Source organism: Mesoplodon mirus (genome assembly GCF_964341445.2).
Source record: "Mesoplodon mirus genome assembly, chromosome: 17".
In the NCBI taxonomy this organism is placed as follows: Eukaryota; Metazoa; Chordata; class Mammalia; order Artiodactyla; family Ziphiidae; genus Mesoplodon; species Mesoplodon mirus.
Window position 1 is genome coordinate 4093851 of NC_138993.1, and position 140928 is coordinate 4234778.

At 42.8% G+C, this 140928-nt stretch overlaps 3 protein-coding genes across 8 annotated transcripts in view; all 3 read right to left on the reverse strand.

The window, feature by feature from the left end:
- Nucleotides 1-14639: 14639 nt before the first annotated feature.
- On the reverse strand, nucleotides 14640-21028 carry SHISA2 (shisa family member 2). Its single transcript, XM_082602540.1, has 2 exons — nucleotides 19778-21028; nucleotides 14640-16819 (listed from the first exon to the last, which is right to left on the reverse strand). Exons 1-2 carry the CDS (start codon nucleotides 20106-20108, stop codon nucleotides 16266-16268), a joined length of 885 nt encoding a protein of 294 aa, XP_082458666.1. The 5' UTR covers nucleotides 20109-21028; the 3' UTR covers nucleotides 14640-16265.
- A 25108-nt stretch (nucleotides 21029-46136) lies between these two features.
- LOC309792369 (phospholipid-transporting ATPase IB-like) lies at nucleotides 46137-121648 on the reverse strand. Of its 5 annotated transcripts, XM_082601952.1 has the most exons (18): nucleotides 121445-121648; nucleotides 112555-112744; nucleotides 112162-112288; nucleotides 108749-108790; nucleotides 108222-108297; nucleotides 107361-107494; nucleotides 107105-107210; nucleotides 106443-106525; nucleotides 104395-104444; nucleotides 97967-98051; nucleotides 94662-94722; nucleotides 91898-92036; nucleotides 79510-79682; nucleotides 77761-77952; nucleotides 74484-74575; nucleotides 73925-74108; nucleotides 70880-70966; nucleotides 46137-46534 (listed from the first exon to the last, which is right to left on the reverse strand). In XM_082601952.1, exons 15-18 carry the CDS (start codon nucleotides 74531-74533, stop codon nucleotides 46511-46513), a joined length of 345 nt encoding a protein of 114 aa, XP_082458078.1. In that variant the 5' UTR covers nucleotides 74534-74575; nucleotides 77761-77952; nucleotides 79510-79682; nucleotides 91898-92036; nucleotides 94662-94722; nucleotides 97967-98051; nucleotides 104395-104444; nucleotides 106443-106525; nucleotides 107105-107210; nucleotides 107361-107494; nucleotides 108222-108297; nucleotides 108749-108790; nucleotides 112162-112288; nucleotides 112555-112744; nucleotides 121445-121648; the 3' UTR covers nucleotides 46137-46510. The 5 variants fall into 5 exon arrangements, 2 of the variants coding, with proteins under 2 accessions (XP_082458078.1, XP_082458077.1); XR_014291684.1 differs by lacking the exons at nucleotides 108749-108790; nucleotides 112162-112288; nucleotides 112555-112744; nucleotides 121445-121648 and having other exon boundaries at nucleotides 69295-70966; nucleotides 108222-108384; XR_014291685.1 differs by lacking the exons at nucleotides 104395-104444; nucleotides 106443-106525; nucleotides 107105-107210; ... (4 more) ...; nucleotides 112555-112744; nucleotides 121445-121648 and adding exons at nucleotides 99456-99534; nucleotides 100691-100760 and having other exon boundaries at nucleotides 69295-70966.
- An 11817-nt stretch (nucleotides 121649-133465) lies between these two features.
- The window catches only part of RNF6 (ring finger protein 6), an 8937-nt gene continuing 1474 nt past the window's right edge, over nucleotides 133466-140928 (reverse strand). Inside the window, exons 2-5 of one of the 2 annotated variants that reach the window (XM_082602163.1) lie at nucleotides 140872-140928; nucleotides 139514-139724; nucleotides 138521-138616; nucleotides 133466-135038 (exon numbers count right to left, since the gene is read on the reverse strand). The exon at nucleotides 140872-140928 is cut by the window's right edge and continues 54 nt beyond it. In XM_082602163.1, coding sequence (XP_082458289.1) covers nucleotides 133474-135038; nucleotides 138521-138616; nucleotides 139514-139724; nucleotides 140872-140928 — 1929 coding nt within the window. In that variant the 3' untranslated portion in view covers nucleotides 133466-133473. Of the gene's footprint in view, nucleotides 135039-138520; nucleotides 138617-139513; nucleotides 139725-140871 lie in introns of those variants that run through there. The other variant, XR_014291721.1, reaches the window with a different exon arrangement.

The window sequence follows — 140928 nt, forward strand, 5'->3', positions numbered from 1 at the left end:
AAGGTAGGCCACACACATAAACAGAATGACTTAAAATTCCTGAGGCTTGGCCTCAGAGCACTGTCTTGAGCTGCCTCTCTTTGCAGTGAAGGGTCCTTGACCTCAGACTGCAGAGTGATGGATGCTGAGAGAAAGGGTGCAGGGCTGTCCTGAGAGCCACAGCCTTGGCCGGAGCCCTGAACGGGTCTGTCCCAGTTTCTACAGATGCTGTTAAGAGTTGTTTACGAAGTTTAATGCTACCTGTACTCTCTCCCCTAAAGAACATGTTTTGATTTGAAATACTCTTAATTGCTGAGAAGCTCCTCCTGATTTTCTTCCAGCAAAACAATTGTGCGTATATTACATTTCATTTAATATAAAGCCCTTCTGCTGACCTGACACCTCGCCCACGGCCAGGGGACAGGTGATTGTCCCGCCGCTTCCCAAATGGCCCTGAACGGAGGGTACAAATGGCTGGTATGAGCCGAAACTGACCAGCCCTTCAGCTGCAAACAAAGTCACTTTTTTCCCTTCCCAGTGTTCTCAAGCGAAGCCACTGCAGGCAAATGACTTGCAAAGGTGGCTGGAATTTGTTTCAATATTATATTTAAAACTGGATGGGGGGGGGGACCCTCCCGCTTCAGTAAAAGAAAACACCTCCAAGCAAATTTATTTAATACTTTAGCTGGAAAACGTTTTATTGGAATCCTGACCAGCCCCAGTGGGCTCGCTGAGGCCCCGGCAGCTGGGGGCACATCACCACTACCTGCCCCGCGCGTGAGGGGGCCCCGGGGCAGACGCACTGGACGCTTCTGGAATCGCGGGGACACAGCGTGCGCACAGCCTGGTTCTGAGGGAGGGAATAAAGGCGACACATACGTCCACGAACACAAAAGAACAAAACCTCTTAACCTTGAGAATCTGGCAAAGCAGCTCCGACAGCGCCACGAAGGCATGCGAGGGCTGAACCCACTGCTCGCCTCTGGAGACGCGAGAGCCCCGCTTCTGGCAACTGCGTGCGCAGGGGACACGGCTCCGGGCCCCGTCCGTCCCAGCTGACCCAGACAGCTGGTTGAGAAGCCGGGGCCTCTCGGAGGAGGCTGCGGAGGCCCCGGCGTCCCGGGAGTGGCCCCAGCGCCCAGGGAGCGGCCCCGGCCGGCAGCACAGGGGGAGAGCCGGGGCCCCGCCGTCCACGTGGGCAGCAAGGCCCGCTAATGACCTCGCGCCCAGCCGTCCAGGGGCTTCGGCCTGCGGGGCCGTCACGCACCCTGCCTCGCTGCTCCTGGGAACAGGAGCCGTCTTCCCGACCCCGGAGAGGAGCTGGCGACCCAGACCAGGTCCCCGCCTCTCGGAGCTCATCTTCCGGGGGAGTGACAGACACGGGGCGAGGGACGCAGAACCCGACACCTCGGCCCACGGCCCAGACGCTGCCCCGACAAGACCACCCAGCTCCGCGGGCTCGTAACAACCCCATTTCCTTTCCCAAGCTGTGCTGGCTGACATGCAGGTGAGGGTCTGGTCAGGGCGCAGCGTCCTCCGGGGCACCGGGGTCTGCGGAGCTCTCGGGTCCCTTCGATAAAAGGTCTAACGTCGCCGCGAGGGCTTCAGGACCCCATCACCTCCCACGGCCCACCTCCGAACACATCCCGCGGGGAACGCTGTGCTCAGTCCCAGCCGAGGGTGGCCGACCACGCCGGGGCCAGGTCCCGCCGCCCCGCAGATGGTTTAGTCTCGCTCAGCCAACGCCACTGTCCTCCTCTTGTCAAACAACCTCTGAAACCTTCTGTAACTGGACGGCCCCATCGGCCGTACAAACAAGTGACCAGAGAGGGGACAAGAGTGTCCCTTTCCCACCCGATGGCCGTCCCTCCGTTCGCCAGGGAATCAACACCCCATCCAGACCTCTGGCCACCCAGGCCGAGGCCCAGCCGGCTTCCTTGTGCGCCCTTCCCCTCCCCCCCACCCCCAAGCCTACGAGCCTCCCGTCCTCCGGGCGGTTCCCGTAGCCTCCCCTGGGGCACGTCCCAGACAGCAGTGCTCGCAGCCCGTACCCCAGCCCCGGGCCCCCAGGCCCGCACGCCCTGCAGTGAGATGGATTACAGGCCCGAGCCCCATCCTTCCAAGGCCACCGTGAACTCCCCCGACCCCAGAAGCCTGTGCTACGGGAGCGCACGGTGCGGCTGTGCGCTGCGATAACCTGGATAACCTGAATCAAAGCCCTGGGCTTCAAAGCCTGGCCAGTTACCGCCTCTGTGGCCTCGCGCAAGTCGCTGAACCCCCCTGCACCGCAAGTTCCTTGCCGGCAGGATGGGGACCACGCTCCCTGCTGACCCGCCGGCAACGGTGCACAGCGCTGCGGGCTGCAGCAGCACGGCGACGACTCGCCTGCCCGCAGAGATGCCGAGACACTGCCACACCGGTTGATAACTAGACACGTCCCTGGTGGTAAAGCGTGATGGGTACCACACCACCACCACCTCTGGACCTTCCCACCATCCAGCAACGAACAGGTAACACCCACCGGGGGTGGGGCGTTCCTGACCCTACAAGGCACTTGTCCTTTATGACAAGTCCAGACGACTGCCCATCAGACTGATAGATATTCTTAAAATCACATCTGGTTGTGAGACTCTCCACTCACTCAGTCCAGAAGCATGTTCCACACCCGCTGCTATGAGCTAGTGATGCAGACAGATAAAGCATCCAAAACGCTCAGCCCAGTGGAGGGGACAGACATGTCAATAAACAGAATGCAGTCGATGAGCGTTTTGGTTATCTGTCAGGGAACAAACCACTTCAGAACTCGGTGGCTCAAAATAACAACAGGTTCCGCAAAACTTAAACAGACTTACAGTACGACCCAGGAATTTCACTTCTGGGAATATATCCAAAAGCACTGAAAACTGGGACTCAAGCTGATATTTACACACCCAGGTTCACAGCAGCATTATTCACAATAGCCAAAAGGTGGAAACACAAATGTCCAGCAAGGGATTAATGGATAAACAAAATCATCTACCCGTACAATGGAATATTAGTTATCCTTAAAAGGAGAGGAAATTTTGACACATGCTACAACATGGATGAGCCTCAAAGACACTCCACTAAAAAATAAGCTAGATGCAAAAGGACAAATATTGTATGACTTTATATGATGTACCTAGAATAGGGAAGTTCACAGAGACAGAAAGTAGAACGGTGTATCAAAATACCCATGATATTTTCCCACAGAACTAGAACAAATAATCCTAAAATTCACATGGAACCACAGAAGACCGCAAATTGCCAAAGCAATCTTGAGAAAAAAAGAACAAAGCTGGCAGTATCACTCTCTCAGACTCCACACTATAGGACAAAGCTACAGTAATCAAAACAGTAATGGCACTGGCACAAAATCAGACACAAAGATCAGTGGAACAGTACAAAGAGCCCAGAAATAAACCCACACACCTATGGTCAATTAATCTATGGCAAAACAGGCAAAAATATACAGTGGAGAAAAGACAGTCTCTTCAATAAATGGTGCTGGGAAAACCAGACAGCTACATGTAAAACAATGAAATTAGAACATTTCCTCACACCATATACAAAAGTACACTCGAAATGGACTAAATATCCAAATTTAAGACCTGAAACCATAAAACTCCTAGTAAAGAACATAGGCAGAACACTCTTTGACATAAATTGTAACAATATTCTTTGGATCCTAAGGCAAAGGAAGCAAAAGCAAAAATAAACAAATAGGACCTAATTAAAGATTTTGCACAGTAAAGGAAACCAGGCACAAAATGAAAAGACAATCTACAGAATGGGAGAAAATACTGTAAATAATACGACTGATAAGGGGTTAATATTCAAAATATACAAACAGCTCATACAACTCAATATCAAAAAAAAAACTGATAAAAAAAAATTGGGTGGAAGACCTAAATAGACATTTTTCCAAAGAAGACATACAGATGACCCACAGACACATGAAAAAAATGCTCAACATCGCTAATTATTAGAGAAAATGCAAATCAAAACAACAACGAGATATCACCTCACATCAGTCAGAATGGCCATCATCAAAAAGTCTACAAATAACAAACGCTGCAGAGGATATGAAAAAAGGGAAACCTCCTACACTGTTGGTGGAGACGTAAACTGGCCTAGCCACTGTGGCAAACAGTATGGAGGTTCCTCGAAAAACTAAAAACAGAGTTACCATGTGATCCAGCAATTCCACTCCTGGGTATGTATTTGGGGAAAAAAATGAAAACACTAATTTGAAAAGATACATGCACCTCAGTGTTCATGGTAGCACTATTTACAACGGCCAAGACATGAAAACAACCCAAGTGCCCATCAACAGAAGACTGGATTAAGAAGATGTGGCACTCACCCGCACACACACGCACGCGCGCGTGCACACACACACACACGATGGAATATTACTCAGCCGTAAAAAAAAGAATGAACTATTACCATTTGCAGCAATGTAGGCATACCTAGAGAATATTATGCTTAGTGAAACGAGTCAGAGAAACACAAATACTGTATGATATCACTCATATGTGGAATCTGAAAAATAATACAAATGAATGTATATGCAAAACAGAAACAGACTCACAGAGAGAACCAGTGGTTCCCAGTGGGGAGGGGGGAGGGGCACAACAGAGGGAGGGGAGTAAGAGAGATTTACAGACTACCATGTATAAGCTAGATAAGCAACAAGGATATATTGCATAGCACAGAGAATTATAACCATTATCTTGTAATAACTTTTTTTTTTTGCGGTACGCAGGCCTCTCACTGTTGTGGCCTCTCCCGTTGCGGAGCACAGGCTCCAGACGCGCAGGCTCAGCGGCCATGGCTCACGGGCCCAGCCGCTCCGCGGCATGTGGGATCTTCCCGAACCGGGGCATGAACCCATGTGCCCTGCATCGGCAGGCGGACTCTCAACCACTGTGCCACCAGGGAAGCCCTGTAATAACTTTTAATGAAATACAATCTAAAAATACTGAGTCACCAGAAACTAATATTGTAATCAATATTAGTCAATCAACTATTCTTCGATAAAAAATAAATAATGAAATAAAATCTTCCCCAAAAAACGTGGAATGGTGGTCGTCAGGGTCGGGGTGAAAGGGGTACAAGGAGTATTAAGGGTACAGAGTGTGAGTTTGGGAAGATGAAAAACTTAGAGATAGATGGTGGTGAAGGTTTAAAACAATGTGAATGTACGTAATGCCACCGAACTGTACACTTAAAATGAGTTAGAATGGCAAACTGTATGTATATTTTACCACAATTTTAGAAGAAAAGAAGAAGAAAAACAACAATCATTTCTTTTGCGCTTAAATCTGTCAGTTGGGCAAAGCTCAGCAGGAACGACCCACCTGTGCTCCGCGACGCTGGGCCCTCACCTGGGACGACTTCAATGGCGGGGCGGCCGGCGTCCCTATCTCTTCACCCTGTCTCTGGGCTTCCCTGGTGGCTTCCCCGCGTGGTCTCACCTTGTCACCGAACCAGGTCCATTTGCCCGCCGCGTCAGGAGCCACAACACGTGGGACGCCGACGTTTGCAGCAAAGAGACGGTTTACTCGCAAGCCAGCCAAGCACAAAAGCTGCACGACAAGCACAAACCCGCTCGCGGGAAGGCGAGGGGGCGGGGGTACTTAAGGGATGAGGGACGTAGACGCAGGCGCCCTGGGCGTGGGGGGCGGGGAAAGGGGATTGGGAGAAGGTGCGTCGTCGTGGTTCTGCGCAGGCGTAACTAGACTGCGGGCCTCTGCGCTCCAAGCCGCAGGCCCGGGGCATGAGCTCAGGGCGGGGCTTTGGGGCCTCTCACTTCCAACAGCCTCGGAGCCTGTAACCCTCACGCACGCCCCCTTGGAGGGTCGGTGGACCTATCCAGTCTTAACAGGCTCCGCGTGAATTAGACACAGCTGACTCCAAGACCCTAGAAAACACCTTGTTTAGGCTCCGTGCCGCATGGAGGACACGCCGGTCCTTTGTAACAATTCAAACGACCTTGATTGGTGAAGGCAGGTTACAGGTGAAATAGGTTTAACTAATGGTTACCCGCGGTTTCACTCTCATCACAGCCAAAGGTCATCTGCGGCAGCTCAGGCGTCCAAGAGACAAGAAGTAGAAGCTGCGCTAGGGCCCGGGTCTGGAGACGGGCACGGCATCACTTCCCAAAATGCCGTCGATGCAAAAGCCACAAAGCCCACCCAGATGCCAGGGGAGGGGACTGACATCCCCCGCTTCTCCATGGAAGAAGGCGTTTCAGAGAATTTGTGGCCGTTTTTACTTCGGCACAAGGTGGAAGTGAAGTGTGTACAAGGTACTGAAGTACTGTGGACACAAGATGCCTCTCTGGGGATTCAGGAGCCTTTCCAGGGAAGGGAGATAATCTCCTCCAGGACGAAGTAATGGATGTGAGAACATCTTACAAACCATGAATTGTTCCACCAATGCCTGATCAATGACAGTAAATGCTGCATTAAGACTAAGGCTTTGCAGCTGCTTCCCAGTTGATACGATGCAATCATAGACCTCTCACCCTCCTAAAGTCATTACGGGACAGTGGGCGGCTAACCCAGGAACACGTGTAGCCCGCACGTGAAGAGATGTGCGTGCCCTTCAGGAACCAATTGCTCTGTATTCCACACAAGGCCACCAACGTGGCACTGTATGCCGCCGCCATATGCAGTGCACTCCAAGGGGAGTCGTAGTCATGAGCTTCCATCACGGCCAATTCATCTTCTGCTAATCGAAGTGAAACGGGGCAGGACCCTATGATCTATGCCCCCCCATGTCCTCAGCCTGCTTTTTGTCTGTGGAAAAACTTTAGCCAAAGGATAAGTTTAATCAGAGAAGTGAGAAAATGCAGAAACAAAGCAAAGTAGTCAAATAGGACAAAATAATAATAGTTTGGGCAGTAAGCAAAGTCAAGGGACCTTTAGTTTCTCCTTAAGGGCTACAGATAATATTCTGAGCCCTATCCTGTGAGCTGTCCTATAGATACTGAAACCCTCACCAGGTGGAACAAGTTAACTACATGATGACCAGACGGTAGCCATGACAGAAGCTGCCACAATTCCGAGAACTGGCTTCAAGGAAATGGGAACAAACCGACCCTGGAACTGCGGACTAACTGTACTTAAAACAATCAAGATGACGCCGATCAGACCATCAGTGACCAATTTCAAGATGACTGTCAGAGCCGACTGTGCTGTTTTCTGCAGGTAGCCCCTCCCTCCGTCTATAAAAGCTCTTGTCCACTGGTTGTCAGTGGGGGCAGTGGGCCTTCGGACAGGAGTTCACCCTCCCCCACTCCACCCCAGTTGCCGGCCTCCAAAATAAAGCAATCTTTCCTTTCCACCAGCCTGGCCTCTTTATTGGCTTTTGAGCGGCGAGCAGCCAGACCCCACTTCCGGGTATAGTAGAGAATGTGTGTGGGTTCAAATATCATTTGTCAAGCACAGTTTTTTCTTATAACCACATTGTGAAAAAGACAAGATGCCAAGTCAAATGAGGTTTTCGTACTTCTCAATAAATGATTGCTGAATGAATATTGATCCTCAGACACTCAACGAGGAGTCTTTTTGTTCCAATACACCTTTCATTAGATATAAAACTTCTTAACTGACATGCAGGTGAGGGTCTGGTCAGGGCGCAGCTAAAACTAAACTAATAGAGAAATACTGTACTGGTTAAAAAAAGAAGAAAATGAAACTGTCACTAATAATCAAAGCTAGGAAAATTCCATTCCAGATCACCCTTAACCTTCCAATGTATAATTAGGAGAAACTGTTTTAAGATGGCTCTGGCAATTGCAAACTTTAGCCAGCCTCACTTGGTTGTGTTGGACCAAATATTTGGAGTCAACCCGTGACTAAAATCTAGACAGAGCAAGAGATATCCTTCTCGCAAAAGTCCCTATAAGAAGGGTCCAAGAATAAAGCAGATAGGACAAAAGTTCCTGCTCTATCTCAGGCATTGTTAACTGAGCAGCTATTTGAACATTTTTGTAATCAAAGAAAATTCTGTGTGTGAGTCCACATAATGCCTCCTTATATCAGACAATGTATATACATATACGTAAGTGTCTGGAAATATATATGTGTGTATATTCAAGTTTATAAATGGTATTGCCTTGGCCTAAGGATACCTCCTATTAAATTCCTTTTGAAGTACGTGAAATCTTTATGTCCAATTATTTCTTTCTACCTCTGCAATCAATAACGGCGTGTGTAGTGTATGCGGGCCCTGTACTAGGGGCTGAGGTGCTGTTCATTGATGAAGAGGTCTTGGTTTCTCTCCTCAAGGAACTCACCACCCCAGGGGACACGCCCACACTAAATGTAGTCCCAGGCAGCACGACACAAGGGTACAAGCCAGTGCTATGGGGACGGAGAACAAAGAGGTTCACACCGAGCGTGAGAAAGAGGGCCAGAGGACAGCACTGTCCCCGCCCCGCCCTCCAGCCCTTCCGGCCCCGCAGCCCGATGTCTAAGGAATATGGGAAAAGACGAAAGCACAGGCGCAAAGGAACCCAGCAGAACGCGGCCAGGTGCGGTTCTGAAGACGGTTTCAAACGTAACCCGAATCCCCGCCACTTACATCAGTCAGAGTCCCTGTGAAGCAGCCCCCGGAGCCACTCGCGTTAGGAAGCTGGGTGCGGGCACGGCTGCCCCGTGGGGAGAGGTGGCCTGAGTCCCACGTTAAGCAGCTGGAGCTCAGAGGGGCCCCCGGAGTCGTCACGCACTGGTCCGGGACGGGAGAGGGCTCTGAATGCCACTCCCACCGCCTCCAAAGTACCCTTGCTTCCAAGGAGTGTGCTAGAGCTGCTCCGAAGGGGATGCCTGCGAAGACCACCCGCCCCCCACCCCGGCCGGGGGAGGCCCCCGAACTCGCCTCCGACGGAGCCTTTAGTCTCATTTCCGCAGTAGGATGGGACGGACATGCTGCTTTAAGTTCAATCACCGGCCACAGACACAACCGTAGCGAGTAGACTGACATGTTGGCAACTCACACGTCAGAAAGGTGGGGAAGATCTCAAGAGCCATTGGAGCCGCAAAGCAGCGTCTCCCTCCAGAGATGCCGGTTCCTGACCCCTGGCCCCACCCTCCCAACTCAGCCACATGAGCCTGGGGGGCTGCACAGCCCCTCCCCTGGGCCTTCGGGCCAAGACTGGGCTCTGCCAATAGGGGGCACTGGAGGGAACCCGAAAGGCCGGGAGCAGAGGGCGAGGCCAGGCTGGCTGCTGTGGTCAGTGCCCACCATCCCGGCCATCACCTGGCAGCAGCTGGCACCCAGCTCCAGGTTTGGGGGGTTTGGGGGGCATTCCTAGAACCAGCCTCCTTGTGTCCCCCCAGGCACCAGTCCACAGGTGCCCCCTCTCTGAGCACAACAGGTCTTCAAGCTTCTAGATTCCAACACCTCAATTTCTTCCCTTCCTTTTGGCCCTGGGGTAGTAACTGCTTCGGGCAGGCAATGACGCTCTCTCGCTCTGTCACCTCAGTGTCCCCTTTTGCGGTTCCAGGCCTCTCACACCTGTTTAACCAATATTTACACAAATTCTCTCTGTTAAAAATAACTGGTGTGGGCTTCCCTGGTGGCGCAGTGGTTGAGAGTCCGCCTGCCGATGCAGGGGACACAGGTTCGTGCCCCGGTCCGGGAAGATCCCACATGCCGCGGAGCGGCTGCGCCCGTGAGCCATGGCCACTGAGCCTGCACGTCCGGAGCCTGTGCTCCGCAGTGGGAGAGGCCACAGCAGTGAGAGGCCCGCGAACCGCAAAAAAAAAAACAACAAAAAAAAACTGGTGTGACAATGGCCATATCTACTAAGGCAAATGTACAAATGTATCTTATGACATAGCAGTTCTACCCCTGGAATCCCACCCAAGGGAACTGAGTGCTTATGTTCCCCAAAAGGCACATTTAAAAATGTCCCTAACTGCATATTTCTAACAGCCACAAACTGAAAATAACCCAAGTGTCCATCAATAGTAGAGTCGATTAAAAATTACAGTATATTCCTAGGGTTGAGCACTACACAGCAGTGAAAAAGAAAAAACAGCCCCATTCAACACCGGTCATACCATTGAGACACAAAAGAGTGCATATTCTGTGATTCCATTCATACGAAGTTCAGTACAAGGCAAAGCTAATCTATGGTGACAGAGAACTTTTCTTCCAAGGGCGCTATCAAGTGGATTTTTTCTATCTCTTGCTCTGGGGGATGGTTCACTGTGATGTACATTTAAGATGCATGCGCTCTGTAGTGTGGAGGTTATAATTCAGTAAAAAATTAAAATAAAATGTTTCAGTCCAGCTTCCGGACTGAAGCCTGACTGCTTCAGAGCGACAGTAAGTGGCAGAGTAGGAAGGTCTGGTAGGAACCGCCAAGCCTAGAAGAGACACGGGAGGAGAGACAGCCTGGGATTTCACAAAGCAACAGTGGCACAGAAATAAGGCAGGCGCTGAGGGGACAAAGAGCGGGACCGTCTCCAGGGTCGGAGAAAGCCAGTTCCGTACAAGTCTGCTGGGCAACCTCAAGACGCAAGAAATGTAGACTACCCTAGGTAAAATTCATTAGTTGTTGAAACAAAAATAAGGGAACTCTCCTAAGCTAGTTCTCTTATAAGGAGCTATGTATATATGCACATATATATTTGACATATTTTGTCAATGTTATATATTTCTCTACGTTGAGCAGGTTAAAAATATCTGACGTTATATGTGTATCATAAAAACCTATTGGATGCCACCAGCTCTGTGCGATGCTATGTCCTATGTCCCCACACCAACCCTAGGAGGTGGTGTTAATCCCCTTTTACAGAATTCACACCGAGGTTCTGAGCCTGGAGAGCCCTCCTCCAAGGCCACACCACCGGTGGTAGCAATGGGTTCTAACTTGGGCCCATCCATCTCCAGGGTGGTTAGACAGAACCAGTTACATCTGCGACAGGGAAAGCTGAGCACTGCAAACAAACTCCGGTTTCAAAACGCCAGTCAGGGGCCGAGAGCGGAGTCATGGATGAGATAACCTCATGTAATAATCATTCCTGTTTCAAATTTCCCTGGGCGCCTTCTGGACACATATGTGTACACACATGTGGCAGTCTTATATACATGTTACAGATGGCAATCAGTCTTCTACGGCTGTTATGTCTACGGAGTAAATAATGTCTTGTGTAACCCATGATTTTTCTAAATGGAAAGACCTGCACGTCAAGATGGTTGAAATTAAGATGCCGGTTTTATGCTTAAAATCGATCTGAAGGCTGCCATCATAAAGTTTTTACCCCTTTTTATCCTCTCTCATTTAAAAGTTTTTTTTTTTAAACACTAATTCTGTATTTCTTGTTCTTGATTTGAATCTATGTCCTTCAATTTTGGGGTATAAGCGTTGAAGACATTCTGAACATTCAACTGTGAAAAGTAAAATGACCATCACAGCCAATGCCTTACATAAAACTTTGGAATTTTATCTCAAAGTGATTCTGTCGTGGTGCTGTGGGTTATAGTTAAGATTCAAAAATACCTAACATTTTAGACAGCAGGGACTGTTTTCCTAGGGTTTTATTTTTCTGTTTTTCACTGATAAATGATTCTATCCAGAGGACGAGAGCATAAAGGGAAGCAAATGCAAACCACGGCAGGACACGTATTTGCCCAGTGGATTGCCATGGTTTGCAGGAAAGGGGGTTAACTGTCGTCTTTCACTCACCTCCTTCAAGGCACTTGAATCACAGTAACATCCGTGTTTTGAATTAAGAAAAACATTTCAGAAGTCAAAGCAGTTTTCTATATAAGTATTTTAGAATGCATGAGCTGATGAACATAGCTCCTCTCTGGCTCTTGAAAGAGAGAGAGAGAGAGAGGGTGGAAGGACGGAGCTGTCCTCTGGGCTCTACCATCTAAGAAGGGGAAGAAAAGGAGGATTAAGGTTGATGAGGAGGAGTGGGGTTCTCATTCGCATGCATGACCCATTCCTCCTTGCGATATTCAGGCGGCTCCCATCCAAGCGCTAATCAGGCCCAACCTTGCGTAGCTCCCGAGATCAGATGAGATCGGGCGCGTTCAGGGTGGTACATAGACTTCCAGACTTAGAGAAGGACCTTCAGGTTACGGGTGTCAGGGGCAGAGGTGAGGACAGTTAGGGAGTTTGGGATTGACAGGTACACGCTGCTACATTTAAAGTGGAGATGGTTCTACAAGGACCTACTGTAGAGCCCAGGGAACGCTGCTGAATATTATGTAACAACCTACATGGGAAAGGAATTTGAAAAAGAATAGATACATGTATACGTATAACTGAATCACTTTGCTGTACACCTGAAAGTATCACAACATTGTTAATCAACTATACTCCAATATAAAATAAAAAGTTAAAAAAAAAAAGATGTTACGTAAGCAAAAGACTGCCGTGAATCTGCAGGAAACACCTGGTTCACCGGGCAGCAACTCATCAAGTCCAACAGGGTGGGCAGGTGCCCGGGATGCTTGCTTTCCGTCCTGATGACTGACAGGGTCGGTCTGGTTTCTGGGCCTGCAAAACCCCTCTTCCCAGGTCTGCCCCCCTGACCCCAGGCACAGGCTGGGAGTAGATGGACAGTGGGATCAGACACCCAGGACTCACGTTAGTGCTGCAGTTCTGACAGGCTAGAGAAGGACCAGGCTAAGTTCCTGGGAAGTCACAATGTTAAAAGTCCATTAAAAAGAACCAAACGTATTCCTTTTAGGCACTTAGGAAGCTTAAGCAACTAAAAGCAAGCAGCTGTGCATTAGCTTAAACCACGTTAATGAACAGCTGAGGGCGTGTGGGCTGGGAAGATGTTATGTAAGCAAAAGACTGCTGCAAATCTGCAGGAAACACAGAAAAAGCCTTGGAGAGAAAAAGGGGGGATGAAGTGTGATCGCTGTTACTAGGTAGGGGCCACCCAAGGAGAGAGTGCGGTATTCAAACCTTCTGACCCCCAACTGTAGCACCATTTAAACTTTTCTCCCCGTGTCCAGTCCCTTCGTGAACATCTGCCCCGATCTGCCTCGCCAACCCCGTTCTCACCTTCGTGGGTTCCTCAGGAAATGCTTCTGGAGGAAACTTAAATCCTAACTTGTAACAAAACACGGAGAAAATCCAAGTCACAGAATTCATGGAATAAAACGGTGCAATCTTGAGAAAAAACGAGCTCAAGGTAAATTTAATAGATGGAATATGTCCTTAGTCTCTCCTCCAGGAGGCTAATCAGAAGCGGAAGGCTGGCTTGAAGCTGAGCATCGCAGAGTAAACACGCCGGGAAAATGCATTTATTTCTCTTAATGGTCTTCTCGCCACTTTGGATGTTGATATTCTTGTTAAATTTTAACTTTCCCAGTGGCAGCAGAAGTGATAGGAGATGCCGAGTTTCCGGGCTCTTAGGTGGACACAAAGAACTGGTTCATTCTTCCTTGCAATCAAAGGGTCTGACTTTCCTACACACGGGATACAAAATGCCCCCCGCCCCGAACCATCATGAACCAACCGACACTGAAGGCTTCCATACAGAAGACGTGCAACAGCAAACTATTTTCTATCTGTATGTGCTCCTTTTGTTTTTCCAACAGTTTACAATATTTCTACGGGGTGCACATTACACCTTACAGGTTCTGATTTCCTGACGGTAAGGAAGGTATACCGAAACCAGGTATTTGAACGTTCTTACTTCGTCAACGAAACTTCTCCAGTTTTGATGAAAATTGAAGAGATCCGAGGTTGCTTCTAGGGATGTTACATTTTTTGGAAAGACCAAGTAGCATTCACTAAGTGTAAAACTCATTTCATTTATTACAGTGCACTTTTCCTTGAATCATGATACTGAAAAGAAGTTACACTTAGACAATCCTGTATGGAGAAGCAAGCACTCTCCATCCCTGTGTTTAGAAAAGGCTGAGAACGTCGCAGGGGGGACTCTAGCACCAGGTAAGGGTGGACTAGATTGGGGACTGGTGAACCATGGCCTGATGGCCAACTCTGGCACACTGGGTTTGTACAGCCCTAGAGCTTAGAATGGCTTTTACATTTTGAAATAGCTGGGGAAAAAAATCAAAAGTAGAATATTTTGTGACATGTGAAAATTATATGAAATTCAAATTTCAGTGTCCATCAATCAGGTTTTATTGGAATGCAGCCATGCTCATTTATGTACCTTCTGTGGCTGCTTTTGTGCTGTAGCAGCAGAGCTGAATAGTTTTAGAGACAACGTGCAAAGCCTAAAATATTTACTCTCTGGCTCTTCACTGAAAAAAAAAGTTTGCCAATCCCAGGCTGGGTGATCTCTAAGGCCCCTTTCACCTCCAAATTCCTAAGAACTTTACTTCCTTAGATAAGCTGGAATCCTCCATCAAGGATAATGTACAGAACACACATTAGCCTGATAATATAATGACCCCAAAAGAACTGTTTGTTTTGTGCTGTCAATGTTTCCCACAGAGCACGTAAAATACCCACTGACTCAGAACATACTATCGACTTCACAGGTATCAATCACTTTTAAAGGTACGCTCTTGGTTCTAGAAGGCAACGTTTATGATTTTTAGCAATTTCCCCCTATTAACAGGTTTAACAGACCATCTGAAAAATTACCAAGTAGAATGAAAATGAAAAAACCCAACTCCCCTAGGAATTCATGCCATAAAACATTTATTAATAAGTAAAATGATTTTCCCCTGCCTTTGGCTATTAAAAGATTTGATGGGGTATCTTTGTTGATACCAATTGCCAACAATGGTTTTACATTTTTCAGTCATGAGATAGACAGAGATACAGACAGGTGATAGAAAAGGTAGATAGATCATAGACAGATGACCATAGATACAGATATAAATATGTGTAAAAGACCATACCTCACCACCATTTAATTACAAATCTTGGTTTTGCTAGCAGTTGGAAATTTACTTCAACTTACTTCTTGTAAGGGAACAATACACAAATAAATTCACTTGAATTTCATAATTCAGAAGACTGGTAATTAATACAGCTCTTGTTGAGGACTAAAAGAGAGAGGAAAACAAGAACTAACTTTGTGGGGAAGAAAGGCAATATTTCTTTGAAAAGCTCTTCTCAACTTGATAGTCTCTCTTGCCTGAAAAACAAGACATTTTGATAACGACAGTATAAAAAGCCTATGATTTGCGAAGTAAATCGAATCTGTGGCTTAAATTTCATCCCAAGTCTCAGATTTTGGCTGAGGAGCGATATTAAGTATCTCTCTCTGCAAGCGTTTCTTTGAGCTTTTCTAGGGAAGACAAGAAAATGTTTTATCAGATCCGGGCAGAAAGGCTGACGTTCGTTTATAACAGGAATTACCGGCACTCAGTACTATACGGACACGGAGGTCTGAACACCAAACAGAGTGACACACCAAGCCATACCACACAGCGAAATTAAGAGTCATTTGGAGGAGGGGCAGGTGACAGTTTATGATTTCAATATGAAAACACTTTATTACTCTTCTCGATGTCAACGTAGAGTCAGAAATTTAAAAGAGACAATCGAGAAGGGGCTGAATGGTTTTATTACTACACCATCACTCTACTTCAAGATTAAAATAATCCCAGAGTTCTGAAATGTCATCAGTTAAGTAACTATACAATTTCTTTCAGCCTCTTTTTAATGTAGGAAATCACTTTGTAATAAGATCTCTACACAAGGTAAAAAAGCACAAAATAGACCCAAAAAAAGCACAAAAATAGACAATATATATATATCTTTTTACAATGCATTAAGATGTGCCTGGGAAATACTGAGATCAAGGGCTAACCTCAGAGTCCAGATTGGTTTCCTTGTATAAGAACTGTGCTCTTTACATCCCCCCTAAAACCTTGGATGCTTCTTAGAAACTGGCCCAGGTAAAAGGGAGGGAACAACTATTCTGATCTTGTACCAATACAATAAAAAATAAAAAAGAAGTAACAGTAACGAAATAATAAAAACACTTAATCAGTTTACAAAGTTCTTTTGACAGCCACACCTCAAGGGCACTTAAGGGCTCACGTGTGTCACACAACGACTGGCGACCACACAGGCACTCTTCTCCACCATAAATCAATCATGCGCTGGGATGAAACGTGTCCAGAAACGCTAATTTGGAGAAAGATGTTTTCATACAGTTTGGGGGCAAAGCAAGCCATCCAACAGAACTGTGCCACAAACACCAGCGATACGCTGGGACTTTCACGTTGAGAATCCTTCCCAAGCCCACAGCTTCTGCCTTCCTCTGTCTGGTACAGGACCCCGGCCTCCCCTTGCGTTACACAGTCACGGCTGGGTACATCTTCTGTTCGCTGTTACCGTGAGGGAAGGGGGCCTGGATCTGCCTGTAGCCCGTCTGCAGCCCGTCCAGGAACGGCGGCACCGGGGTCATAGGCACCGAGTCGTGCTGCACCGTGTACCCCACGAAGGGGGGATGCAGGTACTGCCCCTGGTGGGGCACGATCTGGGTGGCCTGCTGGCAGTTGAGCACGGAGAAGTTTGTGGGCATGTTGACGTATACGTTGTTCATGGTGCCCTCGGGCAAACAACAGTTGGTCTGTGACCTGGTCGGGGGCCCCCGGGCCCCCGAGTTGGCGCTGGAGCTGGAGCTGGCGGCCGTGCTGGACTGGCGGGAAGAGGAACCTCGGGAGGTGCTGGCGCTGGGGATCATGGGGATGGTCTCCACCAGGCGGGGCCCCCCCGGGGCCCGGCTCTGCTGGGGCTCCTGCTTGGGCCGCAGGCATCTGCAGCAGCAGGCGGCCACCAGGGACCCCAAGATGATGAAGGCGACAAACACCGACCCGACGATGAGGAAGGGCACATAGATGGGGACTGAAGAAAAGGAGAGAGACACACTGTGATGACTTCCTGTAAAGACGCAGGAAAAATCGGGGATGGGCAGCGGAGATGGATCAGTGAACAGCACCGGTACCCAGAAGCCAGGAACCTGGGCCGGGCTGGTGTGTGCGCTTGTCGGCTGCACACAGGAAGCACCGTCCTTTATCAAGTGCTTAGGGATAGTGGGGGGCGGCGCGCAGCAGGGCCTGCCTACAGGCACCGGGGATCAGCCCCCAAAGCAAAGCTGTTAACACTGACAGCTAGACTCACCAACTGCAACGCTCATGGAGGCAAATACCCAATTTAGCAAAAATATGAGTTTAACAGTTTAAGACTGTTCTAAAATCCCTAGAGTAACGGAACTGCCCACACTTCAGTCTACCCTAACAGTTTGTAGGGTCTGCACAGAAATGAGAGTTGAAATTATTTCAAAGTCTTTTCTCCCCCCAGAAAATTATTTACATTCCTCGTAAACCTCTTTGACCTTTTTTTCGCAGGTTCTTGTTTCATAGGCAAATAAATCAAAAATTTAGGGCAGACCTCAGTCACAACCATTTCCGAAAAGAGTCTGTAAGGTACAGAGGTCGAAGAAGGATTTTTAAATTAAAAAAAAAAAAAAAAACCTCCACACCCACTTGAAAAGCTGAAGGCTGGTCCCTGGAATGTGGGCCTGGCCGGGGGGAGGCTGCCCAGGCAGCAGGTCAGCATGAAACAAGGTACCGAGAAGGACAAGCCTTGACATCTGTTCCAGAAAGAAGAGCCCGCAGTGAGCCAAGACCCCAGGCAGGACCACGTGGCTGAGGCGGAGCTGTCAGGTCTGGAGTTAGGACACTGGATTCCATGTGAAGAGCCACAGGGAAAGCCCGCAGCAGAGCAAAAAGCAACGTGCATCCTACTTAACAAGGGAGGTTTATTCCAGAAAATAAAACTGTCAAGATAAAAATAAACACTTGACTAAAATCAGCAGCGAGCTCCAGTTTTCAATTATTTTACTTAAAAAGATCTTTGGGGTGCCGTGGACCTAGCACTACCGGGTTTCAGAAGCTGGACACACTGGCTGATGGGGACCGAGAATCAGGAGGGAGGGGTCTGTGGAATCCCACCCTATATGACCAAGAACCCATGTCTTTTGACGCGTTCCTGCCCATCTCCTTAACTATTCGATTAGACGCCACACAAGGACAGGGACTGGTCCCGCTGGTCTTGGCAAAGGGCAGTGCCAGCACGTGGTCCAGGGAGACGCTCAGCTCTCCCTCGCCTGAAGTCACAGACACGAAACGCCCTCTGTCTGCTAGGGCAGCAGCCGTTCTAATCACGCTCCTTGGACAGAACTGATATTCCTGCAGTCAGTGTTTCTAGAACACAGTACCACACGGAGCTATGGAGAAATGATGCCTTATAAGTAAAGCATACTTTATCAAGTATGTAACCAAAGGCTGACGATTGAAGACTTCATTTTCTAAATTAAAGATACCAGCCTTATACGTTATCAAGTAAACAAATAACAGTTAAGAAAAAAACACCCCCAAAACAGTCTAAGTCCGCATAATGAGTTTTGGGGAGAAATCACTGCTCTCTTTCCAGGATTTTAATTGGAAGAGTAAATAACTCAGGGCAGAGAAGGCAGTGTTCCTGGAAGCCCTCGGCTCTGCTTAGACATGCGCTGTCCTTCTTGAGTGCAGAAGTACAGAATTTTTAGGAAAAAAGATTCAAAAGTGGAATTTAGAAAGCATCCCCACACACCACGGCATCTTGAGAAGTCGGCTGCCTACTGATTTGTCCACAGTCATCCCAACTTCTAGGAGGCCAGCAAAAGCCCAACTTGGCACACACAGAGAAAGCAGTCAAGCAGTGTGCCCATGGCTCATCCCCCCAGGTTTATTCGGGAGGCCACACACCCCGCTATGCTGCGCTTGCCTTTTAAGACGGCACCTCTTCTGGAATTACCCTCCCTTCTCCTCTTCAGAGTCAAGGCAGCAGCCGACCAGTAGGAGTAGCTAATAAAATGCGTGACTGCAAAGGGAAGGACGGAAAGAGCTGCCTCTCAGCAGCCCCAGCCAGCTCTGTGAACAGGGACCAGCGGGGCTCAGGCGGCTGGAACCCTGGGCTGGGGTGGGGGGTAGTATTAATATAAACAGTCCTCTCCTTCTCATAACGGGCGGAGACGCCCCTCCGGGCCATGTGTGCCCTTCCACCTCCACCCGGACCACATCCACCCTCCCAAACACATTCTGGGCTAGGCCCTCGAGGGAGGGGTCTGGGAGACTAGTGACAAGCGGAGGCAGTGGAACCTATCAAATGCTTTCACGCATTTGTTTCTCCAACTCTAACTTGGGCAATCTGAAAAAATACAGTTAAGGAATCGAGGCCACAAAGAGCAGGGCTGGCACCGCTCTGATGTCACACCTACCAAGTCCGACGTGGTAAGGAGACCGGGCCGGGGGAGGTGCATCTTCAGGAGGGGTAGACTCTCCCCCGGGGTCTGGTGGAGCCCATCACCCTCGGGAAGGCCCAAGGAGTGGCCTTCCCTCCGAGGAGCCCTCAGGTGCCCCGGCCAGCCCTGTCGCTAGGGGGCGCCGCCAAAACATGACCCCGTCCTCGGACTTAGACCCATGGAGACAGGAGACCCGGGAGGGGGCACGGAGACCCCTGGGCAGGAGGCACGTGGGGCTGGCTGCGGCCCGCCATGCTTTGGATGTTAGGGTTTTTTCCGGAAAACCCAAGCCAAGCCGCTCTTTAGCTGACAGATGGGGAAACTGAGGCCCAAGGCGCTGAAGCAGTGTACCGTTCCACACAAGGTAAAGGCTGCGCCAGGACGCAGGCACCGCCTCCCGCTCCAAGCCCCTTTCCTGAAATCGCAGGCTCCGAATTCCCTCCCCCTCTCCAGGCTGCCGGGTCCCGCCGGCGAGGCAGAGCCCCTTCCTCCCCTCTCTGCTCGCCCGGCCCGCCTACCTGCCGAACCGTCGGGGCCGTCTTTGTCTGCGCGGCCGGCCTCGCCGGCGCCCTGCTGGCGGTCGTTGTCGCAGCCGCCCTGGTCCAGGCGCGCCTCGGCGCTAGAGCAGCAGTAGCGCAGCGCGCAGCTGCCGCAGCAGATGGTGGCGTCGCCGCCGTCGAAGCGCTCGGGGCACTGGAAGCCGATGCGCCAGACGCCCTGCGCGTCCAGCCACCCGTGGCAGTACTCGCCGCTGGCCTGCGCCCCCGCCGCCAGCAGCGCGGCCAGCAGCAGCCGCAGGAGCGAAGCGGCGTCCGGGGAGGAGGCGGCCGGGCGGCGTCCGCCCCACATGGCACCACCCTGGGCGCGGGCGGCGCGTCTCCAGAGGGCGCAGGGCCGACTCCGGGAGGTGGCGGCCCGGCGCCCCGGTCCTGGCGGTGCTGAGGCCGGGACCACTTCGCTGAGTGTCCCTTCCGCGCGGGCCCCCGCCCCCCCGCCGCGACGTCCGGGAGCTAAGCCATGCCCTCCCTCAGCCGGCGGCCCGGCCCCAGCAGGGGCTGCCTGGAACTCGTGGGCACTCGCCGATGGAGCTCTCCGGGTAGGACTCAGAGGGCCCCCGGGGCTGCCGTTCCGCAGCCCCCGGAGGCTTCACCCGCGACGGGACCCTCCCCGTGCATCCCCGAGGGGACGCTCGCTCGAGCCGGAGGACCGCTGGGCGCGCCGCTGCGGCCCCGGAGCCAGGGCGCTGCCGCACAGTTTAAGCCTCGGGGTCCTGCGCGCTAGTCGTGGCTTGTCTCCTGGCCTTTATTCCACCCTCGGGCGGCGAGAAGAGGCCAAGGCGGCGGGCAGCGGGCACAGGGCTCCGGGCAGCAAGTGCAGCGGCCGGCCGCGCTCAGCCTCCTGCGCTCCGAACTCGGTCCGCATGGCTCCGGCCGCGCCGCCCGGGCCGCCCCCCAGGTGCAGCCACCACGTTCCGCTCCGCGGGCCGGACGGTCGATGCTCCCGGCGCACGCGGGCGTCCGGGACGCGGACGAGAACCGACGAGCCCCGCCGGGGTCCCGGGAGCCAGCCGCGGCTGCTGCTGGGCGCTGATCCAGGCGGGCGGCTCGCCCTGCTCCCCTCCTCTGCTCTCCGGCCTCGGCGCGCTCCGTCTGGCTCCCCCTCCCCCCTGCCGCTGCGCCCTGGGTAGGTGCGCACCGCTGGGCGCCTCCCACGGAAGTTTCGGCCCCCGGGGCTGCGGAACAACCCGAGCGCAGCAGCCGCCCACCCGCGCGCCCGGCCCCGACTCGCCCGCCGCGCCGCTGCGCTGCGCTCTTAAGAGGAGCTGGCTCCGCGGGCGCGCATGCGCGCTGGGGCCGCCCCGCCCTCGCCGCCCCCGGGGCCGCGAGCCCTTCACTTTCGGGCGTGAGCGGCCGCGGGCCGTGGGCTGCCGGGTAGAAAGGGCGCGGGAGACAACGGCGCTCGAGCTAACACAGTAACATCAGTAACGGCTATAAGGGCAAACTCAACTTGCTTATTGCAGGTCTTAGGCGGCATTCACAGTTCGGATTCTCACAAGTTCCCAAAGGAGAATGATAACTGCGCTCCATTTACAGACGCTGAAGTTGCCACTTAGACTCACTGTCCCTCCAGTTCCCAGCCCCTGATGTCCAGGCCACAGCCGGTCACTGGCCTGGGGCTGCGTGGTGGGCTCAGGCTTCTACTAGGTGGGGTGGAGACTTGCCAGATTAAGCCGCTGTCCTGATGATCTGTGTCGCTTTTCTTTCTAAATTTGGGCGGAGCGATTTATTGGATTCAAGCAGAAAGGTGCCTCGGCTCCACATGTGGCCCCGATGGTGTAGACAGCTGCGTGAGGAAGCAAACAAGTCTCCGACAGACCAGCAGCGCGGCTTTGAGGAGGAGAGATTAATAGCTCCTGCCTTGCGGAAGCTGAAACAACAGGTGCTGATGCTATTAAAGCCGCCGTGATTATTTTTAAAGGATCTGGTGACCCTTCCGACACGGTCTGGAAGTCAGCGACCTGACATCTAGGCCCAGCCCGACCAGAACAAGAATCTTGCATTTTGCTGGCCTCAGTTTGTTCATCTTTAAAGTGGAGCATAAGAGGTGCTGACCACTGAGGTTCCCCCCTCCAAGTCCGTGTCTATGGAACACAAAGCAATTTTATTCACAGCAAAGACGCCGCTGTTCAGACATGGTCGGGCACTTGGGCGGGCCGGGTCACCGCGCGGACTGGGGCAGGTTGGCTACCCTGCCACTCGCCCCACGGAATCTAAAGGAAAAACCGACCCTACGCCCTGGAAGCAAACACCTTACTCTTTTCAGTGAACCTCTCTCCAAGCACTGCACTTGATTTCATTGGACTTTGCGGCCGGGGGAGGGGTATTTTTAGCTTCATAACATTATGTATTTTAAATGCACCGGCCACGAACTTTTCTAAACCTAGTAAATGAACGAGATTTTAATATCGAATTATTCGTTCCACAACTACAAGCTAAGCGGTTACAGTATACCGTGTTCTGTGTTGGGTCCTGGGGATTCTCCAAGAAGCCAGATGTCGTGGCCATTTCCTTCAAACAGAGATGAAAGTCTCTGGAAATTGGACAGAGAGACAAAGACTGAATACGCAGACAGTACAAGTATTATAAAGCTATGATCGGTGACGTACAGGGCCAATTTAAGCACATAACCTGGGGGTTATGTGCTGGATCCCTGGAGGCGAGCGGGATCAGAAAAATCATCAGCGCAACAGCACTTAGACTAGAAGAAGCCAAGGGAAGACTCAGTTTTTCAGATTGAGTCTTTTTCTTAGAAAACATTGGTACTGTGAACTAACGTGTATTGAAGGCTTACTCCATGCCAGGCACTGTGCTGAGTTTTATGTGCACATTTAATCCTCACAGCAACCCTACAAAGAAGACGTACCTACTCGCCTCACTTTGCTGGTGAGGATAACTTGCCCAGTCCTTACAAAAAGTCACAGTTCGCCTGAACTCCAAAGCCTGCCCACCACGCTGCTGGTCACCAGTCTCCACCACAGAAAGCCCGGAATTAACTGCTGACTCTACACTAATCACCAGATGGCTAGGCATCATTATTTTCCTACAGCACCATAAAATGACTGGGGTGGGGTTCGGAGGGTTAATACTTTACTTTTTTTGTGTGTGTGTGTGCCTTTGGGGAAAAAATGCAAGGGAATTGTCCATTTCTTTGGACAGTACTTATGCCATATCCTCCTTCCACTATCCATTTACCCTCTTCTCCAAAACACCCATAATTTGTCAGTTTATTGATGAAGAAAGCACTGTTGGCCATTTTCATACTGAAATTGATTTATGACCTGGTAATGCCAGAGCTTAAACACAAGAGGTTTTTCCCAAATGGTTCAGAACCGTTAGAATGGTTACTCCACAATCAGCAGACTTGGAAGTGCACAGCTTGGAGCAAATTCATCCTCTTTTTTTTTTTTTACTGCTGTGTTCCTTTATTCCCTAAAAGTGAAGGAGAGGCCTGTTCCGTGGTTACTCAGTGTGGTGGTTGGTTGTCATCAATGCTCAGAGACTTTATACCACTCTATTCCTCACTCTGACTTGATTTTACTTTTTCTTTGCGTATCTAGTACATTGTATTGAAATTTTTTATAAAATAAGTTGTCAAGTACTTACTGAGCATCTCTGTGGGAGGTGCCACTGGGTCATATTAAGGTGGCAATGTTCCTTCCATAAGGAATTCCCTCACCACCCTTGACAGACAGTCTTAAACTATTTTACTAGTCTTTTCCGAGCAACTGTAACTAGTTATCAAAACATAGGTAGTAGTAATAATTTATTATAATCAAAACTAAATGTGAGGCAGTCTGCCAAAGTAGATTTAAACACCTATGAAGGAGTGCCTTCCTCCCTCTTAAAAAGTTGAATTCTGGGCTTCCCTCGTGGCGCAGTGGTTGAGAGTCCGCCTGCCGATGCAGGGGACACGGGTTCGTGCCCCGGTCCGGGAAGATCCCACGTGCCGCGGAGCGGCTGGGCCCATGAGCCATGGCCGCTGAGCCTGCGGGTCCGGAGCCTGTGCTCCTCAACGGGAGAGGCCACAACAGTGAGAGGCCCGCGTACCGCAAAAAAAAAAAAAAAAAAAAAAGTTGAATTCTGTAGACACTAACTGCAGAAGTATATTTTCAGTTTATTTGGCCTTTCAGTCTGTGCCTCTCTCTCTCTCTCTCTATATATATATATATATATGAATAAAATGCATTTTATCACCATCTACCCACTTTGACCTTCGTGTTTTTGATTGCTCGAACTGAACTTGATTCTTATTTGGTACCTCTGTTTTGCCTTTGGACGTTTTCCTCTTCAATTTGTTAAGATGTTTCTTAGTACCTTTCACTCTGCTTGTTCATATAGGATTCCTAGCTGTGACATGGGCTGCAATCAACCCCATTTTAAAGCACTCAGGTGTAGCATCAGCATATATGGTGAACAAAACGATGGAGTCAGCTTTATCCTTGAATCAGGCTCAGTGCAGCAAGAGGCTCATGATTGCGAGAGGCACGAGGGGGAGGAAACCACCTCAGGCTGCTTGATTCACAGTCACTGTGATATGCGTGTCTTTTGAGTGGAATGAGGGCAAAATCACACACACTGTTTACATCGTTATCTCCCTCCCTCTCATTATTCTCTTTCCACGAAGCTCCTACACAGTAGCTGAATGTACGTAATTCCAATGTGCAAATGACATACTGTCTTAATAAAACAGAGCAGCCAGAGGAGCTAAGTAAAACACTTATCCTTCTAAAACATAGAAAATCAGTTGCTCAATATTAGTGCATTGTTAACTTTAATTGTAACAGCTAACAGAATGTTATATTTTACCTCTAGGGAAAAAAAAATACAACTGATTTAAAAACAAACTTCTGACATATCTTTAAGAGTACAAGTACAAAGTCACAGGACTAAAGAAATGATTACTTATAACTCGGCTAACTGGAGTTGATGCAAATCATATGGAAGTAATCATATCTCCTTTGCCTGGCAGTTCTAAAAGCTGTAAGATCTACAGTGATTTTCTGTGTATTTCAGGAAGAGCAGAGGTTCCTACCATCTGCATACCAGTCAGCAGTCTGTTTAGGAAGAATGGCTTTCCCTGGGTTCATTCACTTCTCTCCCTCCTCTTTTATAAATAGGAGTAGTACTGAAAACTCACATTTGGTTTACCAGAAGTCCTTTTAAGTTAAAGTGTTTGTGTTAACAAATGAGACCGCAAACCCAAACAAATATGTTAATTTACATTTCTTTTAATTTTGTCTTGTGGTTTACTTAACCTCATCTGAAAATAAAAACGGTCATAAAATTTTGAAAAAAAAAATCTTCCTTGTTGCTTTAAAAGTTTTTCATCTTTCATCCTCCTGTTTTTTCCTTGTAATTAATATACTTTCAGAAAAGTAATTTCTATACTTAAAATATTTTTTCTTCTCACCTACTATTAACTTGAAACATCTGACATACTGCTCTCCCTGCCCCATCCTCACCCCTAACCCCAGAGTTTTACTGAAACATTTTTGTGTTGATTTTGATGTTTACTACTGGTATATTTTGTTTTTGAAGATACGGAGTTAAAAACCACCCAGGACTTCTTCCAGTAATGCCAGAGTATCTAAAAGGGTGGTGTAAACAAAATCAACATAACATCAAAAAGCCTGCAGCAAGTTTTTGCAAATCATTTAGCTGAGAAGAGCCTAGCATCCAGAGTATATATACAACTCAACAACAAAAAGACAAACAACCCAATCAAAAAACAGGCAAAGGACTTGAATAGACATTTCTCCAAAGAAGGTACACAGCAAGCATATGAAAAGATATTCAACATCATCAGTCATTAGGGAAACGCAAGTCAAAATCACAATAACACTTCATACGGACTAAGATGGCAATGGTAGTAATAATAAACAGAAAATAACACGTGTTGGAGAGCACGCTGAGAAACTGGACCCCGCACTTGGCTAGTTGGGAATATAAAACCACTGTGCGTAACAGCTTGACGGTTCCTCAAAAGTTCGACACAGGGGCTTCCCTGGTGGCGCAGTGGTTGAGAGTCTGCCTGCTAATGCAGGGGACACGGGTTCGAGCCCTGGTCTGGGAGGATCCCACATGCCGCGGAGCAACTAAGCCCGTGAGCCGCAACTACTGAGCCTGCGCGTCTGGAGCCTGTGCTCCGCAACAAGAGAGGCCACGATAGTGAGAGGCCCGTGCACCGTGATGAAGACTGGCCCCCACTTGCCACAACTAGAGAAAGCCCTCGCACAGAAACGAAGACCCAACACGGCCAAAAATAAATAAATAAATAAAATTAAAAAAAAAAAAAAGTTCGACACAGAGTTACCCTATGACTCCGCAATGGCACTCCTAGGTATACATACCCAGAAGAGTTGAAAACGTATGTCCAGCCTGGCGCAGCCAAAATATAAATAAATAAATATATATTTTTTAATAAAATAAAAGATAATTGGACAATAGTTTTAAAACTGTACACATAGCATCGCTATTTATAATTGCCAAAACGTAGAAACAACTCAGTGCCCACCTACCAACGACCAGATAAACAAAATGTGGGCTATCCATACAACTGGAATACCATTTGGCCATAAAAAGGAATGAAATACTGACACCCGCTACAACATGAATGAACCTTGAAAACACTATGGTAAACCAAAGAGCCAAACACAAAAAGGCATATAATGTATGATTCCATTTATATGAAATGTCCTAAATAGGCAAATCCATAGCGACAGAAAGAAGGTTAGTGGTTGCCTGGGGCTGGGGAGGGAGGGCAGAAGGGGAAGAGACGGCTTGATGGGTACAGGCTTTCCTTTGGGTTGAAAATGTTCTGCAACTAGAAATGGTGATAGTCGCACGACCCTGTGAATCTACTAAACCATATTAATGGTAAAATTTATCTTATGTGTATTTTACCACAATAAAGAAGAATCTAGGGGAAAAAAAAGATTGCAGCTGTGAAACTGGCCATCTACCTGTGATGTCACATGAAGGTCCTGAAGCAGGTTCACTAATCCAGTCTCAAAACTCTATCCTCCTAATGATGAATGGCACCGAAAGATGATCAGCTAAAACGTTCTGCGTCACAGATACTTCTGAATGTCATTCCAAGTCTCTAAGATGAATGTTGCAAAACCTCCATTATGGACTTAAATTATGCCCCACCCCCAAATTCATAGGTTGAAGCCCTAACCCCCGATGTGACTGTATGTGGAGAGGCAAATACAGGAGGTGCTAGGGAGATAATCAAGGCTAAATGAGGCCATAAGGCCCTAAGCCAAGAGGACTGCTGTCCTTCCAAGAAGAGGAAGGGACGCCAGGGGTGAGCACACACAGAAGAAAGAGCAGTAAGGACACAATGAGAAGACGGCCGTCTACAAGCCAAGGCGAGAGGCCGCAGGAGAGACCACACCTGCTGGCACCTTGACCTCAAACTTCCAGCCTCCAGAACTGTGGGACATAAATTTCCACTGTCTAAGCGCCCTAGTCTGCGGTACTTTGTTAAGGCAGCCTGAGCTCACCAGTACATCCTTCCTTCCCTGCTCCTTCTAACCCACTGATGGCAGGAATGCACAAGACAACTGAGGTCCTCCTAAAATGTGAGGCAGCTTGGGTCATAGCCCTATACCTGTGGACCACAGAGGGAGGAGCTGCAGTGACTGGAGTATGTGCTAGAAACAGTTTGAGGAAACTAGGTATTCATTTAGAATACGGTACTTAAGGTAAATGTATGTTGATTCAAAATGGTTGCACAGGGCTTCCCTGGTGGCACAGTGGTTGAGAGTCCGCCTGCCGATGCAAGGGACACGGGTTCGTGCCCCGGTCTGGGAAGATCCCACGTGCCGCGGAGCGGCTGGGCCTGTGAGCCATGGCCGCTGAGCCTGTGCGTCCGGAGCCTGTGCTCCACAATGGGAGAGGCCACAACAGTGAGAGGCCCGCGTACAGCAAAAAAAAAAAAAAAAAAAAAAACGTTGGACAATTCTACTCCTGGACATGTCCAGACAAAACTTTAATTCAAAAAGATACACATACCCCAATGCTCACTGCAGCACTATTCACAATAGCCAACAACCGTAAACAACCTAATGTCTATCAACAAATGAATGGATAAAGAAGATGTGGTATATATCAATATATACAATGGAATAGTACTCAGCCATAAAAAAGAATGAAATAATGCTATTTGCAGCAACATGGATGGACCTGGAGATTCTCATACTAAGTGAAGTAAATCAGACAGAGACAGACAAATATCATATGATATCACTTATATATGGAATCTAAAATACGACACAAATGAACATATCTATGAAAGAGAAACCGACTCACAGACATAGAGAACGGACTTGTGGTTGCCAAGGGGGTAGGGAGTGGGAGAGGGATGGATTGGGAGTTTGGGGTCAGCAGATGCAAACTATTATCTATAGAAAGGATAAACAACAAGGTTCTCCTGTATAGCACAGGGAACTATATTTAATATCCTATGATAAACCACAATGGAAAAGAATATGAAAAAAAGAATGCATATATATATAACTGAATCACTTTGCCATACAGCAGAAATTACACAACACTGTAAATCAACTACACTTCTATAAAAAAAAAAATAGGCTAGAGAATGGGGTTGGATACCCCAGATCCAGGTTCAATTTCCCCCAGAACGGTGTATCCATGTCTCTATTGATATAACTGGGATTATGATTCCTTTTGTCTTACTGTCTAGACAATAACTCCTTGAAGGCACAAATCAAATCCTGTTCATCTTTGGGTCCCACAGTGTGGACTTGGAGCAGGCTTGGTTTATGAAGCACGTGCTATATGCCAGGCACAAAAATACTGAAGTGTTACTTTCAAGGAATTGAATTCAATGAAATGCACCTAAATACGAAAGCCATTCTGAGTGTAGCAACTTGGAGATAAAATATCCGGTAAAACTAGGGTCCCAAACCTGGCGCTGGGGATGAAATCCTTGGACAGCGGGTTCAGAGGGAGGGAATTTCTAGTCGGAGCCTCCCAGGGCCCCACCCCACAGAGTACTTTTGAGGCTTAAGGTGAGAATGGTTTGCAATGAAGGGAGATGAGGAAAGGAACAAGCTGTTTCCTGGGTGTCACCTGGTGACGTGGAAAAGTTTGCCTTCCACAGAATAGGTGCCAGCAGCTTGCCTCCTTTGCGGTGTTGGTGGCGGTGGGCATCACCAGGCCTTCCACAGGCACGAGCCAGGTCACCGAGGCTCTGGTTACCATTGAGAGCCAGGATGCTGCCAGCCTCCGTGGGTGCCACAGAGGGGAGTCTGAGAAGCACAGGGTCACCCTGCGGGGACTCCCACACCAAAGAGGAATTTCCAGGTGCAGCAGGGCTGGTCCCTGCAAAGCAGGACAAGGTGGAGTAATGTCTAATATCATGTCCCATGAAATGATGCTGTTTTACACAGACCTGGAATTGCATATTTTTAATTGAAATAATTCAAAAGGCACTTTGGGGTCATAGGTTCCTTGGGATTTCTGACTCTTAAGATCATTGCTTTTATATGCCTGGGTCATAGTAAAAAAAAAAAAAAATCCCAATCATCCTGGGTGTTCAGATTTGGCGTAAACAGGAATTTCCTTCATCAAAGCTGCCCCACCAGTCTCCTGGTAAAAACATAAAAAGATAAAAGGACCACTGTGCTGCTTATTTGAGCAGAAACAGAATGATGGGATTCACAGTGCAGCCTCACAGCCCTCGTAATTATCCCTGTCCAAATACTTTAACTTTCTGAAACCAAGCCCTCCCCCACTTTATGGCATCAACCGTTTCTGGGAGTACCTTTTGGATTAGTAAGAGATTTTCTTTGGCTTTTGCAAGAAGTCAACCTCTCAGGAAACAACTGAATTAAACTTCATATTTGTTTAAAAGTCCTTGGACAGCACCTCACATCTGCGTTTCCTCAAAATGTCTCCGTTGTAAGAATAAAGGGAGAGCGCCCTGCATTGTGCAAGTATTCAAATGAGCAGAAAAGGGTTTGATGAGTTCCATGTCCTACAAACGTTAGCATCCCAATTATACCTTAAGACTTGTTAAGTATTTCAGACCACTTTGCAGCTTTACAGCGCCGAGGACACTTCTTGCTTGATATTGTAAGTTCTCATATAATGTAACTGTTCTCTGGACAGTCTCCAACTTGCTAGCCTTCATTACCTAATTAGAAGAAAGGTGTTCTTTTTTTTTTTTGTAATGTCTTTATGTTAGAAAATATGCTTGAATAGCTCTAAGACTGAAGCTCAGTCAGCTAATAAGGACCCTTTACTACTGAACATCTGGTATGTGCCAGGCATTGTGCTAACTTCTTTGATTATCATTACAGTGTCTCTCCTAATAAGTTTGTTATTTAGTAAGCTAAAAAAAAGGTTTAAATTCATCTACTCTTCAAAAATTTCCAAAGAAGTTAAAAAGGAATTTCCAGCCTATGGAGAATGCCATCCAATTAATCTTAACACAAGTAACATTAGGATTCCTTTCCCAGCCTTTATTGTCAATGAACTGGTTTCTAATGTTACACAAATGAGATGTCTTAGCAGAAAGACACCAATCACTGGCATTCTTAATTTCTATTACCAATTTCCTTTTTGGTGCACAGCAGTTTGATTTTGTAAGGTATACATATTTTTAGTTCTTTTATTTCTGGAAGTAGCTTGACTGGCTTTAGAGATACGAGGTCCAGAAGAAAATATTAGAAAAACAGAAAGCAGAAAAGTATAGAAAGGCTTCAGGTGATGAGGGAAAAAAAGGTGATGGAGTTTGCATCAAAACTCCCTTTAACCACGCAAAGGATTATTTTAGGGGGGCCCTTAGTCTCCAGCACAGAGAAGGCAGACCAGAGGAAGTGGAGTCGGGTCACAGAAAGTGATATTTAAAGCACACTCTCTAACCAGTGTAGATGCAGAAGCAGTAACACAGAGAATGAAAAGAGGGGATGAAATTCCCCAGCCCCTAAGTTCCTTAAGAACTTAATAAATAAACTCCAGCCTCGGAAGGACGAGGGGTGTCTTAGGATAGCCGTGCCATAGACAGGGCCAGGACTAGTTAAATTCTTGAGATTCCTACTAGTATTCCTTGAATCTTACTAGGCAATGTCAAAGCGTTAGGCTTATAAAGAAAACAGCAAACGTGGTTCATCTTTGTTCTTTTTTTTTTTTTCGGTAGGCGGGCCTCTCACTGCTGCGGCCTCTCCCATTGCGAAGCACAGGCTCCGGACGCGCAGGCTCAGCGGCCATGGCTCACGGGCCCAGCCACTCCGCAGCATGTGGGATCTTCCCGGACCGGGGCACGAACCCGTCTCCCCTGCATCGGCAGGCGGACGCTTAACCACTGCACCACCAGGGAAGCCCCATCTTTGTTCTTTTGACGTCAATCAAACTTCCTGACATCCTTCGGCAAAGAAAACATTTTAAAACCAGATGAGATGGCTGCCTCTATAGAAATGTATCTGGTACCCCATCCCTGTAATATTTTAATTAAAGTTTGGGAATAATGTGCATTTTTAGCACTTTTGAGGGTTGGGGGAAAGAGAGAGTGAGAAGGTGACCCCCTGCTCAAGGGCTACCTCGAGACCTGGTCTCTGTCCGTCTGCTGAGATAATGAGAATCCAACTCGTGCACATTCGGAAGGCAACCAGAGTGAGTTTCAGATGTAGGCAATTTACATTTATAGACCAGGTCAAGCAAATTGGACAGTTTAAGTGAGCACTGAATGAAGGGGAACATAAATATGTTGGGGCCAATAAATGGTCATATTTATAGAGCGCAGTAAAACCCGTATCTCTCACTCCACATGAAGAAATCGTGCCAACTGGATTGAACACAGCAGTCCTGACACTGAGGGCTAAAACCACAGGAGGGGCAAACTCCACTGCTGAAATTGAACTTCCAACATCTACAGTACTACTGCAGAGCACTTGCATATCCGACATCCTCTTGGTAGAGAACAAATACCAAGCGCTCAGAAACAAAACAAACAAACGAAACACAAGCAAACGAACAAGCAAAAAAACCCCCGCTTCCTCCTGAACTCATCGATACGTTTCCGTAATCTGTATGGGGCAGCCAAACTCAGCCTGGTTTTTGAGAAAATATAATCCATATGTTGCTTGATAGGAAGAGAAAGACTAAGACTCCAAGTAATGGAAAAAAAAAAGGGGGAACTGGCTCCAAGCACAGCCCTCAACTGCTGTTTTCTTCATTATGGTGGGTCCTGCTTTGGTCATCTTGGAGGTGAAGCTAAAGATCAGGGCTGGTTTACTCTAAAGTCCGAGTGTTGGAATAGATCTCCAAATCTGGAGGCACAACCACCTGTGGGTTCTGGCGCGTGGAGCAGGTGCTCCGACACAGGCTGGAAGTACAGTGGCTGAGTCGTGCATGAGGCGTGAGCTCACGACACTGGAAGACTTTTTAAAAGACAAACAGAGAAAGCCAAGAACCAATGCCTCACCTTTCCCCATGCCTCTGTGGAGGAATTCTGACACTCTTTGCCACATCTCCAGCTCACTGGAGACGCCGAGATTCCTTGGATCATGAACACTTGGGATTCAGATCACTGACACATATCAAATCTTCAAACTCCCCTAATGAATGCTCATGATGTATCATTTCACAATTATCTGTAGATTTCAGCCAACTCCAGTATTTGAGAGTCTTTCCCTATGAAGTAAGCTAAGGGCAGTGTAAGTGCTGCTTTTAACCAAAGGATAAAATCATGCCATGTCTGATGGACTCTATAAACTAGGAAACTTGGTTTTTTGTATGCTTTTACTTTTTACTCGCAAATAATTTCAAACTTGGAGAAAGAGCTGCAGGAATAAGAACAGCATAAAGCACTGCTCTATACCCCTTTACCGTGGTCAACGACTGTTAACATTTGGGCAATCTGTTTTATGGCCAGTGACTCACAAAAATGGATTAACCCTGCTCCTGATTTGGGATGATCTGCCATACAGACATGTACACCAAAGCGCCAACATTACTCATTGTACACTGCTTGTTAGAACAGAACCAAATCCCATTCTCTCATGCTGGTGATTGATGTTTGCTTTTCCCCTATTGTCAACAAATTACTAAATCTAAATCTTACGCTTGTTAAAACACATTATTTGAGTACGCATTCCTAACAGCTTGGCTAACTTCACACATATTTTGCTACTGAATTTTGGGCTCTAAGCGCTAAATTGAAGAGTATAATTCCGGACCTTTAAAAACAGAAAAAGATATGAAAGCCATAAACTTTCCAAGATTTCTTGTCTCTGGCTCTTGAGCACCATCTTCTGGCTAAAAGTTGGCTGTGAGACGGTTAAATTGTAGCCAACTGTTACAATCAAGTAACAGAGCATCCTGGGGACTAGATGTAAACAAAAAAGAGGCTTTGACATTATACCAGTGAAAATGGACTAAATCCACAGGAAAAAAGAAAGATCATTAAGAAGATGACTAGGAGGCTGAAGTAACCCCTCTGCTGACCTGGAATGTCAGTCTGGTGTTGGCGGAGGGGAAGATGAGGTGGGGATAAACGCTGGGGACCAGTGATGGGGAGCAGTCAGCTGCCCACCATGATTTTACTTTAAATCTTAAGCAATCTTCCTCCAAGTCACAACTCCTAGATCTAGGCTACTAGAAGGCAAGACCCCAGTGCAATTTACCTTTGTGTCGTCCAGAGACTGTACAGTTTCTTGCTGAATGAGTGAAAAAGAGAAATAAGTTTATTTGCCCTTGGTTAACACATGCAGGCATGCTGCTAACGTTTGAACCTGAAATACACAAATATTAAAGTAATACACCATTACAGTACACAATAGCTAGACATTTAGTAACTAATAGCTTTAATTAATTTATTTTTTGGGTGTGTTGGGTCTTCGTTGCTGCACGCCGGCTTTCTCTAGTTGTGGCGAGCGGGGGCTACTCTTCTTTCTGGTGCGTGGGCTTCTCATTGCAGTGGCTTCTCTTGTTGCGGAGCACGGGCTCTAGGCGTGCGGGCTTCAGTAGTTGTGGCACACGGGCTCAGTAGTCGTGGCGCACGGGCTTAGTTGCTCTGCAGCATGTGGGATCTTCCCAGACCAGGGCTCGAACCTGTGTCCCCTGCATTGGCAGGCGGATTCTTAACCACTGAGCCACCAGGAAGTCCCACTAATAGCTTTTCAGTAGCCAAAATCATAAATCAACAGATCTCTCTATTTAGTCACATTTTAAATTTGCTCCTAAAATCCAACCTCTTTGCAGAAACACACGATGCACTTAGAATCCTACTGGTGTAGACTTCGAATGGGCTATAATAAGTATGTACTTCACATCCAAAACCAATAGTTACCCACTTGGTTTTGAAACATCATCATAAACAATTATACAAATTCCATCTATAGATTCCATACATGTCGGGAGCCTGTTCTGGGTTTAATCATATTTGCAGCACACCCTTAAAAGAGGTGAAATAATTGTCATGATGCTGTGATAGTCAGAGCAGAGTGAAACATGGAGATTTGGGTTCACAGAGGCAACAAGGCGTGGAGACAGCCTTCTACACAATATTAAATTTAAAACTCCAAGGGAAGGCATCGTTTTTTGCACAGACATTCCCCATCTTAACTTCGTGCCTGCTTTGACTCCAGAAGCTTTGGTGGTAAGTTTCACTAGGCGTCGAAATACAATGCCATAATATGACTAATCCTGACCAAAGGCTAAAATAGTAGGAAATAGTACCTGGCATCAGCTGAACACCTACTGTGTGTCATACCTTGTCTACACACATTGCCTCACTTAATCTTCTAAACCCCATTTGGCAGTAAAGTCACACCCGGAGCTCAGCTTCGGCTTTGCTGTTCAGCTGGAATCTACTGAAAATATTAGAAGCTGTTTCAACGGTATTTCCCTGAACTTGTGTATGATCCAGGGTCATCTGCTTGCATAGGTTACCACCATATCTAATCATGTTAATGACATCAGAAATACAAACAAGGTGTGATATTTAGATTTGTTGTTAAGATTGAAAGACAGTATTTACTTTCAAATATAGATAAGCATTCTACAATGAAACTTGGGGGTGAAAGCCTCTTTTGTGTGTTTAGAGGTTGGAATTCTACCAGTCAGTTGAATTATAAATCTATATTTGTTATTAGAAGACTACAATGAGTGTGAAAACTGTGAAGATTATGTAGAAGAAATCATGTTGGCTTCAGGATACATATCCTTTTTTGAGTCAGCAAATGAAATGCAAATTTAAATGATAATATGTAGAATAATAAAGATTAATAGATTGTATCATAATTCTAGACCTTGTACAAGTGTTTTGGTAAACTACCATTCCTAACATTAAATAAAGTGGTATTTAAGAACTATATTTACTGGGCTTCCCTGGTGGCACAGTGGTTAAGAATCCGCCTGCCAATGCAAGGGACACGGGTTTGAGCCCTGGTCCAGGAAAATCCCACATGCTGTGGAGCAACTATGCCCGTGTGCCGCAACTACTGAGCCTGCGCTCTAGAGCCCGTGAGCCAAAACTACTGAGCCTGTGAGCCACAACTACTGAGCCCACATGCTGCAACTACTGAAGCCCGCGCTCTAGAGCCCATGCTCCACAAGAGAAGCCACCGCAATAAACGCATGCACCGCAACAAAGAGCCACTCCCACTTGCCGCAACTACAGAAAGCCCACGCGCAGCAATGAAGACCCAACGCAGCCAAAAAAAAAAAAAAGAACTGTATTTATTGTTTTTTTTTAAATTCTACGTAAGTCATAATCCTTTTAAGAAAAAGTACTATTTGGAAATTCTTTCAATTTTGTATGGGTGCTTTAAAATCAGCATGGTAACACTGCCACTTAAAATTTCACAAGGAAAAACTCCCAAATTATTCTACGACAATGCCCATGTGATAAATTATCTCTGATCCAGACATAACGAAGACTAAAGTAGAATATTTATTTTAAAATGAGTTAAATACCTTGCTTCTCTACCAATCACAGGTGAAAGTGGGTTCTATCTAGTGCTGGAAATAGGTAGGTAGCTACCAGAAGGGAAATCTAGCAGCTGACGGTGGAGAAATTGTTTCTTCACCATAATGTCAAATTTATAACATTTAACTGATAAAACTTTAATAACAGAAAAAACAACTCGAATTCTCTACCCCTCCCTATGTTCATAGCCTTTGTGATGCAACTTTGAGGCCCTTCCCTTAGAGAGGTGGAGTCTATTTTCCTGGACAGTTCTGTGATTTACATTAGCTGACAGAATGCAAAAGAAGTGACCGATGTGCCAGTTCTGAGCCTAATAATCTCTAGAGGCCTTGCTGGCTGCCATGCTTCAGTTCTCACTCTTTAACCCCGCCACACCCTGAGAACAAGCTCAACTGTCTGCTGGAGGATGAGTGACCACACAGAGCAGAGTCGTGATGCTGGAGCTGACACCATCCTGGACCGCCAGCCCCCAGGTCACAGAAGCCCTGTGAGAGAGCAGACATGAGCCCAGCTGAGACGTCCCGGGGCAGGCCCAGATCAGCGCCACTGCCCAGAGGACCAAGAGAACAGTGAACCATAAATGCTAATTATCGTATGCTGCCCAAGTTTTGTAGTTACTGGTTACATAGCATTATCGTGGCAACAGACACCTGATAGTTAATGATTACTTTCTAACAGCAATATCAGGGTTATTCTTTTATCCCAGAAATCCATTTTGTGATGGTGATATTTGGCTTTGGCCTCAGTGACTTTGCCATGTGACCATTTAGGAGTCAGCCCAAGCACGTGTGTGGTGCATCTCTATAGGGTAAGAATTACTGTCTCCAATTTAGAATTACATGCGCACGCCTGTGCGCGCACACACACACATACACACACCTGAGGCCACGAGGGTTTGGAAGCTTTCTCAGGTCCAAGTCAGGTCAATCTGATTCCAGAACTTAAGTTCTAAAGACTGAGCTACATTCTCTCTCTGACAGCCTCTGGGATGAGCTCAGCGAGCATGGAGAAGTTCACTTTACAATAAGTCACCCTATGACCTGACGGACAGCTTATTCCCGGTAGGAAATTAAGAGAGCCCCTCCGGGGCTTCCCTGGTGGCGCAGTGGTTGAGAATCCGCCTGCCGATGCAGGGGACATGGGTTCGTGCCCCGGTCCGGGAGGATCCCACATGCTGCGGAGTGGCTGGGCCCGTGAGCCATGGCCGCTGAGCCTGCGCGTCCGGAGCCTGTGCTCCGCAATGAGAGAGGCCACAGCAGTGAGAGGCCCGCGTACCGCAAAAAAAAAAAAAAAAAAAAGAAAGAAAGAAAAAGAGACCCCCCTCCATTTGCTATTAAAACTAACTTGAGCTTCTGGGAAAAGGGAGTCTGGATAGAAGAAAGTGTTCTATCCCACCACACACTCGCTCAGATGCGCAATTAAAGTGCCTTGAGTTCATGAAACTTACATACCAAAGATACCTTTAAAAACATGTTTAAAGAAAGGAAATGTTACAATGATGATTTTCTAACACAGTCCTTCTGTTATTCTCGGGACACACTTAGTCTAAAATTAGGTAAGAGCAATTATCTGACCATATGGATCTCAGTCTAACACTGGACGGACGTGTTGGTGAGTGAAGCAGAGTGTTTGTAAGGGACACAAGGAAACAAAGTCTGTTACATTATCGAAATGGCATTGATTTGTATGTTCCAGGTGTACATTTTATTTCCACTTCTGTCTACCCTACAATATGCTCACCGCCAAAAGTTTAGTTCCCGTCGGTCACCATACAGTGGACCCCCTTTACCAATGTCACCCTCCCCTCAACCCACCTCTGGTAAAACCACCACTCTGTTCTCTGTATCTACGCGTTTGTTTGGGGGATACAAACTCTCTTGTGAGTAAATATTTGAGTGAAAGAAAGCAAACTGACTGGCTAGAGAAGAAGTTCTAACGATGGTTTGTTTCAGGACCAGCAGAGCCACTGACGTCGCCTGGGAATGGGTTAGAAATGCAGATTCTAGGGCCTGACTCCAGACCAATGGAGTCAGCACTCTGGAATGAGGCCCAGCAATCCGTGTTCCAGGGAGCCCTTCCACAGCTCCGACGCCTGTGGAGGGTGAGGAACAGCGGGTAAGAGGAGGTGTCCTTCAAGGAGGACTTCACACCTTCATACACTAAGTCTGCGGCTTGTGCTCAGTAAGAGAGGAAACCGGCAGCTCTGACCTTCCCAGCTCTCCGCTCCCGGAGGCTCCTGGAGGAGCTGGGGTCCCCCTGCTCTCAGCTCTCTGCTCCCGGAGGAGCTGGGGTCCCCCGGGCCCGGTTCCTGCACAGTGCAGGGCAGCGGGGGCAGGAGTCGGCGCTGCTGGCCTCATCACGTGGCCCCAGCTCCCCCTACCCCTTAACCCTAACCCTCTGGCCTCCCTGACAAGCTCAAAGCACCTGGTATGTCAGGGGAAACTATTCCCCAGCTAAGTGCTTTGCCTCCAGCTGTGAAATTGATTAGTGGCCTTAAAATCCCGGAAGAGTCTCCACTGGCAGCTGTAGTTGCTATTTTAAAACTGCAGAAGAGTATGTGAGAGGGAGAGGGGATTGTATATTATGTACCGGAGAAGGTTAAAAACAGACAACAAACCCTTTTCTCCCTCCAAGTTAAGGAATGGCACACCCAGTAGAAGAAACATGACATAATTTTATTTCCTACGTTAGAGTTTTCTGTTGGAATAGCCTAACTTTTAGTTAATTGTTATAAAGCTACTTCTGAAATCAGTATCAAGAAATTCAACTGGTGGGGATTTAAGAGATTGTGGAATTAGAAGATGAGAAGCAGCTGGTACAGATTCGAGGGAGGGTGGGCTCCTTGCTGAATGCTCGGCCAGGGCCAGCTGTCTACTTGCATTCAGGAACTCTGCCCGAAATACGGGACGGCAATCAAAAGTGCCTGATACAATAAACGTGATGGGTTCAAGTGATTACTCAGATCTGGATTTTTTTTTTCTTCTGCTTTCCACAAGAATGAGTTTTAAAGGTCCAGTTAAAACGTGTGGATCATTCATTGCCAGAGAACCTCAACTAAACCTGCAAGAAAGTTCAGCCGTGGACCTGGCCAGAACTCTATCTACCCAGCAAGCATTTACTGAGCATCTACTATAGGGAAGACATGGGTGAGGCGCTGGGAATGTGAGTAAAAAGACACTTCGTCTACAGGATGGAGACAAGACCGTGTGACGTTAAAAACAACGGGTCGGGGCTTCCCTGGTGGCGCAGTGGTTGAGAGTCTGCCTGCCGATGCAGGGGACATGGGTTCGTGCCCCGGTCTGGGAGGATCCCGCGTGCCGTGGAGCGGCTGGGCCCGTGAGCCATGGACGCTGGGCCTGCGCGTCCGGAGCCTGTGCTCCGCAGCGGGAGAGGCCACAGCGGTGAGAGGCCCGCGTACAGCAAAAAAAAAAAAACAAAAAAAAACGGGTCGAAGCAGAGCTCAGAGGAGACTGGAGGAAGACCTCTAAGCTGGGTGTAGGAGGGGGACAGGGCACCTCAGGCAGGAGGGGAGCCCCTGCAAAGACACATGGGTCTGAAAATGGGCGGTGGGGAGTCCTGACCGGAGGAGCACGTGCAGAGGTGCTAGAGCCCAGGGCAGGGAGGAGAGGTCGGGCAGGCAGGTGGTGGGGGGGTGTTCAACCATCTCTAGCAGAGGTGCTAAGGTTATGTCAGCGGATGAACCGGGAGTCTGAAGAGGGCCTGGACAGGTGAGCTAAAGAGGGCAGGGAGCTTGATCAGGGACGACAAGAGAAGCAAACTAACATTTGTCTCCCATTAGTTACAGGATACATCCTAGGTGCCCCCACCATGAAGATGATTATTTCCCCAACCAAAGCAGGCAGACACTTCAGAATCTCTGAAAGGGGCGGGCATAAAATTCACTGTTTTAAGACCACTGCCTACGTGGAAGATGAAACAAACCATTTTTTCTGAAATTTCCCAATATCATTCAAGAACGGACAGGAAAATTACTTTTAATCATTGGGTATATGGGGTTAAAAACGTTGAACAGTACTGCTCCCAAAGCACATTTTATAAATTCATCCAGGTAAGGAATATTTATTGAACACAATATAATGCCTACCATTTATTTACATTTAGTTTTGGCTACCGGTGGGGTTTTTTCCCCAGTTCCTATCTTCTAGGAAATACTTCCTACTCTATGCATATTTTTTCCCTAAAGCCCCCTTTGAATACATCCTAACATTCTGAAGGAGAAGGATGCTGCCTGACCAGAAGAGAACGCACTTCCAGGCCTCAGCTGCTGCTTTGGGAGCTAATTATGTGAAACAAATATTCATCTGTTGGCCCAGATGTTTGATTTGCAGTTAATACACAGCCAGTTAGATTTTTACCGAGTGCAGGGGGAAAAGCCAATTCATAATAGGAAAATAGGTAAACTGTGAAGAAAACAAACGCAGATCTCATAGGTGGAAAAGTTACAGATGTAACACTGGAGGTGTGTTCTTTCTTCATAAACTAGGGAAAGAGCTGACCAAAGGAAGAAAGTCTCTCCTGCCCCCTGGTGTCTTTCGGTCTGCCTTGCAGTATTCTAAAATTTCTGAATCATTATTTCAGGGGAAAAGATTCCTGTGGCTTTTTCCCTAATTCAGAACAATTCCTAGAACAGCAAATGAATTTTTAACTCCCCATCCTTACTTATGAGATAGTTTTTTAATTATTATAAGAATTCAAGTATCTATTTAAGTACGACAGGAGGTCGGGTGTTTGCTGATGGCTGTGTAGAATTGGTAATTTTGAATGTTGCTCTAACCTAGTATAGATCTAAGACAGTCAAATAAGCAGCTCTCAAAACAAAGCAACAGAAGGAAGCCATTAAGGAAAGAAATCCCATTTCAGAGAAACAATCAAAATAATGTGATCAGAAGAGTGAAGAGAATGGTCTATATATATTTGTTGTTACCACTTGTACTAGAAGCTTCAGAAATTTGATGTTTAAGAAGTTTAAATATCTACAGAACATGAACAAAATTAAAGGCCAGACAGCAGACTTTGGGAAAGTATTTTTCGTGCATGTGATTTTTGGTGGGAGGAGGAAACAGAACACAGGGCTCAAACAATCGATTTCCCTACTTGCCGCGTCCAAAGCCAAATCTCCATCTTCTCAAGCCTGAGGCCTGAGACCCCCAGCACCACGCCAGGTGCACGCGAGATCCCGGGAAAGGTTCGTTTTTGCACAATTTTGACTGATCAAGGCAAATGACGCGGCATTAAAGAGGTCTCACACATACAAATAGTGATCACTCCGCTACATCACGAAATAACGCCATCTGCGGCAGTCTGGACCATTTTGAGCAGCTGACTCTTCCTACGCTGGCGTAGATTTTGCTGGGATTTACCTACCCAGCCCTCTAGCATATTCCTACCAGAGTGCCTGTCAGTCTCCACCTACTCCACCTTTCCAGCTTCCCTATGCCCAAATAAGGTCACAAGGCACTGCTTTTCAGAGAACAATCTGTGTGTCTGCTCGAAACCTTCCTAAGGCTTAACAGCTAACAAAACGATGAGATAACTCAACTGTTTTCAAAGAGAACCTACTGAAAGGCAGAAGAAAACTAAGTGTCAAAAAAAAAAAAAGGAAGAAAGAAAGAAAGAAAACTAATAGTGTCCCTTTATTGAATAATACCCCCCCCTCCGGTTGACTTAAGTGAACCCAAAGAATCAGGAGGATTTGCTTACATTGAAGCGAGAAGTTTTAAGTCCACAACTTTGATGTTTTCCTGGCCCAGGGAGAACACTTTCACAACACCAAAGCTTCTGCCCGCTTGATAGGGGGCAGGTGAAAACCGCAGCCACGCCTTACTTTTTCCAAGAATTCAAAGAACGTGAACGATGCCCAGCAGAAGAGCCTTCAGCTGTGCACACTAAATGAACCGAGGGTCACACTCACTTTTAGGAACCGGGGACAATTTTAGTTGTACCGTCAGTGGAAGGCAGCATGCTCCCCACTGGCCAAACCCAAAAGCTTGTTTCCCTGAAGGCTTACTCCGCGCCCAATGAAGCCCAGGGGTTCAGGGCTCCTCGCTGTGAATGCCACCCAGCGGCTTCCAACAGCAGGGGCTGAGCCCTGGACAGACTGCAGGGCCACCCCGGACAGGGAATCCCTAAGCATGTAAAACTGCTCTTTCCGAGTTGGGCATCAACCACGTGTCGGACGTGGCTGTCCTCACGCAGCTCAGCCAGACCTGGGCGCCTAAGGAGCCGGTAAATTAATGACCGGCTTGCGGGTGTGTCCGAAGCCCCGCGCCCTCCCCGCATGGACGGTGCAAACCCGCCCGGGCTGAGTCTCTCCGAGGGCGGGGCGCCCGTGCGCGTGGAAACCCCCGCGGGGCTGGTCCGCGAACATGGACGCGCGCGGGAAGCGCCGAGCTTCCGACTCCGCGGCCCGGGGATGGGCAGCGAACCCGCGTCTCTAACGAGTCCCACAGACGCCGCGCTGTCCGCCCCCGCGCAGAACCGCCGCGGGCGTGGGTCTCGGAAGAGAAGGAGGATGCCGAGGCCGGGTGGCTGGTGAACGTGCCCGGAGCCGCTTCCTCGCCTCCGAGCTCGGCGACCAACGCCTGCCCCGGCTGACCTACCCCCGAGGTCGGGGGGACAAACGGCGCCCGGCGGGGTGTCGGGGCGCTTTTCCCCTCTAGCGGACTCACGTGCACGTGCAGGCGGCGCACACACCTGTGCACACACAGGCGCCCACCTCCTCCTCCGCCCACCGCGGGCAGCGAGGTTGCTCGCCCCCGCCCCCGTCTGCTCAAGCCCCGCCCCACCGAGTCCGGCCCCGCCCCTCCCCGCCGGCCCAGCGCAACCCCACTCACCTGGCGGGGCTGGAGGAGGCCCCGGGTTGGTAAAACGAGAAGAAGGTGCCGCGAACTTGGCCGGCTTAGCAAGAGCTGGGGCGGGGTGTGGCTGGCGGGGGCGCCACCTGCCGTGAGCCTTGGGGGCGCTTTGGGAGGCCCGCTTCCTGCCCTCCGGGTGCCCTGCTACCGGAGCGAGCGGGGAGGACGCGCCAGCGCGGCGTTCACCTCCGGGCCTGCACCCGGCGCGGACGACCACCTCCCCCGGGCCGCGCCCCTCCTCTTCGCTCGGCCCCGCCCCGCGCTGCGCCCTATTGGGCCTGGATTTCCGGAGCGTCCTGGGTCTTTCCAGGTCCCCCAGCCCCCTGTACAGAGAGGAGGACCCCCAGATGTTAAAGCTCCCAGGGACTCCAAGGGATGGCCTCCTTGTTTTGCACAAACAAGATTCTTGAGAGGTGACTTGTCCAAGGGTGTCTTAATCAATTTCTGTTTTAGTTTTCAAAGTATGGAATGTGGTTGGTCTTTCTGGGCACGGTTCATAAATGTAAAAACTTTAAGATAACTGGACAAAAATGCCAACTTCAGGGGTTAAAAACTCGAATTCAGGGAAGACCTGATCTTGTAGTTGCCGTGAGATCATTCATTTCCTGGTGAATGTTGCATTTCATTCTACTAGGTTGGGGATCCGTAGTGGACCAAGCGCCCAAAGGCGGCCTGTGGCTGGCGTGCATTGACAGGAAATGGACAGACCACCCGTTCCACCCAGTGTCCTACTTCTTGAGAAACCAACCAAACAGCGACAACGAACAGGAAATCTAAGCAACCAGCCTTGGGAAACACAGGCTGGCAATAGACTGCACACAGGTCTTTAATGAGTTCGTTTCCACCAGCAGGCCTCCAAAATAGGCTTCCTGAGGAGAAATAAGGCTTCAACGGGGAGCTGTGGAAGAAGAAATTTCCCCAGATAATTTACGTAGGATAGTCCATAGTTGGATTAGTTTTTGGTCAGGAAATCTTTTCCTCAGTGAGCCTTACTGGCTGGGGAAAAGATATTTTTCAGGGAATAGGCAAGACTCTGTTAAAGTAAAGTATGTATGTAATAATTTTTCCCTAACCAGATTGTAACCTGCATGATGTCAGGCAACTTGTTTTTGTTTTCTGCTGTTACCCCTGGCGAAATGTGCAGTATGCACCGTCTGCATAACAAATATTTACTGCAAACACATAAAAGCGTTGATGAATCATAGGATGAGTCTGGCATTCCTGAAAGTCACTCATGTAACCCACGTCAGCGAGGACACCCTATTTATCCACAGTTCCTTCACACTAACTCAATCGCCTTCCACCCTCCCACCCCCATCCCCTGGTACCTGCTCAACTAGATCACTGAAAGGACCCAGGTTTCTTCCATCTCTTTATCCACCATCCTCTGAGGGCTGGCTTTGCCTCCAGGCCGGCTCCTCTCAGATTAGTGGCTTATGGTAGTCTGACCAGAGCTGGTATGTTTCCACCAAGGATTGGACTCTTTCCACTTATTCATCTATAGGATGTGATTGTCCCTATCTCTCCATTTATTTAGATCACCTCTCATTTCTCCCAGCAATGTTTTACGGTGTTCAGTGCTCAGTATTATTTTGTTAAATTTATTCCTAAATGTAAATCCCTACTGTAAATAGTATTTTTATTTATGATTTTATTATGACTTTGTTGATCCTGTTGATCAGTTTGGGGAGAACTGACATCTTAACAATAATGAGCTTTCTGATCCCAAACCATAGTATATCTCTTCATTTATTAAGTCCGCCTAGTTTTTGTCCATCCGTGTTTTGTAGTTTTAGTATATAGATCTTGCACGTTTTTTAGACTTACACTTATTTCCTGTCTTCTGAGACTATTACAAGTGTTATCTTAAAAGTAATTTCATTTTCCAGTTGTTTGTTGGTAACATATGAAAATGCAATTGATTTTTTTTTTTTTTTTTGCAGTACGCGGGCCTCTCACTTTTGTGGCCTCTCCCGTGGTGGAGCACAGGCTCCGGACGCGCAGGCTCAGCGGCCATGGCTCACGGGCCCAGCCGCTCCGCGGCACGTGGGATCTTCCCAGACCGGGGCACGAACCCGTGTCCCCTGCATCGGCAGGCGGACTCTCAACCACTGCACCACCAGGGAAGCCCTGCAATTGATTTTTATACGGACCTTGTAGCTTCACAATTTCTGAATTTATTTATTACTTTTTAAATAGGTGATTAAAAACTTAACAGCTTTATTGAGATATAATTCTTATACCATAAAATCCACCCTTAAGTGCATAATTCAGTGCTTTTTAGAATGTTACAGAATTGTGCAACTACCACCACCGTCCAAAGGAAGAACATTTGCGTCGCCTTCAAGAGAAGCGCTGAGCTCATTAGCAATCACTCCACACTCCATTCAACCCCACGCCCCCAGCCCTTGGCAACCACTAATCTACTTTACATCTATAGATTTGCTTATAAATTTCCTGTGAATGGAATCATGTTGTATGTGGCCCCTTATGACTGGCTTTTTTTACTTAGCATAATGTTTTTCAGGTTCACCCATGTTGTGTGTAGTTCATTCTTATTACGGCTGAATAACATTCCACTGTATGGCTATACCACATTTTGTTTATCTATTTGTGAATAACTTTTTGAGATGTTTATTGGGCTTTTTCTCCCAGTGTTTCCTTGTTGCCTTATTTCCATTCAAACAGGTATCAGGCTTTTTAGTTCATTTGCTCAGAAGGGTCGCTTGGCAGCACAGAAAACAGAGGTAGTTTACAAGAATTCTTGGTCTTGACCTCTAAAAACTCACTAAGTAGAATAGGATTTGAGAAAGGGGGCTCTACCCTGGACTAGAGGAGGGATTTGAAAGACATCTCTTTGTTCCCTCAAAGTGCGCTGGGGAGACGATGTTCTCCGGGACAGGAATGTTAGACCGCAGGCGTGGGCATCTCAACCTCCCCGAAGGTTCCAGTGCCCCATACCTGGCACAGAACCCTCATCAAGTGGCCAAAAGAAACCGTGTGTCTTACTGGTGACCTGTGTGGGCAGATGACAGAAGGATGGAGGTGCCAGTGCTTTGCAGTGTCTGAAACCCTGGGAAGTCTGTACACACCTAAGGCAGAGCCACAAGAGTGATTGGGGTTGAATTTTCTACTAGCCCTAATGTAGGGGGGAATCAGAGCGAGATTAATGAGATATGGTAATTCTTGCACACCTGATTTTGAGGCCCAAGATTAGTCTATGCTACACTCATTATGTGAGTTCACTGAAATCAAGACTACAGTGCACATTCCATACACATCAAATATAACTCAAACATGACAAGACAGGACACTCTACTTAGAAAAATGTTTTATATGGCGCCTTGTACCCTTAATCTGTCAGTTTTCAAAAGATAGTTTGTCTGACCCCTTTCCAATTAAGCAAGACAAGCTTATTATGCAACGTAACATCCTTTACCTTTTTTCCCCAAAACAACTTGTACCAAAGTTTAAATTTTGGTAAAACATAATGCTTTTAATTTTATACTTTAGACTGAACTGACAAATTATCTCACAGCCACAGAAAAATAAATAAATTAGGTAAAACACTGAAGATAAATTAAGAAAAAGCCAATAGGTTTCCTCCATTATTTAAACCCAAGGATAGTGACTCAATTGATACATAAATAACAAACTGGCCAGTCACAGGAAGGGGTGTTGAGGAGTACTGGCTCACTGTAGCCATCTCAGGGAAGGACATAAAATGCGGGACACAGGGACCCAGATCTTACTCAGTGGTGGACGTGGAAAAAGCAGAAGTAAAAGCCCTCCGGGGTTTGCTTTTGGTAGTGTCGTAAGAACGGACTTGTTCTTCCTGAGAAATCACAGCATGGTCTACTTGAGAAAATGCGTGCCCACCTAAAAGAGCAAAGCACAGGGGGCTCTGTTAGAGGACTAATACGTACAAGTGAACATTCTGGTGACAGAAATCAAAACTCCCACCGGACTGGGATACAGTGGCCACGTCAGCCAGGCCAGTGACTGAGGCAGGTAGTCTGGAGAGGGCTTGGTGATGGAGCAATTTGCAAACCTGGCTGCATTAGAACCACTTAAGAAGCCTTTTCTACATCCTTCTTTCTGGGGCCACAATTGATCTGTGGGTGGCTGGACATTGGTGTGTGCTTTTTGAAGTCCTCCCAGGGATTCTGATGTGGTGCCAGGCCCTACATGAGAAACGTGTCCTGGAGGATGCAGCCTGGCTGAGGGGCCGGGTGGCTCATGCCTGTTTATATGGGGCTTGTCTGAGCAGCTGAAACAGTGGCCCAGGGTCCCTCGTTTCATTTTCCCACCACCATTCAAGAGGAGAGGCCCTAGAAAGGTCTGAGTCTTGAAACTGAACCTTACAACTAGAACCCAGAAAGGTAGTTTATGAAGCTGAAAACATGTTAGGGGACAACAGACAATATTAAACTTGGTAGAGAATCCATAATGCTGGAAATATTCCTGTTTTTAGATATAGCATTCTTGGAATGAATCAGTGAAACAAAAAATTCTGTTCTCATGGAGTTTATAGTCTAGCCATGAAGACAGATAATAAATAAGAATGCAATAAAAAGTTAATCATATAGCACCCAAGAGTGTGTTATGAACAAATAAAAAAGTAAACTGGAATCAGGGGTGAGGGTTGTGTAGCAAGAGGGTGGTCAGAGTAGGCTTCATTGAGAAGGTGACATTTGGGCAAAGGCTTGAAGGAAGTGAAGGGGGGCGCCCACAGATGTATGAGGGATTCGCTTTCTAGGCAGAGCTGCCAGCCAGTGCAAAGGCCCTGGGGCAAGAGTACTCCTGGTACAGTGTGAGGAGAGCACAAAGGCTGGAGTGAGATGAGGGAGGAGGGAGAAGAGTAGGAGATGACACCAGGAAAGTACGGCATCCAGATCAAGTCAGTCTTCTGGGCCACTGGCAGGCTTTTACGTTGAATGTGATGGATGGCCATTGCAGGGTTTGGGGCAGAAAACTGATGTGCTTGTGCTGACATAATTTTAATGCATCACTTTGGTTGCTGTCTGAGGGGCAAGGATAGAAGCAGGAAACTCCTTAAGAGGTTTCTGAAGCAGTGTAGACATACGACAGTGGTTCAGACCACGTGCCAGCAGTGGTGTGGGTGAGTGGGAAGTGACCAGACTGAATATAATGAGATGGCAGAGCCAATGTAATGGAAAGGAGGAATTAAGAATGACTCCAAGGGGCTTCCCTGGTGGCACAGTGGTTAAGAATCCTCCTGCCAATGCAGAGGACACAGGTTCAATCCCTGGTCCGGGAAGATCCCACATGCTGCGGAGCAACAAAGCCCGTGCACCACAACTACTGAGCCTGCGCTCTAGAGCCCGCAAGCCACAACGACTGAGCCTGCCTACCACAACTACTGAAGCCCACGCGCCTAGAGCCCGTGCTCTGCAACAAGAGAAGCCATCGCAATGAAGAGTAGCCCCTGCTCGCTGCGACTAGAGAAAGCCCGCACACAGCAACCAAGACCCAACACAGCCAAAAAATAAATAAATAAAATAAATAATAATAATAAATAAATAAAACTGTACTGGATGGCCCAGCCTGTGCATTAATGCAATAAAAATAAATGAGGAAGAAGCATACCTCTGTATCCACAGACAACATGGTTGTATATAGAGAAAATCCTAATAAAGAACAAAATAGCTACGAGAATGATTAGTGAATTTAGCAAGTCACAAGTTATAAGGTAATTATAAAAATTGTACTTCAAAACAGTAACAGTAACTTCCCTGGCGGTCCAGTGGTTAAGACTCCCTGCTTCCACTGCAGCGCGCGTGGGTTAGATTCAAGAGCACGCACGTCACGCGGCAAGGCCAAATAAATAAAAAAAATTTTTAAATGGTAACGATGAAAAATTGGAAAAGGAAAATTTAAAATACCATCATTGGGACTTCCCTGGCAGTCCAGTGGTTAAGACTGAGTGCTTACACTGCAGGGGGTGCGCGTTCAATCCCTGGTCGGGGAACTAAGATCCCACGTGCCACACGGCGTGGCCAAAAAATAAATTTTAAAAATTTTTAAAGAAATACCATTACTGAATTTTAAAATACCATTCAAAACTTCAATATTGACAGATAAATTTGGCAAGAGATGTAAAAAGACTGTATATCAGAAACTACAAAACATTCTTGAGAGAAATTAAGGAAACCTAAATAATTGGAGAAATATATTATATTCATGGACTGGAAGACTGGATAATGCTAAAATGTCAATTCTCCAATGCTCTTCAAATTAATCTACAATTAAATACAACCCCAACCCAAATCCCAGCATTTATATTAGAATTTGAACAGCTGATTTAAAATTTTATATTAAAATTCAAAGGAACTAGAACAGCCAAAACTTTTTCAGAGAGGTTATACTACATGGTGAAAGATTGAAAAATGAAGTACAGTAATCAAAACAATATGGTCTATAGATGAGATCAATGAGACAGAATAGAGATTCCAGATATAAACCCATACATATAACTTCAATGGATTTTTTTTTTTTTACAAAGTTGCCAAGGTAATTCTATGGGAAAAGCATAATCTTTTCAACAAAAAATATTGGAACTGGACATCCATATGCAAAAAATGAATGTTAACCTGTACAACGCACCATAAACAAAAATGAACTCAAAGTAGATCAGAAAACTAAACATAAAACTTAAAAAGAGAACTTTTAAAAGAAAATAGCATTAAGTCTTTGTAACCTTGGATAAGCAAAGATTTCTTAGGAGAAAAAGAAAAGTACCAATCATAAAAACAATTTTTTTTGTTGGCTGCACTGTGTGGCATGCGGGATCTTAGTTCCCTGACCAGGGGTTTAACCTGTGCCCCTGCAGGGCAAGCACGCAGTCTTAACCACTGGACTTCCAGGGAAGTCCCCACAGATCATAAAAATTTTTGGTAAGTTGGACTTAAAATTTAAAACTTCCAACTTAAATAATATTAAGAAAGTTATAGTGAAGCCACAAATTAGGGGGAAAAAATTACAATTCACACATGACAAAGGACTTTTATCCAGAAAGAACTCTTGCAATTCCATAAGAACAATTCAATTAAAAAATACCAAGTGTTTGAAAATAAACTTCCTCAAAGAAGGTATACATACGGCAAACAACCACACAAAGAGAGAGTCTGTGTCATTAGTCATCAGAAAAATGCAAAATAAAATCACAAAGAGATAGTATATAATATCTTAGTGAGGTCATAAACAATAAGTGATATACCATAAAACTTTTGGGCTGAACTTATTCATATTAAACTTCTAATTTAAGATTATTTGATAAGAAACAGTTAATTATATTATACATTTAAATTTACAGTCCCTGATTTACATATATCCAAATTGTAAATGGCCTCCCCATGATTTGGCTTCTTTGGCACCAAAATCTTTCCAAGACCTTTCTGTGAGGAATCTCCTGCCCAGATCTTGACTCTCCCCTATGCCCCATCCCCCATCCCACCTTCCTACCTTCCTGCCCTGAGAGCCTTTACTAGCACAGCTACTGGAGATACTCAGCTGCAGTTTGCACCTGACCACCTCATTCTCTGAGAGCCCGAAGAGGCTAAAAAGCAATGGTCTCTGAGTGGGTCAGTGACACAATTATAATTAAGAGGGAGAAAGGCATCCCAAATTCCAAATAATTTTTAAATGGAATTTTAGAATATAATATTTTCACTAGCTGTCAATCACCAGAAATATAATTAATACTATAGAACATAAGGCATGTTAAAATCTTTTTTTATTTGTTTTTTGTTTTTTTTTTTTTGCTGTACGCAGGCCTCTCACTGTTGTGGCCTCTCCCATTGCGGAGCACAGGCTCCAGATGCGCAGGCTCAGCGGCCATGGCTTACGGGCCCAGCCGCTCCGTGGCATGTGGGATCTTCCCAGACTGGGGCACGAACCCGCGTCCCCTGCATTGTCAGGCGGACTCCCAACCACTGCGCCACCAGGGAAGCCCAAAATCTTTTTTTAAATACATACATTTTTTAAATACTGAAAATCATCATTCTTTGCCTGTTTCTCCTTTTCTTTAGCACTTGTACTAGAGCCAATTCCCAAACTTGTCTGCACACTGGAATCTTCAGAAGAACTTCATAAACTACTTACTGATGCCTGTAACTTAACCACAGTGATTGTGGTTCAGTTGGTTTGGGGTGTGGCCCAGGCTTTGGAATTTAAAAAAATCTCTTGGTGATTCTAGTGTACAGACAAGTTTGGAAACACTAGTAGAAAATGATATGGAGATGATGATCCTATGCAACTCTCTTATTTTCAGGGTCTTACAGTAATAGGTTTCATGTGATGCAAGTTGAAACACAGGAGAGACCACCACGTAGATTATGTACACCTGGTCAGTTAGGGTTGGCATTCAGGCTGGATTTACAAAGTAGGAGCCTGGAAACCCAGGTCCTCACGTCATATAACTTCATGGTGATGAGTGATATTTTGTGTTTATGTTGTTTGCTTGCCTATTATGTACAAAGCATCTTTAAATTAAATTTAAACATGTATTATTAGTGCCAAAACAGCACACCAGGTGATGTGGATAAAGAATTCAGTCCTATAAACTTTTAAGGAAATTTGCAAAGAGCATTTTATCAATTAGTCCTCCTTCCCACCCAGGAAGCACAAATAATCAATAATTGTTTATTCCTTATAGAGAATCTGAGGGTGTTTTCTGGGTGTGTGTTGAAGGAAGACTGAAATATTTTAAATATTTTTTAAAGAAATTTTTTAATCTTAAGGAAAAATAAAAAATGAATATTTTTAAAAGAAGACTAAAATTTTTGAATCTTAAGGAAAAAAGAATAAAAATCAATATTTTTTTTTTTTTTTTTTTTTTTTGCGGTATGCGGGCCTCTCACTGTTGTGGCCTCCCCCGTTGCAGAGCACAGGCTCCGGATGCGCAGGCCCAGCGGCCATGGCTCACGGGCCCAGCCGCTCCGCGGCATATGGGATCCTCCCAGACCGGGGCACGAACCCGTATCCCCTGCATCGGCAGGCGGACTCTCAACCACTGCGCCACCAGGGAGGCCCTAAAAATCAATATTTTTATAAAGAATTAGCTGACTGAATGCTTGTCATTTAATGATAACTTCTGCAAAATAATAAAATTCAATAAAATTGTGGTAGTTCTGGTTCTGGATTTGGACCCATTCTCACCACAACCGTTTATATTCCTTTATATATTTTGAAGATAATCTATGATTCCCAAATATATTCTACTTACTGTATATTGAGCCTTCTTTTCTCTGGACTACTGGGTATATTACAAAGTTGTCTTCATTACCTTTTTTTAAAAATGTGTGTGTTAATCATTCTCATGCTTTATTTTATAATTTTGGCAAATAGGTATGTATCCCAAAACAATATATATGCTTATTATAACTTCTACAAAACTGACATAAAACTGTATGCAGTGGATGGGACACCTGGTCACTCCACAGGTATTATCAGGTATATTAACTTTGCCAGTATAGTGGCATTAGATGTCTTCTCATTGCCTGATTACTGAGATGTTGTGTACCTTTCTTATATTTTTTGCCATTTATATTTCATTAACTTTCAAAAACAGCTTTATTGAGATATAATTTACATATCATACAATCCACACATTTAAAATGTACAATTCAATGGCTTTTAGTATTTTGACAGAGTTGTGTTAACTATCACCATAATCAATTTTAGAACCCTTTCACTACCCTCAAAAAGAGACCCTGGACCCCGTAGGTGTCCCCTCCCAACCCCTTCATTCTCCCAGCCCTAGGCCCCACTAATCTACTTTCTATTCCTATATACTTGTCTGTTCTGGACATTTTATATAAATGGACTCACACAACATGTGCTCCTTGTGACTGGACTCCCATGCGTAGTATAATGTTCTCAAGATGTGTCAGTGTTGTAGTACAATCAGTACTTCATTTCTTTCTATTAACAAACACTATTCCATTATATGGATGTAGCACATTTTAGTTACCCATTCATGGATTAATGAGCACCCGGGCTACTATGAATAATGCTGCTATGAACACTGGTTTACAAGTTTTTCTGTGGACATGGATTTTCATTTCCCTTGGACATATACCTAGGAGTGGGATTCCTGGATCATATATGGTAGCTCTATACTTAACCACTAAAGGAAGTGCCAGACTGTTTCCCAAAGCAGCTGCACCATGTTACATTCCTGTCGTCAGTGTATGAGGGTTCCAATTTCCCCACTTCCTTGTCAATGCTTGTTGATATCTGTCATTTTGATTTTAGCCATCTTAATGGGTGTGAAGTAGTATCTCGTTGTGGTTTTAATTTGCTTTTGTTTAAATATTAATGATGTTGAGCATGTTTATTAGTTATTTGTATATCTTTTTGGAGAAATGTCTTAAAATCCTTTGCACATTTTAAAAAATTGGGTCATAGTCTTTTTTTGTTGAGGTATAAATGTTCTCTATATACTCTGGATACAAATCCTTTGTTATACATAACTTGCAAATGTTTTGCTCCATTCTGTGGGTTGTATTCAATATTTTCACTTTCTTGATGGTATCTTTTGATGCACAAAAGTTTTTTATTGTGATGAAGTAAAATTTAGTTATTTATTATTGTGTTGCTTCTATTTTTGGTGTTGTATCCAAGAAGTCTTTGCCTAACCCAGGTCATAAAATGTTAATGCAGTACTTTCTTCTAAGCGGTTTATTTGCTCTTACATTTAGTTCTGTGATCCATTTTGACTTCATCTGTGAGTTTGATGCGAGGTAGGAGCCCAAATTCACTCTTTTGCAAATGGATATCCAGTTGTCTCAGAAGCATTTGTTGAAAAGACTGTTCTCCCCTGCCTCCCAGTTAATGGCATTGGCACCCTTGTAACTATCAATTGATCATAAATTTGAAGGCTTCTTTCTCAATTTTATTCATTTAGCTATGTATTTCTATCTTTATGCCAGTACCACTGTCTTACTTACTGTAGCTATGCAGTAAGTTTTGAAATCAAGAAGTGTGAGTCGTCCAACTTGTTCTTCTTTGACAAGGTTTTGGCTATTCTGGGTCCCTTGCATTTCCATATCAATTTTAGAATCAGCTTGTACATCTCTGCAAAGAAGTCAGCTGGGACTTAGAGAAGAATTGCATTGGACCTTTAAACAGAGAAGAATTGCATTGGACCTTTAAACTGATTTGAGGAGTATTGCCAGTTTAACAATATTGTCTTCTAATTCATAAACATGGGATGTCTTTACATTCACTTAATCCTTCTTTAATTTCTTTCAACAATGAATTGTAATTTTCAAAGTATGAATTTTACACTTCTTTTGTTAAATTTAGTCATATGTATTTTATTCATTTTGATGCAATTGTAAGTTGAGTTGTTTTCTTAATCTCACCTTCAGTTTTCTTATTTTTATTTTATAGAAATAAAATAGATTTTTGTGTATACTGATCTTGTATCCTGACACTTTACTTAATTTATTTATTAGTTCTAATGGTTTTTAGTAGATTCACTAGTGTATATATATATATATATATATTTATAAAATGTCATATGCAAAGAGAGATCATTTTACTTCTTCCTTTCTAACCTGTATGACAATTATTGTATTTTCTTGCCCAGTTGTACTAGCTAGAATTTCCAGCACAATGATGAATAGAAATGTTAGAAATAATATCTTTGTCTTGTTCTTGATTTTAGGGGGAGAGCATTCAGTCTTTCACCACTAAGCATAATGTTAACTATGGGTTTTTTGTAGATGTCCTTGATCAGGTTGAGGAAGCTCCATTTTATTCCTAGTTTGTTGAGAATTTTTATCACAAAGGAGTATTGGCTTTTGTCAAATTCTTTTACTGAATCTACTGAGATGGTCATGTCATTTCTGTCCTTTACTCTATTGCTATGATGTATTACATCAGTCTATTTCAGGATGTTAAGCCAACCTTGCATTCTTGGGATAAATCCCACTTGGTTATTGTTTATAATCCTTTTATGTATTGCTAAATTTGGCATATTGATATTTTGTTGAAGATTTTGCATCTATATTGTTTTATTAAGTTGCTTTTAAAATCAGTTATGAAAAGACAGAAGACAAAGTATGCATTTATACTGTCATGTATAAATACATCATTTCCTCTACCAGTGCTCTTTGTGGTTTTGGTGGACTCAAATTTTTGTCTGGGTTTACTTGCTTTTAACCTGAAGAACTTCCTTTAGTATCTCTTATAAAGGTGTGTATTCTAGCATCAAATTCTCTCATTTTTCTGTTTATCTGGTAATATCTTTATTTTGCCTTCATTTTTTTTTTTTTTTTTTTTTTTCTATTCTTTTTGCGGTATGCGGGCCTCTCACTGTTGTGGCCTCTCCCGTTGCGGAGCACAGGCTCCGGATGCGCAGGCTCCGGATGCGCAGGCCCAGCGGCCGTGGCTCACGGGCCCAGCCGCTCCGCGGCATATGGGATCCTCCCAGACCGGGGCACGAACCCGTATCCCCTGCATCGGCAGGCGGACTCTCAACCACTGCGCCACCAGGGAGGCCCATGCCTTCATTTTTGAAAGATTATTTTGCTGAGCTAAGATTCTTGGCTGATAGGTGTTTTCTTTTTTTTTTCTTTCGGCATTTGTGTCACCCCACTATATTCTGGCCTCCATCTTTTCCAAAAAGAAATCATCTGTTATTCTCATTGGAGTTCCTTTGTATGGATGAGTCATTTTTCTTTCCTTTCAATATTTTCCCATCATTTTTGGCTTTCAACATTTTTGCTTCAGTGTGTCTGGTTGTGAATCTCTTAGTATTTATCTCACTTGGAGTTAATTGGGTTTCTTGGATGTGTGGATTAATGTTTTTCAGCTAATTTGACACTTTTCAGCTATTATTTCCTTGATTTTTTTTCTACTTCACTGTTTTTCTCCTCTAGTTCTGGTACTCTCATTGTGCTTATGTTGGTGTGTTTAAAGGCTTCTCACATTCTCTGAGGCTCTGTTAAATTTTCTTCACTCTATTTTTTCCTCTGGTCTTCAAATTATGTATTCTCTATTGATCTAACTTCAAGTTTGCTACCCTTTTTTCTTCCAGTTCAAATCTACTGTTGAGCCTAACACATTTTTCACTTTGGTACTTTTTAACTCCAGGATTTTCATTTGGTTCTTTATTATAATTCCTATCTCTTTATTGATAATCTCTATTTGATGTGCAATTGCCTTCATACCTTCAAGCATGGTTTCTTTTAGTTCTTTGGACATATTTTTAACAGCTACTTCAAACTCTTTGTTAAATCTGACATCTGGGCCCTCTCACAGGCAGTTTCTGTTGCCTGCTTTTTTCTCCTGTGTATGGGTCACACAGTTCTGTTTCTTTGCATGTTTCATTTTTCTTTTTTTTCTGTAGTTAAAAACTAGACATTTTATATAATATATTATAGCTGCTCTGAATACTGTTTCCTCTCCTCCTCCTTTAAGGCTTGTACTTATTGTTGAAGCACGTTTATTTGTTTCATGATTTGGCTAGGCTTTTTTAGTGAAATCTATTTCCCCCATAGTATGAAACCTCAGTGTGGCTCCTTGGAAAGTGCAGCCTTGAGCAAGCACACAGCTGCCTTGATTTTAGTGGGACTCTCTTTTTTAAAAATTATTATTATTTATTTATTTATTTTTGGTTGTGCTGGGTCTTCGTAGCTGCGTGCAGGCTTTCTCTAGTTGTGGCAAGCAGGGGCTACTCTTCGTTGCAGTGTGCGGGCTTCTCATTGTGGTGGCTTCTCTTGTTGTGGAGCAGGGACTCTAGGGTGCACAGGCTTCAGTAGTTTCAGCATGTGGGCTCAGTAGTTGCAGTATGAGGGCTCTAGAGCATGCGGGCTCAGTAGTTGTGGCACACAGGCTTAGTTGCTCCGCGGCATGTGGGATCTTCCCGGACCAGGGATCAAACCCATGTCCCCTGCATTGGCAGGCAGACTCTTAACCACTGTTGTTGGACTTGTATTACAGTTTAAGTTGAAGCATGCAGTTTGAGAAATGAAAACAATACATAAAGTAGACATAAATTTCAAACTAACAGAATCTATGACCCATTAGAACTGTTGTGCTTTCTATCACAAAGCACATAGTATCTCAAATGTTTATTAAAAATTAACAATAAAAGCACTAATTCACAATTTATACATGTCAGAGGCAAAGAGAATGGTCTCTAAAGGCCATCTGTTAAATGTTCAAACTACACTCTGTTATTTAGATTATACTATTAGATTTAGGTGAATACATATCTAAATATATTTTTAATCCTATTTTCGTTCTTCAGTTCTTTCTGTAGAGACACACACAGAAACACTGACACACACCCCCCACATTGCGAATAACATGTTCTTTGCTGAATATTTGAAACAATTAAGCTATTACCATGTTCCAGCATTTTTGTGGGCAATCAGAAGAGAATGAAGGAATGGACCAAAGCATTTATACATTGAATCCAAAGCACCTAAAAGAAGACAAAGCAAGAAAGTCAAGGGCCTCCCTGGTGGCGCAGTGGTTGAGAGTCCGCCTGCCGATGCAGGGGATATGGGTTCGTGCCCCGGTCTGGGAGGATCCCATATGCCGCGGAGCGGCTGGGCCCGTGAGCCATGGCCGCTGGGCCTGCGCATCCGGAGCCTGTGCTCCGCAACGGGAGAGGCCACAACAGTGAGAGGCCCGCATACCGCAAAAAGAAAAAAAAAAAAACAAATAAAAAAGAAAGTCAAGATAGTACCCTGGTCTAAATCTAAAGATATGTGACATTATAAAGTATATTTGCTGGGTGAAACACAGTTGCAAAGCTAAAATGTCTTCCTGGAGACTGAAAATTTCTATTTCTTTATTCTCCTCTTAAAAGAAGTGACTGTGAAATTACAGTATGATATTATTTGAAAAACAAATCTATTAAATATAAATGTGTAGATCTCAAAGATAGTATATTTATTATAAAAACATATAAAAACTTAAATTATCCAGCAGAAGAGAACCAGAGGGAATTTTTTTAAAGAAATAATAAAAATACTTTCAGTCTTTAAATTATAGTACTTTAAATATAATTTAATACCATATTTTACATGATACACTCTGTACCTTTACATTTACACCCTGGTTCTGGTTGAAATAATTTTTAATACCCCATATACAGGCATACCTCAGAGATACTGCAGGTTTGGTTCCAGACCACCACAATAAAGCAAATATTGCAATAAAGTGAGTCACATGAATTTTTTAGTTTCCCAGTACATATAAAAGTTAAGTTTACACTATACTGTAGTCTATTAAGTGTACAATAGCATTATGTCTAAAAAAAACCAATGTACACACATTAATTAAAATGCTAACCATCATCTGACAATGCAGGCTTGACACAAACCTTCAATTTGTAAGAAACATACTATCTACAAAGTGCAATAAAACAAGGTATGCCTGAACACTTAAAGGAAATCTCAATATAAAATCTATGGGATCAATCAAACAAGGGTGCACATCAGTTAGGAAATGATAGAACAATAACAAGTCTTTGTTCATTCAATTCTAAATATACCAGCTTTTTTTTTTTTATTCATGCTTGCCACAAAGACTAACAGATAGAGGACTAGAGAAGAAAAGAATGTGGAAAAAACATATTTGGCCTGTGACTCAAATTTCCTGGAGTGAAGCAGATTTTAGGAAAGAATGTAAGAAACTGGTTCAAAAACAAAGCTACTACCAAATTGGAAAACCTCAGGATTCATGGAACGTTGGGTAGAGTACATAAAAACATGGCACAGGGCTGCATTCCTTGTGTTTTTTTATTATTTTTCCTAAAGCAGCAGAAAGGGAAGAGACAAAAGTACCTTTTGGAGGGAAGTTGAGATGAAAGACCTGCAATAATCTTCTGCTTACCTTTATATTGAAAATATCGCCTGTCTGAGAAATTGTGTAGAGTTGTGGATACCTAAGCAGGCTCTCCTGACTGCAACACTGTTCAAAGATTCCCAGAGTAATAGGTGGCAGTGAAGTGAAAATCTACATAGGAAACAAGACTCTACTAAAAAGAGCTTTCAGTCTGTATCTGAGTTAGCAATGTCATTTTCCTGGCTTTGATAATGTACTGCAATTATTAAGGTATCACTGTGGGGAAAGCTGGGTGAAGGGTACACAAAACTAATTTTGCAAACTTCTGGTAAGTCATAAACTATTTAAACACAAAAGTTACTTACAGGGCTTCCCTGGTGGCGCAGTGGTTGAGAGTCCGCCTGCCAGTGCAGGGGACACGTGTTCGTGCCCCGGTCTGGGAAGATCCCACATGCCGCAGAGCGGCTGGGCCCGTGAGCCATGGTCGCTGAGCCTGCGCGTCCGGAGCCTGTGCTCCGCCACGGGAGAGGCCACAACAGTGAGAGGCCCGCGTACCACCAAAAAAAAAAAAGTTACTTACAAAGAAGTCATTATTGAGACACATAGATTGGAACAGATCTACCAAATCATGACTTAATTTTTCTAATTGATCCAATCCTTTGATTCAACAGCGTATTTAGAAGCATGTTCCTTAATTTTAAAATATGTGCGGTTTTCTCTAATCTATTGCTGTTATTGGTTTCTAGTTTAAATTCCTGGGATCAGAGAACATATTCCATATGATTTTCATCCTTCTGAATTTATTAAGACTTGTTTTATTGCCCAGTATGTGGTCTATTTTGGTGAATGTCCCATATTCATTTGAGAAGAAGGCGTATTCTGCTGTTGTTGGGTAGTTTTCTATAAATGTCAGTTAGGGCCAGTTTGTTATAGAAGTGTTCAAATCTTCTATACCCTTTCTGAATTTTCATCTATAGTTTCTATCAACTACAGAAAGGAGTATTTAAAACTTTGACTGTCATTGTCAATTTACTTAATTTGTCATTTAATTGTATCAAATTCTGCTCCATTTCTAATAAGTTCTAATAAGCTATGTTATTAGACACTTTACATATTTAGGAATCTAATGTGTTATTGATAAATTAACCCCTTTAAAATTAAGAAATGTCCATCTTCACTATTAGCCATATTTCTTTTTCTAAAGGCTGTTATTTGTGTAATTAATATAGCCACTCCAGTTTTCTTTTGATTAGAATCTACATGGTAAACCTTTTTCATCTTTTTCCTTTTGACCTATTGGTGTCTTTAAAGTAGATTTTATTGTGGAAATCATATAATTGTGTCTTGATTTTTTAATCTGACAGTCTCTGCCTTTTAACTGGAGTATTTAGAACACTTGTAGTCAATGTAATTATAAATATGTCTGGATTTAAATCTACCATCTTCCTATTTTTTTCTATTTGTTGCATTTATTCTTCCTCTTTACCTCATTTCTTGACTTCTTTTGGATTAACTGAATATTTTTTAAGATTTTCTTTTATCTCCACTATTGGCTTACTAGTTATACCTTTTCTGTTTTTGTTTTTCTTAGTTGTTCTTTAAAAATTTACTTTAAACATATGCAATGTATCATAAAGTTCAAATAATAATATACTCCAGTTCCTCCCTCCCATTCATTGTGCTATAGTTACCTACCTGTAACTATAGATAGATACCTAGAGTTATCAATCTATATTGTGCTGTAGTTACAAGCCCTACAATACATTTTGCTTTAAATAGCCAAATGTCTGTTAACATGATCGAAAATGGGGTGGGAGGGTCTCTTATGAATGCCCACATGATTAACACTTCTGTTGCTTTACATTGCTTTGGACAGACCCAGATCTCTTTCTGGTATACTTCTTCTTTTGCCTGAAGAGCTTCCTCTAACATTACAGGTATTACAGGTCTTCTGGTGATGAATTTTCTGTTCTCTTGGTTTGAATTAGTTTTTATTTCACCTTAATTTTCAAAAGACATTTTTGCTGGGTATAGAATTTTGGGTTAATGGATTTCTTTTCTTTCAGATCTTTAAAGATACTCCATTGTCCTCTATGCTGCATGGTTTCCAATGAGAAATCTGCTTTTATTCTTAGATTTATCTCCTGTATGTAATTCTTGTTTTTTATCTGGCTGATTTAAAGATTATTCTCTTGATCACTGATATTCAGCAATTTGGTTATGAAGAACATTTCTGTGTCATTTTTTAGGTTACTCTTCTTGAGAAGAGATTGTTGAGATTCTTAGATTTGTGAGTTTACAGTTTTCATCAAATTTGACACTTTCAACCATTATTTCTTCAAATATTATTTTTTCACCTTCTTTCTTTGGAAACTCTAAGTTTATGAAAATTAGAATGCTTAATATTGTACTGGAGCAAAGTGAGGCTCTGTTAAATTTTTCCGATTTTTCTCTCTGGGCTTCTCTATTGCTATGTCTTCATATTTAGTAATTTTTTTCCTGAACTTTCTAATCTACTCTTAATCCCATCCAGAAAAATGTTCATTTTGGATATTGAATTTTTAAGCATAAAGTTCTATTTGTTTCTTTTCTATATCTCCATTTTTCTCCTCATTATATTCATGTTTTCCTTTATATCCTTGAACATGCTCATAAGGTCCTTATCTACTAATTCCATCATCTTATAATTTCTGGACCTGCTCTTACTGATTTATTTTTGACCTTCTACGGATCTTATTTACCTATTTCTTCGTATGCCTTATATCCTTTAGTGGATGCAAAACATGGTGAATTTTGTGTTACCGAATGCTTAATTTTGTTCTTTAAAAATTGTTTGCCTATCTACAGATTCAATGCAATCTCTGTCAAAATACCAATGGTATTTTTCACAGAACTAGAACAAATAATTTTAAGAGGTGTATGGAAACACAAAAGACTCCGAATTCCCAAAACAATCTTGAGAAAGATCAGAGCTGGAGGATTCACGCTCCCTGGCTTCAGACTATACTACAAAGTTACAGTAATCAAAACAGTATGGTACTGGCACAAAAATAGATACATAGATCAATGGAACAGAATAGAGAGCCCAGAAATAAACCCATACACTTATGGTCAATTAATCTATGACAAAGGAGGCAAGAATATACAGTGGAGAAAAGACAGTCTCTTCAGTAACTGATGCTGGGAAAACTGGACAGCTGCATGTAAAACAATGAGATTAGAACATTCTCTAACACCATAAACAAAAATAAACTCAAAATGGATTAAAGACCTAAATATAAGATGGGATACTACTGATATTAAACTCCTAACAGAAAACACGGGTGGAACACACTGTGACATAAATTGCAGCAATATTTTTTTGGATCTGCCTCCTAAGGCAAAGGAAACAAAAGCAAAAACAAATGAGACATAATCAAACTTAAAAGCTTTGGGAAACAAAAGAAACCATCAACAAAATGAAATGACAACCTACCAAATGAGAGAAGATATTTGCAAATGATAAGACTGATATGGGGTTAATAGCCAATATATATAAACAGCTCATATGACCCAACATCAAAAAAACAAACAATCTGATTTCAAAATGGGCAGAAGAACCGAACAGACATTTTTCCAAAGATGAAATGCAGATGGCCAACAGGAACATGAAAAGATACTCAACATCACTAATCATCAGGGAAATGCAAATCAAAACCACAATAAGATGTCACCTCATGGGACTTCCCTGGTGGTGCAGTGGATAAGAATCTGCCTGCCAATTCAGGGGACACGAGTTTGATCCGTGGTCTGGGATGATCCCACATGCCATGGAGCAACTAAGCCCGTGTGCCACAACTACCGAGTCTGCATGCTACAACTACTGAAGCCCATGTGCCTAGAGCCCATGCCCCACAACAAGAGAAGCTACTGCAATGAGAAGCCTGGGCACTGCAATGAAGACCCAACACAGCCAAAATAAATAAATAAAATAAACAAATTATTTTTAAAAAGAGGTTATCTCTGGATGATGATAAAAAAAGATATCATCTCACACCTGTCAGAATGGCTGTCATTAAAAAGAACACGAATAACAAACATTGGCGAGGATGCAGAGAAAAGGGAATGCTCGTACAGTGTTGGTGGGAATGTAAACTGGTGCAGCCACTGTGGAAAACAGTATGGAGGTTTCTCAGAAAACTAAAAATAGAACTACCATATGACCCAGTAATTCCACACCTGGGTATATATCTGAAAAAAACCAAAAACAGTAATTTGAAAAAATACATGTACCCCAATGTTCATAGCATTATTACTAACAATTGCCAAGGCATGGAAGCAACCTAAGTGTCCATCAACAGATGAATGAATAAAGGAGATGTGGTATATATATATATTGGGTTGGCCAAAAAGTTCATTTGGTTAATGAATACATTATTCAATAAGGTTCTTGGTGAAAATGAAAAATGTATCTTTTTACTTAAAACCGAATGAACTTTTTGGCCAACCCAATATACGCATACATATATTTGATTACACACACACACACACACACACACACACACACAATGGAATACTACTCAGCCATAAAAAATAATGAAACTTTGCCATTTGCAGCAACATGGATGGACTTGGAGGGCATTATGCTAAGTGAAATAAGTCAGACAGAAAAAGATAGATACTGTATGATATCCCTTATATGTGAAATCTGAAAAATACAACAAACTAGTGAATAGAAGAAAAAAACAGCAGACTCACAGATATAGAGAACAAACTAGTACTTACCAGTGGGGAGAGGGAAGTGGGTAGGGGCAATATGGGAATAGGGAAAAAAGGGGTTATTATTGGATTATGTGAAATCATGTGTGTGAAACTTTTGAAAATTGTAAAGCACTATAGAATTTAAAGAAACTATATTCAATTTTTAAAAATTAAAAACTAAAAAAAAATTGTTTGTGTTCTAACATGCAGGTAAGTGACTTGCAAATCAGCTTAATACTTTTGAGGTGTGCTTTTAAGTTTCGTTATGATGGGTCCAGAATAGTGTTTATTATGGGACTAATTCATCCTTATTTTTAAAAGTGTGACTTATGTAAGGAATTTCCCCAATATCCTGCGTAGTAAGTCTTCCCAAACTGGCTGATAGGAATACAAACTGTTCCCAGCCCTGAATGAGCTCCAGGAGTCTAGCTTACTGCTTTCTGGTGGTTTTTTCCTTAGCTTTGGGCAGACTTTCCTCATGCACATACAGATAAATCATCAGCCAAAGGCTCAAGGGGGCTCTCCACAGATTTCCAGAAACACTCTGTCTCTGTATTTCTCTGTGTCTGCACCTCTTTTTCTCTCTCTCCATGTCTCAGTACAATTTGTCTATCTCTGATACTCCATCTGGCAAATTCTAGCCCTCTTGGCCCACTGAATTCAGTCTGTATCTTCAATTCAGTAAGACAGGTGGGCTTTCTTCTGGGCCCATCTTTCTTCACTGTGGCCTAGAAACAGGCCTGCTCTCAGAGATCACAGCAATGAGCAGCCTGGTGTCTAATGCTTGAAAACTGGTATTTTTCTGGTATTCAATTTTTTTTCTGGTAGGAGGGTAATTCTGATAGCAGTTAGTCATGCAGGAGCAGTAGCAGAAATAATGTATAACCTCTAGAAGTAGTATGACAACTCATTCAAATTTAGTTATCAAATAAGTAGACAGAGTCTATCTCTGGCATTGCCAGTAATTGCCACCAGGGAAGTCCCTCCATCTAGTTTTTGAATTCAGAATAACTCAAGTAATGGTATGGGATTATTTATTGTTAGAAAATTCCACTAAAATGGAAAATAGTATTTACTGTAGGCTTGATATAAAAATTCATCATTTAGTACAAACACAGTGTGATATTTCCACAAGTACAAATTTTCTACCAAGAGGCTTAAAAGGACATGGAATTATACTATAAACATACACACATACCCACATAGACACAAAGGTAGACAACTCTAAATTATATGTATTAAATGGAACGGGTTTAGGTAGAGTTCAGCAGTTTTTACTTGGCTTAAAAATATGAAAACAGGGACTTCCCTGGCGGCGCAGTGGTTAAGAATCCGCCTGCCAATGCAGGAGACTCGGGTTCAAGCCCTGGTGCGGGAAGATCCCACATGCCGCGGAGCAACTAAGCCCGTGCACCACAACTACTAAGCTTGTGCTCTAGAGCCCGCGAGTTACAACTACTGAGCCCGCGTGCCTAGAGCCCGTGTCTGCAACAAGAGAAGCCGCTGCAATGAGAAGCCTGCACGCAGCAATGAAGACCCAACGCAGCCAAAAATAAATAAATTAATAAATTAATTTTAAAAATATGAAAACATTGTACAGGCAGATTTAAAGAGATTTTGATTATATTATCAACATACATTGGGTACAAATGTCATGTAGTTACCCTAGAATGATCTGCTATGATTGAAAACACATGTGAAGAGTTTAGGCTTCTGTTATCTTTGATAAAGGAGGCAGGAATATACAGTGGAGAAAGGACAGCCTCTTCAATAAGTGTTGCTGGGAAAACTGGACAGGTACATGTAAAAGAATGAGATTAGATCACTCCCTAACACCATACACAAAAATAAGCTCAAAATGGATTAAAGACCTAAATGTAAGGCCAGAAACTATCAAACTCTTAGAGGAAAACACAGGCAGAACACTCTATGACATAAATCACAGCAAGATCCTTTTTGACCCACCTCCTAGAGAAATGGAAATAAAATCAAAAATAAACAAATGAGACCTAATGAAACTCAAAAGCTTTTGCACAGCAAAGGAAACCATAAACAAGACCAAAAGACAACCCTCAGAATGGGAGAAAATATTTGCAAATGAAGCAACTGACAAAGGATTAATCTCCAAAATTTACAAGCAGCTCATGCAGCTCAATAACAAAAAAACAAACAACCCAATCCAAAAATGGGCAGAAGACCTAAATAGACATTTCTCCAAAGAAGATATACAGACTGCCAACAAACATATGAAAGAATGCTCAACATCATTAATCATTAGAGAAATGCAAATCAAAACTACAATGAGATATCATCTCACACTGGTCAGAATGGCCATCATCAAAAAATCTACAAACAATAAATGCTGGAGAGGGTGTGGAGAAAGGAAATCCTCTTGCACTGTTGCTGGGAATGTAAATTGATACAGCAACTATGGAGAACAGTATGCAGGTTCCTTAAAAAACTAAAAATAGAACTACCATACGACACAGCAATCCCAGTACTGGGCATATACCCTGAGAAAACCATAATTCAAAAAGAGTCATGTACCAAAATGTTCACTGCAGCTCTATTTACAATAGGCAACATGGAAGCAACCTAAGTGTCCATCGACAGATGAATGGATAAAAAAGATGTGGCACATATACACTATGGAATATTACTCAGCCATAAAAAGCAACGAAACTGAGTTATTTGCAGTGAGGTAGATGGACCTAGAGTCTGTCATACAGAGTGAAGTAAGTCAGAAAGAGAAAAACAAATACCGTATGCTAACACATATATATGGAATCTAAAAAAAATTTTAAAAAAAGGTCAGAAGAACCTAGGGGCAAGACGGGAATAAAGACACAGACCTACTAGAGAATGAACTTGAGGATACAGGGAGGGGGAAGGGTAAGCTGGGGCGAAGTGAGAGGTAACATTGACATATACACACTACCAAACGTAAAATAGATAGCTAGTGGGAAGCAGCCACATAGCACAGGGAGATCAGCTCGGTGCTTTGTGTCCACCTAGAGGGGTGGGATAGGGAGGGTGGGAGGGAGGGAGATGCAAGAGGGAAGAGATATGGGAACATATGTATAACTGATTCACTTTGTTATAAAGCAGAAATGAACACACCACTGTAAAGCAATTATACTCTAATAAAGATGTTAAAAAAACAGAACAAAACAAAAAAACTCTCAGCAGTCTAGGAAAAGAGGGGAACTTCCTCACCTTGATGAAGGGCATCTATAAAAAACCTACAGCTAACATTATACCATGAAAACACAACATGCTGGGAGAAAATATTTGCAAACTTCATTTCCGACACAGGAGTAATATCTAGAATATGTGGAGAACTCTCAAAAGTTAACAGTGAAAAAACCTAACAATCCAGTTAGAAATGACAAAAGATATGAAGAGACATTTCACTGAAGAAGATATGCAAAGAGCAAATAAGCACATGAAAAGTTGCTCAACATCATCAGCCGCTAGCAAAATGTAATTTAAAACCGCAGTGAGGGCTTCCCTGGTGGCGCAGTGGTTGAGAGTCCGTCTGCCGATGTAGGGGACGCGGGTTCGTGCCCCGGTCCAGGAGGATCCCACATGCCGCAGAGCGGCTGGGCCTGTGAGCCATGGCCGCTGAGCCTGCGCGTCCGGAGCCTGTGCTCCGCAACGGGAGAGGCCACAACAGTGAGAGGCCCGCGTACCACAAAAAACAAAACAAACAAAAAAAACACGCAGTGAGATCTTACTACACACCTATCAGAATGGCTAAAATAACCAATAGTAGTAACACCGAACGCTGGCAAAGATCTAGAAAAACAGGAGAACAGATACTTTGCCAGTGACAATTTAAAATGGTAAAGTCACTCTGGAAAACAGTTTGGCAGTGTCTTTTAAGACTAAACATACACTTACCATATGACTCAGCAAATGTACTCTTGGACACTTACCCTGAATAAGTGAAAACTCATGTTTACACATAAGCCTATACACATGTTAACAGGACTTTATTCATGATGGCTCCAAACTGAAACCAACCTACGTGTCCTTCAACAGGTGGAGGACTACACAGCAATAAAAAGGAAAAATGATGGTTTGTGTGACAACTTGGATGGATCTGAAGGGAATTATACTGAGTGAAAAAAAATCCAGTCTCAAAAAGTTACGTACTACATGATTGCACTTTTATAACATTCTTGCAAGAACCCAGCTGTAGGAAAAGAGAACAGATTAGCCACTGCCAGGGCTTAGGGGTGGGTGTGGATATAAAGGAGTAACACAAGGCAGATCCTGTGGTGATGGGGCAGGTTTCTACCTTTTATTGGAACAGGTCTGTATCTTGATTACTCTGGTGATTATGTGAATCTACACAGGGATAAAAGTGCATAGAGCGACACACATGCACACATACACACATGTGCATGTAAAGCTGATGAAATCTGAATAAGCTCTGTAAGTTGTACCAGTATCAATGTCCTGGTTTTCATATTAACACCTGTATTATACAGTGTTATCTTTGGGGGAAACTGGGTGAAGAGTTCACAAGATCTCCTGTAAATATTTTTTGTAATTTCCTGTGAATCTATAATTACTTCAAAATAAAATGTTTCAAAACATATTTCCACAACCAAATTTAAAGCTTACACAGGTATTTTTAAAGTCAGAACGGTAGTTAGAAGATTCACTCCCATATCTTGGCTATTGTAAATACTGTGCCCATCTACAAAGGAATAAAGATGTGGTATATACATACAATGGAATATTACTCAGCCATAAAAAAGAATGAAATGATGCCATTTGAGACAACATGTATGGACCTAGAAAGTATTATGCTAAGTGAAATAAGCCAGACAGAGAAAGACAAATACTCTATGTTAACACTTATATGTGGAATCTAAAAAATAAAGCAAATGAATGTATATAACAAAACAGGCATAGACAGAGAGGACTAACTAGTGGTCACCAATGAGGAGAGGGAAGTGAGGGAGGGGCAAGATAGGGGTGTGGGATTAAGACACAAACTACCATGTATAAAAAAAATTAAGCATGCACACATGAAAATAATATAGTATTGTAAATGAACTATACTTCAATTAAAAAAACCAATACATAAATAATAATTTTTTTAAAAAGTAGCAAGGATATATTATACAGCACAAGGAAATACAGTAGTCATTTTGTAATAACTTTAAACGGAGTATAATCTGTAAAACTACTGAATCACTATGTCGTACACCTGAAACTAATATAATATTGCAAATCAACAATACTTCAATAAAAAAAGGAAGATTCACTTCCCATACCCCATAACCCTTATACACTACATACTAGAGAAAACATGCTTTTTCAGAAGCAATAAAGGCATGGCAAACTTTCAGAGCCCATGAAAACTGCAGTTATGGATCTCTTCGTGGGTCCATTTTCAGGAAAACAGGGGCCCTGCCGCCCGGCGCTGTGCCAGTGTGGCTGTGAGGATGGCAGCCCACCAGGGGCAGCAAGGCTGGCTGCAGTGTGGAAGCCACAGCCCCGCTGCCCCCAACACGGGGACGAGGGCGGGGACGGGTTTCTTTCATGTTATTTTGTTCATGTGGAGACAATGCTAGTGAAAAGTTTTCTTTTGCACTTGCTTCAACCACCAGTGCTAAGTGCAGCCGAGACACAAAAGGAAAGAGCGTGCGTCTGCGAGAACAAGGCCCTTCCTGTCCCTTAATGGGATGTCAGGAAGGCAACGATAGCCTTGGGACAAGATTTCCCATGTCAGGAGGAAGACAGCTCAGAAGCCCAGAGATTTCTGGTGCCTTTAATCACCAGGAGGCTCTGGAGCCGGCAGAGATGCACTTCGGTTCCAAACAGGATATTTTTTTTTAACCACAGATTATGTCAACAAGTTATCATGATATCATAACAAAAAAATGTTAAGCAAAATATGTTAAATCGATTTTATGTGAGCAAAAGCTTAAAGCAGGATTATGTAACAGTATTTTAAGTGAGATAAATACGAAAAAAACTAAACTATCAAGTTCTATGTCAAAGGTAAGATCTAACTCCTCAAGTAAAGAAAGTGTTATCTCCTTTCTTACCTCAATGATGTATATAACGCAACATTCTTGTACAAATGATACAATATGCATTTGGTCACTCGAAAATAACTCCAAGTTCCATGGACCAACAGCAGCTTCTCTAAGTAGCTAAACTAAAAGACAGAAATAATGGTCAATGGAGTTCAAAGGAACCTACCACTTACTGACCAACTCCACAAAACGTTGTTTTCCCACCTCAGCAGTTCCCACTCTGGAGGACAGAAGCAGAATGAAACCTGTTCCCAGACAACCTGACGTGACTGTTCACTGTGAAGGAATTTTTTTAAAGCTTTATAAAATTAACTTATATCATTAAAATAAATGAATAAACATCACCTTTTTGCCCAGGAGATTCTGCTTGGATTTTCACTTGTCACCTACAAGGCTTTGAATTTAATCTGATCCACATCTAGGACCTTAATCGTGAGAAGGGGGTCAGAATTATTTAATGAAGTAAGAACCTGGAAACAAGAATCTCTGTCACGGATTTTTCTGTCTGATCAAGTCTTATAGGAATCGTAAGACTTATGGGAATCGCTTCCCCCATTTCCTGTAATAAATATATAAAGAGAAAAAGTAAAATTAAAAAGGAGGTAACGTGTGATCTCTGCAGCACGCCTCAGCTGCCTTACCTCATCTATGTGTTCCTTTTCCACAGCACTTTGCACCTTCAAACAAGTGAGCAGGGCTCACTGCTCACTCACTGCTTACACCCAGGATTCATGCCTAAGATGTGGGAAGCACTCAATAAACATTTTGGGGGATGAATATTCGGGAGAATTATTCCACAAAACGAGACATTCAGTAATTGTGACCACAAAAATTAAATACTGACCTCAAAGTGGCATAAGGTGGTACATATGGGAAAAAAGAGCCTTTCAAAAAAGACTGCTTAAGAGTTTGGAACATGAGAGTCAGGATGGGGAGGGAGATGCTGAGTCATAAAATGCACAGCTACACTGAAATAAGTGAATTCAAGAAGGCAGCCACCGTTTGTTTTTACCTAGAGCTTGCTATTAAACCAATCATTATAGACAACACTCCTATCGCCCCAATTGTTAGCTTTGCACTGATTTATTTGCGGGGGAAAAAAGACATTTGAAGTCAAAGTTGTATTTCCTGGGATGGTTTTAAAATATTAAGAAGTTTAAGAGGAAGAAACAAATACTCTGCTCTTTTTTTTTTTTTTTTTTTTTTTTGCGGTACGTGGGCCTCTCACTGTTGTGGCCTCTCCCGTTGCAGAGCACAGGCTCTGGATGCGCAGGCTCAGCAGCCATGGCTCACGGGCCCAGCCGCTCTGTGGCATGTGGGATCTTCCCGGACCGGGGCACGAACCCGTGTCCCCTGCATCGGCAGGCGGACTCCCAACCACTGCACCACCAGGGAAGCCCCTCTTTTCTGAGAGGAAAAAGATCTAGGTTGTGAGCAGAATGTTACACTGAACCTCTCTGAGGAAGGGAGGGTCGTGCATTGCAAGAGGCGGCAAAGGAAAGACGGCTGGACCCTCGGCTCCAGCCCACCTGTGGGGGGGCAGATGGGGCGGAAATGGGAGAATGGCCACTACGGCCCTGGGGACAAGACTCACCCTGGAGGAGTATGAAACAGCCCACAGCGTGGAGGACACCCTTCTGCCCAGCTCCAGTCCAAGAGCTGCTCTCAGGTAAAATCGAGACTGAAAAACAAACAAAAAGAAAAACGGATGGAGCACAAAGTGTTTCCATCAACCTGAAATAGCATTTTAATAAAAAGGGGTCAAAGCATGAGTCAGATCAGTCTCCCGCATTAGTGACTGGCTTGGTGAGGCGACTTAGGGTGGGTGGAAGGAAGAAAAGAAAGCCTGGAATCCTATACCATCTGCCTGATCACAGCTGCAGCTGCAATTCTAAACCTTTTAATATTTGGTGTAAGAAGAGAACACTGGAATTGCCTTCCCTAGAGAAAATGGTGAACAGATATTCCCCGGGGGCCCAGGACACCTGATTCCGGCCAGCTGTGTGCAGCTGGGGTGTTTACTAGGTCAGTGTTTAGGGCACATGTAATTGCTGAGCCCACAGGAAGCATGCATCCCAACGGCACTGAGCAGTGAAGGAAACAGGTGAGTGTGGTGCAAACACTTCTGTGTTTACAGACAGGTGCTTTGACGGTAATCCACTGACACTTTCCTTAACTCAGACCCCTCGTACATAGGAGCCCCAGTCTTCCCATCTATAAAACCAGGACACTTAATCCATGAGTAAGGAGAAGATTCTAGAACTGACCTGATTCAGACATTGAGACTGTATGCTTTCCATCTATGTGGCAGAGCCCTAACAATCCATGCTGTTACCACTCTAGTTTTAGGCATCCACTTACCTTTGGACAGACTACTAAATCAGCTAGCCTCTCAGGGACAGCCACCATAAGAACAGCCCCCTAGGGATGGCCTACCTAGAGCCCCAGGGTGATTCCTAGGGAGCTGCTCAAGAATTACATGTGGCTCCTGAATCCAGCAAGAATGAGAGTGTTATTGCTCATTGCTCAAATGTGATAAAAAAAATTACGTCTATTAAAAGCCAATATTAAAACATTGTTCCAAAATATCTTAATTGTTCATTAAAATATTCTTCAAAAGTAAAAATATTAAAATGTAGAAACAGCAGGTGTTCTTGTTAACAGCAAAGGATGGTGCATAAACATGCAGGAGGTTTAAATCATAGGACCATGCACTCTTCTTAAACACCTTCCAAAAAATGCGACAGCCACTGTGGAAGACAGTTGGGCAGTTTCTTACAAAACTAAACATACTTTTATACATACCATACAACCCAGCAATTGCACTGCTTGATGTTTACCCGAAGGAACTGAAAACTTCTGTCCACACAAAAACCTGCGCACTGGAACTTCCCTGGTGGCACGGTGGTTAAGAATCTGCCTGCCTATGCAGGGGACACGGGTTTGATCCCTGGTCCAGGAATATCCCACCTGCCGTGGAGCAACTGAGCCCATGTGCCACAACTACTGAGCCTGTGCTCTAGAGCCCACATGCCACAACTACTGAAGCCCGCATGCCTAAAGCCCGTGCTCCGCAACAAGAGAAGCCACTGCAATGAGAAGTCTGCGCACCACAACGAAGAGCAGCCCCTGCTCGCCACAACTAGAGAAACCCCGCACGCAGCATCAAAGACCCAATGCAGCCAAAAAAAAAAAACCCTGCACACTGATGTTTATGGCAGCTTAATTCATAACTGACAAAACTTGCAAATAACCAAGATGTCCTTCAGCAGGTGAATGGATAAACAAACTGTGATACATCCAGACAATGGAATATTATTCAGCACTGAAAAGAAATGAGCTATCAAGGCTTAAAAGATCTGAAGGAACTTTAAATGCATATAACTAAGTGAAAGGAGCCCATTTGAAAAGGTTACATTCTGTGTGATTCCAACTATATGACATTATGGAAAAGGCAAAACTATGGAAACAGTAAAAAGATCAGTGGTTTCCAAGGTTTAGGGCAAAGGGAGGCATGAACGTGTGAAGTGCCGAGGATTTTGAGGGCCGTGAAACTACTCTGTGACACTGTAATGGTGGATATGTGTCACTGTACATTTGTCCAGACCCACAGACTGTACAGCACCAAGAGTAAATCCTAATGTAAACTATGGACCTTGGGTGATAATGACCTGTCAGTGTAGGTTCATCGGTTATAACACATGTACTGCTCTGGTGGAGGATGCTGATAACAGGGAAGGCTTTGTGTAGGGGGGCACGGGGATATATGGGAAATATCTGTACTTTCTGCTCCATTTTGCTGTGAAGCTAAAACTCCTCTAAAAACACAATTTTTAAAAATGCCTGCCAAGAGGCAGTGTCTCCTTTAAAAAAAAAAAAAAGGAAATAGGGATATTTTAAGTCTTTACCAAGAGACACCACAAAGCACAGCATACAGTACAGACTGGAGAGACTGGGGATTTGGAGGTTATATTAGTGGAGCTACAGATTCTCATTGGCAGCAGTTTTGCCAACTCCAGAGCTGGTAACGGGAAGACTTTACTTATGCAACGTGCGTACGGACAAAACTAAAGAGAACCCCAAATGGTGTAATAGGAAAGAATCTTTGTATTCTATGTCAAGTTCATCACTGAAGGGATGTTGCCTAGAAGCTTAAATTACACATAATGGCACATCTTCTGGGACCCCTGCCCCCCAGGTAATGAGCATTAGGCTAAAACACCTTTGTTTAGCTCACAGGAAACATCCTGAGCAGGTCCATCTGTGAATGATTGCAGGAGGGAGAAATTAACACAGCCCCTCCAGAGGCTGACTAGAACCCAGAAGTGTTTGACTTCACTCCCTCCCCTTTCAGTATAAGAGAAGCCTGAATTCTAACCCAGGCAAGGTGGTCCTTTGGGACACAAGTCCAGCATCTTCTTGGTCTGCTGGCTTTTCAAATAAAGTTGCAATTCCTTGTCCCAACACCTTGTCTCTCCATTTACTGGCTTGTATGTGGCGAGCAGCACGAGCCTGGCCTCGGTAACAAGGTGCTGGTAGCTTCTTAGAGAAAGGAGCTTAGAGAGTGGGGTAAAGCTCGGGGGATGAATCCGAGGTCTTCAACCCTCTCCTTGCCCACCTGACCACCCACACCACTGACCTGTACGATGGCATAATCTGAGTTGTTGGTGGCCTGCATGCCCTCATTCCCATGGATTCCCACACCCATGTGGGCCGTCTGGGTCATTCCGACATGGATGGCTTGGTCCCCGATGGCCAGGGTGATGGCCTTTACATGTTTCTTAACCATATCCACTATCTCAGCCTTCTGGAGGGGAGATAACCTGAAAAAAAAAAAAAAAAGACAAACGACCATGTTTTAGTGTTCTGTTTTGGTTCATTTTACTTCATCCTGTTCTAAAAGGCTTTACAAAGGAGTCAGCAATAATCTACATACAGCCACATTCAAATGGCAGTTACTGGTAAATTTCCCAATTCATTAAGTAAGCTTTTTACAGATATAAGAAAGTTCCTACCTACCCCAACCAAAACCAAAAAGCAAAATAAAAAGTAAAACCAAAAAAACACACTCACTGCTTTAACATCCCCAAAGAAATACACAATATTATTTGACCAGTTTACATGGAGTTTGCCATTTTCCCCACCACTACCTGTTGTCTAATGCTGGCCTGCTATATTAATTTACATTATCTACATACGTGAGAGGAAGAAGTGGAGGGCTACTATTTCTGAAACTGTATGAAGGCATGTACCCAAAGACTGGAACACAGAGTAGCCTCTGAAGATCAAACTACTTGAAAAATACAAGGAGACATAAAAACGAGAAGGTTATCAGTTGGGAGAGTCAAGGTCATGCTGTGGAAACAACAGCAACAAACAAAAGCTAAGTGACTTAACAAAAGTTTGTTTCTTTCTCATGTGATGTGTCCGATGCAGATTAGGGTACATCATTGATACTTGTTTTTTCAGAGACAAGCTACAGAAGCAAATTTTATATTCCTAAAAAATTTCAGAATAGCAGACCCTGTCTACCCATAAAATATTTACAAATATGCCAAGGAAGGAGGGCAAAACTTTACCTCTAATTCTCACTCATTTATTCATTCACTCAGCAAGCTAGACATGCATTTCATCAAAAATGATAAGGGCACACAAGGGTTTTACATTCTAGTAAGCAAATGACCTCAGTTATCATTCTCTTCCCATAGAACAGCTCCTAAAAATTCATTTAAATTTAACCTTTTCAAACTTCAGGTGAGATTATTAAAAACTGAGGAGAGAGAAGGGTTCCTTGATTAGAACACACTCCAAATTTTAAGGTAGAAGTACTGTTGGTAAAAACTTTTGCTTCATAATGAAGAGAATATAATGCATTACCATCACTACATTGTAGGTATAATATGAAAAGTTTCTGAAGTAGAGGATGTTAGAAACCATTTGTAAGCCTAGTTCCCATCAAGAGATACTGGTTCTTTTACTGAAATACTTGCAATGATAATAACTTCACCATTTAGACTGATGATCACTTTCATATTTAGACTGTGATATTTGTGAAGGGGAAAAAAACTAACTCAGTTTGATTAATCTCAAGTCTGACTCTTCATGTCTTAATTCAAATCTTAATTCCATCTTCTTGGCAACCAAGTTCTCCCAATATCAGGGACCAACCTAGTAAGCCTTCTCTGCCCCCTGCCACACACCCTCAAGTCCTTCAAGCACTTCTTCATGCAGTCCTGCACCCTTTACCAAAGCTCCAAGTCAGCTCTGACCAGTTAAGAAGAGCACTGGACTATCACTATTCTGATTTTGGAGCTCCCCACCCATATATGAAAATACAGCCTAAAATAATATTAGTCTTAACAACTATCTGTTAGTTGAGCTTCAATCAATAAAATATTTTAAGTCATGTTTCCATATGTGGGCATTAAGCCAAATCTCCCTAATCCTGGAATTGATTATACCTAATTGATAGTCTTTACAGTCATGTCTGGAAAAGTTCATTTTGTCATTCTATTGGCCGAAACAGCACAGAAGTTCCAAAGTGGTCTATTTCACAATATCTGAAATAAGGGGGAGAAATCTACTAGGGATAGACAAAAAAAAAGTGAATATGCTATATAATGCAATAAGAAAACATAATCCTAAAACACAGTAGGAAATCAAAATAGACATTAAACAGCTAATTCCTACCCTTTTCAACTGAACAGACATTATTACTTTCCAAAAAAATCAAAGAAACTATGACAATTATAAATCAACAAAAAACAGGATATCCCAAAAGAAGAATGTAAACTATTAAAAAATAGAAACTCTAGGGAAGAAATAATATACTATATGAACTTCAGATCTGAGATGGGAAAAGAAAGAATCAACTAATCTGAAGTTAGACCAGTAAAAAAAAAAAAAATCTATTCCAAAGAAGAAAGGGAGGAAAACTGAAGAAAAATGCACAGTGTCACAGATCTCTTGTCAACATCAAGCATTCAATCATATATGTAATTGGAGTAAAGGTAAAGGAAAACAAAAGCAGCAGAAAAATACTTGCAGAAATAACAGTTGAAAACATTGCAATTTGGTTAAAACACATTAACTTGGGTACAATGAATCCAAAGTAGAATAAACACAGTGAGAACTACACTTAGTGGCAACATAGGCATACTGCAGGAACCCAGTGACAAGGGAAAATATGGAAAGCAGCAAGAGGAAGATGATACATCACATACAGGGCAACAACAATAAGATGACCTTCTCGTCAGGAACAATGGAGCCAGAAGACAACAGAATGACAAATTCAAAGTATGGAGAGAAAAAAACAACCAAATATTTACCCTGATGATAGATTTAAGTTAGAAATCAATAACAGAAGGAAGATAGGAAATACCTAAATGTGTGGGAATTAAACAACACACATTTAAATAGCCCATGAGTCAAAAAGGAAATTGCAAGGAAAATACTGTACCTTGAACTAAATGACAACATATCAAAATGTGTCAGCTGTAGTTAAATCATTGCTTAAAGAAATATTTATGTCTTGAAATGCTTTATAGTAGAAAAACTTAAAATCAACTATAAAAGCCTCTACCTTAAAGAACTAGAAAAAGAAAAATAAATGAAATCTAAAGTAAGGTGAAAGTAGAAAATAATACAGATATGAATATGTTGTATTATATATTGGAATATTATTATATATTATGATTATACATTATATGACTATATAATATATATTAATATGTTATATATATAATATATATGTACACATTATATATGCTATATATATATCAGAATGCAAATAGAAACTGGACAAACCATAGAGCTGGCCCTTTGAAAAGATCAGCAAAATGGGTGAAGCCCAAGCTAGACTAATCAAGGAAAAAAAAAGAGAGAGTAAACACAAATTATCCACATGAGGAAGGAAAGAAGGAATACTACCACAAATCACACAACAGCAAAAAAATAAAATAACCCTGTGAAGAACTTTATGCCAACACATTTGACAACTAGATAAACAAATTCCTTGAAAGACCCAAACTGCCAAAACTAACTGAAGAAGTAGAAAATACCTAAACATGTGCTGAAGAAATTGAATGATTCATCAAAATCTGTCAGATGGAAAGTCTAGGTCCAGATTGTGTCAACAGTGAATGTATCAGACATCTTAGGAAGAAATACTACTAATGCTACAGAAAGTGTTTTAGAAAACAGAGAACAGAGGAACGCTTCCCAGCTCATTTTATCAGGCTGGGATTGTCCCGATACCAATGCTGGTCAAAGACATTAAAGGAAAGAAAACCACAAAGAAGTATCCTTCAGGGGCACAGACTAAAAATTCTTAATGAAATTTTAGCAGAATGTGTAGAAAAATAAAATTAAATCATAAAATTTTAAAGCCATGAAGGATGTGGGAGATGCAGCCTGCTCTTCTTTTTTACTGCCCTCCACTCCTCTTTTAAGTAACAGTTTCAGCCAATTCCATACCCAGTTGTTTTCACCAGTTCAGCATACAGCTCAGTCAGCAGACTTCACTTTTACGTGCATTTATGTTTACTGTTCATCTGATGGGGACACTTAAGAGTGAGGACACGGAGAAACCAAGGCACCGGATCACATAAGCCTGATAATTGAGTTGGAGTCATAGTTGTGCCGGCTGGTGAGTGACCCCTGCAGAAGCTGGAAGGGGAGGAGAGTGAGGTCAGGTTGGTCATTCCCTGCTCCTCCCTGCAATGTCCTCCCCATCTGGTTGTCTGTCTGCCACAGCTCACTGCTCCTCTCAGGGCAGCCCACTCTGCAGGACCCTCTCCTTTCAGGTCCCAGTGACCACGACCTCCTCTGATCCCTTTAGACCTAGGGGTACAGCAGCACTTTCACGGTTACCAGCATGTAAATAATCCCTCTGTTTTTGCTTCTCATTTTAGGCTCCTGACAGCAAGTATTTACTTTCAGAGCCAATGAGAGATGATGCCCCATTTCTGGGAGAGAGCGTATGTAAATCTTCCCCTGGACACAAACCTATGAGGATGTGAGGCTCGGGTCTGCCACTGCCAAATGGGAACCAGCCTGGGGATAAAGCCTGCACCAGATGAATCACACAGGAGACACTGTTTGAGCCCACATCAAACCATAAGTGAAGCCAGATTTAGGACAAATCACCAATAGTCCACACAAGCCAACTGCTGGAATATCCATCCTTAGTGGCAAAATCAGCCCCTGTGTTTCCCCTCCCTGCCTCTCTGGTACATCTTTTCATTGTCCCTTCCAGTTTCCACCAGCATGGGTAGGGAGTGAGAGCAGAGAAAAAGTGAGAATTCCTCAAAATACTGTTATGATGCAAAATAAAAACCGGTTTATCAAATCTGAACGGTTAAAAGAAACCATTTTGGTGAACTGATTATTGATGAGTTTGCTTGCTTCTCTTGAGGTCAGTTCTACCTGCAGAGTTTTCAGCTATGTGACCTAATCAATTCCCTTTTCACCTAAGCTGGATTTGAATTCAGCTTTCCATCATGTCTGTCAGCTCTAACTGATAGAAGACTAGGTCACAAAGAATCCTGAAGGCTAAATAAACTACAGACAGCTCAGGGGAAAGCAGAGTGAAGAACAGAAGTTGCTGAATATTTTTAGTAGATGCTGAATGACAGTGAACACAGAAGGACATTTAAGGGAGGTGTGTGAAGCGTAGAGTGGACCGCACTGATTGAGGACCACGCCTGTGATAATACTGACGAGTCCAATGCACTAACATGCTCTAAGAATTGGTCCATTTACTTTTTTTACTGAGGAGCAAGGAACAACTATTCTGTACATAGCTTCAGGATTTTCTCAGTTCCAGGCATCTTGGTTGTAGATGATTTGCTTTTTTTAAAAAAACAATGTTTTTGCTTGCACTCCTACTCATAACTTCATTTTCCTCTAGGTGTCAGTGAATTGTTTGTAAATTTGCCCCTCACTGTAAATAAACGGAGGGCCTTTGTTCTACCTGAAAGACTTCTTTCATTTGGCCATTACATCAATGAACAATGTACCACTGAAAAATTATAAACTGCTTTTGAATAAATCTTAAACCTGACAATATGAATTAAATTCAGACTTTTCATTTCAGTTTGAGCAAATATTTTCCCAGGAAGGAACTTTGTCTCTACAAAAACTTATATTTCCATGTCTATATTTTCTTCACATAAGCAATATTAAATATAGCAGGAAAAAACACAAGAGTGAATATATTCTTACCTACAACATAATACTGCTCTGCATGAGAGGGCCAAATTAAGGAAGCTCTTCTTAACTTCAAAGTGGAGGGCATGCTTCAATGTTTTACCATCAAAGATTAGGGCCAGGTCATTTTGTTTACCTAACAAGGCTCCAAGATCTTGGCAGTTCTGATTAATCACTTGTTGTGTTGCCTAAAACAAAGAGGGGAAAATTACTTTATCTTTATCATCTTAAATATAAATGAAAAGACCTTTTGAGTCTAGATGGTAGATTAAGGCGTATGTTTACTTCCTTCTTCCCTGTGAAAATCTCACAGAATTGAAATTTAAAAGTAAATAAATAACATGAGAAGATGTTTGAGATCATTAGTCATCAGGTAAATGCCAATCAAAACCACAATGAGATACCACTTCATACCCATTAGCATGACTAAAGTTAAAAAGTCAGATAATAACAAGTGTTGGTGAGGATGTACAGAAGTCAGAACTCTCATACACTGCTGGTCAGAACGTAAACTGGTGCAGCAACTTCGGAAAATCGTCCAGCAGTTCCTCAAACAATTAAACGTAGAATTACTGAATGGCCCAGCAATTCCACTCATTAGTGTATATACACTCAAGAGAAATGAAAACATATGTCTGCACAAAAATGTGTATATTAATGTACAAGCAGCAGCAGTATTCATAATTAACCTAGAAGTGGAAACAAGCTGATGAATGGATAAACAAAATACAGTATATCCATACAATGAAGTATTCTTTAGCTATAAGAAAAGGTATGACATACTAATGCATGGTACAACATGGATGAACCTAGAAAACATTATGGTAAGTTAAAGAAGCCAGTCACAAAAGACTGCCTGTTATATGACTTGATTAATATAGAAGTCCACAAGAGGCAAATCCATAGAAACAGAAAGTAGGTGAGTGTTGTTTAGGGGTGGGGGGAAGGAGGGTGAGGGAGATGACAGCTAAAGGGTACAGAGTTTGTTTTAGAGATGATGAAAAGTTTCTAAAATTGATTCTGCGGATGGTTGCGTATATCTGTAAATGCATTTAAATCCATTGAATTATCTTAAACAGATTAATTTTATGCCATGTGAATTATATCTCAATAAAGCTGTTTTTGAAAAGGTATGTAAGTAGGAGTGAATTCTTAGCTGGAAAATACGGAAGGGTGCTAATAGCAGATGAGGAAGTTTGGGGAAATTTTGGAAAAACTTTAAAAGATGGGAACAGAATAATGGGGTCGACCTCTGTAAAACTGGGTATCAGGTGTCTAAGAGAGAAGGACTGTTGTAGAGAGAAGGACTGTTGTAGAGACTCGATTTAAGATGCAGGAGTCACCTCCTGTACCTTATTTTGTTTTTTACCCCATCCTTTCTTTCCTTCAAAATTCACATAAACTGTTGAAAGCTCAAACTTTTACACAAATGACTCCCATGCCAGTGACAGAGTCAAACATTCAAGTAGTGGAGTATTTCAACCAAAACATGTAATGAAATTTTAAGTGATATAGATTAACAGTAAAGAAAATTCCTTCATCAAATGCAAGTAGAATAAAAAAAAAACTGAAAAATATCAGTTATCACCATTTATTGAAAGACTGGTGGACCTGATGAGTGTACCAAATATTTATTGAGGTATCTGCTTTATTTCTACGACTCGCTAAAATGAATGCCATAAAGTAGTAAATCATATTTAAGTTTATTATTTATTTTTCTGAACTATAATTTTCACTTATATTCAATGATCAATAGAGGAGATTTAAGATCTCTACTTTCCTTAACATATTAATAAATGAAAATTTAACAAAATGTGCCACTTGGGGGAAAATTTTAAAAAGCACAACAGGTATCAAGCACCAAAAGATTTAATAAAATAATCCTCAAGCCTCTTTTCCTAAAGGGCCTTCATTACTTATTACTCAAATGCAATAACTGTGTTTCCTGAATTAAAAGGTAATTTAATAACCCTTGAATTACTGAGGCCTTTATATAAATTTGAAGGTCTAATAACAGATGGAATTCAAAAGCATGAAATTGGATTTCACACTGTGTAGAACTATTAAGTGTAACATAACGTATACATCGTATTAAACATTTCCACCTCTACTCTTCCCACACGGTTGACTGAACGTCCCATGAATGGTGGCTGCAATTGTCCTCTCCCCCAAATGGAATCTGACAAAATTGAAGGCTGCCTCTACTTTCATAACTTTTCCCACATTTCATTGATTACTGAACCCAAAACTTGGTGCTTTTCTAACTACCATATTGTTTTCAATTTTACAATTGCTTAGGAACACTAGATGCTTGAAGCTAAAACTGTCAGTTTTAATGTTTAATTTTTTTCTCTTGTCCCTAATTTATTTATCTGTTTCTCTTTTCCACTGCTTCTGCTGCCAATACCAACAGGAGTTAAGCCAATTCTGACATAGTTCATTCTAGAATGTGATTTTGTGGCTGACTTTCTGAAATTAATGACGTAAAATACAGTTTTGGGGCTTCCCTGGTGGCGTAGTGGTTGACAGTCCGCCTGCCGATGCAGAGGACATGGCTTCGTGCCCCGGTCCGGGAAGATCCTACATGCCACGGAGCGGCTGGACCCGTGAGCCATGGCCGCTGGGCCTGCGTGTCTGGAGCCTGTGCTCCACAAAGGGAGAGGCCACAACAGTGAGAGGCCCGCGTACCGCAAAAAAAAAAAAAAAAATACAGTTTGGTCACTGGCAGCACATTATACGAGAAAACTGCATTATATGCTTCAATCATGTAAAACAAGTACATCAGTATTTCATAATGATTATTTAGGGATAACGAGCTTTGAAAATGATATAACTTTAAAGTTTACAGGAACTTAAAACATGAGAAAAGCTTAGACAAAGTACCAAGGATCACTATTTAAACCACAATATTTAAGTGAAATAAAGCCTTCCAAAGTAGGCTACACTAAGACTAGCTTCTGGATAATTCTAATTACCTATGTAATCGAGACCAAAATGTTCACAAATTTTGTAAACACAAATTTGAACATATGTCTCAGTTTCCTTTGGTGTATATAATTTGGAGAAATAAAAACCATAATTCAGCTTTCATCTAATATTTAACAATGGAGGGGCTTTATAAAACATAAGAAGATGCTGCTCTATGTTATACTTTTAAAACCCTCATTAATGGGACTTCCCTGGTGGCACAGTCGTTAAGAATCCGCCGGCCAATGCAGGGGACACGGGTTCGAACCCTGGTCCGGGAAGATCCCACATGCCGTGGAGCAACTAAGCCCATGTGCCACAACTACTGAGCCTACGCTCTAGAGCCCACGAGCCACAACTACTGAGCCCACGCGCCACAACTAGTAAGTCCACACGCCACAACCACTGAAGCCCGTACGCCTAGAGCCCATGCTCCGCAGTAAGAGAAGCCACCGCAATGAGAAGCCTACACACTGCAATGAAGAGTAGCCCCCGCTCGCTGCAACTAGAGAAAGCCTGCGTGCAACAATGAAGACCCAACGGAGCCAAAAGTGAATTAATTAATTTTTTTAAAGGCCTTATTAATAGTACAAAAGCCATATACAACCCCAAACACATGCAAACTAAATTGAGAAATAAAGAAAAATGATAGAAAAGATACCATCACTATTATATGCTATGAAGAGGTAAGACATGAATTAACTACTCCTTTAACATGATGAGATTTCTTATACTACGTTGAATACTTTATTGAGGTATAATAGGCAGACAGTAAAACGCACAAATCTTAAACGTACAGCTCAATAAATCTTTATACACACACACACACACTTGCTTCCAGTTAAGAACCATGACTGCTATACATGTAATAAAAGTATTTACTCAGAAGAAAACTTAAAGTTCTAATAAAAAGTGATTATTTGATACATAAAAATCAAGGAGCTGGGGAAAAATGGTTTAGATTAAAAATATACACTTAGTGAAATAGAATATAACATGAAAAGCAGAAAAAAACCCATGAAAATCTAAAGTTATGTAAATCTATGAGTAAAGTATAAAAGACTATTTTTATCTTAATTTCTTTCAAACACACTGAACTGTTTAAAGCAAAAATTATACCATTGGCTTATGAGGATTTAACGTACTAAGAAAAATACATTTAAATGAGTGTAAGGAAAACTATAAAAGTTCAGTAGAGGGTAAGAAATAAACCTCTATGATTCTAGGTTTCTGTAAGAATGTCACTGCCATTGTTACAGAAAAAAAGCTGAACGTACTGAATATCAACTCCGCTTGCATCCATCAGAGAACTGAGGTTACAGGACTAACTGCCACCCCAAAATCTGGAGAGACAGGTGAACACAGAGAATTACAGCTGAAATCTGTTTATCTGGAACAGAAGCTGGAGCCATAAGCAAGTAGGAACACTTAAATGGTGATTTTGAGGAATTGTTGGAGGCTGAGTGTGGACTAGCACAAAAGTGAGAAACTCCTTGGGTTGCAATCTTAGCGGGTGGCCCTCACACTTCTGTGCGTTTACCTCTGAGAACCTCACAGTGAGGTTCTCATGGTGAAAAGCTAAAAAAATTCCCCTCATGGCTCAGCAGAAGGAGGGGAAAAGTAACCATTTTGAAATATGCCCAGAGCATTCTCCACTGCAAAAGCCTAGTCTCCCAGGTTAAAGACTTTACCAGAGCCTTATCCCACCTGGAGGGAAAGGCATGTACCCAACTCCAGCCCCCTCGGGCCTCCCTGTCTCACCTAAGGGGAGAAAGAAAGCACTAAGAAACACTTATGAAGACACAAGTGGCACAGTTTCAGTTAAAGACTGAGATTTAATTGTAAGATTACAGAACACTTCCCCTCCCACATGCCCTAACACCACACCCACAGGGCTGTAAAAACACTAACAGAAAGGAAGAATGTCTTTTATGGGCTCAACAGTAGACTGGACACAGCTGAGGAAAGAATGAACAAGCTTAAAGATATGTCAACAGAAGCTTCCCAAAGTGAAATTCAGAGAGGAAAAAAAAAACCACAACAGAATATTCAAGAACTGTGGGACAATTTAAAAGGTCTAACATACAAGCAATTGTAATACTAGAAGGAGAAGAAATAGAGAACAGGAGGAAAAGTTTGAGTACTAATGACTGAGAATCTTCCAAAATTAATTGCAGACACAAGAGCACAGACCCAGGAAGTTCAGAAAATACCAAGCAGGGTAAATGCCAAAAATCTACACCTAGGCATATCATATTCAAACTGCATAAAACCAAAAACAAAGAGGAAATCTTGCAAGAATCCAGAGCGGGGAAAAAAATCCACCTTACCTGTAGAGGAATAAAGATAAGAAATGATAGAATTCTCATCACAAACCTTGCAGTCAAGAAGAAAGTAAAATATTTAAAGTACTGAAAGAACAAGAAACCCCAACCTCGAATTCTATATCCAGTGAAATTAACCTTCAAAGTGAAAGAAATAAAAACTTTCTCAGACAAACAAAAACTGAGGAAATTCATCACCAGCAGATCTGCCTTGTAAGAAATACCTTTTAAAGTTTTTCGTAGAGAAGAATGATCATATCAGAAACTCAGACCTACATTTTTTAAAAGGAAGAGTGTCAGAAAAGGAATAAATGAAATCTATTTAAAATTCTTTAAAAATGAGTCTAAGAAAATGATACAGTAAAAAATATTGAACAGAACTGGCCATTTAACTTTTAAGGGCAAGGATGTTCAATACTGAATTCCAAAGTCCTTTCATTCTTGCAAGGTAAATGCCGTCTGTCTTTTCAATCTTTTCATAACGACTGCTGTATAGACAGATTTTTTTTTTCTCCTCTTTCCATTTTAAAAATGAAGGATCTGAATCCTGGATTTGGTATGACACCAGGGGGCTGATAAAGGACTAGCCTCAGACAGAGGGAGGAATAAGTGGGAACCAGGGCTGACATAGAACAGAAAACCAGTAGAATTTTCAGAGTCTTGGGAAAGCATCTTGGAGCAAATCTAGACTCTCCAATGGACTTGAGTGGGAGTTGAAGGCAATCTTATGTAGATTTTAAAGGAGCTGGGTAACCCTCAAGTAACAAGTTGGTTACATTCATATTAAATATAATTTTAAAAATCACTTACCTCTAATGAATTTGCATTCAATTTGAATACGAGGCATTTGACCTGATAACAGTTTACAGGAATATGCTACAAAAAGAGAAAGATGTCACATATTTGATGGCTCAATGCCTTGCATGAGCTCATTTTAAAAATCTATTTATATTCTTCCTTTACCATACTTTCTGCCTCACGACTATTTCAAACCCCAGTAGCTCATCACAAAAACTGAGCAAGGGGTTGTAGAAGGAAAAGGAATAAAAAAATTGGTTCATTTAAATCTCAAAAGGCAACTTAAACAGAAAAGATTGGGAAGGTGCATATAACTAATGGCTAAATCTGTACTTTTCAATGTCTATAGATTTTTATTTTTATTATCTTTTTACGACATGAGCTTCAGTTTATGCTTTATAATAATTCCAAGTTTTGGAGGAAGCCAAGTTCTGCTCTGTCAAATTGCTATATCAATGGTATGATACCTAGTCTACTATTAATATCATCCAAGGTATGACCAAAAGAAATAAATGTGTACATTTCTCGTACATCTCAGGAAGCATTTTCCAATTTGAAAATTTTAAGTCATTCTCACTTTTAAAATTAGAGAAATAAATACATATACAGAATTAGCCTAAGTGGGCCCAAATACAATCTGTATCTAGAAGAATGAAACCATCGCTGAGATAGATGAACCCTTACCAGAAAGGTTGAGTCTTTATAAAAGCAGTCATTTTAAGCTGTGTGAAGCTGAGGAGACATCCACTAACAAACAGATAGTTCAATGATAGGTCACTTTCTTTTCCTCCCAAAGGGTTAAAGGGGCATGATATGAAAGCTCTTGGATAAATGAAAGGAACTAACCCAGCTGTGGAAAATAATGGGAAGTAGTGATTCAGTTGTTAAGAGGCGAGCTCTTCACAGGTTAAGCAAGTTAGGACAGTATTTCTCCTCCATCTCACAGGCTCAGTTTTCCTCTCTGAGAATTAATGGTTGTCCTAAGGAGATGGTGTGTGTGCATATAATTCAGCAGCTGCCCACTGGTCCACGCACCCTCCCACTCTCCAGACAGCCCTCTCACACTCTTTCTTCTCCCCACGAATCTTCAATATATCCTCTCCAGCTTCCTTCTCAGCAAAATGAAAATGTGGGCCCCTTGTTCACAAAAAAAAAAAAAAAGGAAGGAGGAAATGCCATCACAGATACAAAAATATAAAGGTTTTCTTTAAAAATATTTTATACTTACAAAACGTAACAGGTGTAATGGTGAATAACAACATAAACTTACAAACTGCAAAAAGTTATATTTTGGTGCCATCATTTTATATAATGCAAGAAATACTTTATTAATGTGAAATCTTGATTGATCATAAGATTCTTCTGCCTTAATTTTCTGCAGATTCATTTATTAGATCATCAAAATTTACTTTTAGCAACTTAATTTTCAAGCAATATAATTGAAAGCAATGTTACTCTTGACAAATGCAAGATTGTAATTTTTGATCATTTTTAATTTTGAGCAGGATCTTTCTGCTAATATAACTATTGCTACAACTACTAAGAGAGTTTTATAGGCTGTAAGAACTCTGTGGTAAATTTCTGATAAATAATTTTGAAAATTAAATTTTTGTACATCTATAACTGATGATTCCTATGGAACAAATTTTCTAAAATGATTTCCTACAAATCAATTTCATGTAAGTTGGAATTTAAATGTAAATTTATACAATATCATTTTAATGTTTCCATTGAAATTTCCTGAAACTTGTAGATGTAGTACAAAATAACAAAAGTAGCTTCATATGTATGTGATTCAAAATGCCTGTTTATGTATGTAGTCTGTTCAATTACAAGGAGAGAATCATTTCTAAATTGTCTTCTTCATGAATTATTGGTTTATCTGATGCTTCCTAGGTAAACAGTGTTCTATTCCATCAAATATGATGATCTTTAAATTAAAGTTCTATTTGGAGCATGTGGATATTTGCTTTGCATTGTTGCAATGCTTTTTCAAAACCAGAGATTCTAAACTTTTCAAAGAATTCTCATGACTTCCTGACATGTTTTATTGTAATGTCCACGTGTCCACTTATATTTTGTAATAAGTTACTGGCGAAGTTAACTGCCTGAATGCTGGCAGCTCCTGACCCAGTGCTCAGGTTGGAAAGTTAACATTTGTGCAGCTGCTCAGGGACAGAAACCAGACACAGAGGGCAAGCCAGCCTCCCATCAAGGGTCCTGGCGCTGCCCCCGTGAGGAGCCTTCCTCTCTCCAGAAGCTACTGCTGACTCCACTGGCTGATTCTAAGCAAAGGCTAAAAAGTCTCCATGCATTATGATGAGAATGCAAATCAAATCAGCGTGCAAGTTCTGAGTGCTTCTACTCGTACCCAGCCTTACACTGGGTGCAAAGGAAGATTTACAACAGATATGTGATAAGCCTCTTAAAACCTAAGGAAGCAAAGCTAACACAAACGAGAACAAACCACACACAAATTCATTGGTGAACCAAAGGTAATGATACGTGTCCTACTGAGGTCAAGAGGCAGCAGATGCATATCAAGTCATGTTCTCAGGAAACTCCCAGAAGGTAGTAGACTGAGAAACTGGTCTTAGAAAATGTGCCCCCAAAATGTGTGACGGTAATCCTTATTTCCACTTGTTGCTGTTGACAAACAACAATCCTGACAAACTGATTCCTGAAAGTAAACCTACTGCCAAATCCTTAGCCAAATTCTGTTTGGAACCTGTGTCAAGACTATGCGTAGTCTTTTAACTGCACCATGTCAGCCAGCTTTACCTCCTTGAGAGATGGTGGTAATCTCAACAGTCACAATATTCATAAAGCCAGCAGCTAACATCTACAAAGCCCTCAGTCTGCCCAATACAACATCTTACAAAGAACTTCACAGACACCATCTCACCTAATCATCACAACAAACAGAGGTATCATGACCATCTGCATTTTTTTTTTTTTTTCTTTTTGCGGTATTCGGGCCTCTCACTGTTGTGGCCTCTCCCGTTGCGGAGCACAGGCTCCAGACGCGCAGGCCCAGCGGCCATGGCTCATGGGCCCAGCCGCTCCGCGGCATATGGGATCCTCCCAGACCGGGGCACGAACCCGTATCCCCTGCATCGGCAGGCGGACTCTCAACCACTGCGCCACCAGGGAGGCCCGACCATCTCCATTTTATTAATGAGACAACTGGGGGTTAGAAAAGTCCACAAAGGCTCCGGCTGATAAATGTAGAGGCAGAAGAAGATTCAGGTTCAAACCCTGGTCTTTATAACTCTGAAGCCTGTCTTTTCAACCACTCTGCTATACATTTCTCTTCAAAGATGCAAAGATGTCAGCTCACAGAACCAGCTCTCAACCTTTTTTCTCTTTGAATCATTCATCAGCCATTCAAACCCATGAAAGTAACCTGAAAGCTCTCTAACCAAAGGCTCTTGCTTTTCTGGGGAAAAAAGCAAGAGCTCAGAAAGCCTCTACGAAAACAAATTATGTCAGCACAGTTTTCAGTTTATACCAGGCAAAGTTTACTGACTGTCTTTCAGCTGGTCTCCTCTTCCTGAGCAGCCTCTAAGTGAAGACAGTGAAGTCCAATCTAGGACCCAGAACTCAGAAAGGGTCGGGGGATGGCAAGCTGCACTAAGCCATCAGACATGTTTTGCTTTGCCCTTACAACATTTTATACATTAAGCAACAGTTATAAATCAGGATATTTTATATCAAAACACAATTATCTTTTAAAAACTAAAAACCTGTGCCAATGGTGGATACTCGATTCCAAAAGGCACGGATGCACTGGCTGCCCCTCCAGTGGGCCAGTGCTGCCCCTGTGGACTCCCCGCTACAACAGGCGTGTGTTGCCCTTTCCCCTAAACACGTATGATTGACCTATGCCCACTATGTGTGTGTACTGCTCTTCATTCTAGGCCTGCCGGTTCTTCCCAGGGTTTTCAAACCCTACTCTGAGAAATCGAGTTTGTTTCCTTTCTTTTTTCAAATCCACCACAGTTACTAAACACTTGTTTGAAATGGGTGCAGTTCAATATAGCAATTAGCTAACCCAATCCATTTATTCTGAGCAAAGGGTGCTTCAGGTGAATTGTAGACGTCTGGTAACAGAAGTAAGTCTCATTCGATAAGGAAATTCTGCTCTTAACAATAACTGCTGGGTCTCATCTAGGTTGTGTTTCAGTCCTGAGCTGAAGAGACAGGTGAAGGCTCAGGTAAAACTAACAGTGTCAGGTAGTGGGCTCGGCAAAGACGTAATTTAGCAAGGTGGAGAGAAAGCAACTGTCCTTTTTTATGGTGCTGGGTCATCTGAGCCTCTTCACAAGACAAGCACTAAGTTACTGTGGTCATTGAGTTTGTGGTACTCAAGAAACATAGCAAGTCACATTAAAGCAGAAATGTGGAAGAGCTGGAAAAAGGAGAGCATATGCATGGTATGTTTCCAGATGTTTGTCAGATGGATAAATGAGTGGCAGCATTATGGCTGGACCCCTTTTGCGAGTCTTTATTAATCACGTTAACGTCTAACATTCCTGCAGGACTTGCTAAGTGCTTTGCACCAAGCTAAACTCTTCACGGGGGTTACCTCAAGGCATCATCACAAGAACCCTATGAAGTAAAAACTATTATCATCCCATTTTACAGACAAGATAACTGACGCTTAGAGAGGTAAAGTAGCTCCTTCAGAAATAACCAACCCTTCGTCAACTATATGTTCTCTTCCGCTACCACCCTAGATCTCTGCTCCCTTCACGGCAAAACTCTTATAAACAGTCATCTGCACCCACTGCACCCACATCAATGAGGGCTGACAGATCAACCGACCAAATGTATCCCAAATTTACAGCTGGCCTTTGAAAAACGCTGGGATAAGGGCACTAACCCTCACACAGTCAAAAATCCACGTATAACTTTACAGTTGGCCGTCCGTATCTGTGGTTCTGCATCCTGCAGAACTGCAGTAGGCACTACTGAAGAAAATCCAAGTACAAGTGCACCCATGCAGTTCAAGTCATGTCATTCAAGGGTCAGCTGGAGTCCCTCCCCAACATTCCCCATCACATCCTAGTACAAGTCACTGTCATCTTTTGTCTAGACTCCTACAAACGCTTCCTAAGTGATTTCCTGGCTTCCATTTAGTCTAGTTTCCACACAACGGCCAGCAGGTATTTTTAAAACACACATTAGATCATATCACTCCCCTGCTCACAACTCTACACATTTCTTACTGTGGCCTGACAAGCTCTCATGTCCTCTTTACCTGCTGTGCTCCCCGTATTCCACCCACGCCGGCCTTGCTACTTTTCCTCAAATAGGACACCGGGGCCATTGTGTTCACCATACTTTTGCCCGGAACCTTCCCAATGCTTGCTCCTTCTTTCCATCTGGGTCTCTGCCTCAAATGTCACCTCCTTAACATGTTTTCTGTCTAATTACCCCTCTACCCATGGCTATGCCCTGCTGTTTTTAGTCTTAGCACTTACTGCAATAATATTACAACAGACAGTGATTTGCTTGTTAATTCTGCCTTGTCTGCTTGGATGTAAGTCCCATGAGGACAGAGACCTTATTACTCAATGTTTCATTCCGAGGTCCTAGAATTTACTGGCATGTAGCAAGTATTCAATATTTATTAAGTGAATGAATGTAGAATAGACAAATTAGTGGAGATATCATTTAAAGGGTGTCTGATGAATACAGAGTGATTTTATAATACGTGTTAATCTACCCAGGGCTGGCTACCATGATGATCATGGAAAAATAGTAATGTCAATTCCTTCTTACCAAAATGTACACATTCACAGCTAAAAGTTGATTTTTCAACTCCTTTTCTGCATACCTCAACCCTAACATACAATCAAACAGTGAAATTTAAAAAATAACAAACTATAAAGGCAAGGAAGTGACATCAGAGCCTGGAAAAAAAACGCTAACTGAATATTCTCACTAATGATCAAGATGTTTATGAATAGACGTATATAATTCAAGCATACGTATATACATCATTGGGGGGGGAAATGTCATAAGATAACTTCAAGCATCAGAGGAAAAGGACAAGAAATTACATATTATTCATGTGGGCATTCTGCATTCTATGTTTCAAGAATGTGAAGGAAAGATAAGAGTTTGCTTTGCTTAGTTTGTTCAAATTCTCTGCCATATGACGGCAAGGTTTCATTGCACTACATTTTCCTGAAGGCATATAAAGCAATTACTGAGGGAAACTCAACCATACACTCTAAACTCTAGGGCATATTTAGGAGACACGTACAACCATATTTTTTTAAAAAAACATTCTTTGTGTCTATTACCTATGTTAATTGCAGTTTCTTGTATATCTCCTGTCAAGATCCATATTCTTATGTTTGCTTTCAGTAAAGTTGTCATCGTTTCTGGAACACGTGCTTGAAGGAGATCTTCAATGGCTGTGGCTCCAAGTAGCAGGAACCTCTAGATGTTTTTTGAAAGAGGTATTTGTTATTACTAATTAAAGATAAAAATATTTTTAAATGGAATAAACAGAGCAAATTCTGACAAAAGATATACAGTCTAATAATTTATTACATGAAGTCCCATATATGTACACACACACACACACACGCTTTTACTCTAGTCTCTTCCACTCGTCTATTTGTTTGTCCGTATTTCACTACAGCATGAGGCAGTGTAGCATGATGGTTAAGAGCTAGGTTTTTGAATTCATTCCCTAACTCTACAAGTTACTAGATGTGTGATCATAAGCAAACTACTTAAATTTCTGTTGCTCAGTTTCCTCATCTATTACTGGAGAAGTGGGGAAAATAAGATTACTGATAGAATTATTGTGAGAGTTAATATTTGGAAAGTGATTAGAATAATATCTAGCAGATTATAAATGGTCAAAAAATATTATCTATTATTTTAATTATTATAAGCTTAAGGTAAATCTTGATGTCTAGAGAGGTAAGCCTCCTTTATTATTCTCATTCAAAAAATATCACAATAATTCTTAGCCTCCTCCTACTTCTCAATGAATTTTAGAACAAACTTGTCAAGTTCTGTGAAAATTCTGTTGGTACTTTTATGCATTCCTGCATTGCACTGAATTCATAGATTACGTTGAGGAGAACTGCCATGTTTATTACCCTGGTTTTCCCACATATTGTATACACCCTTCCACGTATATAGGTCCTTACTTGTCATTAAGAAAAATTTTGTAATTTTCTCCATAAATGTCTCATCACCAGATGGTTTACAGTTTTTGTTCCTATTGTGAAGTATCTCCCTACCTCTAGAGAGAAGTGGTGTAGTGTTATTTGAAAGTGGACTAAAAACATTTTTAAAAGAAGTATGATTGATATGCTTAAAAAAAAAAAAAGGAGAGAGAGAGAGAGAGAGAGAGAAAGCAGATCATACCAAATGCTCAATTAGAACCAAAGGCAGAAAAAAGTGGAAAGGAAAGAAAGAAAAAGAAAACAAAGGGGAACAAATAAAAAATAGTTACAAATACAGCAGATATTAAACTAATAATCATGATAAACATGTATGATCTAAATACACCAACTAAAAGAGGCTGTCTGATTGAACAAAAAATGACACAGACTTAACTTTACATTGCCCGTAAGAAACTCACATTGAATATGAAGACACAGATAGATTAAAATAAAGGGAATGGAGAAAGATATACCATGCTAATGCTAATAAAAGAAAGCTGCAGTAGCTATATTAATTTCAGAGCAGACTTCAGAGCAAGGAAATTATCAGTGATAGAGAGGGGCATTACATAATGATAAAGAGTCAATTATCTAGGAAAACATAACAATATTTAATGTGTATGCACCTAACAACAGAGCATCAAAATATATGAGGCAAAAACTCATAGAACTGCAAGGAGAAATGGATGAATATACTACTATAGTTGGAGACTCCAACACCTCCTTATCAATAATTAACAGATCCAGCAGATAGAAAATAAGTAAAGATATAGTTGAACAGAATAGAACCATCAACCCACTGCATCTAATTGACTTTTAAAGAATACTCATCCAACAACAGCAGAGTAGGTGGAGCATAGGAGATTTTAGGGCAGTGGAACTACTCTATATGATACTGCAATAGCGGACAGTCACATGTATTTGTCAAAACCCACAGAACTGTACAGTAAAACCAAACCCTAATATAAACTATGGAGATTAGCTAATAACAACATATCAATATTGGTTCATCAACTGTAACAAATGTACCACAAATACAAAATTTTTATAATAAGGGAAACTGTAAGGGGGAGAGGAAGGTTATATGTGAATTATCTGTACTTCCTACTCATTTTTTCTATAAACCTAAAACTATTCTAAAAAAATAAATGTATGTTTTAGAGGAGTTTGGGATTAACAAACACTATAATAACAAAATAGATAAACAACAGGGAAGGGATGGTGGTAAGACACAAATGAACAAATAATCTGACAGTTATCAATGTGATTTTAGTATCACAGAGCCTGATCGTTTGCGTACATGACTTGGGCTAAATCTCCTCTCATCCACACTAAACAGGGATATTCAGTATTTTTGACTCCTGAACTTTTAAAGCTTATAGCCGTTGAGAGAAAAAAAAAATCAGTGTTTTGTTAAATAACATGATTCTGCTCTGTTAAAGTATCTAAGAATGATAAGATTTCCACTCAGACCTTCCAAGCACTGTATGCTGCTCCTTAGCAGCTCTGGGTACTCAGGTAACCTTTAGAATATAGTGTGGCACTCACTTAGGCCAGACAACCTCCAAGACCAGACAGGAAAAGCCAGCCTGGGATAGTTCTTCTGCCTGTTATTTCTGCCTCTGAAGCTTAAGGAAGAGAATAAAGAGCCCTGCCAGTTATACAGGTCACCTACTTTCCTTGGACAGCAGACACACTTGAAATCTTCAACCCCCAATATTAACTGAGTACAGTTAATATTTCCTGAGCACCCACTGCATGCCAGGCACTGTGTACCTGCTGGAGACGAGCATTCAGCTGATGAAGGAATCAGTCAGTTTAAGGCCACTGCGCTCCCTGACCTTGTTTCCCACCTCACATTCCCTGGGAAAGGAAAACTTACTCTTTTCTTCATCCTATGACTTTCTCTTTCCCCACATACGACTTCCAGATTAAAATTAAATCTAAAATATAAATTATAACAGTTTGATTAAAAACAGAATTGCCACACTAATACGTGTACAGTCCTTCAAGAGGCCAATTTTCTATTGTCCAGATGTCTTCTCAGTGTGTGGGAGTAACAGACCCACCCATCTCCCATAAGGAACAGGCAGGTTACACAATCAGCCCCTTTCCTGTGCTTTGTCAACAGAGTAATCGCCCATGAGGGCTACTGCAGCATGTTCATGCACTTGGTATGAAGCTGGGTTAGGTTCCTAGTCTTCCAATATTTGACTGTGAAAAAAAGATGGACCCAGTGATGTTAAGAAATACCCTCAGCCTAAATCTGTTCTGGCCAAGCTCCTGCAGGAATGAAATGCACAGTTCATGGGACCAAATGGCGAGAGAAATCAGGCCAAGAAACAAAAGTTGGCCCAGGACCCATTAAATCCCTGAAGCCTCAGCTGAAATTCCCAGTGACACTCGACAGCCCGGGGTACATGAGATTCCCCTGGAAAAGCAACCACCAGAGAATAGAGAGCACAATAAAAGTGTACTCATCCACACAGTGAAGTACCATGGCACAATCAAGGAGGATAACATAGAAGAATATTCAGTGATATGGGAAAATATTCCCAATTTATTACAGTGAAGACTTCATGATTCAAGCAGTACTTTTATGGGAAAAATGATGGGGGGATTTTTACATTTAATTTTTATGGGAAAAATTTCTCTGTGTGTTAAATACATACAATGGAATACTACATATACAACACACACATATGAAGAAGGAAAAGAGACGAACTTAGTCATTAGCCCAACATTACAGATGATTATTATTTATTATTCTAGCTGATTTTTCTATAATAAACATGCATTTCTTTTGAAATGGGAAAAGTTATAAAAAGGATACCAAGATTGAGGTGATTAGGATACAACTCAAAAGAGGGAGAAATATTTTGAATATTTTAAAAGACATTTTATGGGGCTTCCCTGGTGGCGCAGTGGTTAAGAGTCCGCCTGCCGATGCCTAGGACACGGGTTCGTGCCCCGGTCTGGGAAGATCCCACATGCTGTGGAGCGGCTGGGCCCGTGAGCCATGGCCGCTGAGCCTGCGTGTCTGGAGCCTGTGCTCCGCAACGGGAGAGGCCACAACAGTGAGAGGCTCGCGTACCGCAAACAAACAAACAAACAAAAAGACATTTTATGAATTTTCAATACAATAAGACAGATGTATACTTCTGAAAAAAATTTAACTGAGCTTTAAAATTACATCAAGATATGAATACCTTGATAAGTGCCTTTTCTTCACGTATTTATCTTGGCATATACAACACATAGAGGGTATGTTACCTTTTCACTAGCATCATAACAGTCTTCCAAACTTTGAGTTCTGTCTTGTACAACTGTACTGGCTTTTTTTTTTTTTTTTTTTTTTTGCGTTACGCGGGCCTCTCACTGTTGTGGCCTCTCCCGTTGCGGAGCACAGGCTCCGGACGCGCAGGCTCAGCGGCCATGGCTCACGGGCCCAGCCGCTCCGCGGCATGTGGGATCTTCCCGGCCCGGGGCACGAACCCGTGTCCCCTGCATCGGCAGGTGGACTCTCAACCACTGCGCCACCAGGGAAGCCCTGTACTGGCTTCTTTATACGTCACCAAGCACTGCTGATACTCTCTCTCAGTTAAATCTATGTAGGCAACACACAGAGTTCTCAGACCTGCGAGAGAGGGATAACCTGGACAGGCTTCCAGGGATCAGGGAGAAGGAGAAATTGAAAACAAAATCCAAAAGCGTTTCAGAGCCCGTGTGACAGAGAAGGCCTTCGTGTGGCCCTCCCGGACCTGGCCTGGCCTCCCCACTGATCCTCCTTCATCCCCTCCTCCTTGCTCACGGTGGCGCCCGCCAGTCCTCTTATTTCCCGACACTCGGACTTGCTCTTCCCTCCACTGGAACACTTTCTCCCGGAGAGCCCGTGGTTCTCCCTCCCTTCCTGCAGTCTCTGCCTAACTCACCCCATACAGAGAGCACCCCATCCCTCTGTTCCCTTCATCCTGCTTACTTCCTCTCCATAGCACTCATCACCCCACGACATCATCTATTACTGGCAAATTCCCACAGGGCATTAGCTCTCTATGTTTTGTTCACTTCTGTCCTGGAAGCTGAGAACAGTGCATGGCACTGAATAGATGCTCGGTAACTATTTGTTGAATGAAGGAAAGAACAAATGAGGCTTCGGTTTCCAATTCAGTAAGCCAGAAAGTCCCCAAAATAACAGAAAATGAATGTAAATCCCATTTTGCAAGGACTGGTTTGAAAAACATTTTTTCCTTAAACCAGACTGTAATATTTTAGGCTAACTCCTGTAAAACATTCAAATACTTAAGGATTCCCTAGAAACTAATTCTCTGCAGAAGAGCTATAGAAGTTGTTATTCTGCTTTGAGCTCAATTGCAATATAGTTCCCATATGCTTCTACCTATTGTAACCTGCTTACAGCACAGGTATATTTTCAGATAGCAGTAAAAGGCCCAAAATGCAAACTTGCAAAATATCCATACGTTCAGACAAGACACATGTGTCTGTAGGAAGCAGCAGCTTATAAACTAAAAGGAGAAAGTGGGCTACAGCTTTCAAGGTATTATTAGCTTTACCCTTATTTGATATTACACCTTGCTTTGCAAAGCTTCTATAAACCTTTCAGTAGATGTTGTCCTTATTCAAAACTCACTCAAGGAATTTTATTTCCTTAAGAGATGGATGATAAGTCAAAATCAGAAGGATAAGAGAATGGCAGGAAAATATCAACTATGTCAGCATTCTGAGTTATATGCACAAAATAATTAACTTCAAAAGACACAACACAAACCGGAAAAACCTCCCTTTTTCTCCGACTATAGGCGTAGTTCCTACTACAGCTTGATAAAAGGTAAGGCTTAGCAAATAGAAACGGATAATAGACTGAAGACACTGCCTTAGGAATAAAGGAAGAGCCACATAGTAAAAACATACATTTTACTGTTTGTGCATAAGCACAAAATACCGTTGGAAGTGGGAGGAAGGGAAAATAATAGTAATGCCTTGACAGGGTTTGTTTGGGGAACCATTTATTTTTAAGCAAACAGAAGGCATACAAGGTCTCACATACCAACAAGCTCCCCCTTGCCTACCTGTGGGCCTGAGCAGCAGCGACATGCATTGAGGCTACAATTTCAACAGTTGAGAACAGAATTACGAAAGGGAAGTCGATTCTAAACAATTTTCACTTACCGTTTTTGGCAAAACGTTCCAGATGGGCTAAAGTCTCCTCCACAAAGAGAGAATCTTCTGAAAGTCTCTCATAAATCACTGAATCCTATAGAAAACACACACACACAAATACACACACTGTGATTAACATCTAAGCATGACAGTCTAAATTATAAATACTGTTCTATAATTTTATTGCTATAGCTAATAGATGTGAAGGAGCTCAAGCAGCCCCAGTGAAGGCACAATTCCAGAAAAAAATATGCTACATACAGAGAGACAAAGACAAGGAACACAGCAGATTTCTCATTGGAACAATGCAAGTGAGAAGCCAGTGGAGCAAAGTCTTTACAGCACTGAAAGAAAAAATGGTCAGCCTGGAATTCTATACTCAGCAAAAATGGATTTCAAGATGAAGATTAGAAAAAAATGAAGATGAAATGAAGATTTTTTTCCAACTTCGGCTGAAAAAATTTATCACCACCAGATCTACTATATAAGATATGGTAAAGGAACCCCTTCAGATAAAAATCATTATACCAAATGTTAATATGGGTCTGAAGAGCACTGAAAATGGTATTCACATGAGTATATATACATTATTTTTCTTGTTATTTAACACTAGAACCAACTACATGATCCCTAGAAGAAACACACTTTAAAGACACAAATGGGTTAAAAGGAAAGAAAAAGCTATACCATACTAATACTAATCAAAAGAAATCTGAAGGAAGAAATTGGTAAATTGACTTAGATCAAAGTTACTAACTTCTGATCTTCAAAAGACACAGTTAAGGAAATGAAAAGTTAAGCCACAGGCTGGGTTATATTTGCAAGTAATATATCTGATAAAGGACTTGTTGCCAAAATAAGTAAGAACTCTCAAAACTCAATAAGAAAAAAAGTTACTTAAAAAAAAAAGGTTAACTATTTAAACACATTTTAACAAGGAAATTAAGTGGATGGTGTGTAGAAAAGAGTTGACATGGCAGATCAGAGACTGCCATCCTTAGAAAGACCTACTTACAAAATTGGCCCTTGGCTGGCATCTAGGAATTTGGCTGGTAAACAATTCTCTAAACTGATATGAACTTTCCCTGTGTGACCTCCATGGGATTCCTCCAGACACTGCTCATGTCTTTTCTTTTGTGATCTAGCTGTATATCCTTATTACATTGCTGTAATAAATCTTAGCCATGAGCACAACTATATGCTGAGTCCCATGAATCCTTTTAGAGATTCACTAAAAGCATAGGGGTGGTCTTGGGAACCCCCATCACAGATGGCAAATAAACATATGAAAAGATGTTTGCTATCATCAGTGAGCATGCAAATGTAAATTACATTCACAATGAGGTACACACCTATTAGAAGGGCAAAATTAAATAGACTAACCAGGCCAAGGGTTGGTGACAACTGCTGGTAGGAATGTAACTCTAATTTGGCGGTTTCTTAAGAAGTTGAAATATGCCTACCGCATGATCCAGTAACTTTACTCCTAGATACTTACCAAATAGAGATGAGACCATATGTCCATACAAAGAGTTGCAAACAAATGTTCATAGGAGCATTATCTGTAGTAGCCCAAACTGTAAACAAAATGTCCAGCAACAAATGAACAGACGAACAAATGCTGGTATATCCGTTCAATGGAATCTACTCGGCAATACAAAGAAATGAATGACTGGTACAAGCTACAACGTGAATGAATTTTAAAATAATTATGAGTGAAAGAAGCCAGACAGAAAGTCATATAAACTATATGACTTTGTATAAAACTTTAGTAATTGAAATGAATCTATAGTGACAGAAAGCAGATCAGTGTCAAAACTTAACAAAATGTGCATTTTAAATATGTGCCATTTATTTTATGTCAATTTTACCTCAATAAAGCTGGGTTTTTTAAGGTACATATGGTAGTGAACAAATACATAAGTGCTTTATAAAAAGAGATTTACAGAGTTAAAGCAAATTCCTGAGACACCAAATCCAAGCACTTTGGGCTTGGAACTGGGATCAAAATTCCTGCTACAAACCCTTAGCATCAACCATCTAATGATTGGTTCTCAAAAAAACAACTCAGTGACAGCAAGTTTTCCCTGACATAAAAGTTTAGTAAAATTATGGTGTGAGCCACCACAAATTTCAATGGGCTCAGCTTGGGCGATGGGGCGGGGGGTATCCTTCTCGGTTGCCCTGAGATGGACTTTTCAATCTTGGGTAATGCTGTCAACAACCAGTGATAACAGAGCATACAAAGTAACAACGTTTTAAAATATTGTGGGAGTTTGGGGGTTTTTTTGAGCACGAGCCACTTTTCTCCTTGCTTGGCCCTGCAATAAACCATTCTTTGCTTAAAAAAAAAAATTTTTTTTTAAATAAAACATTGTGAAGTTTTAAGAGGCTTCCTGTAAGTTGTTGGAACATAGAGGGAAGGAGTTACATGAATAATGGATCCCACTGTGCTTATATGAAATGTCCAAGAAAGAAATCTATAGAAACAAAAAGTAGATTCGTGGCTGTTGGGAGCTGGAAGTAGGACTAGGGAGTTACTACAAACGGGCAGGAGAGATCTTGTCGGGGTGATGGAGATGTAAAACTGGATTCTGATGATCGTTGCACAGCCCTGCAAATGTGCTAAAAATCATCGACTTGTACACTTAAAATGAGTGTTTATGGTGTAGAAATTAAACCTCAATAAAACTGTTCAAAAAAACCCCCAAAAAAACGAATCCCAGCACTTACAGCCCCTTTGCAGTAGAGCCGGAGCTGTCCTGTAGGAGTTCACACAATTACAGACACCCTCTTTCTAGTACTAAAACAATAGAGTGTATTATTAGTTTCTATTTTCCTCAGTACATGACACTAATACCCACACAAAAATTCAAAGTCCAAAGAATTCTAATAGAGTCCTCAGTTGCCCATTGCTGAAAAGGCCAGCATGTTTCTTGCCAGCCTCTTCTTTTTTCTTTACCTGCGTCCTTTAACTGAGATTCTAATTCTAAATCTCCACCTTCTTCTCCTACTATTCTTTTCTTCCATGGAAGTTTACTGACACAAAAATATGTAATAGATTATATTATGATATATTATATTAATATAATTACATATATATTTTATATTAATATGTACTATTATAACATAGCACATGATATATATATAATGTAATATCTTTCTTATGTTTTATATGTACAAATATTACTTACAATATAATACATAAATTTTATATACATGTAATATATATAATATAATCATTAAAATTTGATGAGGGAAGGGGAAAGCAGCCCTGGGTCTGTCTATTATTCAGTCCTCACACCATCTTTATCAACTAGAACTTCCTGCCCCCACTTTGCTGCACAGAGATGTTAAATTCCTCCTCACCATCTCATTCGCCCACGCTTAACCCTCCTGTCATCGTTCAATTATCAGCCCAAGTCCCACCTCCCCACAAAGGCTCCCAGGCCGCTCAGAGATAAACCTCCACCACCAGTGGTACCATTGTCTCCATCAGATACTCTTCAATATTCTTTATCACCCTCGTAATGACTGGGAATTACCTTGTTTGTTTACTAAAGCAGGGGACCCCACAAACAGGTGTCCACCCTCGTCCTAGAACAGTATTCTAGAAAAATATTTGTAGCTACATAGACTGCAGTTCTCCCCATGAAGACGAAAATACGTTTTGTTTGCTTTTTTTTACATTCTTTAACTTTTCTTTCACCTCTGGAGGCACAGATTGGTTGACAATACCAAGGACTTTGGAACCAGATAGACCTGGATTTGAACCCTGATTCTGCCACTTATTTGCTTAGCGACGTGGGGAAGGTCATTTAAATGGAGCCCCAGCTGCCAGTCTTTCAAGTGCAGTGACCACCACTGGCCTCAGAGGACTGCTCTGTGTGTGTCCAGCAGACCAGCTGGGCTTTCAGTCATTAGTTCCTCCACGTTTTCAAGCTCTTCCAACAAAAAGAATTTTAGTTTTCTTCAGGAATAAGATTGATCAAGAAAAGGATGTTCAAGCTTGGAAGAGAAGTAAGAGGTTCATAGAGATGATTGCCGAAGGGGAGAAGGAAGATCTCCTTCAGGGAGAAGAAAACCCTAGTGAAATCCAAACAAGCCTCAGAGAAGAGTGTTCCAATTAAAATAATAGTAATAATAAACACTCATACCACGTGCTCTATCAGTTTTTACTATGTGCCGGGCATTGTGATTTAATCTTCACAACAATCCTGTGAGGCAGACACCATTGCTAGCCCCATTTTACAGATCAAGAAACTGTGGCACAGAGAGGTTAGGTGACCAGGAAGGTCACGAGCTAGTAAGTAACAGAACCACAACTACGACCACAAGTGATCCTTTTCCCGCCTCTGTCCCCCAAGCTTTTTTCACCCTCTCACCCTCCTCTCCACATGCACCCATGCTTGTCATCTTCCTTCTCCCCTTCTTCCTTCTCTGGTCCACTGGCCCCTGTCAATATAGCCACCAAGGAACAAAATGAGCCACTGAGACGGCAACTCTGCCAGGTCACCAAGCAGAGAGTGCCAGCAAGAAAATATGGTTCCCACCCGCCATGGAGCCCCATGGCCATGCCTACTGAAAACACAGTCTTCATCTGTCCCCACCTCACTGCCAACAGTCTAAGCTAGAGCTCCTACCCTCCAAGGATGGTCCCGGTGACCAACCTTACAGTGGAATGCTTCAGCTAGAAGGGACTTTCCAACAGGGATAAAGGATTAGCAATTGTTTTAAATACTTAGAAAGCTGTTAGAACACTACTCAAAGCAAATGAATCAGTTACCTGTTACCTAACCAGGAGAGCAGGTGTTAATGACAGGAAATGACTGCTCCAGTGGTAGCAGTGGTCAAGTATTAAGACAGAAGAAAGCTAGAGTGAATACTGACATGTATTTTCTTGTAACAAAGTTCTTAGAAAAATCTTTCCTAGGACTTCCTTGGCGGTCCAGTGGTTAGGACTCCGTGCTTCCACTGCAGTGGGCACAAGTTCAATCCCTGGTTGGGGAAATAAGATCCCGCATGCCACCTGGCATGGCCAAAAAAAACCCCAAAATCTCTCCTAGAGAGGGGGTAACAACAACTTTTCTGAGATTTAAAGGGTTTTTTTTTTTTTTTTTTTTTTTTTTGCGGTATGCGGGCCTCTCACTGTTGTGGCCTCTCCCGTTGCGGAGCACAGGCTCAGGACGCACAGACTCAACGGCCATGGCTCACGGGCCCAGCCGCTCCGTGGCATGTGGGATCCTCCTGGACCGGGGCACGAACCCGTGTCCCCTGCATCGGCAGGCGGACTCTCAACCACTGTGCCACCAGGGAAGCCCTAAAGGGTTTTTTTTTTAATGTCATTGGGAAGCGAGGCTTTAAAAATACAATTTAAAAAAATCATCTGGCTTTAGGAAGAACGAATGATTTACTTATTAATTTCCTTTTCTAATTTTTCAAATTTCACATTAGAAATAGTGAAATGGTCCAAGAGATATGACTTCATGAGTCTGGAGGAAAATCCAATGGAAATAAAATCATCACCAATATCCTGACAACATGCTTTGGGGAATCAGGCCACAGATGCTGGGGTGTAAGAGGAAAGAAGGAGGCACATTGTTTGGGGAAAAATTAATCAATTCATGTCTATTTTCAAAGAAACAGTTTTTGGTTTATTTGTGAAAATAATGTTCAATATCCATTTGTTAAAAAAGAGACAATAGGCCCAAAATGGAGGTGTGTGCTCAGCCCACATCCCCAAACCGAGACTCAGTACCTGACCTAACTGCAATTTCAGACTCTCCCAGGAATCTAATCTTAACCAGTCAGTGTGGAATCACTTGGTCAGCACTACTGAGGTAACCTGAGTGACAGACCTCAGGGGTCCCCCAAAGGAAGATGACCTTGTCCCAAACAATCTACTTTTTGCTCGTATTCTCTTTGTCCCGCCCCATCCTCCTGTAAAAGTCTTCCACTTTGTACAACTCCTCAGAGCTACTTTATCTGCTCGATGGGATGCTGCCCAACTCATGAATCACTGAATAAAGCCAGTAAGATCTTTAAAATCTACTCATTGAATTTTGCTTTTTAAGGCAAAAATCTATTCACCAAATATTTATTGAATATTTGCTGGATACCAGCCCCTGCAGGTGACTCCTGCCCTCCTGGAACTTACAGTCTAGTTAGCGACACAGTTGTTAAGTTGTAACCCAGATTTAAAATTGCAGCTCTGACTCTGACAAGTGCTAGAAAGGAGAGGTCAAGAACCTGCGCCAACTACAAAAGGGAATTTTTACTGGAGAAGTGAAAACTGAGCTGAGATGAAAGGGTGGGTAGAAGCTAACTAGAATTTCAGGATTCTGTATTAAGGTTTTGATTTACATTGCCAAATCTCAGTTGAATAGTCACAGAAAGAGCCCTGGGAAATACACAAATAGAATGAAAAGGCAGCTTACCTAGAAAATTTCAGGACGTTAAGAATTTCAAATGTGAATTCCTCTCCCATCTACAGGAAGATAAGACAACATATTCTTACCTGAGGAAAAAAGTATTCATCTCACAGAATAACTCATTTTCCCAATCACAAACAAGTTTTACCCTCCAAATACATATCTTTTTCAAAATATAAATCTTCCTGCAAGTCTGATGAGATAATGGTGCCCTCCTCTGGTAAGAATATTGTTTGCAACCTAGGCAATATTAGCAAAAGTGCTTCTGATAGTGACAATTTAAGACTGAAACACCTCTCTCTTCCATCTAAAATCCGCATGATTAGAAAAATTGTATGAACACTCTCATGTTGTAAGGTTACATGCAGTAAGGGAGAAAATCAGCAGAGAGAAATGAGAACAAATAAATCTGTTAATAAAATTGCATGGATCAAATGAAATCCTTAATGCTTAGATCATTTGAAGAGGTAAACATGCTAAAAAAAAAAGAGGTAGCATGCTAAAAAATATATCAATGAAACATGCATTCTTTTCTAAATTTTTCCAGTTACGGCCTCTTGAATTCCTGTAACCATGATCAATTTATCTCTGCATCTACCAGCTCTCAGCTTCACCACTGCAGAAGTTCAAATGTGATGTATGATATTTATATATATATCTATGTGATATAAAGATGAATTAATCAGTCCATTCTCGCAAGGACTCAACATCTAGTGAGCATCTCTAACCATTGCATTACTACTAGGAAAAAAAACAGTGCATTGGGGCTTCCCTGGTGGCGCAGTGGTTGAGAGTCTGCCTGCCGATGCAGGGGACGCAGGTTCATGCCCCGGTCCGGGAGGATCCCGTGTGCCGCGGAGAGGCTGGGCCTGCGAGCCATGGCCACTGGGCCTGCGCGTCCGGAGCCTGTGCTCCGCAGCGGGAGAGGCCACAGCAGTGGGAGGCCTGCGTACCGCAAAAAAAAAAAAAAAAATTGAAAAAATTGAAAAAGAGTGCATTGGCCACCATGCTTACATTGCTTCCATTTTTTTCCCATAATATCAAAGGATTGTGGTAAGTGGTCATCAAGATAGAACAAGGGTATATGTAACAAAATGAATAAATTAACGTATTGATAAAAACAGAACTCACCAAAAAATAGAAACATTTTTATTCTTCATAGGAAAAAAATTAGTTTACTTCTTAAATGTTTGACAATTCTAACTCTTTGGAACAGCTCAATTTTTTTTTTATGTTAGCAATTTTTTTTCTTTTTTAACATCTTTATTGGAGTATAATTGCTTTACAATGGTGTGTTAGTTTCTGCTTTATAACAAAGTGAATCAGCTATACATATACATATATCCCCATATCTCCTCCCTCTTGCGTCTCCCTCCCTCCCACCCTCCCTATCCCACCTCTCTAGGGGGTCACAAAGCACCGAGCTGATCTCCCTGTGCTATGCAGCTACTTCCCACTAGCTAGCTATTTTACATTTGGTAGTGTATATATGTCAGTGCCACTCTTTCACTTTGTCACAGCTTACCCTTCCCCCTCCCCATATCCTCAAGTTCATTCTCTAGTAGGTCTGTGTCTTTATTCCTGTCTTACCCCTATGTTCTTCATGACATTTTTTTTTCTTAAATTCCATATATATGTGTTAGCGTACGGTATTTGTCTTTCTCTTTCTGACTTACTTCACTCTGTATGACAGACTCTAGGTCTATCCATTTCATTACAAATAGCTCAATTTCGTTTCTTTCTATGGCTGAGTAATATTCCATTGTATATATGTGCCACGTCTTCCTTATCCATTCATCTGTCGATGGACACTTAGGCTGGGAATAGCTCCGTTTTATTGAGCACCTGCTCTGCACTAGGCACTAATGTCAATTACTTTACAGACACTAACCCATTTAATGTTTGCAAGGACCCTACTGCATACGTGATTCCCAGGTGGGAATCCCGGGCACTGGATTCCGAGCTCCTACCCCAAACCGCTGTACACACGGGTCTCTCTGGATGAGCAGATGCGTGTAACTGCTAGAAAGTACAATGTATCAAGTACTACTCACAGCTTCTATGGTGACAGAGTACCGCGTTGTTGTAGTGAAAACAAAGCCAAGTTGACTTGCTCCTTTCACTAAAGCTGCTTCACCTGTCAGTAAAAGGTCTGTATTAATGGAGATTGAGCAAATGTATGAATGCTAAATTTAATTCAATACAGATTTCTCCAGCACTAAACTATCATGTCATTCTCTTAAACTTGGGTTTTTTATCCAAAGGCACTTATCTGTGCTTCTAGGTAGCAGAGTGCTCACGGAAGAGGAAATCTGGTTAAACGGGGCCTCCGTCAGTGGGACTAACTCGCCAGCCTGGGAGGAAAATACATTCTTCCTGCTCGCTGCAGTCTTGTTTGTTCTCCATGCTGCTGGGAGCACCTCCATCAACTACTGCAGGGCCTTAACCTGCCCCCTGCCGTGTTACTGATTATAACATGCTACTGAGCCCTGCTCCGAGAGCCATCCCCTGCCAGCCTTCTTAGGCATTTTCAGGGGGTGTGGAGAGTGGGAGCCCCAGAGCTAGAGCGGCTCAGATCTGCGCTGTACGTGATCGGCCTTAACCAGTAGGAGTTTCAGGCAAGGAGAAAGGCAGGTGCTATCAGGAGATCAGCAATGGCATCAGCTCTTCTGTGGGCCCATCACCTGCCAGGTCTCTACATGCACACAGCATCTACCTGGGGAGGAGGCCTGGTAGCTTATATTATTTCCGTCTCTCTCGGGAACCACAGTGTGGCATGTGCACAACAGGGTAAGGAATTCCTTGATATAGGCTTTCGTGGGCTGTAAGAAAGGGCCAGAGCTAGTGAGCGTCTTCCAACGCAAACCCCCGCTCCACCCCGCATCCCGCGAGAGTCGCATGCAATCTGCAATTAGTACCAACTGAGGTTTCACTTCAGGTCCATACAGTCAGGCACCAGCTAAAAACCATACCGTGCGTTCAAAATGGAGTGGAGTGGGTACTGAGTCAGGGACAGCGCAGGGGGCTGGGGAGACCGCAGAGAAAACAGGAGGAACCTGTGCTTTTGGAGCTTCTGTTCTCCTTGGGGAGACAGGCTCTCTCAAAGCTGGAGGAAACAAGTAAGGGCTGTGATAGAGAAGACATGGGCCTATTTTAGGTAGGTGATCAGGAAAAAAAAAATGTTTAAATTAAGCCCTAAATAGAAAGGTTAGTTGTGGGTGTTTGTGTACCTGTGTGGTGGCACCCACCAGACAAAGGTTGTAGCATCTTCCCAGGCCCCAAAGTCAGGACAAAGATTCATTGTTAGCGGAGCTTCAAGATAAGCATGACCCCAGCATCTTGAGCCTCAGGCTCAATGATACAGAATGAGGTAGGGGAGAGAGAGGACCACAGTAGTGTGTTTGGATTTTATCTTAAGTGTGGGGCCAGTCCTCGGCAGGGTCTTAAGCAAAGGAAGAACATGTACAGGTTTGCATTTTGAAAGATCACTTTTATTTTTAAGAAGATCAAGATTTCAAATCAGGTAGATCAACATCTTAAAATAGATAAGTGCAGATATTGGTAGCATACAATAGAACCAAAGAGTTTAAAAGCAGACAGAGACAGGATTTCACAGATTGCTACACAGTAGAAAATTCTTGTATAATGTCTGAATTCACTCACACTCAAGTTCAGGCCTCAGTTCATAATTTTGGTGTAAAATCCCTTGCTTACTATATTAACACCAAAACTTCTCAAGGCTCTCTCTCTCTCTTCCTTTTAGAAAACCATATGCATGTTTTAAAGTTATATAGCATTACCTTGTTGACTTAGAGGGAAAATAGCAGACTTACATGGTCATTCTCAAAGTTCTGCAATAATGTTGGGTCATTGAATTCATAGGACTCTGGGACAGGACAAAGTGACTGACTGAGGAAGAATAGATACAATTCGTTTTAACTAAAAGTTCCTGGTGGTACCAGTCAATAATCAAGCAGATCTAAATCCAACACAGCCCCATCTTCTGTTTTCACTAAGTCACACTTCCAGCTAGTAAATATTTAGGGTTCTGTCAAATTATACATCCTCCCAGGTCTCGAGCTGCAAAATGGCATTAGAAGATGCGTAAACTTGTGTTGAAAACTGTACAATTATACGGAGTTTGAGGTAGAGTAAATTGCCACGAAAGCAGTAAATTGAAGACTAGATTCTGGGTCCTTTGAATATCCCACAGGAAAGATCTAAGGGAGCTTCCTGGGAACTGCCACTGGTGGTGTGGACAAGGGGGCCGTGTTATTACTCGCCGGTGCGCTGGCACTGATAAAAAGTCCACCGCAAGGGAAAGGAATGGGGCAAAGGAGAAAAGACCGTATCTAGTTACCTTAAGTTTTCTTCACCAGAAGCACTTCTCTCTGACTGATTTCTAAGGGAAAATGAGAGAGGAAATACGATGGTTACAGGCTATAAATATAAAACTCTTTAGGAATTCTAGTCATGTATAAAAGCAGACATAAACCATATTTGTAAAAAAACTGCAAGTTTTCATATAAAATATATTAAGTTGCAATCTCATTATCTCATTCAGATATAGCTATATTATTATAGGTTCAGATAAGTTTTGGAGTAAATAAAGCCTACTTAATTTTTTTTTTTTTTTTTCCGTATGTGGACTTCTCACTGTTGTGGTCTCTCCCATTGTGGGGCACAGGCTCCGGACACGCAGGCTCAGCAGCCATGGCTCACGGGCCCAGCCGCTCTGCAACATGTGGGGTCTTCCCAGACTGGGGCATGAACCCGTGTCCCCTGCATCGGCAGGTGGACTCTCAACCACTGTGCCACCAGGGAAGCCCCCTGTTGACTACTTTAAAGGCAACATCTACCAACTGGGAAGGATTCGTTCCAAATGCACCATCTAATTTTTGCAACTTTCTCCTGATATCTGATGCACTTTGCCCCAAAAGGTCAGATTTACCATTCTAATGTTTTCAGGGGCCTCGGGATCTGCATTAGTTTGACGTCTGTAGGTCTGATAAATCCTTCCCCAAAATTAAGAGGTCTTCATTTGTTTTGCTATATTTCTTGAATATTGTTCAAACTCTTTTGCTTTGGTTTCCCTTTCAAAGCCCCGCCAAGACACACTAATGAGTAGTGCTCTCATAAGGGCCTTCTTCCCTCACTGGGGTCCCCATTGGGTTCAGCTGTGGGCGCTGCCAGGTGGGCTTCAGGGGTAGGGGATGCGCCCTGTAAGGAGGGTTGCCATCTTTCCAACTGAACAAGTCTGAGAAACCCAGCCGGCTGTTCATTTGCATTTAGGCCCCTACGAGATAATGGCATAAGGGAAATGGCCCCTTCCCGGAAGTGGCTCCTGGCCCAAACTGGGTGCCCTGTTGGGTCTTAGATGGCGATACCAGACCAAGTCCGTGTGCCCCAGAAACTAACAGAGGATATTCTAATTGATCCCTATAAGGAGGGGAAGTTCTAAGCCCCAGTGTCAGGAATAGGGGTTGAATAGGAACGGAAGGTGGTTGCAATTATTGGCATAATCGCCAGAGCAGCTGGGACAGCCAGCTCAGCCAGAGGCGTTAAGGTTTGGAGCAGCACATCCTCACTCTCACTCCCTTCCTTTTCTTTCCCCTGATAATACAGTTAGTCCCCTACGTACAAGCCTTCAAGTTGCCAGCTTTCAGAGATGCGAACGTGCGTTCACAAGTCCAATCACACAACTTGGTTCACGTGTCTGGCGTACCTTGTCATGTGCGTGCATCCTTTCCAAGTGGTTGTGCTTTTGTGTACTTTACTGTGCAGTACTGTATGGAGTACAGTAGTCCAGTATCTTTATTTCAAGCCTAGGATGTGAGTGAGTGAAATTGCAGCTTGCCCTCCGTCCCCTATTGCTGACGACCCTCAGCTCTACCATCTCCCGCCTCCCCTCCCTCCTCCAGTCAGTAACTCTTCTTACTTGTTCACTCGATGCCAGCCCCTGTAAGCCAGCTGTTGTACTGTACTACTGTACTTTTCAAGGTTCTGTACTGTAAGATTAAAAATGTTTTATTTTTGTGTTTGTTTTTTACGCATTATTTGTGTGAAAAGTATTATAAGCCTATTACAGTACAGTACTACATATAGCCCATTTTGTTAGTTGGGTACCTAGGCTAACTTTGGACTTACGAACAAATTGGATTTAGGAACACGCTCTGGGAAGAGAACTCGTTCGTATATAGGAGACTTACTGTAGTACAAATGCTTACACGTGAAGGATTTCATCATTCTTCCCTGCTTTTTCACAAAATACCTAGAGTCATTCAAAAGCCACTGTAAAACCATAGAAAGCAGTTGATCATCTAACCATTAAAAGGATGCCTTTTTGCTTTGGCATCAACCAACTGGGATTACAATGCAATTGAACAAAAACTTGACTACTTGTGTGCCAAACAATTAAGATAATTACTGAAATTATGACTGATATCATTTACCAGGATATACCAGAATGTTAGGAGTTCCATATAATTTCTAGAATATGTATATTAATATTTACCCATGTGATACAATTTTAAAAGTTTTATCACTCATTTGACAATGCCTCCCATGCAATTCAATACACCAGTAAGCCCCATTAGTTTAATATTCCTCCCTCTGAGATGGAGACAAAGCAAACAACAGAACCAGACTCAGATATGGCAGAGATTTTTGAAATTATCAGACTAGGAATTTTAAATAACTATGATTATATGCTAAGGGCTCTAATGGAAAAAGTGGACAGTATGCAGGAACAGACGGGTAATGTAAACAGAGATATGTACACTCTAAGAAAGAACCCAAAGGAAATGGTATAAATGAAAAACATTAATAAAAGTGAATAATGCTTCTCAGTGGCCCATCAGTAGACTAGACATAGCCAAGGAAAGAATCAGTTAGCTTGAAGATATGTCAAAAGAAACTTCACAAACTAAAAAGCAAAGAGAAAAGGGAATTTTAATGGAACAGAATATTCAACAACTGTCAGACAATTTCAAAAGGTGTAGCAGGGAGCTCCCTGGTGGTCCAGTGCACAAGGTCCCAAGATAACCCTTTCTAAACCCCCTGTAGAGATCCTAACAGGTACTGTGGCCACACACTGTTACAATAAGATATCATCTTCCTCTCATCCATGGGTTCATAGCTGTAATCAGACCCCTTATCCAAAATGCGCCTCAGAGGACTTTCTTTAGGGATAGCTGAAATAGTCCCCCTTTTTCAAGACAAACAAAACACAAACAAGTGCTAGCATCCAAAGAAACCAACGAACCAGTTCACAAACCGGGTACATATCCAACAACTCCTTCCTTAATAGGGTACCCCAGTCCAATACAAAACAAATTGGCTTATTCCGGAAGAGAAGCCCCAAACGGAGAGGAAGTGAAGCTCCCCCGGCTGTACACACCAGAGTGACTTACCCTACTGTACCGAGCCCGTCGGCTCCCAAAGGTCGATTCCTTTGCCCCAACTGCCAAGCGCTGGGGCAGCCGATGCTGCTTCAGGGAATTTGTAGGGCAGATCCTCAGGACAAGAGGTCCTGGAAGCTGTTAGGGCCTTACCTGAAAATTCCCCAACTGGGGCCGGCTGGCCACGAGCAGCAAGGGGCACAGAGCAGGGGCACAGGCTCGCCAAAATTTCTTAGCAAGTCTAAGCTCATACTGCTCGCCGTACGACAGGCCAATAATTGAGAGAGGAGTCGGGGTGAGGAAAAATGACTGTGTTCAGAAAGCCAGCCGAAAGAGAAGATGGCAGACCCTTACCCCCAGAGAAGCATCTTACCTGACTTACAATTCAGGCTTCTTTTGTACTAAAAGAGGAGGGAGTAAAGTCAAACACTTCCTGGTTCCCATCAGCCTCTGGAGGGGATGTGTTAATTTCTTCCTCCTGCAGTCATTCACAGGTGAGCCTGGTCAGGATGTTTGTGAGCCAAACAAAGGTATTTTAGCTTAATGCTCATTACCTGGGAAGCAGGGTTCCGAGGAATGGACCATTATGTATAATTGAAGCTTATAGGCAACATCCCTTTAATGATTAGCTTGTAATACAACACAGAAGGTTATTCCCTATTACAAATTCAAAGAATCACAATTTATCTCTGGAGCCAGCAACTGGTAGAAGCATTAAAATGGTAACTGAATAATTCCACTTGCCGGAGACTGAGCCATGGATTACCTCGGGAGATAAAATCTCCTGGGGACATAGTCTTAGAGGAAGACCCACACGTCTGTGAGTTTTCTTTAAGTAGCACCAACAGGTTCTCAGGATGAAGATCAGAGAAAAGGCCCCTCCGTTTCCAGCAAGGAAAGGGGAACAGGATCATTATGAAATATGCCCAGCTGCATTTTGTTCTTCTTAACAAGGCCTGCAATCAAGGAAAAGTACTTTGTCACAGCCAAACCAACCTGGAAGAAGGAAAATTCCTAACTCCAGCCCATTGTAGCCTTCTTTTCTTACTTAAGGGGAGGGGAAACAAAGACACAAAACAAAACAGAAAGCACTAGTGAAAGGCAAGACTAGGGACACAGGCATATAACAGGCTGAAACCTAATCATAGGATTATAGATCCCACCCCTTCCCCACACCTTACCACTATATCAACAGGGTTCCTACGTAATAACAGGAATTACAACTGAAAGAATTGCAAGGCTAAGGCCCTATTTAAGAAGGGTTCTTTAGAGAAACCAGAGGAGATAAAATAAGGACACTGGGGGATATTTTAGCCTCTGACACCTACAGTTACAGCAAACAATAAGCACAGCATAACTACTAGGCAGATAAACATAAAACCTCACATTAAAGGACGATTTCATTTTACCAGATACATCATACGTGACTTTCAACAAATATGGTAGATATTAATCCAACTATCAATAATCACTTTAAATATAAATGATCTAAATATACCCATTAAAAGCCAAAGGCCATGAGAATTATTAAAATAAAAACAAGATCACAATATGTGTTGTCTATAAGAAACACACTTTAACTGTAAAGATACAGATTAACAGGATAGAAAAAGACATTCCACGTTAACACTAATCAAAAGAAAACGTGAATAGTTACATTAATTTCAGACCAAGCAGGCTTCAGAGCATGGAAAATTTTCAGAGATAAAGAGGGGCATTACATAATGATAAAGATGTCAATCTCTAGGACAACATAACAATCCTTAATGTGTATGCTCCTGACAGCAGAGCATCAAAATACATGAGACAAAAACTGAGAGAACTGCAAGGAGAAATAGACAAATCTACCATTATAGTTGGAAACTCCAGCACCCTTCTACTAGTAATTGCAAGTTCCAACAGGCAGAAAATCAGTAAGGATATAGTAGAACTGAACAGCACCATCAATCAACTGAATCTAATTGACACTTTCAGAATACTGCATCCAACAACAACAGAATACACATCACCTCAAGGTCCCATGGAACACTCACCAAGATAGAAAACATTCTGGGCCATAAAACACACCTTTAAAAATATAAAAGGGGGCTTCCCTGGTGGCGCAGTGGTTGAGAGTCCGCCTGCCGTTGCAGGGGACACGGGTTCGTGCCCCAGTCCGGGAGGATCCCACATGCCGCGGAGCGGCTGGGCCCGTGAGCCATGGCCGCTGAGCCTGCGCGTCCGGAGCCTGTGCTCTGCAATGGGAGAGGCCACAACAGTGAGAGGTCCGCGTACCACAAAAAAAGGAAAAAAAAAATGGGCAGAAGACCTAAATAGACATTTCACAAAGGAAGACATACAGATGGCCAAGAGGCACATGAAAAGATGCTCAACATCACTAATTATTAGAGAAATGCAAATCAAAACTACAATGAAGTATCACCTCATGCCAATCAGAATGGCAATTATCCAAAAATCTAGAAATAATAAATGCCGGAAAGGGTGTGGTGAAAAGGGAACCCTCCTGCACTGTTGGTGGGAATGTAAATTGATACAACCACTACGGAAAACAGTATGGAGGTTCCTTAAAAAACTAAAAATAGAACTCCATATGACCCAGAAATCCCACTACTGGGCATATACCCTGAGAAAACCATAATTCAAAAAGAGGCAGGTACCACAGTGTTCATTGCAGCTCTATTTACAATAGCCAGGACATGGAACCAACCTAAATGTCCATCGACAGATGAATGGATAAAGAAGATGTGGCATATATATACAATGGAATATTACTCAGCCATAAAAAGAAACAAAATTGAGTTATTTGGAGTGAGGTGGATGGACCTAGAGTCTGTCATACAGAGTGAAGTCAGAAAGAGAAAAACAAATACCATGTGCTAACGCATACATATGGAATCTTAAAAAAATTGGTACTGATGAACCTAGTTGCAGGGCAGGAATAAAGATGTAGACATAGGAAATGGTCTTGAGGACACAGGGTGGGAGGGGGAAGCTGGGGCAAAGTGAGAGTAGCATCAACATATATACACTACAGAATGTAAAATAGTCACCTAGTGGGAAGCAGCAACATAGCACAGGGAGATCAGCTCGGTGCTTTGCGATGACCTAGAGGGGTGGGATAGGGAGGATGGGAGGGAGACTCAAGAGGGAGGGGATAGGGGGACATATGTATGCATATGGCTGATTCACTTTGTTGTACGATGGAAACTAACACAGTATTGTGAAACTATTATACTCCAATAAAGATCTATTTAAAAATTTAAAAAAAAAAAGAGTATGTAGTTAGAGGGACTTCCCTGGTGGTCCAGTGGCTGAGACTCCACGCTCCCAATGCAGGGGGCCCGGGTTCGATCCCTGGTCAGGGAACTAATCCCACATGCCGCAACTAAGAGTTCACATGCTGCAAATAAAGACCCCCGCATGCTGCAATCAAAGATCCCGCACACCGCAAGTAAGACCCCACATGCAACAACGAAGATCCTGCATGCTGCAACTAAGACCCAGCGCGGCCAAATAAATAAATAAGTAAATTTTGGGGGGAGAAAAAGAGTATGTACTTGGAAATAAGACATCCTGTGTCCAGATTCCAGTTCAGCCACTGATTTTGCAGATTTGGACAAGTTTTCTTAATTTTTTCTGAACATCAATTTCCTCATCTATATAATTAGGATTAACACTTATTGCTAGGGGTTGTTACAAGGATTAAATAAGATTATATACGTACAGTACTTAGTCCAGTTTCTGATACATATGTGTTCATTAAATACTATTTATTATTATATCTCATGCTCTTTCCACTCTCCAGAAAGTTTAACTAAGTTGCCTAAAGTAGAGGAACCAGCATTGGCCCGCTGGGCTCCTGACTGACTCTGGACTTCAGGGGTATGTTTAGAGGTAATGATTTACAAACCCAGTATAACATACATAAATACATGTACGTATTGAGTATTCACAGTGCTAGGTGTATATAACCAAGGGTGCCTTTTCTTTTGGCTCGGTCCTCCTTATAACCCCAGTTACCCAACCCTACCAGTGCACGGTGAGCCAAGGTGAGCAATTAATGGTAACGTTAATATTCTGAGGCCAATATTGACATTTGATAGGCGGATACGGACCTCATGGCCTTGATATGGACATTGTCTTATTTATACTGCTATCCCTGACCACTCAAACAAACAAAAACACCTGAATGTACGGGCTGGAGCCACACTACTCAGGGTCACCAAGTCAGTCGCTATACCATCAACCACAAAGTCAAGCATTCCAAGAAGGGAAAATAGTATCAAAGGGACAGAACTAGTGTCAACGAATTCCTTGTTATACAGATTCAGAGATCTATTAGTTCCCTGAATTAACTATGAGTATGAATTTCCTGCGGCTGCGGTCACAAATATCACAAGCTTGGTGGCCTAAAACAAGAGAAATGCATTCTCTCACAGTTCTGGAGGCTAAAATCCACAATCAGTTTTAGTGAACCAAAATCAAGGTATCAGGGGGGCTGTGCTCCCGCTGGAGGCTCTAAGGAAGAATCTGTTCCCTGCTTCTTCCAGCTTCTGATGACTGCCAGCATTCCTTGGATTGCGGCCATATCTCCAGTCTGTGCCTCCATCTTCACATGGCCTCCTTCTCTTTTTTCCTGTATCGAATCCCCTCTGCCTCTCTCTTATTTAAGGACACTTGTGATTGTATTTAGGGCACACCCAGGTAATCCAGGAGAACCTCCCCATCTCGAGATCCTTGAGTTAATCACATCTGCAAAGACTTTTCCAAATAAGGTAACATTCAAGGTTCCAGGCATTAGGCTGTGTATATCCTGGGGTGGGGGGGTCGGGGGCCTGGGGCACTTTCAGCCTCTCACAATGGGCTCACACTTCCTAAAGCATAACTCTGTACTCCACAAAAGGTCTTCTTTCTAACATGTAAAATAGGCCCCTCTAATGCGCAAATGTGCATTCTTTACCATGATTTAACAGGAGATGCCTGAAAACCCAACCATGACCCCTAAAAAGAGTCTAATATTTGCTCCCATGGTTCTTCATGCAACAATGCCAGCTGTCTGGTGAACTGCCCTCTGGCCAACTGTTTAACATTTCCCTGAAGAGTCTTCTCACATACACCCCACTGATTACCTTCATTTCCTCTAGCACAGAAATCAGTGAAAGGAATACATTATAGGAATACACAGCCTTAAGAAGAAATGTTTTTGAAATGTGTAGCTTCAAAGAACAGAACAAATCTCATAAACGACTGACCTTTGGAAGTATAGCCCTATGAGATGCCCAACCAGCCTCCTAGGGGAAATAATATCTGCACCCCGTCAGTTTCACCAGCAGTTACAGCTACAGTTTCCTTTAGATGAGCGATGACCCAGTGGAACCTAGAAAGTTTCAGTCCTGTGAGTTTTGTAGTTGCCTTCTGTTGCCCATGTATATTTTCAGTGTGGATATCATTTACACTGAAGTAATTCAGGCGACCAGACTGTGCCATAAGTCGAGGTGAAAAACACAGGAATCTCAATCCACTGCACTTTGAAGGTCCATGTAGGATTGATAGATCATAGATTCCATCCAAAGTGACTTATCTCCTAATCTAACAGAAGTACAAATAAAATAGAAAAAGAGCCTGGAGAAGGCATCTAAAAACGTGCTCCTTAGTCACTGCTAACTGTTGTGACTAAGAGCACACAGCCTGGAGGCCAAACGCCTCGCTTAAAATCTCAGCCAGCACTTAGCACGGGGAACTCTATTCAGTATCCTGTGATAAACCATAAGGGAAAAGAATATAAAGAAAAGAATGTACGTATAACTGAATCACTTTGCTGTACAGCAGAAATTAACACAACACGGGGCTTCCCTGGTGGCGCAGTGCTTGAGAGTCCTCCTGCCGATGCAGGGCACCCGGGTTCGCGCCCCGGTCCGGGAAGATCCCACATGCCGCGGAGCGGCTGGGCCCGTGAGCCATGGCCGCTGGGCCTGCGCGTCCGGAGCCTGTGCTCCACGACGGGAGAGGCCACAACAGTGAGAGGCCCGCGTACCGCAAAAAAAATAAAATAAAATAAAATAAAAAGAAATTAACACAACACTAAATCAACCGTACTTTTTTTTTTAATCTTAAAAAAAAAAAAATCTCAGCAAGCACTGCAGCTCCCTGGCCTGTGACCTTGGGCAGCCTTGGGCGGTGGAGTCACTCTTACGGATGAAGAGAAAGGGCCTTGTGAGGTTACGGTATTAAACCAGGAATGTGACACTTTTGGGTGCCAGGCGCTCGCCTAAGCACTCAGATTTTAAAAATAATTCTCGAATAGTCATTCAATAAATATTTGGACAAGATGATCTTTCACTTAAGTCCAACGTCGACACTGAAGACTGCGATGAAGTGTCATGTGAACGGTGTGAGCCGTCTCCACAGGAAGCAAGGCCGTCCCCAGGGTCCCCAGCCCGGCTCCCACCACCAACGACCGCAGGGACCCGGCGCCCGAGCACCCAGCGCAGCGGCCGCCAGGGCGCGGGCGGCTTTCGCACGGGAGGTGACACAGGGACACAGCCCGCCGGCCGCTCGCTCTGCCCGCGCCTTTTTCCCGTCACCGTCTTCTTCCAGCGCACCGGCCACGCGGCCGACGCTGCTCCCTCACAGCCCCCGCGAGGCAGGGTCACAAAAGAGGAAACCCAGGCCGGGAACGGCCGAGCTCGGCTTTTCCTCAGGGCCCGTGCGAGGCGGCTTCCCCCGAGCGTCCAGCACGCTCCTCCACGGGTCTGCGGCCGCTGCTCCGGCAGCCTCCCCGGGCCCCCCCGGCTCCTCGGGAGCGGCCGCAGCCCGCAAGCAGCAACCCCGCCGGCCTCCCCGGCGCCGCGGGTCCGCCCGGCTCTGCGCCTGCGCAGTCGGCGCGCTGGGGGCCTCGGCGGCGCGCCTCCTGCCGGCGCGTGGGGTCACCGCCTGGCTGCCGGGAGCTCCGGGGAGCGAGCGAGGGGGGCCCCACGACCAGGTCGCGCCGCCGTCACTCAGCACCCACCGCGGTTCCGTCCCTTCACCCAGGGTGGGCCACGCCCCCGGGAGAGAAGAGCCGTCGCGGGGCCCGCCTGCGGCTGGAGGCCCAGCTAGGGCTCCACAAGCTGTTGGTGATGATACACCGATCTTCTAATTAAAAGTGTCCTCTAATTCTCTCCATCGTAATGGCACCTTTTTCCGTGTGTAATTAATAAGTGAGCTGCTGTTTTCAGAAACTCTGGTAACACGCAACTCGGTATTCCGTAGAGCCCGAGTAGAAAAACATCCCCCAAAAGAATTCCTTTGGTGACTGGGATAGGCAGAGGGATGGGAGTGTTGGATTAGGATGTGGGCTTTGACATAGCAATTCTGGGAGATTGGTACCCTTGGGGAACTGTGGTTGGATTGTGCGCTGCCTGCGTAATAGTCCTGCCTGACACGTGTCATGGAAATGAAGTAGAGAAATACAATGAATTGTGAAGGAAGCTTCTATGGGAGGTGAGAACCTCAAAATCAGTGGAACATCTAAAGCAATTCTACTGTCTTTCTTTCCTCCTTTCCCTACCCTGCCTAGGCATTTGTGGGCATTTGTGTATATTTGCTGGTGAGTTTGTTATTTGGTAGACAGGGTGAGGGCTCAGGACTCTTATCTGCTTGTGATCATTGTCTCTTTACTTATATCCCTAACAGACTGCAAATTGAAAATAGGGGCAGCTTAGATTCTAAAACATAATCGTTTTTGCAGAAGTAGAAATGAGAAGGTAAAATTGAATATGTTGATCAAGTAGCAAAAAATAGCTCTGGAGAAATAAATAACGGTCAAGTGAATTATTTATCTACACAACTGGAAATTGTAAACAATTAGTGAACAATTGCACTTTTGACTTATGTTACATGTTTCACTCCTATCTCTCACAGAGGTGTAGCTGACTTTGCTGGAAATTCTCATACATAGATCTGTAATATTTTCCTAGGACTATGTTATGATTGGTCTCCCCCATTTCACCCATACATAAAAGCATTTCAAAATTTGTTCAAACACTGAGCTATTTAAGTCCAAAAGACATGCTGTATAATAGAAATCTGTTATGCTTTTACCCTAGAAGTTCTTAAGGCTTAAAGTATATAAGGCTTTATTTATATATAAATGTATAAACATTTATAATATGACATAAATATATTATAAATTTATAATATAGTATAGATAGATTATATATATAATATAAAAGTCAGTAGGGAATATCCCACCATCAAAACTACAATAATATGGGACTTCCCTGGCGGTCCAGTGGTTAGGACTCCGGGCTTTCACTGCTGTGGGCCCTGGTTGGGGAACTAAGATCCCACAAGCTGCACAGCGCTGTCAAAAAAAAAAAGAAAAGAAAAAGAAAAGAAAGAAACCTAAAATAATATATTTCAGTTGCCTTCAAAGGTGAAAATTCTGTAAGCCTTGAAACATGAGAACAGATTAATTATTTTTCCGTTTATAGAGTAGTGACCATGGTGTTATAAAGATGGACACTCAGTTTTGAGACATTTATACATGAGTATGTTTCATTGTTTCCTGGTCCAATATAAGTGCATAATACGAGTACCTCTGCATTTTAAAGAATGTGCTGTCTTAAAACAATGCCTCGCTTTATATTTTCCTTGAATGAAAATAGTGTAGACCAGGAATGCTGAGTATACAACCGGAGGTCACAAAACGGTAAACCTGTGAAAGCCTGAGGAATTCGGACCATGCAAAGCACGTGTCTTTAGCTGCCCTCTACCAAGAGAGGGCAGCCCTCTTCTCACAAATTATCTGCATAGTGGGCTCCAAAGCACAGTGAAGGAAAAAAATTTTAGAACTTTTATTTATAGCTATTATTTTTATCTTAGCTTTAAAAAGCTTCTGTTTGGTTGTGTGTGCTTTATAATAATATATAAATATATATGAGCATGCACTACACTTTTATAATTTGTAAATAAATAAATATATATATATTTGGAGTGCAAGAAAAAAAATTTTGTTACTGAAAGTAAGGTACTGTGGAAAAAGTTTAGAGGCCATGATTCGCAACTTGTCTCCTCCGGGGCAAACTGCAAACCTTGCACGTTCCCAGAATCAAAGGTCTGTAATCACATGTTTGTAAAGTTCTTTTGTACCTTCAATACATATTTGGGGAATATCCACTATGTCCCACCTCCTGCGAGGTTCTGAAAGTACAGTAAAAGGCAAAAGAGCCATGGTCGTCCCTTCATGAAATTTACAGTCTACTAAACATAAGCATTGAACAAATAAACAGAAGATACATTTTTTTAAAAAATGATATACTGTTAAGTACCAAGGAAAATAAAGTTTCGAGAGGTCAGTGAAATCCTTCCGAGGGGGTGGCATTTGATCTGAAATCTAAAGGACGAGAATGAGGTAGGCAGAGAGGAGGAGGAGGAATCTCAGTCACGGGAAACAAGGCAAAAGTGTCAGCTGAGCGGAGATCTCTTCTCGCTGAAGAACCGTACAAGGCCCAGGTGCCCGGAGCTTGCGGGGAGGGAGTGAGGCCCGCCGGGTGGGGCTGGACCGGGCCCCTGGGGACCCGGAGACCGTGGAAGGGTTTTAGACTGTACCTAAAAATGCAACGGGGGAGCCAGTCACAGGTTTTCATCAGGGGTAGAAATTCAAGTTCACTTACGGAAGCTTCCATTTCCATTTTTCACGCCCTGGTTGCCTAAAGCGTGTCCGAGAGTCAGGACATAACACGCTGCAGATCAAGATTTCAAAACAAAGTGAAAAAAAGAAAGCAAGCAATTAAGACACTTCTGGAAATTTGAGCGGCCGGAACGGGTGCAGCTTTGAACAGTTAAAACTCCCCCAGACGAGGAGGGCGGACTCAGGCTTGGAGCTGGAGCTCCGGCCGCGCCCAGGGGCGCGCCGCCGCTGACACCAGCCTGTCAGGACGCGCGCGCGCCTCCGCCCCGCCCACACACACTCGCGCACGCACGGGGCTTGAGGTTGGGCCTCCTCGGCCGCCGTCCGCGCTCGCCCGTCCCGCGTGTCGCGGCACCGCCCTCCCCCCCAACGTGGGCGGTGCGTGGGTGGTGCGAGGGCGGTGCTGGCCCACCTTTCCCCCCGCCCCCCCGCCCCAGTTGCCAGAGCGCCGGCGCGAGGCGAGGAGGGGCGTGCCCGGGACTGACCCCCGCGCCCCGGCCTCTTGCCCGCCCACGCGCCGACCCGCGACCCTGGTGCGGGGGCTTCCCGAGGGCCTCTACTGGTCCGAGGTTCGCTGCCGGACCGTGCTCGGGCCACGAGCCGGAGGACCGCTAGTCTCGCCGCCGTGGGCACCTCCGGCCGCGGCTGCGACGTGGGCGTCCAGCCTTCGGACTGGGAACCCACAGGAGACGCCTAGGAAGGGGAAAGGCCTGGAAAACTGAGCCGGCCCCAGAAGGGGTGAACGTTTGGTGGGCGGACGAGGCTCATAGCCGTGGGGATCGCGGGATACGGAAGTTCTCGAGGTGTCTGGTGTATCGGTACGAATGTCCGCTCAGGTGTGCACGAAATATCACGCCTCTTAACTTTCTGGATCTCAGTTAATTTCTGACCACTCTGAGCTACGTGCAACCCACCCTTCCCTGTCCCATCTGATGGATTGCGTAAAAAATTAAAATTACAGCATTTATTCTTGGGGCTCCCCTTCCCAGGGGTTAAGCCAAAGTCAGGAAGCAGTGACTTTGTGGGTAAACTCATGGTTAAGTAACTTACCCAAGGTCACGTTGCCAAAAGTGGCCCTCAGGATTCAAACCCAGACTAGAGACTCCAGAGAGTCTTGGTTTAGTCATGCTAGATCCCTCTCTGAAGTGTTTAGCAACTACGGAAGCCTGCGCGCCTAGAGCTAGCGCTCCGCAACGAGAAGCCACCGCAATGAGAAGCCCACGCACCGCAAGAAGAGTAGCCCCCGCTCGCCGCAACTAGAGGAAGCGCGCGCAGCAACGAAGACCCAACGCAGCCAAAAATAAATATTAATTAATTTTTAAAAAGAAAAAGAAAAATTCCCTCTATCAGAAAAAAAAAAGAAAAGAAAAGAGAGCAGGACCTTCCAGTCACTGCTTAAGGTACCCAGAAGAGCAGACTGGGGGAACTTTTAAGTGAAATCTGCAGCTCTTCTCTCCCTCTCTGTGGGGACCTTAGTTGGGCAAGACAGAACAGATTCCCGAAGAGGGTGTTGGCTGTATTCGAACTGATTTGCAGACTCAGAGGCCTGCACTCCCCCAAAACTCCCCAAGAGGGAGTTTTCTTAAATTTAAGATATAATCAAAACGGTTCCTATGGTAACAGATCCCTGGATGGAAATATGCGGTCTTGCTCCATCACTCAAAATCAAATGACAGGCTCAGTTTGGGCATAATATCAATGGCTACATTGTTTATGTGTCTATATGTTCATATGAAATTTCATAACTCATGCCAAATAGGAAATGGAGGTTTTAAATTGCTTCACTTTGGACATTTTCACCTAATACCCCAATGCTTTCAGAAGGGAAATTGTTTCCATTTAAAGGCAGTTTGCCCCAGTCTTACAGAAATCCTGCCTTTTTTCATAGACTGGGCTCCTTTCATAGACTCCAGAGAGTAGGAATTCATCAAGTTCATCCCCTGGACTCTTGGATGGTGGAACTTTAGACTGAGTTTTAGACAGGTCACATTCATCCACTCTCATCTTTAAGCTCCTTAGAGATGGGGATTTCACAGTCTGCTTAATAAATCACCTCCATGTTTAATAACCCTCACTTTTGGAATTGTTTTCCTGGTTCTAATCCAATCCCTCCTCCGACAGGTTAGCATTATGGGGTCTCAGATCTGGAAAATAATCTTAAAGGTCATTGTATTAGTTTTCCAACAAACCTGATGGATTAAAACACATGACTTTATTTTCTTACAGTTCTGTACATTTAGAATTCCAATGGAATTCAAAACTTCAACACATCTCACAAAAAAATCAGAGTGAGAGCAGGGTTATGTTCATTTCTGGAGGCTACTGCTGGGGAGATCTTTACTGGCCTTTCTTACCTTTTAGAGGCTAACTATATTACCTGTTTTGTGGCCCCCTTTCTCCTTCCTTAAAGCCAGCAACGTTGCATCTCTCTGACCCTTCCTCACATCATCCTCTGACTCTGACCTCAGCCGGGAAAGGTTTTCTGATTTGAAGGACACATGTGATTGGATTGAGCACCCCTAACCCCCTGCCAATAACCCAGGCTCATCTCACCATTTTAAGATTCTTAATCACATCTGTGAAGCTCCTTTCGCCATGTAAGGTCACAGTCACAGGTTCTAGGGATTAGGACATGGATAGCTGGAGGGGCGAGGGGGATTATGTTGCCTACTCCTTTCTGCAAGAAGGAATCCCCTGACAGATGCTGCTCTGACTCTGAGTACTTGCACCGATGGGGAGAGGTCACTGCTTTATGAGGATGCCAAGGGTAATGTTCAACTCTAACTCTAATCTAGAGGTAATAATGACCAGCTCTAAATCTCAGAAAATTTGTATGTTCAGTCCCAATAGTTCCCATCCGTAGTTCTTTGCCTTCAGAAGCACAGAAGAAAACCCAGCCCGGTATCCCCACTTACACACCTGCCACATGAAGTTCTTAAAATATTTGAACACAGCTAGAAGATTTCCCTTTTATTCATTAGTTGAACATACTGAGAACCTATTATATGTGCCTGCTGTTCTAGGCTTCAGAGATATAGCAATTAACCAGCCAAAGCCCCTAATCTCATAATGCATTCCTTCTGGTGAAGGAAACAGGTGGTTAATCCAACAAACAGCATTAGCATTGCCTTGAGTACCATCAAATCAAGGGTACCAAAACAGTGTTTGAAAGAATTGGATTTAAGTAAAAAATCATCTAAATAACAATTACAGGGCTTCCCTGGTGGAGCAGTGATTAAGAATCCGCCTGCCAATGCAGGGGTCACGGCTTCGAGCCCTGCTCCGGGAAGATCCCACATGCCGCGGAGCAACTAAGCCCGTGCGCCACAACTACTGAGCCTGCGCTCCAGAGCCCGCGAGCCACAAAGACTGAGCCCGTGTGCCACAACTACTAAAGCCCGCGTGCCTAGAGCCCGTGCTCCACAACAAGAGAAGCCACTGCAATGAGAAGCCCGCGCACCACAAGGAAGAGTAGACCCTACTCGCCGCAACTAGAGAAAGCCCGCGCACAGCAACGAAGACCCAGTGCAGCCAAAAACAAATTATTTTTTTAATGAAAAACTTTATAAAAACACTAACAATTATAGGAAGAAGTTAGAGACTTTGTACACATATTGTATATTTTAGGGTTGTTTTTGCTTTGAAGTATAATGGGCGAGCATTAAAACCTCACACCCACAGTCCTCTGAAGATCTTACTCTAGGCCTGAGGGAGAGAAACTTTGAGTGAGAGAGAAGTTTCAATTAGAGTAAGCAAAGATGACTTCCTGAAAAAAGTCGATCCTTCCAAGATGAGTAGAGTTAGATAAATAAAGCCTAGAGGGGAGACAACAGCCAGATAAGAGGAGAACTGGGGCAGATAAGCCTTTTAGTTTGGGCGTCTGGCTGTGGGTAGGGCATATTTTGGGTGTTTTACTCTAGTTTTAAATACAAGTCTTCTCAAAGGCACTGAGAAGACTAGGAATTCAGCGGCAGTTGGGTAGCACTGCTCTGCATCTCCCCACACTATCTGTAAAGTTCCTGTAAAACAAGAGGCTACATCTCTACAGGCTACAAAACTTGGAGCTAAACAGCCTCTAGCTTCCTGTGACTCAGTTTACCTGAGTCTCCCGCAGAGCTCCAAGGGGTGGCAACCTATAAACTCAGGAGGATGCTACGGTGGGTGAAGATCATCGAGGTGTTTGTTCTTAGTCACTTAACTTAAATTCTCCCCCTTTTCCCATGGTCTAAATTCAGCCCTGCCATATGCATGCTGGGAGCTGGGAATAGAATGTGTAATTCGCATTCATGTTCTGTACTGATGCTTCCAAAAGATAGATGAACTGAAATACTGTAAATAAAGCTAACTAATTTTCACTCAAATTTCCGACAGAAAATGAAATTCTGGTTTTTTCAATCCAGCTTCTAGAGGCTCTGCGGCTGTTACTGTAAAGTTGAAAGTTCATGGGTGGAGTGAATTATCTTGACTCCACCTCTCCATTGTTTGGGAGTGGATACATTTTGTAATTAACATTTGAGGTCTCTCCTTCCCTTTGGCTTTCTTATTTGGATGCTTTATTGCAAAATGATCTTTTAAGTTTGTGTATTTTCTTTTAGGCATGTTTGCCTTTAAGACTCAGAATAAGACTCAAATTCTGACTTCTTTGGCTGCAGATCAACTTCAGCCATATTTCCCAAGACCTTCTTAATGATTGCTGGAAGTGTTTCTGGTATTGTTTTGGTTGGATACAAATTTGTATCCTGTGATGATCATTTCATTCTCAGTGATTCTTATTTTTAAATTGTTTGGTCCCTAAGGGGGTGTGCTGAGTTGAAACTTGAAATTGAATTATAAGAGGGGGCAGGGTCTAAAATGATAACTAAAAGGTGGTACAATGCTGTTTGTCTAAACAGTGGAATGATAATGATATCATCCTTTCAGTTCTCTATAAGGTTCTGGAGAACTCTGATCACTCTCTTCTTTTACTACCTGTATCAACTCAGGGAACTTGGGCACGACTACTAGCAAAGATCAGTGGTTCCCATTCCCATAGGGCAAAATGTAATCTTTCTGGGGCAGGTGACCACAACTTGCTTTATTGCCTTATTTGTACATGAGTTTGGATCATAAAATATATAACTTGATTGAGACAATTTGAGCAAACCAAGCCCTACATCTTTTTTTAATAGATCTTTATTGGAGTATAATTGCTTCACAATACTGTGTTAGCTTCTGCTTTATAACAAAGTGAATCATCCATATGCATGCATATGTCCCCATATCCCCTCCCTCTTGAGCCTCCCTCCCATTCTCCCTATCCCACCCCTCTAGGTCATCGCAAAGCACCAATCTGATCTCGCTGTGCTATGAGGCTGCTTCCCACTAGCTATCTGTTTTACATTTGTTAGTGTATATATGTCCATGCTACTCTCACTTCGCCCCAGCTTCCCCCACACCCACCATGTCCTCAAGTCCATTCTCTATGTCTATGTCTTTATTCCTGCCCTGCCACTAGGTTCATCAGTACCTTTTTTTTTTTTTTTTAGATTCCATATGTATGCGTTGGCATATGCTATTTGTTTTTCTCTTTCAGTCTTCACTCTGTATGACAGACTCTAGGTCCATCCACCTCATTACAAATAACTCAATTTCATTTCTTTTTATGGCTGAGTAATATTCCATTGTATATATGTGACACATCTTCTTTATCCATTCACCTATCGATGGACACTTAGGTTGCTCCCATGTCCTGGCTATTATAAATAGAGCTGCAATGAACATTGTGGTACATGACTCTTTTTGAATTATGGTTTTCTCAGGGTATATGCCCAGTAGTGGGATTGCTGGGTCATATGGTAGATCTATTTTTAGTTTTTTAAGGAAACTCCATACTGTTTTCCATAGTGGTTGTATCAATTTACATCCCACCAACAATGCAGGAGGGTTTGCTTTCAACACACCCTTTCCAGCACATATTGTTTCTAGATGTTTTTGATAATGGCCATTCTGACAGGTGTGAGGTGATACCTCATTGTAGTTTTGATTTGCATTTCCCTAATAATTAGTGATGTTGAGCATCTTTTCATGTGCCTCTTGGCCATCTGTATGTCTTCTTTGGTGAAATGTCTATTTAGGTCTTCTCCCAATTTTTTTTTTTTTTTGCGGTAAGCGGGCCTCTTACTGTTGTGGCCTCTCCCGTTGTGGAGCACAGGCTCCGGACGCGCAGGCTCAGCGGCCATGGCTCACGGGCCTAGCCGCTCCGCGGCATGTGGGATTTTCCCGGACCAGGGCACAAACCCGTGTCCCCTGCATTGGCAGGTGGACTCTCAACCACTGTGCCACCAGGTAAGCCCCCAATTTTTTAATTGGATTGTTTGTTTATTTGATATTGAGCTCCATGAGCTATTTGTATATTTTGGAGATGAATCCTTTGTCTGTTGTTTCATTTGAAAATATTTTCTCCCATTCTGAGGGTTGTCTTTTTGTCTTGTTTATGGTTCCTTTGCTGTGCAAAAGCTTTGAAGTTTAATTAGGTCCCATTTGTTTATTTTGTTTTTATTTCCATTACTCTAGGAGGTGGGTCAAAGAAGATCTTGCTGTGGTTTATGTCAAAGAGTGATTTTCCTATGTTTTCCTCTAAGAGTTTTATAGTGTCTGGTCTTACTTACATTTAGGTCTTTATTCCATCTGGAGTTTATTTTTGTGTATGGTGTTAGGTAGTGTTCTAATTTCATTCTTTGACATGTAGCTGTCCAGTTTTCCCAGCACCACTTATTGAAGAGGCTGTCTTTTCTCCATTGTATGCTCTTTCTTCCTTTGTCGTAAATTAGGTGACCATATGTGCATGGGTTTATCTCTGGGCATTCTATCCTGTACCATTGATCTATATTTCTGTTTTTGTGAAAGTACCATACTGTCTTGACTACTGTAGCTTTGTGATATAGTTTGAACTCAGGGAGCCTGATTCCTCCAACTCTGTTTTTCTTTCTCAAGATTGCTTTGGCTATCTGGGGTCTTTTGTGTTTCCATACGAATTGTAAAATTTTTTTCTAATTCTGTGAAGAATGCCATTGGTAGTTTGATAGGGATTGCACTGAATCTGTAGATTACTTTGGGTAGTACAGCCATTTTCACAATATTGATTCTTCCAATCTAAGAACATGGTGTATTTCTCCATCTGTTTATGTAATCTTTGATTTCTTTCATCAGTGTTTTATAGCTTTCTGAGTACAAGACTTTAGCCTCCTTAGGCAGGTTTATTCCTAGGTATTTTATTCTTTTTGTTGCAGTGGTAAATGGGAGTGTTTCCTTAATTTCTCTTTCTGATTTTTCACTGGTGGTGTATAGGAATGCCAGAGATTCCTCTGCATTAATTTTGTATCCTGCAACCTTACCAAATTCATTGATTAGTTCTAGTAGTTTTCAGGTGGCATCTTTAACATTTTCTATGTATAGTACCATGTCATCTACAAACAGTGACAGTTTTACTTCTTCTTTTCCAATTTGTATTTCTTTTTCTTCTCTGATTGCCGTGGCTAGGACTTCCAAAACTATGTTGAATAAGATTGGCGAGAGTGGACATACTTGTCTTCTTCCTGATCTTAGCAGAAATCCTTTCAGTTTTTCACCATTGAGTATTATGTTTGCTGTAGGTTTGTCATATATGGCCTATATTATCTTGAGGTAGTTTCCCTCTATGCCCATTTTCTGGAGAATTTTTATCATAAATGAGTGTTGATTTTGTCAAAAGCTTTTTCTGCATCAATTGAGATGATCATATGGTTCTGACTCCTTAATTTGTTAGTGTGGTGTATCCCATTGATTGATTTGCATATATTGAAGAATCCTCGCATCCCTGGAATAAATCCCCTTTGCTCATGGTGTATGACCCTTTTAGTGTGTTATTGGATTCTGTTTGCTAGTATTTTGTTCAGGATTTTTGCCTCTATGTTCATCAGTGATATTGGTCAATAATTTTCTTTTTTTGTGATATCTTTTTTTGGTTTTGGTATCAGGGTGATGGTGGTTTCATAGAACGAATTTGGGAGTGTTTCTCCCTCTGCAATGTTTTGGAAGAGTTTGAGAAGGATCGGTGTTAGCTCTTCTCTAAATGTTTGATAGAATTCGCTTGTGAAGCCATCTTGTCCTGGACTTTTGTTTGTTGCAAGATTTTTAATTATGGTTTCAATTTCATTACTTGTGATAGGTCTGTTTATATTTTCTAATTCTTCCTGGTTCAGTCTTGGAAAATTGTACCTTTCCAAGAATTTGTCCATTTTGTCGTGGTTGTCCATTTTACTGGCATATAAGTGTTTGTAGTAGTCTCTTATAATCCTTTGTATTTTTGTGGTGTCAGTTGTGATTTCTCCTTTTTCATTTCTAAGTTTATTGATTTGCGTCCTCTCCCATTTTTTCTTGATGAGTCTGGCTAAGGGTTTATCAATTTTGTTTATCTTGTCAAAGAACCAGCTTTTAGTTTTATTGATCTTTGCTATTGTTTTCTTTGTTTCTATTTCATTGATTTCTGCTTTGATCTTTATGATTTCTTTCCTTCTACTGACTTTGGGTTTTCTTTGTTCTTCTTTCTCTAGTTGTTTTAAGTGTAGGGTTAGATTGTTTATTTGAGATTCTTCTTGTTTCTTGAGGTGAAATTGAATTGCTATAAACTTCCCTTTTTAAAAAAAAAAAAAAAACTTCCCTCTTAGAACTGCTTTTGCTGCATCCAATAGGTTTTGGGTTGTTGTGTTTTTGTTATCATTTGTTTATGTATTTTTTAATTTCTTCTTTGATTTATTCAGTGATCTCTTGATTATTTAGTAGTGCACTGTTTAGCCTCCATGTATTTGTGATTTTTAGAGTTTTTTTCATGTAATTGATTTCCAATCTCACAGCATTTTGGTCATAAAAGATGACTGATACGATTTCAGTTTTCTTAAATTTTCCAAGGCTTGATTTGTGACCCAAGATGTGATCTACCCTGGAGAATGTTCCATGAGCACTTGAGAAGAAAGTGTATTCTGCCACTTTTGGGTGGAATATTCTATAAATATCAGTTAAATCTATCTGGTCTAATGTGTCATTTAAAGCTCGTGTTTCCTTATTTATTTTCTGTTTGGATGATCTGTCCATTGGTGTAAGTGGGGTGTTAAAGTCCCCTACTATTATTGTGTTACTGTTGATTTCCCTTTTCATGGTTGTTAGCATTTGCCTTATGTATTGAGGTGCTTCTATGTTGGGTGCATAAACATTTATAATTGTTATACCTTCTTCTTGGATTGGTCCCTTGATCATTATGTAGTGTCCTTCCTTATGTCTTGTAACAGTCTTTATTTTAAAGTCTATTTTATCTGACACGAGTATTGCTACTCCAGCTTTCTTTTGATTTCCATGTACATGGAATATCTTTTTCCATCCCTTCACCTTCAGTCTGTATGTGTCCCTAGGTCTGAAGTGGGTCTCTTGTAGACAGCATATATATGGGCCTTGCTTTTGTGTTCATTCAGGCAGTTTGTGTCTTTTGGTTGGGGCATTTAATCCATTTACATTCAAGGTTATTATCGATATGTATGTTCCTGTTACCATTTACTTAATTGTTTTGGGTTTGTTTTTTTGGGTCTTTTTCTTCTCTTGTGTTTCCTGCCTGGAGAAGTTTCTTTAGCATTTGTTGTAAAGCTGGTTTGGTGGTGCTGAATTCTGTTAGCTTTTGCTTGTCTGAAAAGCTTTTGATTTCTCTGTTGAATCTGAATGAGATCCTTGCTGAGTAGAGTAATCTTGGTTGTAGGTGTTTCTCTTTTATCACTTTAAGTATATCCTGCCACTCCCTTCTGGCCTGCAGAGTTTCTGCTGAAAAATCAGCTGATAGCCTTATGGGGATTCCATGGTATTTTATTTTTTGTTTTCCCTTGCTGCTTTTAATATTTTTTCTTTGAGTTTAATTTTTGTTAGTTTGATTAATACGTGTGTTGGTGTGTTTCTCCTAGGGTTTATCCTGTATGGGACTCTCTGTGCTTCCTGGACTTGGGTGACTATTTCCTTTCCCACGTTAGGGAAGTTTTGGACTCTAATCTCTTCAGATATTTTCTCAGACCCTTTCTTTTTCTCCTCTTCTTCTGGGACCCCTATAATTCTAATGTTGGTGCATTTAGTGTTGTCCCAGAGGTCTCTGAGATGGTCTTCAATTCTTTTCATTCTTTTTTCTTTATTCTGCTCCTCAGCCATTATTTCCACCATTTTGTCTTCCAGCTCACCTATTTGTTCTTCTGCCTCAGTTATTCTGTTATTGATTCTTCTGGTGTATTTTTCATTTCAGTTATTATGTTGTTCATCTCTGTTTGTTCTTTAATTTTCTAGATCTTTGTTAAACATTTTTTGTAGTTGCTCAATCCGTGCTTCCATTCTATTTCTGAGATTCTGGATCATATTTACTATCATTACTCTGAATTCTTTTTCAGGTAGATTGCCTATATTCTCCTCATCTCAGCACCAAGACCCAGCTCTACCCAACAGTCTACAGACTCCAGTGTTGGAAGACTCGGACCAAACAACCAGTAAGACAGAAACACAATCCCACTCATAAAAAAAGGAAAAAAAAAATGAGACGTCAAAAACATATGTCACAGGGCCTCCCTGGTGGCGCAGTGGTTGAGAGTCCGCCTGCCGATGCAGGGGATGCGGGTTCGTGCCCCGGTCTGGGAGGATCCCATATGCCGCGGAGCGGCTGGGCCCGTGAGCCATGGCTGCTGAGCCTGCGCGTCCGGAGCCTGTGCTCCGCAACGGGAGAGGCCACAACAGTGAGAGGCCCGCATACCACAAAAAAAAAAAAAAAAAAAAAAAAAAAAACAACATATGTCACAGATGAAGGAGCAAAGCCCTACCTATTATAGTCCAAAAATACTGTAGAAAACAACCCAATCCTCAGAGTCTGCCCTTAGAGGAAGTTGTTTCTTGGGTGCAGTTCCAGAGTTGACAGATCTAAAATACGACCACAACAATATCAGATTGTTACTCATGTTATAGACACAGACAATGGGCAGAACCTGAGAGAATTTGTTTGCAAGCACACGTGAGACTCCTCCAGAGAGATGCGCAGAAAGCAACAAGAAGAATTTGAAAAGAGCTGGAGATCACACATGAGCTGGTGCAGTGAGGGCTGTAAACAAAAAAATGGTTTACTATTGTGAATTTTACTCCATTTGTCATTGTTCCACCTGTGTTCCCCAAAAGATGGAATAGCTGGTGGGTTCATAGGCTTTGCACAAGCATCATCAACAACATTCTGATTCTTTGGTCATTTAGTATGAAACAAAAATCAAGAAATCCAAGATCTGTTTCTGACTCCGCCAGTGGCCTTTTAGTCGATTTAGGCAAATTATTCACCTCTCTATACTTCAGTTTCTTCCAAAATAAGCATAAATAATTCTTACCCAACCTACTCTCAAGTTGGTTTGAACATCAGATGAGACAATAAGCATGAAATCTCTTTGGGCAAATGAAATGTCATAGAAAATTAAGATGATGTGCTGATTATGATTATGATTATTATTAGCATTTCAGAGTGGGGCTGGCATTCCCCTTCCAGATTATTAGCAATGAGAGGGATCAAATTAAGATCATAATCAGATTGGGGGGATTCCCATCACCTTTCAATATATTGCTTTTCATGAAACAGAGATCAAAGAGTTTGTGGCTATGCCAACTTTCTGAAAACCTAGGAACCACTATGAATCCAGAAGAGGCCTTCGTTATGAGAGCTCAGAGGTGGACCACTTTAACAACTATATAAGTAGCTTCTTACCTCTTGGCTCACAGCATCACTAAAAAACCCCCAAAATAAAAAAGCAAAAATGAAAACCTTTAACTGATTCCCAGAAGCACAGACTTTGCAGAAAAGCTGGAGGAGAGAGGGTCAAGGAGCAAGAATAAAAATAGTAGAGTACACTTAGGAAGGAAAAACAGAGACAACAGTATCACACTGGCAGATACTTACTGAGAATGAATAATGTACAGAAGTACTTCAAGGCTAACCCAAGTGGATCACAAATTGGGTATGAGTATTGTTCGCTTCCCTAGTTCGCTATCGATACTGCTGTGCTCATAGTTCCGGGTGGAAAGATTGTCAATCTGCCCTTTGGTTAAACCACGTATGCGGTCATCATCCTCCCTTTCATTAAGCAAGAAGGTAGCGAGGTGAAGGATAGGTAGGGTGCCAGTTTCGACTAAGTTACTTGAATTTCGTGACTGCCTGCCACCTCTGTTTGGGGCACGAGGCGGGGTGTCAGGGCTGTCTTCTCGGGTCCACCTGCCTTGGGAGGACCCTCCCCTGTGCTGGCTGACGGCCTCACCGAGGAGACTCACTTCTGAGTGTGTCTCTGGCCGATGCTGACCACTTGTCTGAGCCTCTGACTCATATTCGGCCTCCACTAGAGAACTCAGTTCTCCAAGTCCACTCACGATCTGCCTTAAAATTGATCGAAGAACCACTGATGATGGTTCAGCGAGCTCATTCTCAGAAATCCTATGAAGAGGAACAGTTATGGTAGTGACGGAGGATCGCATACCTGAGCGCTCTAAACGAGAGCCGGTGCGCCGAAAGCCCCCACTACTGCTTTCCACGGTGATTGTGTTTTCTGGCAGCCCCACCCTAGATCGAGTTCTGTTTGCAATACTGTCCCAGTCTCTGCTTTCTCCAGGAGGAATCCTTCTCAGTTGAAGGTTCATTGTGACTGCTGGATGTCGTCGTGCAGCAGTGGAGGACCTGCTGGACTCTCCTTCTTCTTCTCCTGTGGCTCTTGACCCAAGTCTTGAGTTAGAGAATGGAGTATATGCGGTACCTCTGCCTTCTCGGTCTTGCTGTAGAAAGACACGAGATCTACCTCTCCTCCTAACAGACCGCATACTAGTTTGCTGAAAAGGTCTACTTTCCCTTTGTGAACTAGGATAAACAGTGCCACTTTGCCTCTGAATTGGTGACCGGCTTCGGCTACTGCGTAATCTTATTGGCTCTAATCTTTGGTTTGTATTCCTCACTGTGACATTGGTTCTAGCCCCATTTTCCCAAACATGGGCTGCTCCAAATCGCTGCCCCTCCCTTTGCCTGAGTTCACTACCACGTGATGGACGACTGAAATTAGTGCGTGGAGCACTAGTTGTAGGGGTGCCAACCGCCCCCCCAATTCCATTTCTTAATCTTCCGAATGCTGACAAAGATCCTTCTACTGAATTCCGCCCCCTCGATCCAAGCCTAGCTCTCGGAACGCTGGCACCACTACCACTGAGGTTCCCTGCAGCTCGGCTCCTTGTTCGCCTGGCCACAGGACTACTTGATCTCTGCGGCCCATCTGTAGTGTGATCTTGGCTGACATCTGAAAGTGGAACGCCCACATAATCTTCGCCATCCATTTCAAATCCTCTATCCTCGTGATTGATGCAGATTTCCAGACTAAATTGGAACTCTCCACTGTGTGGGTTTGTTCGACTCCCAGCTCTCCAAGTCTGGTTCCCATTCTGTCCACTTCGAGTTGCGTTTCTCCTGAGAGGAAAGGTGTTGATCCATTCCAGCAGAGACTGTTCACGTGAACTTTCTCGAGGGACCCCTGAGTCTGGAAAGCAAACCAAATCAACTTAACATCAATTCCTAAAATCTATCTTTAGATCTTTACTGAAAGCTTGTAAGATAAACTAAGTTTTTATTAAATTAAAAATATAATTAGGAACATCAGTGCTTTTTTTTTTTTTTTTTTTTTTTTTTTTTTTGCGGTACGCGGGCCTCTCACTGTTGTGGCGTCTCCCGTTGCGGAGCACAGGCTCTGGACGCGCAGGCTCAGCGGCCATGGCTCACGGGCCCAGCTGCTCCGTGGCATGTGGGATCTTCCCGGACCGGGGCACGAACCCGTGTTCCCTGCATCAGCAGGCGGACTCTCAACCACTGCGCCACCAGGGAAGCCCCATCAGTGCATTTTAATGAATGAAAAACGGCCAAAAAACTGAACTTTCTAAAAGAAAGGTGTATACTATAAGCATACTATAATACACACTGTATCAAAATTATAAACTTTTAAATACTATTTGTGCAAAGGTATGAAGAAATCCTCACTTTTGCTTTCTATATGCCTGTTATTGGCAAAATATTAAGGCAAATGAAAAATATATCCAGTATCAAAACTGTACATTTAAATTGCTTTATTGGGACTTGCCTGGTGGCACAGTGGATAAGACTCCACGCTCCCAATGCAGGGGGCCTGGGTTTGATCCCTGGTCAGGGAACTAGATCCCACATGCATGCTGCAGCTAAGAGTTCGCATGACACAACTAAGGAGCCCACCTGCCACAACTAAGACCCGCTGCAACTAACTAAATAAAAATAAATATTTAAAAAATTGCTTTATTCATATGGCAGTATCAATAAAATACAGTGGCAAAACTTATATATAATTTATCTTGAATTTTTAGAATTCTTTGGTAAAGGTAACTCAATCTTTTTTGCAGTTAGGTATTTTGGTAACCTTAAGAATTTTATCCTATTTCTCAGAAACTGCCAAAAATGTATAAGTCAAGAAATATGGCTTTATGAGTAAAATGTTAGAACCACATTATATCTTCGTATGAAGATAGGAAACTTCAGGCATGTTACTTAAGTTCTCTGGCTAAATCCTTATCTGTAAATTTGATAATAATCGTATAGATGTCAAAGGATTATCATGAGGATAAAATAAGATACTGTATATAAAATGATTAGTATAATATCTGGCACATAGGAAGCACTCAATAAATGTTAGCCATTATATATAATACAATAAAATACATTCTCTGTTCATTTAGAACATGAGCTGCATGAAGACAATGAGTTTTGCCTTATTTTACTCACTGTTAAATCCCCAACCCCTACAACAGTATTTGGGACAAATCAGACTGTCAGTTAATACTGTTGAATGAATCGATTTAGAAATAAATGTGCCCTGGGACTTCCCTGGTGGTGCAGTGGTTAAGAATCCACCTGCTCATGCAGGGGACACGGGTTTGATCCCTGGTCCAGGAAGATCCCACATGCCGTGGAGCAGTTAAGCCTGTGCACCGCAACTCCTGAGCCTGCGCTCTAGAGCCCGCGAGCCACAACTACTGAGCCCATGGGCCGCAACTACTGAAGCCCGTGTGCCTAGAGCCCGTGCTCCACAACAAGAGAAGCCACCGCAATGAGAAGCCTGCGCACCGCAACGGAGAGCAGCCTCCGCTCACTGCAACCAGAGAAAGCCCACACCCAGCAACGAAGACCCAACACAGCCAAAGATAAAATAAAATTAAAAAAATATATACATTTTAAAAGAAAGAAAGAAAGAAATGTGCCCCTAATAAACTTCTTTGAGTATGACAGTGCTACTGTGGGAAGCTTTAAGTTTTCCATTTTAACCAGTGGATTATATAAAGTACAAAACTCAATGAAAAGCATTCTAATGCACATTAGCTACACAGACTTTACCAAGTTCACTCTTCTCTAAAACAGTTGTTAAATGAGACTGCTTTGATTTTATTTCATTACTCCAATCTCTCATAAAAAATTTTTTTAAATATTAAAGCTAAACCTGTTAATCAGCTGCTGGCATCAATAAAAATAGCAACTTCAGCCATATTCTAAAGGTATAAGCTATTTCACATGTGATAAGTACATTTTCCATTAAAACATATTCAAAGGACCAGTATTACCAGCTATACCAATATAGTACAATTTGCATATCTAAACATAAAGAAGAAAAAGGGTTAATATCCACTTTCCATTTTAATTTGCAAAAAGATATTAGTAAAGGGCAGGTAAACATTAAGTCATTCTAGATGCCACTTCTTTCTTTAATTACTAGAATATAGTGATGGCAGTGTGTGACAGAGATCACTCATATCTCACAAAATCCGTCACCCCATTCTTCCACTGGAAATGCACTGCAGTGGTCCTGTGAAAAACCTGGCATCTGGGTGTGGCCCCGGGACTAAGTTCTCATCAATCGAACGGGAGTGGAAGTGAGAGAGCTCATTTTCAGGCAGGGGCCTGGGCCTTCTCTTGGAACCTGGAACTGCCAGCTGGAACCTAGAAGTGGCTGTGACTTAGCTTGATCACGCAAACCATACCCTGGAGCAGCAGTCAGTGCCCAGTGAACCTTTCTGCAACAGTGGAGATGTTCTGTACCTGTGCTGTCCAATACAGAAGCCACTAGCCACAGGGGACTATTAAACACTTGAACGTGGCTAATGTGACTGAGGAACTGAATTTTCAATTTTATTAAATTTAAATAAGCCCATGTGGCCAGTAGCTACTGCACTGGACAGCACAGTTGTAGAACCACTGTGCTGGCTGTGTGGGTCCCAGAAGGCTTTATGGATTAACGTGTGTCTGCCCTGGACTGTGAGCACAAAACAAAAGTAAACTTCTATCTCATCAGCGAATGCATTTGGGGTTTTTAATAGTCTTCACCCTAACTAATACCATGATCTTGATATAATATGTGAAACTACTACTAATGAACACCTCTGGAGAAGGAAGTAGAACTGGTAAGAGGGACCTTAAAGTTGGCTTTACCTTTAACTCTATACACTTCTGTTTAGTTTGAATTTTGTTTTTTTTACAAGTGATTTGTTTTTTTATAAGAACTTCTTATATTACGACTTAGTGTCTGTTCAGTAAAATGACACAACACAAAACCAATAAAACAAAGCAACAAAAATAGGTTTTCCTGACTCAGTCTTTCTGTATTGTTCTGTATAAATTTTTAGAAGCTAAGTTTAGTTATATTACTTAAAAAAAAAACAGTAGTGTGTAAATTCTAAAATTAAAAAGAACTCTGCTGGTAATTAATTGTATACTATTTCATACACATGAGCTCCCTGAAGGCAATAGGTGTGTAAGACATCTTTATATGCAACCCCTGTCCTGTATTACCTAACTATACCGCTCGGCATCTAATATGTAAATACTACCTGAATGATTATCACATTTAATCTGGAAAACACTAAAAACAAACATTGTACAAGGTCCTGTCAGTTCATTTCTGCAGTTACTCCAATCAAACCTGTTCCTATGGAAAGGAGTCTACAATACCTCCGGTGTTTGTCCCATTTCTCAAGTCAGGCTGAGATGCTAGCTGTTCCCTGACTCCATCTAACCGTTGTTGTAATTCTTCTGATGTTATTTCTCCTAAAACAATGGAAAAGTGCCCACTAAAATTAAAATCTTTAAATTACTAAGTTTTATGAAAACTCATGAAGGGTAAGACTAATCTTTAGCAATCTGTAGAAGACATTCTATTGTTTTCATGTTCTATAAATTGAACACAGCAAAAAATGTTTAATTCATGCAAATACACATCATTTTTGTTGTTGCATTTATCAATGTTTTATTTAAATTAAAATAAGATTTAATTTGAATCATTAATCAAGTGCTCCTAGTTGATATACTTAGGAACCTATAAGCTATAATTCTGTGGATTTTCGTCAGAGTTAAAAAGAAATGAAGAAGGGAGTATTTCCAGAGAAAATTTCAAACCTTTATTTATTTGAATTTTACCTGGTTCATTATATGGGTAATGAATGCCCTTCATTATACGGGTATACAGAATGCAAATATGCAACACACAAATATATACAAGCATGCAAGTTTCAATTAGTTCATCTGTGAAATTAATTTGTAAAAAATTAATGGAGCACATTGGACTTTTGGGGAGTCATTCATTCAGCTAAATAAATACATGATAAGACCTCAAATGAGTTAGAATTAGGTTTTAAATGAATAATATTTTATTTGTACAAATATTACTTAAGAGACATAGGACCACATAAATATCTGACACTATCACGTACATTAACCTGTCGGTTTGACACTTGTGTAACAATGCTATAGGTTCAATATTCTTACCTACGTATAAAATGCAGAAGTGAGCCAGTGATTTTCTATGTTGTTATGTTACAATGCTCTTAAAGTCACAAAAGCAGTACACTATAGTTTGAGAGAGGGAAGATGGGGTAAAAACCCCTCCTTATTTTGAAACTTCTAATAATGCTGGAAAAGGTATTTCCTCTTTTACCCATCTCTTACCAGGGGTGCCTAAAAGATTATGGTCTCTCATTAGCCGGTAATCTTCATCACTGAGATCATTAATAAACTGATAATAGGCTTCTTCTCTGTGGAGACGCTCTTGCTGCCACCTTCTCTCGTTTTCATGATGATTCTGTTCTTGAGATGAGGTTTCTTCACCACCACCATCTGATCTAGATCTAGACCAATTCATGCTGAGATTCCTGGCTTTCTGTTCAAACAGTATATACAAAATTCAAGGTATTAGTCATGGACTACACATGGCTTCATATTTTAACTTAGTTTTTTCATTTTCATTTTAAAATTCTGTCCACTACTCAAATACGTCATATGCCAAATCTTGCAGTGAAGAACTTACATATAAAATGAATAACGGCTCCTAGGTGATAGAACACAACTGGACCTACTTCTTTGCCTAAAGCCATCCTCTAAGTCAGATTGGATCTGGTTGCACCACACATTTCTCACAGCTGAAAATCAAAGTGATTATCTCATTTTTTACGTCTTTGACTCTCCTGTTGGCCTAAAAGCCCTCACTGATGTTCCAAATATCTGGGTATTTCACATTACCATAGAAATCTTAAGCTTGAATTATGCACATTGTTTACTTCATAAGCAAAGGACTATTGGGTATCAGAAGGGTATCATTTACATTTATTTCCAGTAAGGGTATTCTTCCCAAAATAAAGTTCATAAATGTAATATTACCCCCCCTGCACTTTGCTGAGGTAAAAAATAACTTAGCTGAACAGACTTGGAGTTGATTTTCCCTACAGCTAACAGGAAACAATACTCTGTGCACAGCTCTGGGGATTGTAAAAGCACGTAAGAGCCTTTGGGTTTCCCCATAGGAAACCTTGTTCCTAAGCCTGGAATGGTTAGTCCCGGAGGTCTCTGAGTGCCAGTGAAACTTCCTGACCTTGCTAGGCAAACACTGCTTTTGGATTATACTGAAATGTCATTCCTGAGAAGTTTACTTTTAAACCATAAGGAAATCAAGGGAGGAAAGTATTTGTTTCATAAATATCTCAGAATTTCTTAAACACATCTATTTACTAAGTTGTTAAAGCTACAGTTCTCAACTGGGAATGCACATCAAATTCCCTTGAGGAAATTTTTTAAAATACAGATGCCCAGGGCTTCCCTGGCGGCGCAGTGGTTGAGAGTCCGTCTGCCGATGCAGGGGACACGGGTTCGTGCCCTGGTCCGGGAGGATCCCACATGCCGCGGAGCGGCTGGGCCCATGAGGCATGGCCGCTGAGCCTGCGCGTCCGCAACGGGAGAGGCCACAACAGTGAGAGGCCCGCATACCACACAAAAAAAAACAAAAACAAAAAAAACAGATGCCCAGAGCTCACCCCCAATCCTAGGTCAGAATTTTCCACGGTAGGGCCCAAGTCTACCTTCAGAGCGGA

Coding starts and splice junctions, on each gene's coding strand:
- SHISA2 (XM_082602540.1), bottom strand. CDS start 20,108: ATGTGGGGCGGACGCCGCCCGGCCGCCTCCTCCCCGGACGCCGCTTCG. Junction 16,820..19,777: donor CGGCCCCGACGGTTCGGCAG/GTAGGCGGGCCG, acceptor CCTTTTCTTCAG/TCCCCATCTATGTGCCCTTC.
- LOC309792369 (XM_082601951.1), bottom strand. Junction 112,289..112,554: donor AGGAGATTTTATCTCCCGAG/GTAATCCATGGC, acceptor CATCCTGACCAG/GCTCACCTGTGAATGACTGC. Junction 108,635..108,748: donor TCTGGTGAAGAAAACTTAAG/GTAACTAGATAC, acceptor CCACACCACCAG/TGGCAGTTCCCAGGAAGCTC.